The 139,936-nt window shown below is 44.7% G+C and overlaps 4 protein-coding genes across 7 annotated transcripts; 2 read left to right on the top strand and 2 right to left on the bottom strand.

Moving 5' to 3' along the window:
• Window positions 1-27,742: 27,742 nt before the first annotated feature.
• On the top strand, window positions 27,743-36,640 carry errfi1a (ERBB receptor feedback inhibitor 1a). The gene is made up of 4 exons (XM_018725857.1): window positions 27,743-27,937; window positions 31,929-32,113; window positions 32,348-32,430; window positions 32,973-36,640. The coding sequence occupies exons 2-4, from the start codon at window positions 31,977-31,979 to the stop codon at window positions 34,037-34,039; spliced, it is 1,287 nt and encodes a 428-aa protein (XP_018581373.1). The 5' UTR covers window positions 27,743-27,937; window positions 31,929-31,976; the 3' UTR covers window positions 34,040-36,640.
• Window positions 36,641-43,105: 6,465 nt separating this feature from the next.
• On the bottom strand, window positions 43,106-46,106 carry LOC108918269 (interphotoreceptor matrix proteoglycan 2). Its single transcript, XM_029247955.1, has 6 exons — window positions 46,076-46,106; window positions 44,969-45,093; window positions 44,772-44,836; window positions 44,113-44,315; window positions 43,806-43,971; window positions 43,106-43,277 (listed from the first exon to the last, which is right to left on the bottom strand). The coding sequence occupies exons 1-6, from the start codon at window positions 46,104-46,106 to the stop codon at window positions 43,106-43,108; spliced, it is 762 nt and encodes a 253-aa protein (XP_029103788.1).
• An 8,444-nt stretch (window positions 46,107-54,550) lies between these two features.
• mrps16 (mitochondrial ribosomal protein S16) lies at window positions 54,551-57,329 on the bottom strand. Of its 2 annotated transcripts, none has more exons than XM_018725473.1 (4): window positions 57,188-57,329; window positions 57,052-57,097; window positions 56,087-56,347; window positions 54,551-55,502 (listed from the first exon to the last, which is right to left on the bottom strand). In XM_018725473.1, exons 2-4 carry the CDS (start codon window positions 57,062-57,064, stop codon window positions 55,360-55,362), a joined length of 417 nt encoding a protein of 138 aa, XP_018580989.1. In that variant the 5' UTR covers window positions 57,065-57,097; window positions 57,188-57,329; the 3' UTR covers window positions 54,551-55,359. The 2 variants fall into 2 exon arrangements, with proteins under 2 accessions (XP_018580989.1, XP_018580988.1); XM_018725472.1 differs by having other exon boundaries at window positions 57,231-57,329.
• Window positions 57,330-80,656: 23,327 nt separating this feature from the next.
• Window positions 80,657-139,488, top strand: pax7a (paired box 7a). 3 transcript variants are annotated; one of them, XM_018726023.2, is made up of 10 exons: window positions 80,657-80,746; window positions 81,029-81,201; window positions 83,031-83,266; window positions 84,105-84,249; window positions 84,612-84,740; window positions 110,491-110,690; window positions 121,815-121,980; window positions 122,502-122,698; window positions 137,143-137,392; window positions 139,337-139,488. In XM_018726023.2, the coding sequence occupies exons 2-10, from the start codon at window positions 81,117-81,119 to the stop codon at window positions 139,450-139,452; spliced, it is 1,524 nt and encodes a 507-aa protein (XP_018581539.1). In that variant the 5' UTR covers window positions 80,657-80,746; window positions 81,029-81,116; the 3' UTR covers window positions 139,453-139,488. The 3 variants fall into 3 exon arrangements, with proteins under 3 accessions (XP_018581539.1, XP_018581540.1, XP_018581537.1); XM_018726024.2 differs by lacking the exon at window positions 80,657-80,746 and having other exon boundaries at window positions 80,961-81,201; window positions 84,105-84,234; XM_018726021.2 differs by lacking the exon at window positions 80,657-80,746 and having other exon boundaries at window positions 80,961-81,201.
• The last annotated feature ends 448 nt before the right edge of the window (window positions 139,489-139,936 follow it).

The raw sequence follows: 139,936 nt of genomic DNA, 5'->3' as shown, positions 1-139,936 counted from the left end.
AGTGTTTTTTTAAATTAATCTGAACATCCATTTTTAAATAGTCAGATGCAAAGTATTCCCCATCAAGAAAGGTTTAAATGTGAGTCCTGTAGGAAAATTAGGAAGTAAGAGCTGCGAGTCAATTTAGACAAATGAAAAAGTGAGAGAAAATCAGTGCCAGAAACAATAAGCATCTTTTATAAAAATGTGATTTTCATGTAACCTTTACACACAGCTAATACTTTACCTGCATTTTCAGGTTTGTTTTATTGTATGGGCACACAAATTGCTATTTGAAAACAGCAGCTCTTCAAAACCAATGACTGCTAACAAAGCTGAATTGTATATACTGTACCGCCAGGCCTCCCAGTTCTCAAGTTTTGCTCTACAAAACAATGTGTGAGTGTGTGTTTTGTTATAAAAGCAGCTCATGGCAGGAATCTCCTTCCTTATAGCCTGTATTTCCCACACAAGATATACATACAATATTCTTCACTTAATATATTACCCTTATATATATTATCTGACACTTTTCTCCATAGTGACTCGCACTGTTAGTTTACCTATAATTATTTACCCATCTGGGTAGTTGAGGACAAGTACCGTAGTCAAGGGTACTACAGCCAGAGGTGAGAGTCAAACCTGTGATGTTTAGGACCAAAGGCAGCAGCTCTAACCACTACAATACCAGCTGTCTCTGTTTATGAAGGTCTGAGAATCTGTGTTGGTGTTATTATACTTGTAGTATTCTGTATACAAATATTTTCAGCTTTTAGTAGTCTAGTGCATAGAACTGCTGTGTTTCACACACACACACGCACAGACACACCTTCTGAACCGCTTGTCCCATACGGGGTTGCGGGGAGCTGGAGCCTAACCCGGCTACACAGGGCATAAGTCTGGAGGGGGAGGGGACACACCCAGGACGGGATGCCAGTCTATAGCAAGGCACCCCAAGCAGGACTTGAACCCCAGATCTACCAGAAAGTAGGACCCGACCAAACCCGCTGCACCACCCTACCCCCCCAAGCCAGAACTTACAGGTTCAAATCCCACCTCCAGCTCTTGTACCCTTGTGCAAAATATGTGGCATCAATTACTCCACTGAACTTCTCAGCAGTGCAAATTATTGTAAGTTGTGTTGGAGAAAAGCGTCATTTAATTGAATGAATGTGAATATAACGCGAAAACACAGGCGCACATGGCCCTTCTCAGATCCAGGCCATAGAGTAACGAGCACTAGGGGGCAGGAGTGAGTTTATTTCAAAGTGGTTCTGAAAAAGTCCAGATTAATAGACTGAAACTGGACCCTTTCACTACTCATTTGTTCATTTATGACAGCGATAAGAGGATGTCAGTGGGCTGGGGGTTTGTTTGGTCTGCAGTTATGCCCTTAGACACAGATCAAGGACTGGGAGCATGATCAGCCTGCGTGTGTTTGAGCAGCTGTTTTGCAGGTGGTCGTGTGTGTGTGTGTGTGTGTGTGTGTGTGTGTGCTCAAGGGGTCCACAAACACAGCTTTGTTCTGTAAGCTCATAACGGGTGTCACACTGCTTTTGGAGGAAAGGGAAGAGTGGGAGAGCTTGTCTCAGAGCACCGAACAGTATTTCCAGGTAAATTCAAGTTGGTGTTACTCCATGGATGTCCTACAGTTTATTTTCCGCATTATATATTATATCGTTGGAGAAGTGCTCAGGTTACAATATTTTCTTGTCTTCAATATTTGTGGCTTATTATTTCACATTCTCAAGTCCAGGTCTTGTGGTATTACACCTTAAAGAAAACTGTGGTTAATGATGAGTGTTAGCTGATGCCTTTATGCGTCATGCTCTTGTAAATGCCATGTGGTTAGTTCTGTGTGTGTGTGTGTGTGTGTGTGTGTGTGTGTGTGTGTGTGTGTGTGTGTGTGTGTGTGTGAATTGATGTCATGTGTTAGCACCCTGCCTCTGCCTCCTCAGCTCCGCCTGGGCTGCAGGGCCCCCTGCATGCATTCCGGGTCCTTGCAGAGCAACGGAACCAGTGTGTTCCTCGGCTTTCGGTGGCCTGAGAATGCCTCGATGATCCCCACGCTAATCTGAGTCCTTGGCGGAGGAACACTGAGCCCATTGATGAAACGCAGCCACGGACAAATTATGAACCAGCCTCTCTGGAAAAGACGAGCCTTCTGGCCGCACAACGCTGAAATGTCACCGCGTCCCTTGATTCCGAGGCCCTTTGAGACATGCACGGCAGCACGCTGTCACACAGAAAGTGTGTGTGGATGTAGGTGACAGCAGCAAGTCCAGCGGATAAACCCTCCTCTCACGAGGTGGCGTTCGTGGTGCCAGTATGTTTTTGGACGTGCTGCATGAACTCCGCATCTTTGACGATAAGGGTTAAATAGACTCGTGTCCTGCTTCCCTTTGGCTGTCCAACCTGTTTTTCTGGCTGGCAGTGTGTGTATGCATGTGTGTTTGTGTAAGTAAGTGTGCGTGTGTGTTTTCCTCTGTGCATTAGTGCAGCATAACTTTTGCCTGTGTGTATAACTCTGTCTGGGTGAGTGTAAGTATTCATGTGCTCATGCACACCCACACACACACACATACACACACACACACACACACACACACACACACACACACACACCTGTAGAGGAACTCACAGGGTCATGCACCCAAATGCAGAAACGCTCATTCATGCATGGGACAGAATACAGTACAGTACAGTAAATGACACATGGTTGACGTGAGTTATCGTCTTCATCTCGGCCTTGTGGTCCGTTCAGAGTCCTCAGCAGTGATTTGCTTTCAAGCTGCATAATAAAGAGCAGAGACTTTTGAGCAATGGCTCTGAAACATTCTCTATCAGGGTAAGCAAAAGATCACGTTCCTTTTCCCAGCACACTTCGTCATCCATGTGGGGAGCAAAAATTATTGAGAAGATGAAAAAGTTCACTACATTTGTTGAAGGACCGTTATTCTGGTGGTTCTGGTGCTCAGCAGGATGGGTTTAAGGCAGGGTGGTAAATCAGAATCAGTCGCCTTGCTGCCTCATGCTGACCTGCTGACCCGCGAGCACATTTGGTGAGTGGGCGAGTAAGTAAGTGAAAGAAGGAGGAGAGGTGAGGGGGTCCCTGGGAAGGAAACCGAGACAAAGGGTGATGTGTGAGGCGGTTGGTGTGTTATCTCTCTTCTAGCGGGTTCTGGCTGACTTTGTCCTGCTATGCATGGAGAACAGGCCATCACAGCTGTGCAAACAGAAAGGTGATGGACGGTCATGCTGTTGAATTTTATCTTTTCCATGCTGATTTTACTGGGTGATGGGGGCTGGACCACCGGTGGAGGATCACTGTTTATATATATATATATATATATATATATATAATAACCGATTTTCCATTTCTGCATTCGTTTTCATCACTCCTAACTCACCCATATGGGTGAGCTGAGTCCTTCTCCCCAGGGGATTTCTTTGTTTATACATGCTAGGTGACACAAATTCATGTTACCTCCAGGCACCAGGTGAGTGCCCCTCTGGCGTTACAGGTCACACAGTGTCAGTCTGCAGAACTGCGGGTCACAATCAGCAAGTGAGCAGCTAGCTCTCAGGAGGAATTCCTTTAATGGCACCTTCACTACCCAACCCTGTCACAACCCTAACCCTAACCTAACCCTATCCCCATCCCCAACCCTATCCCTGTCCCTGTCCCTATCCCTAACCCTATCTCTACCCCTTACCCCAACCCTATCCCTATCCCTAACTCTATCCCTATCCCCAACCCTATCCCTATCCCTATCCCTAACCCTATCTCTATCCCTATCCCTAACCCTATCTCTATCCCTATCCCTAACCTATCCCTATCCCTAACCCTTACCCCAACCCTATCCCTAACCCTACCCCAACCCTATCCCTATCCCTAACCCTATCTCTATCCCTACCCCTAACCCTATCTCTATCCCTATCCCTAACCCTATCCCTACCCCTAACCTATCCCTATCCCTATCCCTATCCCTATCCCTAACCCTTACCCCAACCCTATCTCTATCCCTTACCCCAACCCTATCCCTATCCCTACCCCTAACCTATCCCTATCTCTATCCCTTACCCCAACCCTATCCCTATCCCTATCCCTATCCCTAACCCTTACCCCAACCCTATCCCTATCCCTATCTCTATCCCTTACCCCAACCCTATCCCTATCCCTATCCCTATCCCTATCCCTATCATTATCCCTAACCCCTCCTCTTCAGGATACAATGGGAAAACTACAGAATCCAGTGCTTTGCTCCTACTTCTCTATTCCACAGACAAATGTAGAGGAAAATCAGGCCTCATTTAAATATTTAGTTTGATAGGCAAATTGAATCTGGATGCTGACATGCAGCCATAACACAATTTTGCGACCCGCCAAACTCGTATGCATGTGTGCATAAGCAAGCGTATGTGCTCATACGCCCTTGTCTGAATTTGTGTGTCTCCATTGTTGTTCTTCTTCCTGGACTGTAATTGTATTTTGTCATTAAAAGAAAAGAGGCTCCAGACGAAAGGCCTTAATTATTGATTGCTGTCCAGAGGGTTCAGTCTCAGTCTGCAGTCAAGTATATTATAAAATTACAGAATTATTAAAATTATTAAGAATTTTAAATGAGGAGACACTTGCACAGTGTCAGATGGAACTCAGATCAAAGCTGGAGATTTGTTCATGGCCCTTTCTGTGAAAACCATGCGCATGGAGATACGTCTCTGAAAGGGATACTGGGGAAACAATTTAAATTTGGATGTATCAGGGTTACAGATAAAATAATATTCCTGGAAAACAGACCCAGGGATGTGGAACACATAGCTCAAACTTGTTATTTCAGAACATTTTGCCGGTATGTGGTTTCAAATTGCCTGCTGTCTTAACGAAGAGTTTTGACCGATAAAATGTTTAACACCGTGATAAAATATGCAAATCAGAAATATTGTATAAATAATTATATTTTTGTCAAACAGTCAGCACGTGCTTCAAAAGTAATAAAAAGTGAATGTTGTAAACAAATCAGACTTTACAAAGTACTTAGTGTTAAATGTTTTGATACCTGAAATTCTTTACAGACATGTCTTGCATGAAAAATTTGTCTTTTTATGTGAGCCATTATTCTTTCACTCTGTTTTCGGCACACTCTCCGGTACTTGAAAAGTAGCAAGCTTCGAGCATCTGCCTTATTTTCGACCGGTAAATATAGACACTTTTTATTTGTCTCAACGCTCCCGACATCAGAAATAGTTAGAATTATTATGAAACAGCTTGAATTAGTTTCTGAAGATGATTGCATTGACAATGACAAAAATTGTTTAATTGGTCTTTTGCAGTATAAAAAAGTAAAGGACAGGAGGGTAGCTTCTCCTTATAAGGGAATCCTAGTGCACATTTGGTTTGGGAGATGATGAATAAGTAAAGTGAGAAAGACCCAGTGAATGCTGACAGAACCCAGTGTTTGGATCATACACTCATAGGTGTTACTCGTAGGAAATGAATGGCTACGTTTTCATATGTTATCTACACTGAAGTGGCTGATCTATGGGTAGCTGGAGAAACATCCGAAGGGTGGGGGTGGTTTCTTCAGACCTGTGAAATGTAACTGTAGACTCGGGGAGAAGTTGAGGACACGGGGTTCCAGCGGCGCAATTCCATCACGTCACACTTCTGTAAGCAAGGCTGCGCGGGCAGGCGGATATTTGCCCTCCTGTCTCAGGTTTCCTGGTGGACGGAAGCGCAAGGAAAGTGTGAGGTTGGGTCAGGAAGGTCAAGGGATGCTCCCCTCTCCGTCTCCGTCTTGACCCGGGGCTTGAATCACCATGTGTCACACACCGCAGGGCTGGAAGTGGCACTTGTCATTAGTGACAAGGGCTTCTTTCCCTTCTGACTCACCTAATTGCTCCAACCAAAGACAGCCGGAAATGAAAATCTGCTGGTCTGTTTTCAGACTGTGTCAGCTGGCTTGCAGATTGGCAGTTAACCCCTAGCGCACTAGTCCTCTGTTCTCCTTCGAGGGGCAGCACTCCTTCAGGGTAGCCAGGTCTGTATTTTGGAGTGTCTCCAGGTTCCTTCAGCCACATTGTTTTCAAGGGAAAAGGAGCAGCTGGTAGCGCAATAATTAGAACTGCTCCGTTTGGACCCAAAGGTTGCAGGTTCAAATCCCAGTTGAAGTTCCCTGAAACAAGGTACTCAACCTGAAATTGCTTCAGTAAAATGACCCAGCTGCATAAACAGGTAAATAATTGTATGCTGCTTTGGAGAAAGCGTATGAGTGAGTAAATGTAAGCTGAGGACATGTTCTCCCTTGTGTCTTCAGTCACATGACCAGGAGCAGAAGGCTCCCTCAGTTTAATTGAAAGATCGAATTACAGATGACCAGTAGGAAAACGCTGAGGCTTTGTGATGGATATGTGATGTTTTCCTGCAGTTAGTACAGTATGAGTGGGAAGCTGCATCTTCAGGGTCACGGGTTGTGTTGCTTCCCTTCCTGCCGCAGTGCAGCTACCGTCTTCATTTTACTCAGAGCAGAACTGACTGCACCTGGTGCTCCAGCTGTACGACTGCTGCTCCTTGAAAGGTAGCTCAAACCTGAAAACTCTGCAGTCCTCAGGGACTGGAGGTCCCCTGATGCTGAAGGAGAGGCACCAACTCACACACACCCTCAAACACACATTGGCTGAAGCCGCTTGTCCTAAGTGGGGTCGCAGCGAATTGGAGCCTAACCCAGCAACACAGGGCGTAGGGCTGGAGGGGGAAGGGACACACCCAGGATGGGACGCCAGTCCATCGCAAGGCACCCCAAGCGGGACTCGAACCCCAGACCCACAAGAGAGGAGGACCTGGCCAAACCTGCTGTGCCACCACACCCTTCTGCATGACCAAAACTAAGGTTATTAAAATTAATGATCCTTAAAGCCAGGTCTCTGTGTGGTGGGGTGTCAAAGCAGCTGCTGATCATGCAAAGTGCTTTGTTCGGGGGCCCTGTGACACCCAGGATTGTTTTGTCACAGCGGCGGTGTTACAGGAAAGTCCACATTGCAGTGCTGGCAGCGGATGACAATAGCAGCCCCTAGCACAGCGGGCCAGAGGAGGCAGCCCGTGACAGTCATTGGGACGAGGGTTCGCACCAAGGCGAGGACAGCCCCGCCCCGCTGTCACGCAGCTGTCACCCGCAGACCCGGAAACCTGACGACATTCCTTCTTACGGTGAATTTCACTGAGTCATGTCTGCACGCTGATCCTCCTTTTACAATATATTTTATACTTCATGCAAGTTCCACATTTATCTGACGCTTTTCTCCAAAGCAACCGACAACCTCACGCTTCCCACAGTTATTCATGCCTTGATACAGCTGAGTCATTTTTACTGCAGTAATGTAGGGTCAGCACCTTGCTCAAGGGTATTACAGCAGCAGGTGGGATTCAAGCCTCTAACCAATGGACCCTAATGCAGCAGCTCTAACCACTATGCTACCAGCTGCCCCTGCCTATTTATAATTATTTTCTAATAATAAAAGTGGTATTCTTTAGCTTCTATCGTTTTATTATTGGAAGAGCATTACACGGCTAAAGACCATCAAAGAACTGCAAAGATATTGAAATTAATCTATCTTTCCGTAATGGGCTTTGCGGGCCGAGCCGCACGTTTTAAACATGTGCTTTCAAGAAGTTCAGGAGGCTGGCTGGAAATTAATTTAATGCGGGCCAGAAGTGAACAAGGGGAATGTTCTGGTGTGTCCTGATAAACTTGCAAAACAGTTCTGTGTGACTCAGTGAGCAGCCATCATGCCCGCACTTTTGACAGACAGCCCTGCCCCCCCCCCCCCCCCACGCAGCACGAGAATGCTGCCAAGGTAACCTGGTTAGGGCAGTCTCCCAGAAGCGTACGCCCCGCTGCGGAAGAGCACAGATAGAGACATGGAGTCGTTAACTGGAATCGCAAAGTTTTATCGGAAATTCTCCGGAATAGATGTAGGCGAAAGTGATCCCTGCGTGAAATCACCGATGTCTCGCTGGAGCGTGCAGGCACACGCAGCCGCCATCCGACTGCCTCGTGTTTGCAGCTGCTTAGGGCAACGTTTTGTTTTTCCATCTGCCTGCCCCCATGCTCCCGATGGCTGACTGCAACATCTCTGAGAAACCATGTCCATCTGTAAAACTGAACAGTCCAGAAAGAGCTCAGCAGCATCTGACTTCCGCCTCATTGTAACATGAGTATATTATGGTTCCATGATGAAGCAACACCGGAGGGCTGTCTCATGACCATAGCTTTTTCATCCTGACTCACCAAAACCTGTCAAAGATGATTCCGTTTCAGCTACGGAGAGTCCGCAGGCTAATTATAACTTTGGTTTAAATATTGCATTATCACAACACTAATGACAAAACACTAAAGGCTGGAAACGTTACAGTTGGTAATAAATGATGATCTGATTTACGGGAGAAAAAAATTAATGATGGCCGTAATAGAGGACAAAGAAGTGAAATTGTATTCACAGTGAGACACAGGAACAAGGTGGCTGGATCACCCCTACAAAAAGCAAATGAAGGATGAGGGACTGAAGGAAATACTTGTTGGAGGAGGACCGTAGATCTTCACTTTATGAGATGCTGTTGAGATGCTAAATCAATTTTTTGTCATTTGACATAATAAGAGGTGACTAGACAGATATGACATCTCTGCAGAATCTTTCAGTGCCTTACAGATGTCTTCCCGTGGTAGAAAAAGTTAACTGTGTATGTGAGCAAGTGCAAAAACCCATAAAGACAGTTGTCTGCTAAAATGTAGATATTGCTAGATTATCTTTCTAAATGCTAAACTACAATGACAGCCGACTTCATGATTGAGTGACAAGATCCGGTCTTCATGCAGTCATTGATCAGGTTCTGCAGGGGGTGGAGTGTGTGACATGTTTTTGAATGACTTTTCACCGCCAAAAGCAAGTGCTCAGTGAGATCTTGCACATGTCACAATCTTATTGCAACACACAGCAGAGATCAGGTTGAGGTGAATGAAGAGTTTGAGTTCTTGAAATCTGAAGGAGGAGTCAATGAATGGACAAAGGGAGTTTTTTCGAAGAAGAAATAACCATCCCAGCTCATTCTAGATGCATGATGGAAAGGAATGTTTTCTGCTTCGGTCACCTTTTGTTGACAAGTCCAGAAATGGAACCGTAACTCTGCTGCCCCCTCATCCTGCAAAAAACAAATACCACAGTAGTGCAGTGTGGTACAAAACTTGCAGGGCTTTGCCTATCTGGTAACCTGGGCATTCTTTGGTACGAGCTGGAGAAGGGAGAACCAATGGGGCTGTTTTAACGTGTCTCAGTTTTGGGAGCAAATGGTCAGTGCGGCAGTATTTTTTCTGATATTTCTCATTTGGAGTTCTCTTGGAAAGGGGTGTGGTGGTGCAGCAGGTTTGACCGGGTCCTGCTCTCTGGGGGGTCTGGGGTTCAAGTCCTGCTTGGGGTGCCTTGTGATGTACTGGTATCCTGTCCTGGGTGTGTCCCTCCCCCTCCAGCCTTGCATCCTGTGTTGCTGGGTTAGGCTCCGATTTGCCACAAGCAGCTTCATCCAGTGTGTGTGTGTGTGTGTGTGTGTGTTTGTGTTTGCACACTCAGTGCAGTAGAATGGAAAATTGTCAGTATCCTACTCTTCAAATATTCTGTATGTCAGAGGTGCTTTTAGAAAGCAGGCAAAAGGTGTGAAGCTCATTTTGAAAGGAGGAATATTGTAGGAGAGTGCTGTGTGTATGTGTGTGTGTGTTTAAGAAGGGCATGAATTATGGACACCATTTGTGCGTACTGGTATGTTTGAGGGCTGACAGTTCCGGAGACCCGATGTGCGCGCGAGAAAAGGAAGGCTGAAGAAGGGGTAAAGTTAGAAGCTGACTCTTGGAGAATGCAGCTGCTGACTCAGCCCGCTAGTTGGCCTCATCTTCAGTCAAGCTGTGGGCTCATTGAGAATCTGTCCCTGCCCCCTCCCCCTCCCCGGAGCGCTAGAACTCGGGGTGGACGAACTTCTGCCTCATATCGAATATCTCCGAAAAAGCCTGGGCCTGCCGTGTCGTGTGAACAACTATATCAAGTTTACATCCCTTCAGAAACGTATTGAGCAAACCCTTCACTTTTTTCTCAGGAACTTTTCATGTCATTGATTCATGTCACAGAACGTATTTGAAGAGCTCATTAATCATGTTCCGGGATCTGGACCTGGTGAAAGTTAATTGACTCCTTTGAGTGTGTTCAGTGAAATATGTCCTTTTGTAGCGGCGAACAGTCCGGCCTTCTGTCCGCCCTCATTCTCCAAAAGCAGGCGGAGACACCTACTGCAGTTCCCCTTCCTTTAATGTGCCACCCCCACATGTTTCAGATGCTGCCTGGAGGCAAGTGTCTGTCCTGGTCCCGTCACACCACCTTCCTCTTGCTAACACACAGACAAAGAGCTCACTAACTGGGCTTTGAAGCTGTGATTTGAATCTGCGCTGACTTATCTGCTCTTTTTCACTCAGTGATCTTCACTGGAGTAAAGTGAAGCTCAGGCCAAGCAGTTGAGTCACTTCAGTGCCACTCGTCGGTTCCTGCTCCCTCTGTCATTGTCCCAGCCCGTCTTCTAAAGATGCCGTGTGACTTGTAATGTGTAATGGAGGTGACCCACGTGGCAGAGAGCGTACTGAACTCCACGCACGTCTTCAACGTGTTCCACTGGTTAAGGAAGGCCGTGGGAGTAGGTGATCTAAATCCATCTAGATTCAGTGGAAAAACAAAAAAGGTGTGTTTTTTTAAAGGTGTTGAACCTTTACTGCACTTGGAAACCAAAAGCACGTATATTTGAAATGCTTATAAAAAATATTCTGGGGCTAAAGGTCAGTTGTATGGAAAATCATGCGCAGGACAGTATGGTTGTATGTGTGTTAAAGCTGTTAACACAGAGAGGGGGAGAGTAAAGGAGAGTGGTGAGTGCTTGGGGTCATGGGCCAAGTTAAAGAAACATCTGCTTATTGAATGGATGTTTGAAGGTAAAAAAAACAGCATTGTGGGGATTCCACAGCATCTAAGATGGTGTCTCGACTTGACCGTACATTGAAGCCTTCAGAGATCTCTACTGAACCTTGGTATCCGAGACCAGGAAGGTGTAGACACCTATATTTATAAGGCTTTCTTCTTATTCAAGCAGGCTGTCCATCATCTCTCTCTTTGACATAGCAGAGGATATAGACTGAGAGGCAACTGCACATCATGTCTGAGCCAAAAGTTAAACTTGGAAACTGACCCAGATACACCCTCTTGAATGAAGAACTCGTCCTCACACGGAGATACAGAAGACCACCCAATTGTGTTTAAATATAGACGTGTCAGTCTGAAAGAAAAGTTATCGCTGTGGTGGTTTACAAGGGTAGTCCACAGATGCTTGGGGCTCAAGTCAGCAGAATGTGGTCCCAAGGCTTGTATCAACTAGTACAGTTACTCTTTTCTCAGGGTTCAACAGTCCTCTTCACTTTGTTCATGGGACCTACTAGAATTACATAAGCCTTCTCTGGTGGTTTGTGAGCTTTATACAGTAGATATTGAGGAGTTTCCATGGCAACATGAATAGTACTCTTGACCAATTGCTGTTTCTTCCTGCCATGTTCTGATTTTTCCAGGAACACTGATGGAAGTGACGACTGGAGGCTGCTGATTTTTGGTGTAAAAGATGAAAAGTTGAGATGGGAGGTGTATGTGTAGAATAGAATAGAATAGAATATACTTTATTGTCCCATTCCTGGGAAATTTGTCTTGGACAGCCATGACACGGCCAATGAACAACATTGGACTCGCATAAAACAATACGTTCCATAACATGCAATAAAATAAGAAATAAAGCAACAATCAAATATATTAAAAACCTACTGTATACCAATCTAAAATCTCAGTTTTGGAATTCTCTGTTCAATAATTTAACTGCAGTTGGCACAAAAGAATTTTTATAACGATTTGATTTACACATCAGAATCCTAAATCGTCTCCCTGAGGGTAACATGTTAAAATTCTCAAGTAAAATATGTGTCATCAGCAGCAATTTGTTTAGTGCTGCGGATCTTTGGGTCACCGCTTTGCTGGCAGAAAGCAACGAGCAGGGCAGCTATTTCAGTATGGCTTCATCCGGAACCTTCTTTGTGGAATCATTCTGTACAATTTTCCACATTCGCCCCACAAATATCTTCCATTTCTAGTCTTCAATCTTTTTTCGCACCACCAATGCTTTAAGGACGCCACTTGCAAACAACCTGAAAGAGAAACTAGAGATCAGTCTTATTTGGAGCAGATTTTATGTTTAGACATTGTTTAGATTATAGCTCTTTCTCCATGACTCACATTTTTTGGACACATGTCTGTGTATAAACTTTGGTTGTAGTCCAACTGGTGACTATTTCGGGACTAAATTAAACAACCCTGCTGCACTGTTTAGCTGAATCTGTAAATTCATCCTTCTCGGTACCTGCACAGAGTAGGCCTGCTGTGTGCCACTATGTTTAATGACCCATCTTATAGCGAGAAGTCTGGAAATCCGTTATGATGTGTTTGTGTTCGCTGATGTGCTGGTGTTCTTACGCCGTTCTTGTCAGCGAGGAAGACCATTGTGGAACATTTTCGTACGTGTGTGTGTGTGTGTGTGTGTGTGTGTGTGTGTGTGTGTGTCTCCCTGCTTGCCTGTTGTGCCAGTGTATCGGTGAAACGCAGCTGGATGCAGACACACACAGACACACAAATGGTTCGGAATGCTGAGGGGTTCCGGAATTCCACCTCTTGACCTTTCCTTAGACTTCCCCTTCAGCTTGAGCGCTGGCAGGCGGAAATGCAGAGTCAAGAATAGATGCAGCACACGGTAATGCAAGACGCGCTGTCCTTGAGGCAGAGGCTGACAGACGCCCGAAGCATGTCCTGCATACATGTGTTTCCGGGGGGTGTGGAAATTCACGGATACTTGCACAGAAAAGCACACGGACCTGCTGCAGCAACCTCGTGAGACAGGCCTAGTAATGTTTCGACACCGTGTATCCACACTGAATTTGTCATCGAGGCTCACAAATAAAACCTTTAATGCTTATACTTTCACTTAGCTGACCTTGCAGTAACACGTTGCTTTCGGCTTCTACCAGCCCCGACTTTGCTGGTTGGACTAATTTCGGTCAGATATTAACCACGACAGGTTTCGCTTGTTTTCTTGCCTTTAACAAAAATCCGCAAGCTTCCGATCTTCACAAATCGTAGAAAATGAAAAAGAAGGACGTGCCCGTCGACTCGTGAGCAGCACCATTGTGGCATAAGACGGAGAACGTCTGCCCGTGACAACACGCACAGCGGATATTGGGTGTCCAGGCACAGTGTGTTGCGAAACATTTATCACGGCATTTGTGCAAAAGAAAACAGGTGAAAAAGTTGCACGACAGTTAAACCCAGCCAATGACCTTAGGACAGAACAATTTAGGAGTAAAGAACCATTTCCACATAATCAGTTAAGGACCGAAAGCTTGCAGCTGACCTTTGACCTTTGATGCAGCGATACCACCGCACATTGCCTCCCGGGTAACATGGCAGAATGATGTGGCGATGAAACCTGTGTTTAAAAATAAATAATTCGAGGCTGAACAATGAAAGATGCAAGGAACCATCTCCCTGCGTGACAGGAGAGAGGTGACACAGACAGTGGCGAATCCGGTTGGGCTGGTTACAGATTACAGGCTTGGAGGCATGCCTACAGCCCTGGAGGTACAAGGCCTGCATCTCACTGCCAAATCACAAAGGCTTTCCACATGTGTGCACATAAATCAGTCGATCTCCGCAATGGCCTGATGTGCACCTCTGCTGATGACCACTGAGCTGTCAAGTGAATGGGAAAGGGAAGGCCGTGGGGCCACCGCCTTGGTTTCCCTGCCTTGTTCTCGGAAAGGCCACTTTAGTCCCTCGCTCGTGCTTTGAGATGTGTGTGTTGCGAAGGGGTGAGGAGCTGTGCCGCACAGACGCGACGGCCGCAGCGTGCTCCTGCAGGTCCATGCGCTGCACAAAAGCGGCCTTCCTGAAAAGAGTAATGATGCAGCTGTCCTGCGAGGCAGACAGGCTGGTGCCAGAGGCCATAAAACAGAAGTGATGAGTAAGTCCCCCTTCCCCCACCTGATGTGCACAGTCACCGAGGGTGTCATGTTCCGCTGCACCTGAACGAAGCACAGTTCAAAGCGCACGCAGAGGCGCAAAACCGCGTGCTTTGACGAGGAGCCGCGCGTGTAAGAACTTCGAGCGGCGCCGCTCTCTCGTTGTCCTTCCTCTCTGTCCCATTCTCCAGAGAAGTTTCACGACAGCGTGCCGAGCGAGGGCGAAAGGTTCGGAACTTGTGCCACTCCACCGCCCCTGCGCCAGCCAGTGAGCCCAGCGATTAAGACGGGGACGCCGTTGCCGTGGCAACACGTAAAACAAACAGTCTGCGGATTTGTGTGTGATGAAAGCACAAGATCCAAGGCTGCGAGCCAAAATGCCCTGGGGGGGGGGGGGGGGGTCTCGGAGGATGCAGCAGCACCCAGTGAAACAAACCGCAGACTCCTGGGCAGACCACTGGCCTCTGTGTTTAGCAAGCAGTTGGGTGGATTTATAAGTGCTGAAGCAAAACCTCAATACACAAACAAGGAACGATTACATGGCTGGGAAATGACCTGGAGCAAGATGACAAATGAATTCTGTCCTTTCCAGTGTTTACCAAAATGTAATGCTGTGTCAATACCAGGCCTTATTCACATAGGTCATCTCCCATCTGTCTCGTAAACACATTTACGTATTGCTACCACAGAGCAGCACTGGAGCAGTTTATTGCTCTTGTTACATCCTGTCGTATCATCATGTCACAGTAATTGCACCGTGAAGCACGGACAAGATGTTTTATTTTTACGCATGATTTTCCATTATCCCTCTTGGTGTATTGCAAGTTTTCTTAGAACAATGCCCTTCTTGAAGGCTTCGCGGGGTTCACGTGGAGCATTGTTTGCTATTTCCTATAGGTAAGTACAACAGAGTAAGCTGACAAGATCAAGCGAAGAACCAGTTCTCCAAAGGTGGTGCAGCGAAGTTAATGGTTGACTTTTATTTCCCACAAATGAAATCCTGTTAGTTAGACATGCATTGAAAAGCGCACACATTAAGCATTCACATAAGCGTGCCCTACATGTGACTGCCTGAATGCTCATAAAAGGGTCCTAGCAGACGGGGTCAGAGGGCACTTGGCTCCATTATAATGTTTGTTCTTATCCCTCTCTCATTAATGCCCATTATTATGACTCATTCATACTTGCAGTAAGATGCCAGCTCTTCTACATCAGTATTGAGGACTGTTTTTTTCAATGAAGAGTGAGTGCTGATGAGGTTGAAGAAGTATAACAGGCTCCTGGGTAGGGATGAGTGAGTAGGACACATAGTAAGGGGACTGGGGTTGGACAATGAGGCACTGTCCATTAGTGGTCATCTCAGATCTGTACAATACTCTCCTGGCCTCAGATGGCTTTCCAAAGAAAACCTCATGTTTTCAGATTTTTTAAAATTTTACTTTGAGTTTAAGGTTGGGTTATATTTTGTCTCAGCTGTTTGCTGGGCTAAAGAGATGCTGCTTTTTGCAAACTGGCAAATCAAAGAATAATGATTCTTTGAAAGCTGTCCGTCTCATTTCCCTGAAGTGAGTCCTGGCCAATGTAGATGCTTCCTTTCATCACATCTCCCATTCCATGCCAGCGGATGGCATGCAGTAAAAGCAACGGGTTCGTGTCCAGCTGACCTGTGCACGTTCCTTGAGAGCCTTTTGTGCTTGACTGACACTGATGCAGGTTTCTTCTGGCCTTCAGCTGCCACTGAATGTTGAGCGCTTTGACCTGTGCCTTGTTTTTAGACAGCGCTGACTGGTGCGGCAGCAAGACTCGGCTCTTGTTGGACGGCCCCGGCCTTTCACTTCTGGAAGTGTTGCTTTGTTTTTGTCTGTATCTTGTGTTTTTTTTTTCTGTTTTTTCTCTCAACATTGTGTGCAGGGTTAAAAAAATCTAGAAAATAATTGATGAGTCTTATCGCTGAAGTCCCAACTAGGGAGGGGTTATAACACCCAGGAAGTACCAGGCTCTTCAGATTAGATGGAACCATAACAAAAACAACGTAAGGTCAGCACAGGGCACGATCTCAAATGGTAGTATCATATGTGTTTCTGCTATGCGCAGATTTATTTTTGTGGGTACATCTATATGTCTATTTAATCAGTAAATTATAATATCTGCTGCGTCATTCTTCGTACTGTTTTGTATTTTTCTGCAACTGATTTTGAGCATTACAGAAGTACTCTTATCCTGTGTTTATGATAACAACTCATCCAGATATAGTAAAACTGAAAGTGAATAGTTTATGGAACTGAATTTTTTCTTGTATGCTTTGATAATATTTGACATTTTAGGTTTTTCTCAATTATTTGTTGCTCACCTTCTGTTTGCATCCTAATGTCTCTGGCTGTTTGACCCATTAATACACTGGGATGTTGAGCGGAGCAGTACAGGGATTTCTTTGCTCAAATGTACAGTACCACAGCAGCGACAGAGATCGGGACTCGAACCAGCAAGCATTTTGGTTACGACAGTTCACGTCCTCAACTGCAGTTCTCCCTGATTCTTGCTTTCACCTGAAAAGCAACAAAGTCTAACACCGTGTGTGTTTCGTTTATTTTGTGTTTCGACATGTTTGCGCTTTTGTGTTTGCATATTTGTGTGTATAAATGCTCACGTGTACAGAACAACTGTTCCTCCCGTTTGCTGATTTGTCTTGTTCCTCGAAGAGAAACCCCATCCCCAGATGAGCCACTGTCAACACTTTGTCCCGACAGCAGCTGTTTCACAGATTCTTATTACATCACATCCTGCCTCCACAGCAGGCAACGGTACACTTATGTAACCCGTGTAATGACAGAGGAGGCGGAGCTCAGGAATTTCATCAACAAGCACACAGCACGTCTGCTGCAGCAAGGCTGCCAGGACTCGGCCACCCAAACAGCCCCAGCAATGCATGTGACTCACTGTAGGGTAGATATAGTGACCCAGGTATTCAAAATGTCCATGTAAGACCACCAACAGGAACAACATAGACATTATATTTACATTTATTCATTTAGTAGATGTTTTCCTCCAAAGCGACTTACATTTCAGAGAAAAATACCTTCATAAGTTTCTATTCATCTGCAACATTCATATTAACTCAGTAACACTAAGCTTTGAAAGGTACATTTTTCATTTATTTAGCTGACACTTTCCTCCAAAGCAACTTCTAATGATTTGTCTATCTGAGAAGATTTAAGTGGTGCAAAATAGGATAAGTACATTACACCTGTAAGTAGGATTAGAACCTATACCCTTTAGGTTCAAAGGCAGCACTGCTAACCACTACACACACACACACACACACACACACTTTCTGAACCACTTGTTCCAGACGGGGTCACGGGGAACCAGAGCCTACCCGGCAACACAGGGCATAAGGCCGGAGAGGGAGGGAACACACCCAGGACGGGACGCCAGTCTGCCGCAAGGCACCCCAAGCAGGACTTGAACCCCAGACCCACTGGAGAGCAGGACCCAGTCCAACCCACTGTGCCACTGCACCCCCCACTACACTACCAATTGTCCTTAAAGAGCACCCTACCCAACAGTCAAGTCACAAAAACATAATATACCTGAAACCTTCCACTTCAGTTAAATGTGACTCCATCAAGTAAACTTACTGGGTGATCAGACCTATTGCAATAGACTCACACTGAGGCACCCGTGAGGTTGAGTTAGTGTGAAAAGCACACCAAGCCACATGGGAAGCTTGACACTCATTCCCGTGTTCAGGGTTAGTGTGTTAACGGGAGCCTGCTGCGGATCGGAGCATCCTTCTCCACAACACCACCAGGATTCTGCCACTTGCACACTGGCATGGGAACAACGGGGTCTGAAGAGCATTGTTTCTTGGTGACAATGTGTGTTGAACTGTTCACCTGGCGCTGTCATCACCGCTGTGTCCCGTCATTGTTTCCTCTCTGTGCCCCTTCCACTCGTTCTTCTGACTGTGCCAGTGAAACAACAGGCTGCTCTGTCTCTTCTCTGGCTCATGTGTCGAGCCTTTTCACTCTGAAAGGATATTGCCCGGCGCTCTCCAGGGACAGGAGGCTTTGGGGGGGGGGGGCTTCCTGTCCTGGGACGGGGACAGAAAGAAAGAAAATGCAGGACAGCTATGTGGGAAAAGCGCCTGAGTGCCAGGCAGTCCCCATCCCTCGCATTACAGAGGATGCATGCAGTGGTCCTTCACAACCCACATCCCCATATGCACACACACACACACACACAGAAGAACATACCAAATGCTCTTGAGTATCAGAGAGCAGCAGCATTAACAACATCAGATTTGTTTGTGATTTGTTGTAGAATACATAATGAGCGTGGCCTTGCCCGGTCACTTTCAGGACTCAGGAGGTACATTTTTACATTCCTTTCTTTTGGCTGAAAGTGAGACTAATTAGAGGTGGAAATTCATTTAATGAGCAGGGGTGCGTGTGAGAGAACGAGAACCAGAAAAGACGGTGGGGATACATCCATGTATCGGTAAATACAAGTTTATGGGTCCGTGAATGTCTGAGAGTGAATGAAATTTGAAATTATGAAGGTAAGTGCAGTACGTAGGAAAGTACGTGTTTCTGTGTCTTTGTGCAAAGAGCATTTTGGTTTCCTCTCTTTCAGTTCTCACTATTTTTTCTCTCTTTGGAGGATTTGTGCAATACATACAAGCAGAGCCTAGCCATCTACCATGCATACATACATTTGTTTAGCAGATGTTGTCCTAAATAACTTCCAATGAACTCTATGCAGTGTTATCAGCCCACACACCTTATTCACCGTGGTGAGTTACACTGCTAGATACACTACGTACAATGGGAGTGACCCATTATAAGTATTCCCAGGATTAGTCACAAGTTATCCGCAATAATCTGTATTCAGATTAATTGCTACGGATGATTTTTCACTTAGCCTCACAGCTCTCATTTATGTTCTAATTTATGTAACCACTTCTCTCACCTTTTTGTTGTTCTTAATTTTCCAGGCAACACTTTTGCTTTTATTTGGAGACAGGCCACTGTTGCATCGCCGAAACCTAATTATTCCTGTCAACAGTCAGAAAAAGATGGTTACCAGGCACCTTTTACTTATCTGTGTTTCCCCTCACTTATCAAACACAGTAAAACTGCTTTATTGCTTAATACGGCGACATTGTGGACATAAATATTATGATCTAGTTTCCATTCGGGGGTTTCATTGTTTGGTACTTTCAACAGTTGCTTTGCCACCGCTTCCCAAGCCAAGTGCAGAACACTTGTTTCTTTGAAAATGTAAGGCAGATGTAGGATATTGATGAACCTCCTATCATTCGGAATATAAAAATACACCCCGCAGCGTGGTAAAAACCTTGTAACTAAGTGAAGCATTTTAATGAGCTCTTTGGGCTTCATGTTATGGTAGCACACTGGAGAGGTGAGTGTTTGCCCATTTTAGCTGTATGTGTCAGATGTGCACATGGCAAGGCATTAATTCTGAAATAGCACAACACCTGGGACAGGTTTAAGGCTGCCAGAGCTGCGGTGGGGCCAGAAACCACAGGGAGAGATAATTAGAAGGCAGCGCTAGTCAGTTAGCATGTGAGCCAGGTGCCCGGAGCGTCGGCGGGTATTGTGCGCTCAAGCCAATGGCAGTCCTGCGGTAGTCGCTCCGGTCTGATCACCCGAAAAATAACCCACAGATGAGGCAAGACAGAAAAAAAAGACATCAAAAAGAGTGCACTGGGAGAACTTTAACATTAAGGGAAAATTCGGCTACTTTAAAGACGAGCAGAAAACAGGAGCAGCGGAAGCTCACGCTGTATGAGGGCTGAGCTGCTGTAATGTGAACCTGAGGGAAAACGCAGAGCTTCGTCAAAGCAAGAAAACGCAACAAGTACAGGCGTTCTTTGTCAAACTGAACTGAAATGTGAACACTGACGCTTAGCTGTATTTTAACAGTGATGTTCGGTTCCTTCCGAGCACGGCAAAGTGGAAGGGCGTTTTCGGAATGAGCACAAGCGTAAGAAGCGGGAGTCCAAGCAAATGAAAAGCTTTTTAAAAATCCCCTGTGACTTTCAAATGTTAAATTGCACACGTGTTTTAGTGTGCTTTGTTAACATTTTCACGCGAGACAGATTATCTCTCTAATCGTAGAGTGTTTTGGAGGCTATTTCAGGAAAAGCAGGGGAGCTGGGGGAGCAGTTGTGGGGAACAGTTTAAATACTGGGAACCCTGCTGATACATCTTTGAATAAGGTGCTTAACTGCTATTGTTCAGGTACAATATCCAGCTGCATTAACTGGTGAAACTGTAGTCACACTGAATGAAAGTGTCAGCTGTGCAATGGAAGAATAATAAGACAAATAGCATAAATTACTACTGGGTGAATCAACAATGTGAAACGAGGTTCGGATGGGCATGACCTGAATAGAAAGGTGTGTGTTTTTAGGGCTAAAGCGAGTATCTGGCAGTGGTTGTGTGCGTGAAATACATGGCACCGGTATGAGTGCAAAGTGAGCAGCGGCTGCTGTTGCGCTAGATGCTGGAAGGCTGCCAGTTGCTTTCAGAAAACAGCTTTACAACACCGCGTTCTGGCTGTGGTGCCCCTCAGTCGGTGCCTGCCCTGGGCACACGGTACGATGATGATGATTCAGGCTCGGCTCCGTGACACGTACGGCACGTTGCTCGCATTGAGGAACAAGTACATAAACAAAAGCCCTACCCAATCCACCCTGCAGAATGTTATCTGCGCAAAGGCTGACATGTCCTTCGTTAGCCGTAGCTGTTTCCGAGGCCAGAGCGCTGGACCAGGGTGAGAGCCTTTGAGACGTAGTGGTGGGCCAGGGGAGTAAATGGATGGGTGGAAGTGCTCTGAACCCATGCTGTAACCTCATTAACCTTTGGGCCTTTGATTTACTGTGGACAAATGGAAAGGGCCATTCTTCGACCATATCCACTCAAGTTGCCCACCCAGAGAGCTGCATCTGGGGACGACTGGTTCACAGTCCTTTCAAGAAAATCCATTCAGTCCCTATGAGTGGCTTGAAGTAGCAGATGAGCTGAGATTTTTTCAGATATTCAGACTGGGAGTCTTCTACATTAAGTATTACTACCAGGCAGCACCGGTACACAAATGTTAAGCTTTTTTCCTCCAAAATATTTAACCATTGTTATGATTTCACAAATATTAGATATATAAGTGGTCAAACATGAACATGTGTTTTTGCAAAAAGTGTGTCTGTTTATATATATAAATTACTGTGGTGTGTGGCAGGATGGGTTGAAGAAGAACGCACAGGCAGCGTTCATAACGAACATTTTATTAGAACACTAGCACACAGAGAAATAATGCTATTGGTCCAAAGATGCCTCCTCCAAGGACCTGCATCTCCAAGCCAGCCTCCTCAGCCTGCTTAACACCCCCAAGCTTGCTTTTCCCTGTGCTTTAAAGCACAGTTACCCTATTATCTTCCCCGTAAGTTGCCCTCGTGGTTAAACACTTAAATCACATTTTACCCAGAATGCAACTACTTACAATAAACATTTCCTGCTTAGACTCGCGGTAATGCTGGTCGTTACATTACTGTTCCTTTTTGTCCTTCTACATGTATATTTCTCTCTGTAAATATGTATTTGTGTACCTTTGGTATCTATATAAACTGTTCATGTATCTGTGCATATGTGGACAGAGAGGTGTGGTAGCAACCAGCCTTTCAGAATGCCACATACACACATCTCTGCATACCAGAAGCCTGGTGTGCTGCCTACATTTGACCCTGGTATGATTTAAATCCCACCAGAGGTGTAGTAGAGGGCCATTGGGTGGTTAATGTCTCCTTCCTCTGCTTGAGGCCCGAAAGAAAGTAAAAATAAACAGATTCTGGGTACGTTCGATTTGCAAGCACTTTCTGACCCTGTCCCAATTTTTCAACTTTGCAATAGAAAATCAAAGCTCTTTACCTTGGTCACAGGGACTGGCCGTGGCCGGAATGTACCTGAAAAGGAAGTGTCCACTGTGTAAAAATATTGAATTATCAATTCATCATACTGTCAGCAGGAGTTAATGACACTGACCTATTCCCACATTTATTCAAGTGTCTGTGCCTCCTGTAGTAGGCAGGGCAAATAAAAATAGAAGTGCCTGTTTTTTTGCACTAATGTGGCCCACGGATGCCCTGCAGTTACACGAATTTTCATTGGAATTTAATTTTTAATTAAACGTGGTGTTGTGTGGATACAAGGGTGAGAAAAGTGAGTGTTTGTGTTTTTCCTTGTAGAAATAGATCACTGTACAGTGTTACAGCAACGACTGAAAATGGTACTGGGTATGAGCTGACAAAAAGCACGGCGAGATCTCTACCAAACAAATCTGACGAACAGGAGATTGATTTGCAGTCCAGGACTGAAGGAGAAGGGAACGAAAGTTACATAATGGGCTGTATAGGCTCTAAGGCTTTCCGCATTTAATTACGATTTATTTCTCATTATGTTTGCTGTGGACCGCTTCCTACCTGCTTCAATAACACGTTCTTGCGGCTAGGAAATAAAACGATCCACATTTATATGAATAGGGTGTGCCAATCTTTGTGACTGTGGACACCAGCTGGCCAAGCTGGAGCAACTGCTCTCCTGGTACCAATTTATTAAATTACTGTCTGCGGTATTGGTCCAAAGACCCCTTTTTTTTCATTTGGCTGGGTCCTGCCCTCTGGTGGGTCTGGGGTTCGAGTCCTGCTTGCGGTGCCTTGCGACGGACTGGTATCCCGTCCTGGGCATGCCCCCTCCCCAGCCTTGTGCCCTGTGTTGCCAGGTTAGACTCTGGTTCACCACAACCCCGCTTGGGACAAGCAGTTTAGACTGTGTGTGTCTGCCGTATGAAAAAACATCCAACAGCTTCTATAAGACTCCTAAAGATCCACAGGAAAACGTGGGACACTCATTGGTCCTGTGCCGGTGGCACCCTTTCCTTGATGCTGTCAACAGATGTGGGAATTGATGGATCAAAAGCAAATCTCTGCTGAACATCTTTTTGCGCCCTATGCAGCATGACCATAATTTTACTTCATCAGATAAATGGCCTTTATCAACCTTTCCTCGGGTATGTGGCCTTTCATCTGGTTTGTCAGCTGTCCACATCGACCCACCTTGAACCTCAAAGAAAGGGGCGGAGTTCCGTGTCCTACTCATGTCAAGACATGGTGGCTGTTACTTGCCAAACTCAGTTCCATCTACTGTACTAATAGGGGTATGTCACATATTTTAGTTATTGTGGACCTGAAGAAGCTTTCCGTTCATGTAACGACAACATTAAAGCAGGTCATCTTCACAAGCCCCCCCGTCCCCCACATTCTCGAACACGGCCTGGAAACGTATGACACACGTCTTTTATCCGGAGGCGTTACTACGAACGTTTTTGTAGGATGCCCGACTGCTATGACGCAGTTGGAAGGCTGCAGTGGTGATCTAACTGGACCGAGGTGGATTTAGCTGTGGTTGCACACACTGGTCAAGCCCACGCTGTGTACACAAACACTACGCCCCCTCTTCTGCCCACCACTTCCTCTGACTACTCTTTCACTGCTTTTGCATATTTGTGACCATTTGCTGTCGGCACTGAAGCATATGCTCATTAGTCATGAGAGCTGTGCTGGTCATATGTGGAGGGTTTAGCAGGAACTGACTCTGCTTACAATAAATCACAGCTGCAACATGAACACACCCATCGAGCGGGCTGTAGGATGTGCCAGCCGTCATAACTTCAGACACGACTCTGTTAAATATAAGGTGATGCAATGATGGGTTTGTCTGTGTTATAGTTGGGGCCAGTACCCGAGGGCCCGCGGTTTATTCTGCAATCCTACAATTTCCGAAAGTAAAGGAAATGATTAATCCACTAAGGATGGAAATCCCTGCAGAGCAATTTACAATGTTGTAATCGTATAATATTTACATTTTTGTGAAAAATGTCTGCCTGTTGCCCAGGGAGCTGTGTTATGTTTCCAAGGCAGAGAAACTGCCCCGGCCAAATATGTGGAGGTGATTGGGTAGATGGGTATTCATTGCCAGCTGTCCTACGCAAACACCCAGATATGTCCCAGATGGATCTTTCTGCCCGTTTCCAAAATTTTTTATATTGCCATATCCATGAAAATAGAACAATACCAGCTGAAATATATAGCCATATATGGATTTCATAGTGTTCATTACAGCATATTTCCTGATATTATGGCAAATTCCTTTTATATGTTCCTTTCATCATTCTGTCTTATATTAGAGAAACTGGTGATATTACTTATTTTTTTATTACACTTATTCAAATAGGACAGTCTACTTCTGCTGAGGTGTTGATACTGTGTCACTAGAATGCATTGCTTCAGCTGTCTTGATTCTAGAAATAGAGATTATGTTCAGAACTTCTCATCGGGGTCTTCAGGATGGATTTTAAGCAGTTTTGTGTAACAAGGACTTTGAGTCAGGAAGCTATTCAGCCCCTGTCCCCTCACACTACGGCTCCACAGCAGCTCAAAAAACCACAACCTTCACTTAGATCTACAGGGGTGTAGAAGAAGGCAGAAAAATTGACATATGGAAAGGCGTGATCCAGATGTTTGATATGGAGACTTGTGTGTGTCCGGTCCCAAATGAACGCTTCATGCTAAATTCATCATGTAAGCCTCCCCCATAAATTCCATGTAGGACCATGGCTTGTGTGTTTGGAGACAATGTTCTGTTATCAGTACCTCCACAAGAGAAAAAAACAGAAGGACAACACAATGATGAAGACCTGGAGGAGAGCAGTGGCAGAAGTGCAGTCCTATTGGTTGATCTTGTTCCCTTGTAGGCAGTGGTGGGGGTGTCATTGTTGGCCTGGGGAAGAACGGCCAGCTGCTGGTCTATATATGTTGGTCACTTTTCAGCTAGTTTTCTTGTCAGTTGTAAAGATTGGATAAGAGTAAAATGTTTTATACTTATATGACTCCAGAGATATTTGTAAAAAAAACTATTTGTCATGCGTTGTTGAAGTATATGATTATGTAATGAGTCTGTGTGTCTGTCCAGGCAAACTTTGATCCTGGAATTTAAAACCCAGGTAAATGAATGTGCGACAAGTGAAAGCAATTCGATCACTTCTGGACTGGCTGTAGTGACGTTTTGTTTCCGTTTCCTTTTTTTGCCCCACCCTGCTTGCTGGAATCCAGTGATAATCAGCTGAGGGAATGTGAAAGAATATCCTTTTGTGTGAAGCGTGGCTCGTAACAGGAATTTCCTTTGCCTTTTCTTGTCTGCGATCATTGATAAAAGTGATAAATGTAGTGCCTTGCTCTTCTCCAGAGGCTCTGAATGGCTCTCTCTTTATACACTGGGGCATTTTTTTAAAAATACTCAGTCATATTTGAACATTTTTTGTCTCGCTCATTCAGCTCGCTGTTGTAAATGTGGCATCTGGGATGGCAGCAGCTGTGGTTGGCTGGCAATGTGGATGTGGTCAGCTCACTCCCAGCTGGGGCCGTCCCCTGGCCCGGCGGCCTGTGCTTCCCCAGCCTGGGCCCGCTGTTTGCTGCCTTTATAAGGAGCTTCCTGTGTGCGCTGACATCACGTCAGGCTCTCGGTGAGGGAGGGTAGGAGGGACATGTGGAGGAGGAAAGTTCATGGCCGAACTTCCTTCATTGCACTGCAGTCCTTGATTGGATTGACCCATGTATTTTTTCAGCTTGTTATTTTTTTATGCATGTTAACGAGTGCCAGCGTGTGTGTGACAATACAACGTGACTCAATTGCTGGGCGGACAAATGACATTTGGCACACGCAGGTAACCGTGTACATGCTGCGTACACACGGGTGAACGTGAACACAAAAAAAGTTCACCTTTAGATACATACACGCCCTGAAACAAAAGCTACAAAACACTCTTCTGCCAGCTGTAATTGGTCCAGTGGAATGCCATAGATGTACTGGAAATTATAAAGGGGGATTAGAAAGAGCCTGTCTAGTCCACAGCCAAATCTCAGGCAATAAACCTGTTACATTAGAGGCCAAGGCTAAGTATGGGAAAACAAGCAGATGTTGTTCTCGCCACATACCTCCGGTTTGAGCCCATGCTCCTTCACTTGTTGAGATGTTTGCAGACAGTGTGTTCAAGTGTGTTCCAGCATGTTCCACTCAGTTCCATTGCTCCATTGTTCAACCCTGTATCTGGATGCAGAGCACGTATGCCAAAGAGAATATCATTCTAATATAGCTTTAAAACATTGGTTTAAGTGTTTCAGAGACCATTAATCAATCCGAGCGATAAAAAATAAAGTATATTGACTGTACAATGCAATATTTGTATGCATGATTATATTGCAAAGATTTATTTGTTTGAACTTGCCCTGTCAGTGTGGAGCACATGGTAAAGGATGTTGTTTGACTGTATTTAAGGTAGCAGAAAACTTGACTGCAGCACCTAATTTAAAATGAAACTGAAGCATCCTAGATCCATTTGGTAATTTGGTGTCCTCCAAAAGTGCAAACCTGCATTAGTCAGTATTTTATATATTGTAGAAGAGATTGCTGTTTACATTTTATTTTGCCTTTTGTGTCTTTTTGAATATACCAGTACATTTTCTCCTGACAGAAGATAGAAATATAAGGCTCCATTGCTGTGCTGTGCAGCAAGAAGGTTTCAGAACCATATTTGGTAAAAGGAGCCGACTTGCAGCTGAGACAGATCTGACGCCCCAGAAAAGTGATGAAAAATTTAAGAGTAGATGGGGACAAAGGGTGTTTCAGAAACACTGCGGGCTGTGCTGGTAGCGGTGGGAGGCACCGCAGAAAGCATGTTCTTGGTACAACTCTTAAGTTTGTCCAAAGTGCAGGAGGGCTCCTGAGCACGGCCCCACACGTGTCTGAGGGATTTCACCCTGCAAAAGCTTAAAAACACAATATTGTTATAATGTGATCACTGCAACAATAATATCACTGCAATAATAATATGACACTACAAATATAACACTAACAGCAATGGGGGCACCTGGTATATTGTTGTTAGAGCTGCTGTCTTTGCACTAAAGGTCACAGGTTTGAATCCCACCTCCAGCTGCAGTACCCTTGAGCAAAGTACTTACCCTAAATTGCTTCAGTAAAATTACCCAGCTATATAAATGGGTAAATAATGTAGGTAGATTAACACTGTAAGTGGCTTTGGAGAAAAGCATCAGCTAAGTCAAGTGTAAATGTTTTTAAGATCTTATAGCACTGATTTAAAACTTCTTGACCACAATTTTGACATTCATCACAAATAAAAATGAAGTGTAATTCTTTACAAATAAGAAAACCATGATTTACTTACAGCAAGACTGTGCTAGTTGCTAAAAATTCTGCATTATAGGGAGAGAATTATAAACATATCTCGCGTGTTTGCACAGTATGACTTATTCAGAAACAAACTACTTTCATGCTCATAAGCGAACTGTAATGAAATTATATAGGCTACTCGTGAAAACAAAGACTTTATGTTTGCTTTTGCGAAACTGGCTGCTGCGAGCGCCCTCCAAAAAGTGCATGTTGTCTTTAAGATGTGTTTCAAGGCGGAGTTCTGCTTCTCCAGCGCCGAGCCTGTATAAAGAGCATCGCTAAACTCTGCTCTGACGTGAACGACTTTTTGCGCAATACGGAGTGTGGAGTGTTGCTGCGGACTGAGCGCTCGCTCCACCGTCTCCATTAGGGCTGACACGTCCGTCAGGAGCGCACGAACAGAGAGCGTCCTTCCCTGCCTCCGTCTGCCCGAGAACACGGCTCTACAGCGGCAGGACATGGACAAAACGAGTGCGTGCTGAGCGGCGCGAGGCTGCGGAGGTGAGCGGGACGAGACGCGCTCCTCCGCGAGCGCACAGTGCGCGCGCGTGCACGGCGACAGCGTTCTGAACGCCTTCTTTCTTATTTATTACCTGGCTGGCTGTCCGATAATAACGTGTAATATTTTAATGTAGTAATTGCGTTGGGAGTGGCTATGAGTAAAATATCGTAGAAAAGCGTAACACAGCTGTACCGTCGAGACAGTCGACATAACGAATCGACTCGGATGTATCTCAGTTCGTGGCAGGGTACATCATCATTCATGATCATCAGTCATGTTCATATCGTTTCTTAGCCACCGTGTTATTAAACAAGATAAACTGATTAAAGTCTGATTTTTTTTTTTTGTTACTTGAGGCTAAGGTTCTTGTTGTCGGATATTCTACAGATGTTGAAATCATGAAATTATATACGTTACCTCTACTGCATCATGATGATCATGTCATGATCATTATGGATACACATGATCATGATCCTGCGCCTACAACGACGTGTATTTTTTTAAGTGGTTAGTGGTGGAAGGAGACATTTCACTGATCTCTGAGTGATGAGCTGTGATGAAGCCGGTGAAGATGTCCTCAGCGGCCGGTGACGGGGGACAGCAGGGGGCTTCGCGCGCCGCCTCGCGCTCGCCGCACAGGTAGAGCTGGTATGGTTGCTCGGAGACCGCGGCTGTGGGGGTGAAGTGAGCGGGGTGTGTTCTCTCCTTCCTGTTCCATTACCGCTCACAATATCATAACTGAAACACAGGTACTTAAGTTGACCTGTATTCTGCCTTACTTTCAGTAAATTCAAGTCTGCGTAAGAAAGCTAGGTTGATTTTTAAATATTTAGTTCTATTCCTCTTGACTTGTTCAAGTTGTTGTTGCCAGAAATTTAATTGCGAACCTTTTTTTTTCTTTAAATTAATAATATTTTGCTACATGTATGTACTATAATGTAGGCTTTTTAATAATATATTTGGCTGTTTTCAAGATTTTCAGTTTGACAAAATTTTACCGTATTTTAGGTAAACGTGATTTATGGGTAAATAAAAATCAAAACGCATAAGTTGGTTGTTTTTTTCTCATGTCGTTAGCTCTACGTTAGTACCAAGCTAAACGTGTCATGAGAAGAAATTGTTAGACAAATGTCATGATGCATACTAGCGGGTATAAAAAAATATATTAATAAAAAAGTGGCTGACGTGTAAATATGCTGTAATTGCGCAAGTTCTGGCGGCAAAAATCGGTTTTCTGCACCTGTCGCTAGAGGAGAGGAGACGCGCGCGAGCCCTAGTACAGGGGATAGTCGCTGTTGTGTCCTGCCGCGCGCAGGCAACCGCCGGACGTGGCGTCGAAACAGAGCTCGCGCAAACTGCAAGATTTTTCTGTCTCATCGTCCGTCGCTGTTTATGCAGCGTATGTGTTCGTGTTTCTCCTGCTGACGCCTTCATTCACACCCCGAAAGTTTTCCTGTTTCTCCAGAGCTGCCTCAAGGGAGGCTGCCATTTGGTCCTCCCAGACCCAGGGAATGCGAGAGTTCGGGAGAATCACACAAAGAACCATTCATGACTTAAAGCGGCCCCATTTATGCCTGTGCCATTATTCATTTGCTGCTGCAGTAGAATCACTAGTTGGTGTCCACCAGTGTGTGCTCCAACATCCATTTTTCGGCTTTGCTACTGGTACAGAACGAAAATAAAGCCATTTAAAGAAGGAATTGTAGCAGGGGAGTTAACAAATTTCTTATGTTAGCCTAGCTAAAGCCACTTAAATAAATAAATAAATTTAAAAAAAAAAAGGCTGGATGTGAAACGTCTTTATGAAAATAGCTGTCATGGAGCGTAAAATGCACGGAAGTGTTGATTTACAGGGTTGTGATCCAAAAGGACCACACAATCTCTCAGCAAGCCACTGTAAAACAGTTTGCCATTTGCTGAAGGGATGCAGAATATCAGAATACTTTCTCACTTAGGCTTTATTTTAGAACTGCTGCTATTTATGTGCCAGAAGAAAGAAGACTTGTTGGGTTCATGGGTGAACCAAGGATATACAATGTCTTTTGGGTCCGATGAGTCTTGGAGTAAATATACCGTTCATGTAAGTCCTCTCTACTAGCATTTGGGAGAGAATGTGTGTTTAGGAGTGTGTTGCCTTCAGGGTATTTAACTCCTGCACTTGAGAACGAACTGCAAAGGTGGCATATTTCAAGCAGGGTATTTTTCAGTGTGCTGTAAAAATATACTAAAAAATGTCATTTTTATGTCGTGAATAATACCAGCTGCTTATGACATTGTGTTAATCAAATACAGGTGCAACCACATTCAAGTAATGACATTTACAGTGCTCTTTTAAACAAGCCTTGTGTGTGATAACCTGTGCGAAATACCTATAGCTTAAACTTCTTGTCTAAGATGAAGAATTTGGATTTGGGTCTTTTTGTAACCATAAAAGCATATTGAAGCAAGACGCATGGAACAAATACTGGTATTCTTGAGTGAATTAACTCTTAGGATGTAGGTTTGTGTCCAGTGCTGTTATGTACAATATGGAGTGATAGTAATAGTGTAGTAATATTCAGTATTTAGCTTGAACTGCTCATTTGTTTACAGTTGGGTGATTAGTTTGTGTGCAGCTGCCATATCTTAGCACAAGGGTTTTAACATCTTACCCTATGTATTATTGTATGACGGTATATGTTTCTGTCATCATCTATGATGCCAAGATAACCAAGAAAATTATAAAAGGTTTTTCCCCCACCTAAAGCTTTGTTAGTCTTTTTTTGCATAATTAAATTCCCATTTGTTTTTTCTGGACATGGTGAAGCTGAGCATGGAGCCACTGCCTCTGTATCGGTGGTGAAAAGTTGTCCTCAAAAACCTAAAGAGAATGCAACAGCTAAAACATGATATTCTATCTAAAATAATGTAATTAGTTTTTTCCATTAAATATGGCTACACAGCAGTTGCATAAGTACTGCCATTCAAGACTTAGGCACCATCCATATGACAGCATTAGGTCTTACCTATCAAGCAAAATCATGGTGGCCATGAGTTCATCATGATGATCTACATTTATATGTGTTGTTAGCTTTGGCCTGTTTGCTATTTTATCATCACAGTTTGACAGATTGTAAGGTCCTTTAGTGATGGTGTAGTCTCTTCGCACGTTATCAAGCTGTTGTACAGAAAACTAGGCTCAGCTTATTCTGGATAGAACTGACTGCAAGGCTGAGCAGATAGTGCTTTTACTATGGTACAAGAAAGCCACAGAGTGGCTGTTAAGAAAATACGTACACTAGTTGTGTATCACTGACAATTTGGAATTGTGGTGTTTTCAATATGTATTATATAACTTTGGGACTGTGGCCCATCATCTAGAGAACGCTTACATCATTGCACAGGACTTTGTCATTCTGATTCTGCACCGTACAGGACCTGTGCTGGTGGATCTCAGAGAACAATGTGCTGCTTAAGGTGCGGTCTTCCTATTCATACATTTTCTGTGGCCTGCACTGTTGAATGTGTGCTGAAGATAGGGATATCATATTATTGATGACTTGCAGGAGTGCACCTTTATGCATGGAAACCAGGAAGGCAGAGCACTGGCCTTTGGGAGGCTGGTATGTCAATGTCCATGTCCCTTCAAACTGAATGTTCGTCATTCCACAGTGCAAAGCTGTACAGAGTGTTGCACAACAGAGCTGCGAGGGAAGGCTGGGTTCCATACTGGGTTGACTGTAGCGCTATAGTTTGTTGTGGCTTCAACAGGCAGCCCTGGAGGAGGGGACTCTTGGAGGGCCACAGGCCTGTTACTGTTAGTCTGGGGCTTCCATAGATATCAAACTGTGAACAAAAGGCAAGGAGAACAGGATCTGAAATGCAGAGAAATTAGCTAACTAAGCTTGAAGTATTTGTGCGATTATATGATTATTCTCTTTGTATTTATGGTGTTTGATGGACTGTGCTGTGATTTTTAAAATTTTTTTTTTTTAATTCCCCCCCCCATAGGTATGCCAGCAGGTGCCAGCTAGGGAAACGCGGTATCTCGTGGCTTGAATGCGACCCGACTGCAGCTGGAGCATGTCCACAGCAGGTCTGAGCACGCAGGAGATCCGCTTGCCTCCGGGGAACCTGCACCTGCGGGATGTGGCCAATTCCAAATCGTCTTGGAGCCAGCACCATGAACTGGACAAGTAAGAACATTGACCAGCCATACCACCCACCCATAACCTAGATTTACTCTTGTGCTTCATTGCATCCTCCTCCGTATCGCCTCCCACAAGCTCACCCACGCTTCCTTCCCATACCTCCACCTACATTATTGACTTTTCTCTTCCAGTACCTGAGAGACACTCCAAAATGTAAACCACATTAGTAGTTTGTGGGGGCAATTAAATAATTTAGGTATTATTTATTGATTTTCACAGCTTATACTTCAGCCTTGATGCTACAGCTATGGAATACAACCTCAGACAACATCAACTAGGCTCAGCTTCTTTGGGATTAGAGAGTGAGTATCCAAACACTGGCTATACAATCCTAACATGCACGAATACACAGTGCAAATTACTGTTTATGTGCATGCGAGCATGAACACACCTTTTAAAGGAAACTTCTGACAATCATTCCACGCAACAGGGGTATAACATCTGTTACCAAAAATGACCCTACTTTACCAGTAAGGCTGATTGGCACTTGGTTGTCCAGTCTTGCTAGCCCTGGGGTGGCAAAAGTCATAGAAAGTGGCTGCTTGTGCTTGTGACAACTCTGATATTCTAGCTGATGCCATGAAGGTGAGGTAATGGCAGACTGTTAGTTAGACCGGAGGTGAGAGATATCACAAGAACCTGCTGCACTCCAACCCTTTTATGTACTATACCAGAATGGTGTTAATCGAAAAGCTGATATTTTCACCAGACAGAACATCTGACATGTAGTCGACACTCGGGAGAGGATTAGTTCTGAATGGTGGCGTGAAATGATACAATAAAAAGGATCTGGGTTTCTTCTGTGGCCCTGTCTAATGAAGGATTTTTCTCTGGGTTTGTGCAGGGCAGTGTTCTTACCCTCACACACCATATAGCCCTGGGGCCCAGCGCCTGCCCCCCAAGAAGTCACGCCCTTCCAAGATCACTCTGCCGACCTGTACAGAGCCGTCCACTCCGAGCCCCCCTGAAGGCGACCAGGTGGTGCCCTCCTTCCAGCGCCTGTCGGTGTATGAACGAACCCCGCCGCACACCCCCAGCCGTTGCACCAGGCCACTCCCTCCTCTTCCTGGATCTGTGGGCCTGTCTCTGGACCAGGCAGTAGACAACGAGGTTGAATTCTTTACCAGCATGGATGACAGCCGCTGCTTAGTGCCAGAGCCTGGCCCCAGGCCCTCCGCTTTCCGCTACGGCGCACCAGGCAGGCGCAGCTTCAGAGGATGCGGCCAGATCAACTATGCTTACTTTGAAGGCCCGGGTGTGCCGTGCGTACCAGAGCCACCGGAGCCTGAGCCAGAGCCGGAGCAACCGGTGCAAAGAGTCCAGGACCGACCCCAGCGCCGCCTGCGGCGCTCTCATTCGGGACCTGCAGGCTCCTTCAATAAGCCTACAGCTGCCCGCCTCCTCGCCCATTCGCGCCCTGCCCATGGCCAGGACAAACCAGAGGTTCCCCCACGCGTACCTCTGCCGCCACGTCCGGTTAAGGCTGCCGACCACCGACGTTGGTCAGTCGAGGTTTCCTCAGGGGGCTACAGTGATGAGGACCGGCCACCCAAAGTGCCCCCCAGAGAGCCTCTCTCCAGTGGGGGCTCACGTACGCCTAGTCCAAAGAGCCTCCCCACGTACCTCAACGGGGTGATGCCACCCACGCAGAGCTTCGCCCCCGACCCCAAATACGTGAGCCGGACCCTGCAGCGACAGCACAGCGAGGGTTCCCCCTGCATCCTGCCCATCATGGAGAATGGGCGCAAGGCCAGCACCACGCACTACTTTCTCCTGCCGCAGCGCCCATCCTACCTGGACAAGCTGGAGAAGTTTCTCAGGGAGAAGGACAGTGACTCTGGGTGCGACAGGAACATGGGCACAGACTGCGACTGGCAGGGCAAGGCAAAGCCACACTTAGACCTGGTGTGAATTGGGCGTCGAGCTATATTGTGAGGGAGGAGGGTAGAAAAGCTAAAGATGGATTCTACCAGACTGGAATGCTTCAATTCCTCACTGCTGCTTTACTGCTTGCACCAACCATTTATCATGCAGTGGACTGTTTTCTTCCCAGCATAACGTGACGCTCATTGTGCGTGCTTAAATAGATGTGCTGCACAGTCACCCTTAGTGCTCGAACCCGTGTTTTCAGCCATGAGCAGTGTGACAGACTGGATGCCCTTGCTGGGAGCTTGGCTGTTGAAATGGAAATGCATTCATATACACAGATGTCCTATTGAAGTGTATTTACTCAAAACTGTCTTTTATGGGATATTCTTGACTAAGAATTATTTTTGATATTGCTGTAATTATTTTTATTTGAATAACCTTATAGAACATTATAGTGTTTTGCTCATGTTGTGTTGTTTTCCAGGTATAAGCTGGACTTATACCACCTCTGTTTGTGTTTTTTTTTTATTTTTTTTTTTTCTCCTCTTTGTCTAAATGCAGAAAGCTTCAGACTTTAATTATAAACTGTCATATGTCTGTGGACATGGATTGTGTGTCTAATATTGTGAGTGAAGGGGACATGGAGTTGGCAAAGCATTATTTGCTGTCTTTATGAGTAGAGACCAAGATAGCCATGAAAATTATGAAGGATTTTTCTCACCTAAAACATTTGTTTTAGTTATACATGTCCATGGGTAAGTGAGATCCGTTTGGCGCATTCCCATGTAGCTGTTCTACCGTTCCTGTTCTGTTTGCTGCAGAAGCAAATGAATGCATCGGTGCACTCACAAGAACGATGTGTCGTATGTGTCCCCATAGTGTGCTGAAGGACTATGAATCTGTGTGTCTCAATGCCTGCCGTCGGGGGGGGGTAATACTGTAGTCTAATGCATTGTGTGTTTTTGGTGCTGCTGTGGGCACTGTCTCAACTCTGTGTTTGCATTTCTGGACATCTAATGAAACCTGCATGTGTGTCTTGCCTGCTTTAAGCAATACTTTTTTTTGTACAACACTTGCAATGTTAGTAAGAGCAAGATTAGCACATCCCAACTTTAACAAATGAAGGACTTTTGTTCCATACATTTGTAGCTTTTGTGTACGAATTACCTGTTCTATGTGAATATATGCCTGTCTTGTGGAACAGTTCACTTTTTAGTCAAACTGTGAGTTAGAAAAGGGATTTAATTTATCTGTGATGCTACCTCCCAAATAGAAAGTTCTCTGTTGCATCCTTCAATATTTAGATTTTTGCGGAGCTCTGTGTGTGTGTCGTAATTTCTAGCCTTGCATTAAAAGTTGCATGCAATAAGCAGAAATTCCAGATAGTGTAGTAACAGTGATTGGAATGAGCAATTTGCAGGCTTTTGGTCACACCACCATAAACGCTAGTGCTATCATTTAGTATAAAAAGTGAAAGGCACATCATCTGATCCATGCCTCAAGTGGTATTTATTTTTCACATCTTGTAAAAGTGACATAATATATATCATAGTCTAATTTTTAATTACACTTCAGAAATATTTTCTTTTCGATCTCATGACATTTTCCTTAAAATCTAACGATGTTTAAGGTCTCAAAAGAAGATATCTAAGAATAGTTTTGATAAGTATATCAGACCAATCAAATTAAAACTGATCTATCAACAAATATTAAGAGCTGACGAACTGCTGTGGTCAGTTCTGGGCTGTTACCTGCATCTCACCTAAACCCCATATCCGCCTGTTTCTTGTTTATGGGGATTCCATGGAGGGGATCAACATCTCTGTTTGAACAACCAGGTGCAATCCTCCAGAGCATTCAGAATCAAAGATAATGTAACATAGTTTTCTTGAAAAGGCCTCAAGATGTTACTTTACTAAAGAAAAAATAGAGATTGACTTACCTTGCATAAGCATGTGGCCACAAAGGCTTTGGCTGCAGGTTGCTCAGAAATTAGTTTCCTGTTTTCAGAAACCATTGCGATAATGTAGTGAGTGGACCCCGTTCATGCAAGCTTAGGAGAAAACACAGCTTTAAAGCTGGATAGGCCTAGTCAGAAGGTTATATATTGTGGATATTTCCCTGTAGCCCATCAACATGCATTTAAGGGTATCCAGCTCAGCAGCTGCGATCTCTGTCCTTCCAGTTCCCACAGGAAAGGGTCCTGGTGCACCAGGTTCTGTTTTCTGGGTTGAAAAGAAATGTATTATCTGTGTTAGTGGTATGGAGGAGGACTGGCTGGGAATGTTCTCCACGCCTTTTGATTCTGGATGCTGAAATCCTTCTACAATATGTCAGCCATACTTCTGTCTTCGTAGTAGAGAAACTATAATTATTCAGAAAAGTTTTATATGCTGCTGGACAGTAGGCAACACGGAAAACACAGGGCTGGTGTCTTTTTGTCTCATCATTGTCTCCTGTTGAGGTCTGTGGCAAGACACTTGAAGACTGAGGATGAGGATTTGAAAGATGTTACATTGGTCGATGACTTTTTGTCACTGAGGTCTTCAGACACACCCTAAAGTGTGTTAATTTAGAATGTAATCACTTACATGCACCATTACATTCACTGTGCAAGTACCATGTCTTGTTTATTTTTTTATCAAGAGTATGAGAATTGTTTACATTAAAAAAATTATATGACATTTTGAATGATTTCATCTTAAACTTTCTCCATGTCTTATTGAAAAAGTAAATGAAGACAAATAATTTTACGTTGTATGTGGTAGTAAAGGCAAATGCACTGATATTATAGTATGTTGTAATATGTACAGTATTTTACAGAAGTCTGCTTGTTGAATTGAAAATGTTACACTTAATACTGTGTCTACAAAGAATAAAATTACTTATTTATGAGGCCATATTTGGATGTTTTTTTTTTCTTCACTGGTTCAGTGTAAATGTCAAGCTGTTGTGAAGTTGATGTAGCATTATCTGAATACAACATATAATATGAATCTTAACATTGTCCATGCAGGATTATTACAGCTGGCTTGTGCACAAGAGGAAACAGATAAAACTGTAACATGTCAAAGATGTTTTAATTCCTGGCACCAACCATTTGAGCATGATTCTACCTCTATGTCTTGGTTGAGCCGGATCACAGTAGAAAAGAAACAAGTGGAGAAAACCGAAGAAATGGGCTCAATATGTGTTGCAAGAAATAGCTCTAACGGGAACTGTGGCTGAGGAGTGTGTGTCCTGTCATTACTCAGTGCTGACTAAATATTGACTCACATAAGGCCATAAAAGTGTGTCGCTGCATTGCAGGTTGAAATGATTTGTGGCAGCAGGGTTGAACATCTTTATGAACCCACGCATTGGATTTGCCTAACACTGTAGGAATATTTGTCAAAAATTTTTCTTTCAACATTTTTTACCATCAAGTTTCAGTTTCAGAAATGAGTAACCAGATTTTAAATTTTTGTTACCACCAAGGTCAATAATGGTGTCCCTCAGCATTCTAATCGAGACCTCTAACTTTTCTCACAGTACATACTAATGAATATTCCAGTACTTTCCCACTTTGCAGGGTACGTACAACTTTGGATAACTAAGCTAAATGAAGACTGACAAACTGAACTGAAGAAATTTAAATTTAACTTAGAAAATAATGAAATAAATAAAATAAAAACTCATCTGACTGCACTATAACATCTGACAACTGGGTGTGTTTGCCACAAGTAAGCCGAAGCCTTTCTGAAGAATACATACGTATAATGTCTTGCATCATGGGAAATCTGATATCACCGGTTCAAAGGGCTATGTTAAAGCAATCAGCTCATTTTAAACTGAAACAGCCTTCTCCTGTACCCTGTCCCACTTCCTGAGTGCACGTAGAGATGTGATGTCACTGAAGTGACCAGGAAAAAGAATTTAATAACTCTTAATGTGAAAGAAAGCAAGTTACTCACTGAAATGAGACAACAGCCAGAGTTACTACACCTCAGGAATTTGCCAGATGAGGTAACTGTTGATGACGAGCGTTACAGTCCGGGGCTCTCCCACATGAAATTTGGACTTTTCCTTCCTGCAACTGCTCTCTTTGTAGTGTAAATAGTGATAACTTACTGTGTTGATAGCCCAACAATTTAGTTATCTTTAACAAAGTGATGACAGACTTCTCTTGGTGCTCTTGTGTTGCACAATATGATGACAAATTTTCTAAGCTGGTTAGAAAAAAAAAGTCCACCACCTTAATGACCCATTGCTAAACCTGAAAGCACACTGAGTTACCACTTGGATTACACTGTTATTTACATTTTTATTTACTTAGCTGATGCTTTTCTCCAAAACAATTTACAGTGTTAATCCACCTGCAATTATTTATCCATATAGACAGCTGGGTGATTTTACTAGAGCAATTCAGGGTTAGTACCTTGCTGAAAGGTACTGCAGCTGGAGGAGGGATTCAAACCTGTGACCCTTGGGTCCAAAGGCAGCAGCTATAATCCAAGGTGCCCACTGTTACAACCTGTCACAAGGAAGAAGCGTATGCCTCGTAGATCAACAATTATACTGTGCATGAATAATATACACCTTCACCTGGCCGATAGAAATAAAGCAACTGATTCAACGGTGCTTCAAAACTTCCCCCCTCAAGTCTACTTCTCCATCTCCAACACCGGAGGCTATCTTTCCTCTAAACTGGTTTCTCTTCAGAGTTTATGAACTTGAACTACTGGGGTGTGGTGGTGATCGCAGACGAGTGAGGAAGTACCAGAATAGTACAAATGTACTAACAAACAAGGTGATCAAGCCATTAAGTGATCCGAATAGTAATTTTAGCGGATTGCACATCCGAGATGGATTGCATGATATAAACCTAATATCCCACCAACATTTACAGTGTCAAAAGACTTTGTGTCTTGCTGACCTTTCTAAAGAACAAAGCTGGGCACTGTGCTCCACAGCACCTCACCTAACACCAGCCCCTCCCACTCTCAGGTGAACTGGTAAGTGACAGCCCAGGAAAAGTGTGTGGGTGGTGACCATGGCAACAGTGACGAGAGCCATTTCCCTTTACTATGCTGCTGACGTCTCTCAGAGGACAGATCCAAGAGGAAATCCAAAAATGCAACCAAAAAAAAATACACACACACACACACACACACACACACACACACACACACAGAGTTCAGGATGTTTGTAGTAATAGTCCAGGGATTTGTCAGTGACAAGCTGATGCAGGAATTTCTAAACTATTTTATTTTGTTTCCTTGGAAGATTGCTGGCTACACCATTCCAGAATCCTTAAAAAGATATTTGATTTTATTGCTAGTTTTGTTATCATTAATCATCATCATCATCATTATGAATATATAGCCACAGCAGTTTCATCACACAGGCATATCAGATTAATCAAAAGAAGTATTTATATTGTTTTTTTGAACTGCTGTATAACCCTGGGGCCATACTGGGAAAAGTCTAGGGAAGAGTCTTGCTGAAACACAGAAAGCCTTGGGGAATTTACTGTACTGTACTGTCTTATGAACCATATTTCATATAAGCACACAATCTATGAGCAAAAAGTAACATACTTTGTGTTCACACCAGTAATGTCCAAGATAAAACTGAAAGTATAAGAAAAATACAAGCGATTATTCATCCTATATCATAGAGAAGTTGGAAAAATAATTAAAAGTCATACTGATCATTTATATTTTGTATAATTGCTACATTCCAGTTATAAAATCTATTTTGTATGTTTTGTCTAAGCTCCCTAAAGTACTGTGGTCACTAAGATATTCGCCTAAAAGATTATAATGAGTAATAAGACTTGATTTACATAAAGATGGTGTTTTACACTAGGCAAAGTGTTCTATCATGGGAGGTGGTGCTAGTGGGTCTTATATAGACATTTTTAGTCTTTCTATTCACGAGGTCCAATATTATGAGATTATTCATTAAATCTGTCTTCTTCTGCAATGGTTGGCGAACAGCTTCGGACAATTTTGAGTTCTTTTCCAGTCCACAAAAGACATATTATTACTGGCTGCAAGAGGTGAAGAATTTGTTTTGAGGTTCAGTCCCAAGAGGGTGAACAGCTATTGTGCCATTCAATAACATTGGAGATGTATAAAAGGTCCCAGAAAATATCCAGATGTAAAATATCTATCAATTTAAACAAAACAAAGAGCTGGTAGTGTAGGGTAGTGGCTAAGCTGCTATTTTCAGGCCCAAAGCCTTGTAGGTTCAAATCTCTCCTCAAGAAAAATTGCCTAGCTGTATAAATGGATAAATAAGTGTAAGCAGCTGAACAGTGTATCAACTAATCAAACAAATGTAAATCACGATAAACTGCAAAAATAGGCTTTAAGGACCAGGTAGTATAAAGGTAATTCCTGCCACCCAGACTAATGAAAATAGAAGCTATACAGTATATAAGAGTGGGGAAAATCTTTAAAGGAGGGTATACACGGATTGTTAAATGCCCCTCTGAGTAAGCCTACGTTGCGTTTTCTGTTCCCTGCAGCCTTTGTGGGTTTTATTTGTTTAACTTATCTGACAGAAAATGTACTTTATCCTGTGTATGAAATGGCTGCGCGGTGTGACGCGCTCCTCGTCTCCTGGCCAGAGAGAAAGAAAATGGCTCCACCTCGTGGGCGCCTCGCGCTCCCTGTGGCGTTTCACACTTTATACATTTACTTTTTATGGGTCCCGCACCCCGGTGAAGGCCACAGAAAGTTTATGTGTTTATGTAGTTGTCGTTTTATTGTGTACATTCGTCCAGAGACTCGCACAGCGAGGAATTTTATGGCTCCGACGGAATGAAGATTACACTGACAGTAGGTGAGGCTCCATCATGTGTTTTAAGTGCAGCAAAGCGCACATCACGCCCCTGCTCACTGGTTGTTTTTCTAAGTTCTGTTCTTATCGAATAGTTAAGTGGCACGAACGTAAATATTACAAACGGTATGTTTTTCTGTTTTAGTCGTTTGAACTTAGCACACATCACATGGTTGTAAATCGCCAGGAAAATATTAATATGTCATTCTGTACAGTCCCAGTAATTTGGGCATAAAACTGTCACTTAATGACGTCGCCGCGCTTTTAATAATTGAAACCTGTCTCAGTGTCTGCATTTTGTTGCAACAATAAACTTTTTTCCAGGGCAAAACAGTTCATTTAAGACTTAATTACCGTTAAAAACTGAGCAGCCTTAGATTATATTAAACAGAAGCTGAAAAAAAAAGATACTTCAACCCTACTTGAAAGGAAACTGACTGCCTTAAGGAAGATATATTTATTCATTTGGCTTATGCTTTTCTCCAAATTCAGAATGTTAAGTTACTTACTATTATTTATCCATTTGTACAGCTGGGTAATTTTTCTGGAGCAGTTTAAGGTAAGTACCTTGTTCAAGGGAACTACAGCTGGATGTGGGATTCAAACCTGTGACCTTATAATAATATGGGTCCAAAGGCAGAAGCTCTAATCACTACACTACCAGCCTAGAGATGTACAGTTTTATCAAGTACAGGTAAATAAATGGTACATTCAGGCTGTTGCTCTGTACACTATGCCATTTGAAACATACGTGAATCATGCGTGCTGAGCAAACATGAACTGACATGACATTTTACTTTTTGTCCAACATTATTGATTAAAGTCAGGCCGGAAAATCTAACAGATTCCAGCTGATTACATGGCTGTTCAGCAATGTGATCCTAGGGTCTGCAGACATTTGCAGAAATATTTCACTTTCTTAGTAGGAATTTCATAATACTCAGCTGTAGCAGCAATTCCTGTTTGGCAAAATTAAAGGTGAAACCCTGGAAAAGCAGGACTGTTTGCATGTGTACTTAAAACAAACAGAAGTTTGAACATATAGTAATTTATTTATATACAATTAGTACAAAAAATATAACAAAAAACACAACAAAACATACACATTCCTCCTTGTGAAAACAAACTTTTTTATGAAGAGCAAAAATGAAATTATTTCTTATTTGTATGTATGTAATAGGTTTCACAAGATACTAAATTTCTTACAGCAAAACAGTTGTTATTTAAATTAAATAAATCTTTTCTTTGCCATGTTTTCTGAGTCATTCAAGTAAATTTTCTGTCATAACAACAAATGTTTTTTCTGTTTTTTATTTCTTTGTGTTGTTATGGAGTTAGTACAACTTCTGGGCGTTTGGTCTTCACCTGTCAAAACACAGTGAAAAAAAGATTATTTTGTCCCCCTCTTGACTCGTGAAGTATAAAATTTCACTTGGTTTTTAACAAATTGTTTGAAAGCCCAATTTTATCTGAAATGAAGCAAAATGTTTCTATGTCTAGAAAAGTTTAAAAGTAATTTGCAGGGAAATTTAAAAGAGGTCCAGTTCAGTTCAGATTCAAATAGCAAATCACACAATTTGAAACACACCCAGAAACTCATGTAAGTGACCTAAAAACCTCATTAACTTCAGATGAACACTGAGTTATTTACAAGGAATGAATAATAAAAGGGAAATGAGTGCTGCCCATTTCTGTTTTACGGTGCACGTACATTTAAAAAGGTGTCAACATTTTCCAAGGAGGGCCTGAAAACCCCCATCGGGGCTTCGTTCACAACAGTTAGTCTTCCATCCTGTTCTTGTCTTCCAGTCTCCCCGTGAACCGGAGTGCTGGCAGCCACCCCTGCCATTGAAATAGCACTTTAATTTTAGCTGTCCATTCTGAAGTTGAGAAGGTGATTCATCATTCAGTTTTTAATTTGATAATCCAGTGACCAGTATGCAATTGTTTTTAATCATGTTGTTTAAGAAAAAACAATATAAGAATAACTGAATAACAGTAATCATAGATCCAATAATAATAATATATAGTTGGACCTGTGTCTGAGAAGTCAAAAAAGTCCTCGTTCACTGATGTTCGCATAATGGCATGTGCTTCGTTGGTTCTCCTATGAATGTAATGGTATACATTTTAACCATTTTGTGTAATAATGGTATTTTTACTTCTCTTCCAATAAACTAAGCAGAAACCTGAAAATCATGCAATTATTTAAGGGTTTTTTGTTTTGTGAGCTAATATACATAATAACATAGCTTCATTATGTACGTAGTGCGGCCTGGCTCACCTCTGTTCATATCTTCTCTTACAAAAAATAACAACAACTGAAATGAGGATGAGGAGAAAGAGCAGACCAGCTATGAGCACACCAAAGAGCACGCCATAGAATCCTGCAGCCCTTCGGTATAGCTGGCACTGCTCACCGTAATACTGCTCCAGATCTGACCCAAAGCACCTGTAGGAGGATTTATGTTACATTACATTTACATTTATTCACTTAGCAGATGCTTTTAGATAGATAGATAGATAGATAGATAGATAGATAGATAGATAGATAGATAGATAGATAGATAGTGAACATCTTTGTGTGCCTTCCTCCCTACATGCATTAGATTACATTTACATTTACGTATTTAGCAGCTGCTTTTCTCCAAAGCGACTTCCAATGAACTATGTAGTGTCATCAGCCCTCACACCTTATTCACCAAGGTGACTTACACTGCTAGATACACTACTTACAATGGGTCACTCATCCATACATCAATGGAACACACTCACTCTGTCTGTCACTCACACACTATGGGGGAACCTGAACAGCATGTCTTTGGACAGCACTATCTTAGGGGATTTAAAGGGGAAATCAGTTGCTGTGTGTCTTCTATTTTTTACTCATTGTAGTCCTTTGCATGTACAAGTGTACTAAGCATAAGATGACTCTGGATAACTAAATTTTGGGAAAAGCAAGTATTGCAAGTGTGCTTACTTGCATATGGGTCCAGTCTTTACATTGAAGCAGTCTCCATGTTGATGGCAGTAGTTGGGGTCCTTCCTGCAAAGTCCCAGACACTGCCAGCTTCCAGAAATAACCTCCATAGTGTAATTTGCAAAATCCAGAGTACAGGCCAGGAACGGTTTTAAATCTTCTATGTCTAAGTACAAACACAGTGCACATTATTATCATAACTATAATGGTTTTATTAAAATGGCATTGACCTAAGTCACCATTTAAAAATTGTGCTCAACAAACTTGGATGGTAATCTCAACATATGAACTTCTCCTCTGTACTTACTTTTTATGAGTGTAGGCTGTAAACTGATCTTGGTCACCTCAACAGCAGTGCCTCCAAGGTCTTGGGTAAGATGTTTTAGATTGTCACTGTTGTTAAAAATGCGTTGAAGTGTGGGCTCCAAGTTTGTGTTGAGGAATGTAATTTGTCCTTCATTGTTAGGGTAGGTGTATTCAGCAACACAATCTGCAATAACACTTCCTCTCCTAGACATAAAACACACACACACACACACACACACACACACACACACACACACACACACACACACACACACACACACACACACACACACACACACACACTTTCAGAACCGCTTGTCCCTTACGGGGTCACGGGGAACCGGAGCCTACCCGGCAACACAGGGCGTAAGGCCGGAGGGGGAAGGGGACACACCCAGGACGGGACGCCAGTCCGCCGCAAGGCACCCCAAGCGGGACTTGAACCCCAGACCCACCGTAGAGCAGGACTGCGGTCCAACCCACTGTGCCACCGCACCCCTTGACATAAAACATATCATGTTAAATGTAGAAAAATACACAGACACATTCAGAAACTGCAGGTCTCCAGTAATCTACATGGATTTCTTATTCAAAAAACATATAGACATATAGATATTGTAGTGCAGTTAATTTCTGAAAACATTTTGTAGATAAACCCACCTTAAGCCGATGACTTCTGCATCCTTAAAATTTTGTGGATCAGCGCTGTTGCAGAGAATTTTAAGCTGCCCAAAACAAACCTTTTCAGTTAATAAAAGCTGACACATGACTAAACAAATAGTGATTTTTATGTCCTGCAGTTTTCGCATCGAGATTCCAAGTTAACACTCAAAAACAAGCATATAAATATGGCATACCTTGTGTATTAAAGTTCTGATTAACTTTTTAGATAGGCTGGAGTTCAGGTTTTCAAAAGAGGAATCAAAATCCTTTGATATTCTCAAGGAAATGTTTACTTTTCTTGTTGGTATTGCTCCAGTGTCTGTGATCAAAACAGCCAGCAAATGGATTTAGACACAGATGAAGTAACAATGAAAGGAAAACAGTTCACACAAAAAGAATTGTCATTAAGATTATTCTCCAATTATTCTGTGAAAGGCACAATTGGAAGATGTTTATGGTTATAAAAAATATTTTTGTTAAACTGCAATGTGTGCTTGTTGACATATTAAGAAAAAATTTTGTTTTGTTTGAAAAATTATTTTTACGGAACTGATCATGAAAGTTTTTTTTTAAAAGCTGCTAGTATTTTGCCAAAAGAACTAGTCAGTTATTTGTGTAAAGTGTTTTGAAAGTGTGTTAATTCGTTCCATTAACTTTGTGAAGAAACTGAAAAACTAAATAAATGTCATTATGGTGCAGTCATAGCCACAGAGAGACTTGAAATATATAGAGTAAAGTACTGAAGAAAAAACACTTACCAATTCTGACAGGGATGTAATTTTTCCCAAATGTGCATGCGTCTCCAAAAGTGAAGTTGTTGCATTTACACTCACATTTGCCAGACATTTCATTGAAAAAACAAGGAGCTCCATTACAGTTGCAGTCATCCTCAAGACACTGCACTGAATTGGTTGAAAATGTCAGTTCAGTTGTTCCATGTCCACTGCTGGAGGATAACTGTCCTTCATGAGTTGTATCTATGGCAGTCATTGCTAATTTAGTAGTGGAATGGGTTAATAAGGTTATGTTTCTGGAAGGTGTTGAATTATGCATTTTTGTAGAAAATACTTCACTAGAAACTGCTATTGCTGGTTCTGTCACTTTGGATTTAGAAATTCCAGATGGTGATGTAATATTCCATTTTGTTGTGGAAAATAATGTAGTTGTTCTGGCGCTGCTTGAAGAAATATCCAGAGTTACACTGGAATTAGATAGTTCTGTTGGCAGCGTGGAGGTGTAAAGTGTTGAGACTGTCGTATTTTGCCGTTGCGTCGTGGAAAATGTTTCGGGTGGCGTTGTACCTTCTGTTAATCCTTCCACGGTGGCGGACATTGTCGCAGGTATGGTGGTCACACTGGAGGACAAACTCGTGGATGACGTTGTATGATGGAGTTCAGGTGATACGAATTTGGAGGTTTCCATGGCGTGTGCACGGTCTGTGTTCTCTTCTGTAGTTTCCGCATCTGAATTTGTGCTGGTTGATTCTGCACTGACACCGGAAGGTGTATTTGGCAAAGTGGTGGTGGATTGGTGAATTTGTGCCGTGACCAAAGTTGTTCTAGGCGTTTCACTTTCGTTGGGGTTTCCTGAGATTTCTGGTGACAAGTGTCCATGGTTTGTGGTAATCTCAGTAGAAGTTGTTTGTGTAGAAGGCGTTGCGACTCCTCTTTCCTCTGTTGAGTTTGAGGGATAAAGTGAGGTATGGTGCAGTTCTGAGTCGATAATTGTTGAAGGTTCACCTGTGCTTTCGGTAGGACCTTCCTTTGTCTCCGGGTTTGTGTATGGTTCGACGGTCACGTGGGAAGATGAACTTGCCACAGATGCTGTATTGTGAGATTCTGGTGATGAAACTTCAGCAGATTGTGTTGTGGTCTCTGTGTGCCCTGCTGGGATTTCTGTACTTGTACTCGTTGCAGACGGTTCTGAAGAGATGCCGGATGTTAATTCTGCCATTGGTGTATGGCGAACCTGTGCTGTAGATGAAGTTGAGGCTGGGGTTTCAACTCCTGTGGTTTCCTGGGTAGACGTCACTTGAGTTGTTAGGGTTTCGGAGGAAGCCGTTTCCACCGGAACAGCTGTAATTGCTGATTCTGTGCTTTCATTTGATGTTGAGTTTGTGAATGTAGTTGTAAGGTTGGGTTCGGGAGCAGAGAATGCTGTAGCTTGTGTTGTGGTTATCGTGGCTCCTTCTTTACTTTCCGTAGTAGTGGTCACGTTAACTGGTTCTGAAGTCAGATTGGACAGTGAATTTGTGGTTACTTCACTGTTTTCTGCTGAATTAATAAAGTTTGATTGTGTTGTGCTTTCCATTGATCTCTCTGTGGCTTCAAGAGAACTGAGTGTACCAACTGATTGTGCTGTAATTTCAGAGGTCCGGTTGACAAGTGTTGTTGAATGGTTCGACGGTGGTGGTGTGGAGAACTTTGTTAGTGGCATTCCTCCTTCTGTTGAGTTAGCTGTCGTGTCTGTAGACGAGTGCTCTTGATGAGTGTTAATTTCAGTAGACGTTGTTTCCAGAGCAGAATGTGTGATGTCTGTTTCTGTTGGCAGCGTGGAGGTGTAAAGTGTTGAGACTGTCGTATTTTGCCGTTGCGTCGTGGAAAATGTTTCGGGTGGCGTTGTACCTTCTGTTAATCCTTCCACGGTGGCGGACATTGTCGCAGGTATGGTGGTCACACTGGAGGACAAACTCGTGGATGACGTTGTATGATGGAGTTCAGGTGATACGAATTTGGAGGTTTCCATGGCGTGTGCACGGTCTGTGTTCTCTTCTGTAGTTTCCGCATCTGAATTTGTGCTGGTTGATTCTGCACTGACACCGGAAGGTGTATTTGGCAAAGTGGTGGTGGATTGGTGAATTTGTGCCGTGACCAAAGTTGTTCTAGGCGTTTCACTTTCGTTGGGGTTTCCTGAGATTTCTGGTGACAAGTGTCCATGGTTTGTGGTAATCTCAGTAGAAGTTGTTTGTGTAGAAGGCGTTGCGACTCCTCTTTCCTCTGTTGAGTTTGAGGGATAAAGTGAGGTATGGTGCAGTTCTGAGTCGATAATTGTTGAAGGTTCACCTGTGCTTTCGGTAGGACCTTCCTTTGTCTCCGGGTTTGTGTATGGTTCGACGGTCACGTGGGAAGATGAACTTGCCACAGATGCTGTATTGTGAGATTCTGGTGATGAAACTTCAGCAGATTGTGTTGTGGTCTCTGTGTGCCCTGCTGGGATTTCTGTACTTGTACTCGTTGCAGACGGTTCTGAAGAGATGCCGGATGTTAATTCTGCCATTGGTGTATGGCGAACCTGTGCTGTAGATGAAGTTGAGGCTGGGGTTTCAACTCCTGTGGTTTCCTGGGTAGACGTCACTTGAGTTGTTAGGATTTCGGTAACAGTATCTGTGAAGAAATGTTCATGATTTGATTTGGTTTATTTCAGTTATGTACAGTAAAAGTACAGTACAGTTAAGTACTTCTTCAGTTTTTACAGTAAAATTTGTCATGTTTCTTTCTGTTCTTATTTTGGGTGTTTGTTTCAGTTCTGGGATCAGAAATGTTGTGGCTAATTTAATATTTTCTGTTTATATTTCATGGTTGCTGACTAGATTTTTTGTTTAATATAAACAGTTAAGATAAACCTTATGGATATTTTGGATAGATTTTTTGCTTCACGTGTTATTTTTTTTGTATATGGTCTTCTTTTAGTGTACTTTTTGGATTGTCATTTTCTTCTTATTACTTTTGAAATGTATGCTTTTTTCTTGTTTTCTGTATGTTTTTTTGCTTTTTCCTTATTTCTTTTTAAATTTGTCATGACAGCAAAATTATGTATTTAATGTTTTAACTTTAGGGGTGCGGTGGCGCAGTGGGTTGGCCCACAGTCCTCCTTTTCTGTGGGTCTGGGGTTCGAGTCCCACTTGGGGTGCCTTGCGACGGACTGGTGTCCCGTCCTGGGTGTGTCCCTTACGCCCTGTGTTACCGGGTAGGCTCCAGTTCCCCGTGACCCCGTATGGGACGAGCGGTTCTGAAAATGTGTGTGTGTTTTAACTTTCCTTAAAACCTTTGTAATAACTTTTGATTTGAACCAATAGTAACAGCTCTTCCCTGTTAGCTGGCCGTCAGTGTGAATTTCACTGGCCATCATCAGCTGTCAGTCTCCATCTTTCTCTAAACCAGTCATGTCACGGTGAACACCTTCTATCTGTTTTCTTTTGTGGAATTCATTGGCCATTGATGGCTCTTAGTCACTATTTTGTATGGATTTTAGTAATTTAATTTGATTTTTAAATTGTTATAGCACGCACACACACACACACACACACACACACACACACACACACACACACACACGCTTTCTGAACCGCTTGTCCCATACGGGGTCATGGGGAACCAGAGCCTACCCGGCAACTCAGAGCATAAGGCCGGAGGGGGAGGGGACACACCCAGGACAGGACGCCAGTTCGTCGCAAGGCACCCCAAGCAGGACTCAAACCCCAGACCCACTGGAGAGCAGGACCCGGTCCAACCCACTGCACCACCCCATTGTCATAGTATTTGAAGTTAAGTTTTACAGGGAGTTCTTCTCAGTTTCAGCTTCATCTAAGGTTTGGCAGAATTTATAAAGATTGAGTCAAAACCATATTTGAACTGTAGATATTGTTAGTATTTCAGAACATTAAATGACACCTTTGTCCAAAATGAAAGGTGAAGTAAAATGCAGGATACACTTTGCTGAGGTACCTGTAATCATCTGGCCATTTAGATTCATTTGGAGACACTTTCCTTCAAAGTAATCAATCAGGTAGTTTCATGCTACACAACAGTAACTTCTCTACAGTCATTCACCCATCTATACACCACAGCAATGGAACACGTATTTACAAACAAAGGGCATCTTAGAGTCAGCAATCCACCTGAAACGTGTATTTGAATTGTGGGAAGAAACAAGAGCACCCAAAGGAAACTCACAATAATGTTGGAAGAGCATGCAAACCAGCAGTTGGACTGAGGATGATTTAACCCCTGTCCACTTGCACCATCCAGGTGCTGTGAAGTGGCAGTGCTATCCACTGTGCCACCATGCTGCCTCTTTATACAGCAGAAAAAAGTGACACAAACACACTCACACAAGCACACACAAATAAGCTAGTCTCATCAGTTCAACCAAAACCTGTCTTAGAACTGTGGAGGAAATCAGAGGCTTTGGAGAAAACCATTCAAATGCAGAAATGAATCCATATCAAAATACAGACTCCACATGAACAGAGCTGGATTTAAACCAGTACATAATTTACATCAATGTAACCTGAATACATTTTTGATCCATTAGTATTTTTTTTAAACTTAAGCAGATTTTTGGACAAGTGCTTTTACTTCAGTAGTAGTTTTTTGGAAGTATCAGTACTGTTACTTGAGCGTTGTGTTTGACTGCCCACTTCTAGTCTGTTTTCAGAATGAGCACACTTTACAATGTAAATATAATAAGTAAAAACAATAACTAGCATTTATTCAGTTTAAGAAATGTTACAATAGGATTTCACCCTGACCCCCTGCCCCACAGTAAACAAGATACTACCTCTTACCTGTGTCACTGAATGTAAATGTGGTTATAATTAGGAAAACCGGATGGAATAAGATAACTGACAGCCTCATGCCTGGTATGTGTCGCAGTTCAGTCTCCGTATTGTCTTAAAAGTAGTCTTAATCACACTTTGCAGGAATCACACTTGTTCTTTTCCCAGCTCGCATTTTTCTTCCAATATGAAGAAATAAGTCATCACTGCATGGTCAGTAAATTCCTTCACATTCACAAATGTCAATTCCAGTTATGTTTATGGTCCTTCTATCTTGCAGTGATGTCCAGCTTTCCACATCATTGGCGTTCAGAAACCATGTGATTAGAGGGTAGGAGTAACAATATAAAGTGTGTGGTGTGCTCATATGTCACTTGAAAAGCAAACTTGTGATGTGTGAAAGCAGAAGCACACCTTAAGCAAACTATTAAAACAGACATTAGGCTTCACTCTGTAATATAGAGTTTTTACAGGTAACCTGATGCCTTAGAGTTATTTTAATTTTTTTTGTGATTAATATATGTATATAGAAAGGGGGCGCAGTGGCGCAGTGGGTTGGACCGGGTCCTGCTCTCCAGTGGGTCTGGGGTTCGAGTCCCGCTTGGGGTGCCTTGCAGCGGACTGGCGTCCCGTCCTGGGTGTGTCCCCTCCCCCTCCGGCCTTACGCCCTGTGTTGCCAGGTAGGCTCTGGTTCCCCGCGACCCCGTATGGGACAAGCGGTTCAGAAAATGTGTGTGTGTGTATATAAATGTTATATAATAATTTACAGTTTTCATATCTTCATGTTAGGGTCTTATTTCACAGATCAACACCCATTTTCTTTTTGGTATTAAAATATACATGTATTTGTTTCAGCTTAAATAAAAACTTTCACCTGTCAATTAGTTACACAATACAACTTATAAAATGAAAATAAATGTTTAAATTTTTTAGCATTTTTTTCTACGGCTTCTAAAATTTAGTTCCGGTATATGAGAGGTTCTGCGGTTATACAAGTCTTATGTGAACACAATCATTTGCTTTCCTTTTCTGCACCAATGGCTTGCTGTTACATTACCCATTACAAATGCGGTTTTTCCAAAACTGATCAGTTTTGTGCCCTGATGCAACATTTACTTCAGGTACTATAGGTTCGAACTATTTCACAATATCCATTTTAAATGAAAGCATTTTCCACGTTCAGTCACAACCACTTTGAACCATTAAAAATGTCTGAGTCACCTCACTTGTTTTGTTCATTGTTGTCATTGGCCAGATTTGTTAACAGTGAAACCAGTCAGAGTTTCATGTTGACCAGTGAGCGGAAATTGAGATTCATGCCACCTTAATTGACAACATAGCTCATTCGCTGTCAAGGAAGTGAATTCAGAAAAAAAAATTACTGTATTTATGTTAGGAATATGTTTTAGACAGAAATAAACCTAGAAATTGCTATGCCTGGACCAGTTTTACTAAGATAAAAAAAGGGAAAAAATATTTCCTTCTGCCCCTTCTTAAGCACAAGGTATTTTGTACAATTAGTATTTAAAATAATGGAAGATTAGACTTAAATTTGAAAAAATATTGTGGTATGTGGCACCACACTTCTACCCATGCAAGTGCCCATGCATTGACTTTTATTTGCATGATTATAGAACTTGCTATCTTAAATGCCTTGAGTAATAATGTGTGCCTTTGGCACTAGTGAGAAATGTTCAGCAATTGATAAGACGTGTTATGCAGTGAAATTGTACTGATAGTAGTATGATCGCACTGATAAACAATCTAAACTTATCTTTCTTGTTCTGGGGAAGTACAAGCTAAACAAACAAACCCTTAAAAGTTCTGGAGCTGCATGTACATGTCTCATAATACAAACAGAATGGCAACACGTCTCTTGTGCCTATCTGTGGGACTGCTCCCTGACTGAGTCCCGTGAGACTGGGTCATGTTTCCAACATTCCGGAGTTAGTCAAGTTTTCAAATCAAATCCTTTTGTTTTCGTCTGATCTTTTTCTACACAGGACACAGTGCTTCATAGGAAATGCAGACGCTAATTATCCGATTGGTGTTCTTTATCTGTAATTTTAATTTTCATATCAATGTCTAAATAAATGGTCAGCATTTTAAGCTCTGAGATAAATCACAAATTAAGTACATTTGTTAATAACCTAACTGGTTCACCACCTTTGTGCTGGAGTGTATGAATATATAAAAACATTGTTTGACTTGTTAAAAGTTATGCATTACATTGTATGGAATTGCAGATGGACAGCACCAAGTACAAGCTGCTTCACATTTGAGGCCTGATTTAACGGTTTTCAAGCAAGGGAGATTTGCAACTTATGTGGAATAAGTACAGTCTCAGGGGTGCTGTGCATAGAGAGCTCTTTTAGAATAGTTTGTCATTTATTGTTATATTACAGTTTGAAAAATAGGAGAAGTTTTTGAAGAGGACTCAAACATGGAAAACACTTAATTCATTGCTTAGAAATATTGATTAAAAGCTGTCATTTCTCCCAATAAATAGTGAGCCCAGGTCAAAAGACATTACAATCAGCTCTGCTAAATACAGCTTTAAGAGTTTGACACTATTTTTGGCCCACTTAGTCATGTAATATATATCACATTCTAATAGGTGTGACCTGGTTGGCCCAGTAAGAGCCATTAATATCTGCTTCAAAACAGTGGTGATATTAAAGCAAATAAAAAACCAAGGTGTTCATCTCTTCCTTGGAATGAGGGATTGTTTGTATTCTCCAGTCTTGCAACAGAAGTAGCCCATATCTGCTAACAAACGGTCGGCCAAGCCCTTGTTTGATTAATTAGGATGAAGGAAGTTCATTCTAATTAATAATCAAGTTAATATCTATTAGCTGGAAAGAATTGACAAACCTGTTTACTTTTATTTCACAATGAAAAACGGAAGGGCCAAATTGAGAAACTGTTTTTAACATGAGTATCTGATTATAAACACAACAGGTCAACTGAAATACTGTAACTGAAGAAATTATCTGATTCAGTAATTATACACTTGGAGGTAAAGGTAGGAGTTGAACCAGAAAACTTCTATTTACATTTCCAGATCTTTCATCATTACATCAGCTGATCTCCAGCCTATTTTAAAAATGTGTAAATAATGACTGTTTTTTACTGCAAACCAATTAGTCCTCTATCAGTGCATCTAATAAAGAGTTATATTTGGAATGTATAACTTTACGAATAGTAATACGTGTTACAAAAGTTTGAGGACTAAAAAAACTATAAGTAGGGTGAACCATTACTGGAGTATGTCTTGTAGAAAGAAGTTGATTTTTGTAATAACATTTCAGGTTCATAGTTCATGTCTAGACTTTCTTTTTACAGTGTAAGAGAATATTTGATTATTTCCCCCCATATTTCACAAATATTTTTTCCCCTAAACGTATGCATTTCCCTTCAGTAGCAGATACATTTAAATGCAAAAATTAATCTTTCAGTGTTACTCCAGTAATACTGACTGTTAAGAGGTTCGTATGATATCCTCATTATTCTTGAAATTTTTAAAATCCTTCCCAGGACAATGATAGCGTTTTACATGTCTAACTAAAAATGAAAACAATTCTCCAAATAGCCAGCAGACCCAAGGGCCTTGGGGCACAAAAAGTATCAAGATAACACTTATCTAATCCCCCAAGCAGACACTGAAACTTGTTTAAGCTTCTGATAACTGTGCTAGTATTGGTGGTGATTCGATTCCCATAAGCATACATGACACTAAACGTGAATTATTTGATAAGGGGATAAACAGCGAGGAGCTTCCCATCTCTTTCATCTGTAGGGTAGTAGGATGTCATGGGCTGGTTGCAGTTGAACAATGAAGCTTGCATTTTTATCTGAGTATCAGCAAGAGCAAAAACACAAAAACATTCTCTTGTGTGCCATTTGAGTTTGAATGAAGCACAGATTCAAACACCACCTTGAAAGGTGGAAGGAGCTGCACTGTAAATTATCCACGATGCTGAAGAGAAAACTAATCAGCTAAGACTTTTATATTCATACTCTGGATTTAAATGTATTTTAAGGAATTTTATGCAGTCCATGCATGTTCAAATTCAAGCTGCAATGTTTCAGGGTGCTTGAATTATTTCAGATATTCAAAACAACCTGATGTAAGCAATAGTGAATGGGCTCACTCATTTTTAAACTTTAACAAATGACAGTTCATCTGTTTGGCAGAGATACATAAACATACTTGAGTACACCCAGTTCTCACTTAAAGCGGTTAATTTATTCTGTGAAATAGTCCCATAATATAACTTCTTATGAAAGATAATGGTTCCTGAAGAAGAAATGAGGATTAGACATGGAAAGAAATTACATCTGTTTCTGCTGAACACCTGAGTAAAAACTGTAGCAATACCAACAGAGGTGGGAGCATGAAAATAGAACCTTGCTGAGGTCATATATTTTCCTTGAGCTTTTAAAACATATTCTTGACACAGGGTGGAGTTTGGCCACATTGAAATTAAAGAAATGAGTGTTTAACATTCTAAACCTCACCCTGGAACACAGTGCTTGTGTGTTAATTGTTAAACATCTTTTGGGGTTGGAGGTATATATATCACTGCCATGTCTGATTTCAGTCATATCAGAAAATGATTTAGCAATCTGAAGTTCAGAGTACTTGTTAAAAATGGCTTGCAATTCATTAAGAAAATGTGTTTCCAGATTCAGATAACTATAGAGAATTTAATATTACCAAGGAAAATTCTTGTACAACTCACTAATTATGGCTCAAAACTGGCTTTCAAGGAATGCTTAATATGCTAGCATTAAATTTGTTTTTAATAAAGCCAAAAAGATTTTTAAAAAAAAAGTGTGCCCTTCATTTATAAATGAATGGCAAAAGATCAACATTGGGTGATTGACAAAATGTGTAATGTACCAACAAAACATCAGGCTCCCAACAATATATACAGAAATGTTCTTTTTCTACAGGGGGGACAGATGGACCCATGCGCTATTTTGACTTTCTCAGATGTGCACTCTTTACAGTAGCAAGTAGGTCTATGCCTCCTGCTCTTTCTTGTCTTGCTCCTCCTCCTCGGCCCTGTCTCCATCCGGCTGTGCTTTCATCAGTTCTGCCCGTTTCCTCTTACGCTCCGCTTCAGTCACTGTCATGGGGTGCAGGGGGAAGAACCCAGAGAGCCCTGTGGAGATAGCCAGGACATGCCAGTTGCCAACTGCACTGTCACCGCTCACAGTCATCAGCTGTTTATTATGCTTTAGTCATGTTTGCTTCAAAATCATCAACTTGGCAGTGTGCCTAATTACATGTACATTTATTCGTTTAGCTCATGCTTTACTCCAAAGCGACTCACAGTTAACAAGGCTGTTCAACATACTGTTGTATGTACTTGATATACTTAACGTGTTATACTTTTAGTGATTCCACAATGCAATGGCAGCTTCCACTAATATCATGTCATGCCATCGTCACTGTCAACAACCGCTTGTCCCGAGTGGGGTTGCGGCAAGCTGGAGCCTATCCCAGCAACATAGAGCACAAGGCTGGAGAGGGAGGGGACGCACCCAGGACGGGACGCCAGTCCATCACAAGGCACCCCAAGCGGGACTTGAACCCCAGACCCACCAGAGAGCAGGACCTGGCCAAACCCGCTGCGCCACTGCACCCCCACATCACTAACATCAGTACACTGAAAATATTTTACAAGCTGCCAAACTATGCTGGGTGATTAGAATTTTTTTGTAGATATACAGACATTGAACATACCTAAAAGCTTTGCCACTGGTTTTGTTGTGTGAGCTCCACAGCCAATCCAATACTTAATCCTTCCATAATTCAGGCTTACAAGTTTTTCATTGTATTTGTTGGGAAGGGGGTCATAAGTCCCCAGCTGCTCGATGTACTTGCTGTCCCGAGCCCGCTTGTTGAAAGCTGCCACTATGCGGTAGAAAGGTCTGTTGGTGCAGCCGCCAAGGGCAAGTCGGATGACAACAAAACCTCCATGGTATCGTTTCAGTAGAGCAGATGCTACAAAGGGACAAACACAGGAAGGAAACAACCATGAAACTACATTCAGTTGCCCATACCAGCAGATAGTGTCCTGATTCTGGCTGTTGCCTGCCAGTCTTATGGTTCTGAGTTCAAATCCCAGTCCTGCTGTAATACCTTTACGCATAGATCTATACTCTGAATTGATACAGTAATAATATACCACTGCATGAATGCATAAGTGATTGGAAAAGTTAAATGCAACTTTACAATGACCTTGAGCAAAAGCATCCGCTAAATAAACGTACAAACAATAAAACCTGGGCGTACCCTGTGGGATTTTTAACTAATGTTAAGAGAGGGAAGCAAGTCAGAAAAGTTTAAGGGTCTTTACACAGCAAACGCCTGTCCATAGTGGAGATGTGAAGGAAAGTCAAAGTGTACTATACAGTTACTTACATGTGACATGATGTACTATATATATACAGTATGTGACATGCATTGTAATTGTGTTTCAGGAAAATGTGAACACAAGTGTCAGTAATACTCAAAGTTCATTGGGATAGTCAGTAATGAACCACCAAACTTTTATTTCTCTGCCCATCCATCGCTGACAGTAAACTAAAAGCTGCCTTATATCATCATGATAGACGCACAGCGAGGTAATTTTCACTTTGGTCATTCAGAGTTACCTCGCTGAAGCCACACTATGTGAGAAATATATTGATATTATTAATACTTACAAAGATGGACCATCTTGGGGTTCTCAGTTTGTTTGTGGAACCTCACCTGTAAAACAATCCGATTACTGACACTGAATATGACATTATTTTAGGCATCAGAAATAGGCGTTTTTATCATGTAACAAAGTTGGCGCACTTGAGAAGAAAAATAACCATGTTTAGAAAGAGGTCCGACATACAACAGGCTATTCTTCCCAGTCTGAGATGACAGTAAACAAAAGAAAAGTCCTAAAAGCGTGACATTGCCCAGGGAGCAGCCATGTTTTCAAAGCTCCTCCTTCTGCGGATTCGCGGGGCAGCAGCGGCTGTTCGGGAAGCTCACAGCGCCCCTTGTGGTCAGGATGTCATCGTGCAGCGGCTGTTCGGGAAGCTCACAGCGCCCCTTGTGGTCAGGATGTCATCGTGCAGCGGCTTCCTCTTCTGCCTGAACGCGAATAACTGACCTTATTGCACTCAACCTTTCACTTGAGCCCTTTATCCGAGGCGACTTGCAATGCTGAGCAGGCGGGTTTCACAGTGATTCACCCGTTCATTTTATTTATCCATCACTTCCGGCTATGTCATTTATCAAGGAGCGGTACAGTGACAGTGGCGCTGTGTTTTCCTGGGGCTTCCCCGGGTGCTCTGGTTTCCTCCCACAGTCCAAAGACATGGTCCAGGTGAACTGGTTACTCTAAGCTGCGCCTTAATGTGTCTGTTTGGTTCCCTGCGATGGATTGGCTTCCCATCTGGGGGCTACACTCTCACGCCTTGCATTTCCAGGATAACCTCTGGATCCTACATTGGAAAAGTGGGTAGTAATAATGAGCAGGTTATGGCCTCTGTAGCTGGAGGGGAATTTCAACTTTGAACCTGGTGAATATGTTGATGTTTTATAGTGTCATTGATCTATATTTTGCATGTTTGCGAGTGGCACAGAGAGTGTGTTTCACTGATGTATGGGTGAGTGACCCAGTGTAAGTAGTGTATCTAGCAGTGTAAGTCACCGCGGTGAATAAGGTGTGTCGGCTTGATAACGCTACATAGAGTTCATTGGAAGTTGCTTTGGAGAAAAGCGTCTGCTAAATATGTAAATGTAATCTAATGCATGTAGGAAGGAAGGCACACAAAGATGTTCACTATTTATCTATCTATCTATCTATAGGGATACATAATGCAAGATACCATTAGGAAATCAAAACAATTCTTTTTGTGCTACTGTGGCAGTGATACAAGCAATATAATACAAATATAAATACAAATATACACATATATAAACAAAAACAGAAGCCATAATATCTGAATAACACAGCAACATAAGCAGCACATAGTAAACACATAGACAACATATTAAGATAAATACTGTAATAGAAATAGTGACAAAACCAAATTGATGGCGTTTCATCTTTGTCCACCAGGGGGCGCCAACGCACTGCCTGCCTGCAATTCTGCAGTTTATACACTTTGTTAGGATGTTCAGAAGTGCATGAAATGATCAATATTTACTGTATATTAAAGATAAATATTTTCATGGTCGAGGTTTTATTTTGTCACAGCAAAACAGAAATAATCACACAGTGGACATGTTACTACAGAACTTGTGCATTAAAAGTTGATATCTGTCATGTTTTAGCAGATTTGACACATAATCCCCAAAATGCTGTCTTCAGATATGAATAGGAAAGTCAGTTCTTTTTATGTTTTCAAAAATATGTGACAATCCAGCCATTAATGAGTGACATTCCAGTTTAAAAATAAAAACACAGTATTTCCCTAATTGCAGAGTGCTGTGTCCGACTTTTACCCCAGTCCAGAACTTCCACAGCATTGAATTATAAGTTAAAGGAAAATGGTATTTCTTTGTTCGTATATGTATATAAATGTACGAATTTGTGAAGCCTTGTGGAATCAAATCAAATGCATATGTGTTAGATTTGATTCCATAAGCCTTTGCGAATTTGTCCTACATCTGGATCTGACAGATGGGAGTGCAGGCACTATAAAAGGTGACCTGTGGTTTGAGGGCTGCTGAGTTACATGCATTGTGACAGTTACCCAGATTTTTGCTTCGGCGGAGATGAAGGCAGCTGTTCCACACTTCCTTTCAGCAGGAAAGCCTTCAACCTGTGTGAAAGACACGTAAGAGACTGTTAAGGCCTTGGCAGCCAAGCTGGAGATGAATTAGTCTCTTATTGCTGGGTTGGTCATGCACAGATAACATTGAATCTGATTAATGATTGTCAGGGAGGGACCATGGTAGAACGTACTGCACTGCAGTGTGTCCCATAGTGACTGTCCTCAGCATGCTTACGATGATCTGCATAGAGAATATGAATCGGTCTCTGGGGTTGAAGGTTAAAAGGACAGCTGGTAGTGCTCTGGTTAGTTACTGCCTTTAGATCCAAAGGTCATAGGTTCAAGTCCCCTGTTCAGCTCTAATTCCCTTAAACATGGCACTTACATTACATTTCTCCACTAAAGTCACCCAGCTGTATAAATGGGTAAATAACTGTAAGTAGCTTAACTTTGTAAGTTGCTTTAGAGAAAAGCATCAGCTCAATAAGTCAGTTTAAAATCCCTGGAGTGCTATTGCGCTCAGGTACATTGTCTCTGCGAAAAAGAAGGATCACAGACACATTGTCTGAAGCCGCTTGTCCCAAGCGGGGTTGTGGCAAGCCAGAGCCTAACCTGGCAACACAGGGCGTAACACTGGAGGGGGGGGCACACACCCAGGGCGGGATGCCAGTCCATCACAAGGCACCCCAACCAGGACTCAAACCCCAGGCCCACCGGAGAGCAGGACCGGGCCAAACCCGCTGTGCCACCACGCCCCCCAAAGGAAGGATCAATAATGTGTATTTTGGTCCATGTAGCCTATCTGTAAACATATCACTGTCCGAGTACTTAAACATTTACGTGACATTTACGTTTATTCATTTTGCTGATGCTTTTTTCCAAAGCGACTTACAATGTTAATTTACCTACATTTAGGCGCAGCTGGATTTGTTCTTCCGACACAATAGGTGTCAAGATACAGTATCTGGTCCGTACGCTGTTCCAGAATATTCTTTGTTTGGACTGTCCTGGTTTGAGTCACATTCGTGTCTAGTTTTTATAAGCAAGGCAAATGAGTTTAACAAAGGATTTCACAGTTTTCGAACCCAAGTTGATGCCATGAGTTTATTTATTGTCTTTAAAATCATTATTGATTTTAATTTACCTTTCATTTTAGTGCCTCTCAAAAGACCACTGCATCCTTCCACACTACCGTACATGCATTCCAAATAGGTTATTTGCTTTGATAGATTTGATTTAAAATATGTGATTTTATTTTTTTTTTTCTAACTGGTGGCTGTTTTACACAATTACTTTAAAAGGACCTGTTTTAGAATAATTTTTTCTCATTTATACTAATTTGCTCCTAAGTATATATAGTATATTGTTTTGTGTATATAGATATATAAGGAGAATTAGATATACAACCAATTCATTAATGTATTGATACTGACTGTAGTGTGTTCTCATGGGTTACAAGGACATGGGTGTTACAGGGGTAAGCAGAGGGTTTAAAAAACTTCCCAGCAACACCAGTAAGTTTTTTTTCTGCTCACATAAATCAAATATAATAAATGAATAATTAAACCCAAAAATCCAGGGTTCTGCAGAGGAAAAACATAATGTGCAGCTGAAGGAAAAATGCTATTTTACACTGAACATATATAAAATTAAAAAATGAATGTGCTTTCCCATCACTCATGTTCCATGACTTCAGATGGTATGATGCTGACACCTCTCACGCAACCCCGCCCCCCCCCATGCTTAAGCTCTAACATGTTTTAGCAGTTTAATATGATCTTCTCCAGTCTTTCTGGGGATGCTCATCTGGTCAAATGATCTGCAAAGAGAATACGCAAGTTTGTGCCAAAATACACTGACATATCTTCGCTTATTTGCTGCAATAATTTAATCGGAAGAGATGGGGAGACGGTGCAAGATCGCTGTGGACTTACAATAGTATATCATACTTTTGGGTGTTTGGGTGCTTAATTAGAATGATAAAGGAATTACAGCATAGAAAATTAATTCTAAACTCTCATGTTGACTGATTTAAACTGTTCTTGATATGCCAGTGCTAGGAGGAATATGAGACAGAATGCTGTTTGTATAGTATATAGTATAGTGTACAGTATATTTGTATAGTATAGTATAGCATAGTATAGCATAGTATGGTATAGTATAGTATGTACTATTGCTTTATTGTTTTATTTCTTACCACTGTAGCTACTGCTGTCCTTCTGCAGTCTTTCTTCTTTTCTGGCTCAGTGAACATTTGAGGCGAAAACAGTGTACATTAGGCTACAAAGTTGGTCATTTACACTTTCCCAGTGTTCCCTTTTGGGAAGAAAAAAAAGTGGTGCAACTGATCAGCACTATGAATTGAAAGGAAAGTTATACAATAATACACTTTAAATATTTCTGGGTTTTCTGCAGAGGATTTTGTGGACAAAAATGTTGCAAAAATCCCAAAGCACAGGTCTCTGAAATCTACCCTCTGTAAATACCTGTTTACTCTTGGCTATGATTTTTTTTAAAATATTTTCTCCTGACCAGGCTGTGGATATAACATGTATAAGAAAAGTGTGAACAGCCTTCACACATTGTCTAAAAGCAGAAAATGGATGGATTTCCTGTCATTTGAAAATTACTCTCAGCACCAGAAAATAAAGCAAATCCATTTCTTGATTTTCAATATTTGTTAAATGAAAAAATGATATGATGGAGTGATTGTGATGGAATGATTTTTTAACACCGACACACATACACACATATTCAACTATTCAGATGCCGTTCATCAGAAGTTCTCAAAAAATTAAGGGAATCGTTATTTTCGTTTTTTATGGTAAGTGCAGAAAATTCAGCTCAAGACCATGAATATCCAGAAAAAAAGTGATGCTAATTTTGTTCCTTTTCCATTCTTCCTCTTACAGATTCTCTGATGCTTCATATAGAGAATTAAAATGAACCATAAAGCTAAGAAATTACATTCTCATCAATAACACACTGGACCGCTTCCTTACAACACAGACAGGGGAACATCTTCTAGAATGGTACGTCCAAGGCGGTCGCTTTCCAGCAGTGACCACCAGAAAAGCTGCATCGATCACCTCCAGGAGGGACATGGGGACATGTGGATGGTATCATAAGCGTTTCACCTCCTCCAGAGAACAATTCCTCAGTTAGACGGAGAAATGGAAAGTGATGGCGGCGCAAGGAAGGAACTGCATCATCATTCACCGTTTGGCTGCAAACCACTGAGAAGCTGGATGGCAGCGGTGCGAAGCACCATTGGCTCCTATCATAGAGAAGCGAGGCACGTAAAGCCTCACTGACCTTCTCAGACCTTCTCCGCAGCACTGACACCCCCCTCCGTGTCCGCACACCAACAGCTGTGAGCTGGGTGTTTTGTACTGTATAGCTTAGTTGCTGGAATATGGTGAAGATGATCACTGCTGGAGAGGCCTCACACACACACACACACACACCCACACACACGTCCTTGCTTTCATGACTTAGGTTTTGTCAAATGTTTCAATGCTGGAGTATCAGTATTTTTTGGAGAACTATTAGTACAACATCAAATAAAATGGTCAATAAGCAGAAAGCAAACCAGGAAATCATCTCACACACACACACACACACACTCTGTCTGAAACCGCTTGTCCCAACTGGGGTCATGGCGAGCCGGAGCCGAACCCGGCAATGCAGGGCGTAGGGCCGGAGGAGGAGGGGACACACCCAGGATGGGACGCCAGTCCATCACAACCAACTGGGGCTCGAACCCCAGACCCACCGGAGAGCAGGACCCGGCCAAACACGTTGTGCCACCGCACCCCCCTCCAGGAAATCGTGTGTTATATAAATGTTTCAAACTATCCGATTGTAGCCAAATGTAAAAATAAAACATTTGATCATCTGGGTAACAGTTTTACTTGTTTTTTTGTTTAGCTTTTTTTTTTTAAAGTCAGCCATTAGTCGTCAGTAATCCTTAAAAAGAGCCAAACCAACAAAAATCCACTGTGGTGCAACTATTTGAATATGTAAAAGACGAATTGTTCCAAGAAAAGGCTGGAAATGTTATTCATGGGAAAAAACGTCAGTGACCAAGCTTAACGTCCTCCTGCAGAAAATTGCACAACAAACGGACATTTTACACGAGTACCAGCAAAAAGAATGCATCTTGCATGGCAAATCTGCGTTTGCGTGCTTCCCAGAGCCCCGGCACTGGTGCCAGAGGTGGACCGCGCCGTCCCAATCCTAATAGTCTGTGACAACACAAGTTAGAGACGCTCAGATGACCTGAGAAAATACCAAGAACAAGCCGCCCACCAAGTCATATGGCATGGGGAGATGGTTTGCCCAAGACAGGAGAAGGTTCACTGAAAGACTTGGTCTGAAGAAACGTCCTATAATAAAATGTGTTTCACTGCAGAATAAAAGAGTGAGAAAAATGTTTCTGAATTTAAATAGTAAATAATACTCTAATCTGTGTGCAGCGGCTGGTAAAACTCCAGTAATCTGGAAAAACCCAGTAAGTGTGTTGGACGCACATTTCAGAATGAGAAATCGGAGAGTTGGATTTGCTCAGAACTCACTGACTTACTAGGTTCTCCCAGACCGAAAGATGCTAACAGGAAAGGATTTTTCTCACTTTAACTTGAACATATAACGAGGTAAAACCTAGTAAGTCCAAACGTGGGTCTATCTACATTTTCGCCAGAATCTGATTTACTGTTTTTTTTTTTCCAGATCACAGAAGAAACGTTTCCAAAAGTTTCTCATATTTCACTGGATAACAAAATTATGCTTTTAATATTTCTTTCCATGTGAACCTTGAATTCAAAGTAATAGCCAAAATGAATTATTTTTAAGTCTGCATGAGTTTCGGATCATAAGACTAAAACACGAAAATAAAAAAGCGAAAGACGCCGTTTGCATGAGAACTCGAAGCCTTTCCGTGTGGCCCTTCCGTACGACTCGATTAAGGCAGACACACAAAATTACCTTAACGAGCCACCCAATTAGTCGAGTGGCCCGTGCCAGTGTGCAGTGACAGCGGTTCGCGGTAAACGATCGCGCATTTTGAGGTAAAAACACCTGTATTAAGTGGACGCTGTTAAAGGTAGATGGGAAAAGTCAAAACTCTGAATTTCTGAAAATTCTGAAATCTGTGCATCAGATGTGTAGTTCATATGTGAGATTATTCCTGAGAACGAGCCGGGAGGTGTGGCTGGACGTGAGATGCGGGCCGTTGGGATCACCGATACCTGAGGCCCGTGGAATTCGTACAGCAACTTTGAAACGTCTTCTTGCCGTCGCTTTCATTTGTAAGATTTGCGTCTTGCTTGTTTCTTGACTTAATTCTTCATCTGTTTCTAGTGTAGTTCACATTTGTTTGTCAAAGCAGGATCGTTTTCAGTGCTACCTTTGCACTTGTTGCGGAGTTCTGCTCCCGATGTCGCCCCTTCATCCACACCAGTTTTTGGGAAGCAAGTGTAATGCATTTGGCAAGTAACTAATTCAGTAATTAGTCTTTCAGTCGTGTTTTGTTTAAGCACTTGTGTAGCTTCATATCTCACACACACACAGTGACTGAAGCTACTTGTCCCAGCTGGGGTCATGGCGAACCAGAGCCTAACCCAGCAGCACAGGGCACAAGGCTGGAGGGGGAGGGGACACACCCAGGACAGGATGCCAGTCCATCATAAGGTACCCCAAGGGGGACTCAAACCCCAGACCCAGCAGAGTGCAGGACCCAGCCAAATCCGCTGTGCCGCTGCGCCCCCCCCGTAGTTTCATCTCTGTTTTTCCAAATTAAGATCTATTGCACATTATGGTTTTGGCAGCGAACGTTCAGTAGAAAAACACGGACCGATGCTGCACTGATGGACACACACATGTATTTATGTAGCTGGGAATTTACTGAGGTCACATCTACATCAAGTACTCTCTTCAGGGGTTAGGCAACAATTTTAGTCCCAGCACACAAGGCGTTCCCTCGCTGGTCCGGGTCCTTAATACTGCGGATGTAGTGGATAGAGCTGCTCCCTTTGGACCCAAAGGTTGTAGGTTTGAATCCCACTTCCAGCTGTAGTACCCCTGAGCAAGGTACTTACCCTAAATTGCTCCAGTAAAATTACCCTGCTGTATAAATGGGTAAATAATTGTATGTCACTTTGGAGAAGAGTGTCAGCTAAAGGAGTAAATGTAATGTAAACTGTCCAGTTCACCCCACAGTGTGGTAATGATCTGTGTGTGATATTGATAATGTTGAAAAACAACTCTCTACAGTGTGCAGAGATGCTATCAGACAAAGTACCACGAGACGGCGGCCTGCTGTGCCTCATACATGTTTGGCGTTGATAAGTTACCCGTGAGATGAGTTCAGCCTGAGCATAACCTTGAGGTCACCGCTACCCTCCTGCTGTGTTAACACTAGCAGATGACCGCGGTGGCGTCCACTGCGCTAAGCGTGCAGGCAGGGGGCACTGCTGGAAGGGCCGAACGCCTCGCGGAACGGCCGGCCTTTAACGGGCCCATCCTGCACATCAATTTAGCGAAACAAATTCGGAGGCCCAAATGTAAGTGGCGTCTTTCATCTTCATTAAACAGTCCGTTCATTCTCTGCGGTTCAAAGGAAGGCCGTTCTGAAAGCAAACACACAGCCACTCTATCACATGTTGCCGAGAGCACAGCGGCCACTCCGGCACCGCGAACCGCAAAATGCGTTCAGCTTATAAAAGTAATGCAGCAGTAATGCCAAGTGTTGTTTGTGGCCAAGAGTCCTGGTGTCCCAATAAAACTTAACACAGATCACAAATAGATGATTTGCAAAGTGATGTTTGTCCAAATATAGGAATTAGCAAATCATTTCATCATGTGAAATGGAACCACTCCTGGTTTTGTTGGTTCTGGTGATTTTTACAGCATCCGCTCGCATTTATTCCCACATTCCACCGGAAGAAGCCTCCAAAGCAGTTCCCGCTTGCTGGCGGCATTCGGTCCTGGGCTTGAAGGTCCACCAGAAGGGGCGTCGCCGGTCGTTGGAGATTAGAGTCCCCGGTCGCAGCGCCGCCCGAAGCGACCCCCGTCCGTCAGGTTGTGACCTTCCTACGCCCTTGACGTCCACGTGCCCCACAGGAGAGCTGGCGACAGACAGATGAAAGATGGCGTGAACAAATAGGACAGCGGACAGAATGCGTTCGCTCAGACACATGCTTTCCCGGCGCTCGGCTCGCATCACATGTCCTGCACACTGCCGGCGTCTGACGAGTCATCTCAGACAAATTGTCATGGTGGCGACTTGTGTGAAACGGTGAGGGGGGGGATAATCAATAGATTGCTTCAGACGTTGCCCCTTTGCGGCTCGCTGTGCCGACAGTGTCGGCCGAAAGCGGGATTCCGAAACGCCTCCGCGGTCGAGGGAAGGACGGGCACTTTTGAAATCCATTCCAAAACCTTTCGCAAAATATTTCTAATGGCTTCTTTTTGCAGTTTCGGAAAAATCCACCGGCGATCGGTCTACGGTGGAAAAGATGTGGCAAAAATCCACTCGTTTCAATTCGGCTCCACGGAACCGAGTTCAAATTTATTCAGAGTAGCGCTGGAATTAGAGCAGGATTTCCCTGAAGCTCTAGAAACACATGTCCTCAACTGTTACAACTGCCCATAAAAGACTCGGAGAGTATCTCTTGTGTCCCTCAGTGCATTCGTTCGCTTCTGGGTGGAAGTTGACTTGTCAACCATTTCAAATAGCATCTCTCTTTATTGTACTTATACCACATACATTTATTCTTTCTAAAGCCACTTACAATTATTCACCCGCTTATACAGCAGGGTACTTTTATTGGAGCAATTTAGGCTAAGTACCTTGCTCAAGCATAGTACAGCAAGAGGCAAGACTTGAACCTGCAACCTTTGGGTCCAAATGCAGCAACTCTAACCACTACAGTACCAGCTATCGATAGAGTGCTGCATAGGGCCATGGTGGTGGGGTCACATAATATTGATGTTTAATAATTTTGTGATTAGAAATTGTTCCATAATGGGTAAACCTTTATGCAGTTACTCGTGTGTTGAGTACTGGTTCATATGGTGGGTTGTGACAAATTAACTGTGCTTTAGGATCACGTGTCCGCATCCACATCTCTCCTTCCGTTTGCGTATTGCGCTTTCTATATTTTCTTTCTTTGAGATGTAAGTCGCTTTGGAGAAAAGCGTCCGCTAAACGAATAAATGTACACGTACTTTCCAGCGCTCGGTTACAATAATTACTGTTTGCAAGAGGTTTTCCATCAATAAGCCAACAAGTGTGAGAAATTAAATTATACAGGTTTCCCCACGTGGCAGGAAAAGTCTGGGTTCCTCGACTAGAGGTATGAAAAATACGTACAGGACTCTTAGCGATGGGACACGTCCTGCTTAATGGCGGGGAATCGAGTCGTTCTCACCCTGTTCTGGTCCACGTGGACCTGCTTCCGTTATACGCAGGTGTGGAAGGTGGCCTTGAAAGCCGCCTTGGTACACCTCTGCTCCACGATTCGATGCTGGCAGAACCTGATCGTCACCCTCAAGCCCAACTGTCGCCAAGAGCGATCGAAGGAGCATCTTTCGCCCGTTCTGCCAAAGAGGGCAGATTGAGACGTTCTTGTGGGTGATTGTTTTTCAGAAAATGAAATTTTTTGCCAGTTTAAAGAAATATTAGAAAACACGAGGCTTTGAGTAGATCGGTGCTTCCTCTGAACCGGGCCTTCTGGGTAACGCAACTTCGATAATGTTGCTCTTGCATGGATTATGAGTCCAAAGTACCCATTAAATTTATAAAAGTAAAAAAGTGAAAGTGTCTCTTTTCTCTTTTCCACCCATTACACACTTGCCTGCCGTGATGCTGTGACCCATGCGGACGCACAGCAGTTGAGCTGCTTGGGGCGAGGAGAGAGTTTGGGTTCAGAGGTCACTGGCGCCACCTGCACACGCAGGTTTCGAAGATTCGGGGGCGCTATCTCAGCTCTTAGCCGGTTGCGGGGGCTTACCGTGGTAATCTCAATCGGACACAGAGGAAAGGATCAGACTTCACGGGCCTCCTTCCCACACTGCCCAGAGTAGCAGAGTTTCCCGCGACGTGTCCAACATCCCGCTCTTTGCATGAGCTCCATCGCTCGGCCCACACCTCGGTCGAACCCGCCTCGGTCGACGGAATGACAGGGATTACTCTGCAGTGCAGAGGAGCGCATCGGTTATGCAACACTATCTCTTTTCTGTAAAGCAGCCTGTTCTATACAAAACAAGCCCCCCATCCCCACCCCAGGTCTGTGGGGTGACAGGGTTATACGCCAGGGGTGTCATTAGCGCTTTTTCAGCTGCGCAGGGAGCAACGGGGCGTTTTCTGTGTGCCAGCGTTTAACTGGAGGGGACAGGTGAGGGCTGTAGTCAGGTGATAATGGCTCTGGCTCCCGCTGTCTCTGCACGCTCGCCGGGGAGAGTAGAAAAGGCGGTCGACTCGCCACCCACGCGACTGGGCCCGCTGCCGCCGCTCCGTCGCCCGCCGCCCCCGGCCCCTCACGCCCCCGGCGCCCCGCGCAGGAATCACTCAGGAGAGCCAGGGTAATCCGCGCTGACACTCGGCATCCTGGCGGCTCCTCCCTCGGGTAGGATCGCACGTTAACACGGCGCCGCGTTTCATCACCACTCGTTCGCTCTCCTGCGCAGCGGTGCCCGAACGCCCGCGTCTCCAAGACGGTGGCAAGGAGCTGCAAGACGCTCCCTCCGGTCCATGTGCAGCGGTGCGGGATCTCTAGAGCTGCATGGCATGCGCAGGGCTGCCAACCCAAACAAGTGTGCTGCGATAGCCACTTGGACCCCGTTTCAGGTCCAGATAACTTAGTCACAGTCACAGAATTAAGAACAGTCATCTGGATTATCGTGTCCAGTTAAATAGCTCTCCTAGGCCTCATAGTGGGTGCAGCGTCTTGGCAGATTATCTTCTCCATCTGTCTGTCTTTTTCTTTTTTTGGGGTTACGCTTCATGTTCTATAATGTTACCGAACAATGATGGACCACACAGTTCACTGTCGGTCACACTACACAAAGCATGTGACCTCGGAGAGCGGTTTTGAGTAACCGCTGGCTGGATGCTGTGCAACCTCATGTCACGAGACAGATCTAGAGCTCAGTTTTGGAGATTAAGGAAAGTGTAAAAGCTCGCGGTGCAAGCCTCTTCCCATAGCCACTCTCAGCACTCGAAGAAAACCATTCCCACATGGAGTGAGCATCCGTTTGCGTAATTCAGAACACATGTGAACATGCTGTTGTGGGTTAACAAGGTTCTGTGGAATGGGCTGCCATTGTTGCACAAAGAGAGAGCACGGCCGGCTGGCTGCGGGACGTGGGTTTTTCCTGGGTTTGGGCCTGGCAAGAACAAGAGATAATGTTGCGCAGCCTCCTCCGGTCTGAACAAATCTCCTATAGTCTGCTGAGCAGGAGATTGGGGACTTTGGGACTCATTCCCTAAACAAATTCACAATTAACTTGTCATGAAGCAACAGATCTCGAGCTTATGAAAGCAATCTCAAGTATGCGTTGACAGAGGTATAAAGGTTCCGGGATTCAAAAAGAGGCCATCATGCTGTCGAATAAGGGAAGCTGTTCACAGACAAAGCTCAGCCTTAGGTACCATCCTGTCAAGATCCCAAGCTCCTCCAGATGACTGCTCTTTGCATCCCACATAGATCCATAGCTGCTGCATCTGCCCGCACGTGAACCTGCTGGTGTTCCACAGCTACTTTTCCAGACTGCTGTCCACACCCAGCGACCGGTGCGGCCCTGACCAGACACACACTCTCACACCAGCAGGCCGGTGGTTTACAGTAATGGTCCAGGAGAAACACTATGTTTGCTGCTTTTCTGCAACACAGAAAAAAAGTTCACGGTTTCCCTGATTATGGTGGACACATATTGCATTGATGTACTTTTATCACTTAATTTTGATTAACAACACCTTTTAGTTCGATTCCTTCAAGTTTTTATAAAATTATTACATTTATTTATTAGCATATGCACTCGTGGAACTGTTTGCTACATATGCTTAAGCACAAATTCACTTTAACGCCATTGAAAATAATATACAATGAGTCCTCAGCTAATGTGTTCAGTTTAACAGGCTTTCAACTGCACTATTAAACATCTTAATCGAGGCTAATTAATTTGTACGATCAACTGAGACAAGACAACACAAAAACAGAATAAACACTTGATTGCTAGGACCGGAAATGAGAAGCTCTGCAGTAGGTGAGCCCTTAGCACCGACCACCTGGAAACATCCTTTGCCGCTCTCGGCTCACACGCAGAATGGCTATGAGGGGAACGAAAAATCTCAGGTTTAATTTTGAACCAAATTATCCATATTTAGTTGCACCCATGGGTTCCGTCTCTCCCAGTATTTGAACATACCTAATTTCCCTCCAAAATGTGTGGCTAAGTCCTACTGCCAGCATGTGTGAACGAGCTGATGTGCATCTTTGCTCTGGAAAGAAACTAAATGTGCTTAAGAATCATGCACCTGCAACTATGTCTCTCTTTCTCCTAATGTAATGCACACATTGTATTTCTCTGGGATGTACACCGCTTTGGAGAAAAGCATCTGCTAAATAATACTGATTCAATATTGATCAATGAACTGGTTCCTACATCATCAACTCATTACCTGTACCTCCCATAAAACAAGAACGCAACAACCCCGATGCACTCGCCTCATCTACAGTAACCCCCATACAGACACTAGACCAGCTGCAATAACAGAAATTGATGTCCATTGAAAAATTAATCAAACATCCTATAAAAACACATGTGGTGGTCTGAAGGTAACAATAACCTAACAAAATAAAACCATTGTTTAACTTTTAACTTTGAAAACATCATTTGCCACATATTTCAATTCTATTTAAAAAAAAAACAACAACATGCAGTTATAGCCAAAAGCAACATCTAGTAATAGTACAGTAAGATTAACATTTAAATTTGTTTTAGAGGCATATCAGCTGACTGACATGTGGTTGTTCATACAATGTACAGCTGTGCCGTCAGAGTAGAAAATATCCAGAATTTTTATATATGAAATGTATCAGCAATAGACAAATTATGTACTTAGGTATTCAGGTACTTTTCTATTTCTAATTTCTTCAGCCATTACTTATGTAGGCAATAAACTCATTGTGAGATTAATGATATGGTTATGACTGACACATTTGTAGCCCTGTAATGGCATAAGTCACATTTGTATTGATGCTGGTTTCAGCCTCAGTCCGTATGAATCCAGCAAGATTGTATCGCCCATTGGTATTTTCCCAGCTGAACCGGGAATCTACACGTAAAGGCTCATCAGATCAAAAACACCTGCTTGCACATTTTTATATTTTCTGTTTTCTTGCTTCTGTAATCATAGGGGGCACTGACTTTCTGAGAAAACTGTTCTCAAAATCCTTTTAATTTCTTACTGCAGGGAATATTTCTGAATATGTTTGTCCAGTTTATTCGTACGATGAGCTCTCGACGTCCAGCTTTTCACATCACTGGCAGCACCTCTTGCCGCTCTGCTGAGCCCGTTTCCCTTTGTGAGATTTTGCGTTTACCCAGCAATACGGCATGTCTGTAAAGTGCAATATCGGTTGTTTCTAAGTGCCAATTCATAACTAGGTGCACTATGCATGTGCAGCAGATCGTCAAAATAAAAAAGAAAGCTGAACAAGGTGTGGAAATTGCAATGTCGCTTGTGACACACATCATCCAGTCGTTGGAATTCATTTCAATGCTATTTGAACCAATTGTGTGCAAATGATGTGTAAATTTTGACTAACAAACTATTGTACTTACAAATAGACCTCTTGACCCTATTATGCTCATGAACTGGAGAACTGACCGCAACTTAAGTTGCTGTAAAATGTTACGTACTCTCTATTTGTAGATTTAAATGCATATATAAGCCAGGAGTAAGTAGCATCAAGTGGAGACTTAAGGACCTTAAACCATCTGTGCAAACCTTCTCATCACAGTTGATCCCCTTCTCTCTTCCTTTTAAAAGAAAGTTAACATCTTCGAGTTGAACGCTTCACGCCAAAACTGTTTTCTGTTTTTAATGCTAACTGAAGGCAAGATATCCAAAAGGCACAAGTGCGATTTAAAGGAAGATTGAGTGTGGTGTGCCGAAGCGGCACTTCTCACCTTGGAGCAGGGAACGGCACAGTGGTAATAACCATGCCACAAATAAGGAGAGGCTATTTAGCGAGACGTTTGAAGAATGTGCCTCAGATGGAGATAAGATTTGGAGGAGGCCTATCAAAGACGAAAACTATTTTGTACCCGAGTCTTCAGACGAGAGACAAAAACACACACACACACAAGCATCACTCGGCCTCGGAGCTAACATCCTCTAGGCAATGGGTCCATTATTGGAGAAGTACTGCATGTAAATATTTATAGAAGACTACATAAAAAGAAATCTTACTTTTTATGACATTCCTGATCTGCCAGTGTTACCACTTAAGAATGTACGCCTTTTTGGATGTAGGCGCCCTTCGTTGCGTCGAACCTGCGCTCTTTTCCCTAATTAGCGCACAGCTTTTTTTGCGTCAATTGTAGGGATCAGCAGCGCCCTCTAGTGGAGCGAACGCCACTCCCTACTTTCCCAGTTGCGCGCGACGCATTTCAAACTGCCGCGAGCGAGAGATGGTGACATGTCGGAATATTATAAGTCATACCGCAATTCGAGCAGTATTATTTCGGAAAAAAAATCAAAGTTTAACTGTTACTAAAATTATTGGGCGCTGTTAAACATCGGTTAAGAAATTAAATTCACACGCTCTTAAAAACATGACATAAAACTTTTGATGAACTAAAATAAGACCGATAATAAAACATTAAAAAATGCCTGCATTTTTTTTGCAGTTTTTTCTGTTTTATGTTACTGTTGATTTTAAGCAGACATTCATGAAATAAATGACGCACTTTGCGAAAGACTGTTACAGCCTGTCCTGAAACTACGGAATATTATTATACACATACATGATACAGTACAAGAAATGGGGAAATTGATGTAAAGTTTATTTACACGTTTAAAATGTGGCTTTTCAACATGTACTGCGGCAGCCTATTATCCCTGCAAATAAATGTGAGAAACTCCATTTGTTCAAATTCGCGAATGAGGAGCTACGCCGGGCATCGAGTCCGCGGCAACTAAGTTTATTTGCGCTTTCAGAGCCGTTCAGAAAAAAATAATAATAATTTGCACAAATTAAGAGCCGTTCCAGTTAAATTAATTTAACACATTAAGAGCCGTTCCAACATCTATTTACCAAGAAGTGAACAAAGCGAAAGGAACTGAACGGCTGACCGTTACATTTAACACACATTTATTTTAATCGTCCGGTCCGTCCAATATAATATTTCTTCTGCCATTTATAATATTGATATCACATCAGAAATATGACAAAGAAAAGATGCAAAAGTGGATTAAACATTATTAACTGGCAGATATTTAACAGCAAAACTGCAGCCTCTCCTCTCGGTGCCACACTGGTGTCCAGAATTAGAAGAAGGTATTTAAATTAAATTTTAATCGTCCGCTTTTCACTGGCGCCCAAAATGTGGCGAAGTCACGAAAGTCGGTTGAAGCAACAATTCAAAAGTGTACGAACTGCTCCGAGTTCCGCGCAAAGTTGGACTTCCTGGGGCTGGAAGTGAGTGTGCGAGAGGCGCGCGCGCGCGCGCGCGCGGACAAGTTCACCGCGAGCCGCGTGCGACACACACACACACACACGACGCGCGCGCGCGCGCGCTGCCAACATGACGCGTTTGTCTCGTCCTCGATCTGCCTCCACTTTGTCCTTAAAGACAGGCGAACAAACACGCTGTGACTTTCTCGAGGCTCTGGAAAGGGTCCAGATGAATGAAGCGGCGCCGCAGCCACCTCTGAGGGGGCAGATACTGTAACAACAGGTGATGCAACGCTATTGCAACGCGCCACAGCTCACCAGTAGCCCGCGCGCCGCCTTAGTCACGAATGCACCGGAAGAGTCCCCGCGTGCGCCGCGCGCGCGCACATTCCCCATTTGAAACAGTGCGGCGCGTTCGACACACTGCGGCGGAAAGTTCACATGGTTTCCATCAAATTCAGCTTTGACACGAATTATTATCATTTTAAAATAGACTTTTAAAAGCGCAGCGTGGAGGTAAATCTGTCCCCCAAACGCCGGCTACTGGTGTGCACGTGACGTGCTGAGGTGGACACAAAGAAAACGTATTTGTAGCACGATGCTAATATTGTCCTGTGCACATTGACATTCTTCATAGTTCTAATGGCAGGGCCACATTTCACGCGAAAAGTCAAAAGTCCGCATTCCAGCAAGTTTTCGAAATGGTACCATTCCATGCCACTTAACGGATAAATAATGAGAAATGACTCATTATTCCTGCTGTTGAATTACATTTTTGTTCTTCAAGTTCCGCGTGTCACCGCAAAGTCGAGGCGAGATTTCGGCGAACTCTTGGAAATGCCTCATTTAAAAATCTTAAACACATAATCATTTTGTGTTTTCGCGAAACCATTTTTTTTTTATCATTTACCATTTGAAAAGCAAAACAGAAATTGTGTTTAAGCTCTTAAATGGGGGGATTTCCAGGAGTTCGCTGAATCCTCGCGCGACACGCACATAAACAGGGAATATATTACAATCAATTATTGTGGAAAAAAAGCGACACTTTTCTATCTCCGGATCACGGCTTTAGTGTTGCTTGACAGGAAGCTGCAGATTACATGATTACAGCGTGAGGAGAGCATTCCGTCGTGTCCTCTCGCTGTGTGTTTACCTTGTTTACCTTGTAGGGCAAGCGGGCGGCACCGCTTTCGTGACATGACTGACCTCTGTGCGACCGACCTTCTCGAGAAGCTGCGGGGCTCCGCATCACACTCTCTGCGGGCGTTCATCTCTCTCTCTCTCTCACACACACACACACACACACACACACACTCTGCTGCAATGAGCCTCTTCCAGAAAACATAAAAGGGTTAAAGTTAGAACGTGTATTTGAAACCCTAAACAAGCCTTCAGGGGGGGAAAACGTGCTTTGAATTACTATTTTCAGAGAGAGGGGGAAAAAAAAACAAAAAAACAACGCATTCGTCTAAGTATTTTATTAGGATATGAAACTGCCAGGTTTAACTTCCAGCTGTTACACGTTTGACAAACAACTAGTCAGCTTTTACACTTTCCACACTTTCTTTACCTTTTTAATTAAATTCACTACTGGCTGATGTTCACAGGTAACAGCGTTTCAGACAGAACATCTGCATAAATGTGGTCAGTGAAGGCGAACACCATGTGGTCTTGATTCAGCAAAAATCCCCCAGTGATGAAGGGGAAAGTGACAGGTTATAACATGAGTACAATGAAGTTTATGAGGGAGGCAATCTGAAGGAAACAGACATTACTTCTCTGGTGTGTTTTTAAACTTTTATCACTCACAGCTTTAGAGCTCCGTGTGCTTTTTTTTTTAACATGGTTTCTGCACGTTCTCATTAGCTTTTATTTGTGGTTTTTAGTCCAAATAAAATCTGGACTGTGTTTGCTTGCCACCAAAGGTACCAGGCATCAAAATACAATCAGAACATCCACAATAATGATCCACAATCATGCAATTATACCAATCAGTGTTAAGGACTGGTGTAGCGGTGTATCAGTGTATTTAGAGCACTCACCTTTCAAATGTTAACATTTGTAGAGTTTTACCTACATCTCAGATTACTGCCCCGTGTCGTCCACTAGACACACTGTGGTTTCCTAAAGAAGTTATTCATTTGATCCAGTTGATCTCAGGCCACATAGTCTCCAGCCGAACCACTGAGAGCACATACAACTTTGTGGTCATCACATGGTGCCAACCTGTACAGCATCTGCTCCACGAACTGCCTCTCGTGCTGTTTGGTGCCTCATCAGCCCTACTGTTGTAACCTGTATTCATCTAACACACTTGCCCAATGTGACTTGCTGTATAATGTGAGACAACCAGCTTCATGGTATTTTCCCAATTTATACATCAGGGTGTTCTTACAGTGACAAGGAGTAACACTGCTTTAATCATATTTTCTTCAGCTCCAGTAAATCTACCTTGCAAAATGTTGATTTTGTAATATTTTGTTTTTTGTTCTTTTGTTTATTGTCTTTGTCAGCATAACTGCACTTTGTTGTCATGCAGCACATTGAGCTGCTAATTAATACAGTATTTTCTTATCCTATGCAGGGCACCTACCTTGATCAAGGCAAGAAAGTGCCATTTGAACCAGGAACCGTGAGACAAAGTAACAGCCCCAAAAGCAACATAATCTGCTGCCACATATTACATAAAATGTGAAGTGCAAGGCAACCATTTAAGTAGGCTTCTTAATATAGCCCTTCCATTATTGGTTTTAATATTATAATATCCAAAAAATGCTTGACTTAAATGCAAAGTCCAGTGATCAGAAGAAATCTATGTTAAGTTGGTGGCCAGAAAGGTAACCATATTCACATTGAGTAGTAATGCATTTGAGCCTGCCGATGAAGTGTTACATTATAATAACGGTCTGGGTGTTCTCTCACACACACACACACACACACACACACACACACACACACACACACACACACGATGGTGGGTGCACTTCACCTAAGTTCATCCCTTTGGTCCCCAGACACAGTGCAAGGAGGAGGCCTGTGGAAATAAATTAACAACTATTACACACGTTAAGAGTCACTTACAATGCAATTGGCACACACACACACACACACACACACACACACACAGTTGTAGGGTGACGGGGCGGGCTGTTTCCGCGGGCACAGCTGGTACATGAAGACACACACACTCAGTGCTCGTATTGTGCTCTTGGCTGGAGCAGATCCATTTTAACCCCTCGATCCCCTCTGATTTCGACACAGTGTGTGGAAAATAAAGCGTGGTAAACACCTATAGCCTCATTACCCCTTTCACGGGTAAAAACCGCTCACCTACAAAGGAATTCGTTTAGAATAAAAATAAATGCTGTGCTTTGCACACTTGTGTCTTAGAAATCCTTTCGAGGTGGTCATTTTCCCGCTATGCGATCATGAAGAGAAATCGTGCATGTTTTATCATCAGTTAATAAACGGAGGTGCGGTCTTATGTATTATACCTTCTGTCCGCAAAAAAAGGAAACGAAATATACAAATGAAAGCGTTTTCGATCGTATTTTCACATTTTCTGTTCTCAATTTTATCACATCAAGAGTAACGCAATCATGATTTTTCACGAAATTGTCAGTCCAGAAAAGTGTCTCTGTTGAGTGTTTTATACCAGGGAGTCAGTTCCTATAACGCAGCGTAAGTATCCGCTACAGCAGCTCATAGAAGACGCACTTACTGCGTTTTGTACTCTTGAGAATGTTGAAGAGTGCCACCATTGCTGCTTCTTGTGAGTGAATTCGTGGTACACCATGGTACATCATGAGATGAGTGTGCCCTGCTCGGTACCTCGGGCTGAAAGACTCTGAGGAGAAAGTGCATCCAGCTTAGCATGTTTAATACATACGTGGGAGCGGACGTCGACCTGACACGTGGTCACCTTTCTACCCTCCACCCGCCCCCACAATGCGGGACTGAATCCGCGGCCAGTACCGGTCACTCGCCCCGGGAGCGCGCCCACGGGAGCGCGCCCCGCAGCCCGCCTGAAACAGCCCGTAGCTGCCGACAGGGGACCCTGGGTGTGGGGCTGGCTACCAGGTCCACCCCACCGGCGTGTCTGCATGTGAAATCGCCATTTCACCCCCTTCTCACTCCCTAATTGTTCGAGAAATTATTTGTGAAATTGCCTTCCACCAGGAGTATTTAACACGGCAGTTCCACACCATTTGTCCGCGCGGCGGGCCCACGGAGCAGCCACACAAGATCCCCAGCCCCCCGAAAAAAACAACCTTCATTCCTGCTTCACTAAATATCGATAGCTATTATCAGATTAATCACAAGTTGCTCTAAGCCAGCGCTTAAAAAATCAAGAGCACTTGGAAACATTTAATCTAATTTAGAACAAATTGAAGGGTATTAATTCTATAATCGCCCCCATTGTTAAGTCAATCTCTGCCCAAAAAGAGGTTTGCACTTTGTGTAGTTAAATGCTATTTGGGATTTTTATGGATGTGCAATTTTACGCAATTAGGGTGAAATCGTAACATTTAAAATATACCTTTCTACATTTTACATTTCAGTTAAGAAGGCTTTACTGCTGGACATGGCAGAGATGGTGGTGGGCGCAGTTACAATAGAAACACATAAATCGTTTCATTTCAGAGCAGCATCAATAGTTCCAAGGCAATTATGCGTTTGAACACGTGCCATAAGTCAATACCAACAGGGAATGCCAGAGAAAATGTATGAATTGACTAATAGGGCCTATTCACTTTGCTCCCTCTCCACAGCGAGGATCTCGGGTTTGATTTGTGAACTGAGGGTCCGGGCAGTGCACTAGTGACACGAGGGCTCGCGCTCCACCAGGTCCGGCTCCTATCCTCCCATGTCGGAGGAGCTCCTCAGGCGCCTGGGACGGTGGATGCGGCTCCGTACTCTGTGCTCACGTCACTGGGTTATATGGTGACACTACTTCATGGCTCCCCTCCTGGATCTGAGAAGAACAGCTCCTGGCACTCTGGTTCTCCACCTTGGAGTAACTTGGAAGAGGCCAGGGATCATGTGGCTTCACATTTCCATCTATGCTGAGCAAGAACTGAAGCTCTGGTTACTTTAAAGAGGCACAAAGAACATTTTTAGAAGCTTGTCCTATGCATTTCTTCCCTTACTCTTTCATTTTCAGGAGGAGCCTTTACTGTATGTGTACAATTTGTCCTAGAAGATTAATGCGATGGAAGTCTATTGACATTTTAATTTTTTTAATATAGATATCAGAGTAGGATTTAAACAAGAGCGGCCTTGCCTGTACTGTATAAGGAATCGTCTACATGATACTGACTGTATGAAGTGTAAAGACAAATGACGTCAACAATGTTACCTGCAAAGTCTGGAAGGCAGTTCAGTCGGCCTGAAACAAAAACAAGAAAGAGCTCAGAAAGTTTTAGAAACTGAGCTCCGAAAGAGCTGATGAGGGAACAGTGCTCTCTTTGGATCCCTGGCGTTTTCAAAAGTTCCTCCACTATCATCTGTTACTTTTATTCCCACTCCTGCTTTGCTCTAACCCCGAAAACGCTCAGTTTTACACATAGCGAAATTCGGAGAGTAGCCGAAGGTGGAGAACATTTTCCATATATCTGTTGGACACTTCAAGATGAAATTGTGTGATAAAATAAGAAGGAAGTATGTCAAAGTGGAAATAATAGAAAACAAGCGGTAAATTGTGTTTTTTTTTTAATCCGACCTTTAAAGGCAACTTCATTACACTCAGTTTTTGGATTTTGTAAATTGTATTTTTTTTCAATTAATGAGGAGTTTGACGCCTGACAGAAATTGAGACAATATTTTGAACATCAACGTGTATTTAAATTTTTGTCGGCACATAACAGCCAAAGTATCTGGATACCGAGCGATGGTGGAGGGTAAAAGTTAAATGAAAAGTTTGTTGTTTTGTGAAAACCGAAGGAAGGACTCAACTGGTTCCCATTCACTGGAGCACGGCTGACAAATTAATATTTAGTTATTTAAACAGCGATCGCAAGAATCTTAATAAAATGAAAATGTAAAATAAAACAACACACTTTTTTTCTATCATGGGTTTTCATTTGTCAGTTAAGTCTAGTGATAAAATCAGCATTTATAGGTTTCTACAATTATTTCTATAATTAATGGTAGCGCCTATATATGGACACTCATCTCTCACTTTGTGGACACGACTGAGATCAACGGAATGACAAGCTGCCACACAGATGTTAATAACCTACATCGAAAGATCCAGATGTTTATTGATTAAAAAATTGTTTTGTAAATTAATATTTTCGTCTGTCTGCTCTCCCACAATAACCGACCGGGGAAGAGAACAAAACGTCTTGTTAAGTAAAAAGTTTCATATTAGATGCGTTCCGAATTTTCCCTTTTTAAACTTACACGAAACTTTGAAAGAGAGAAGATTTTTTTTTGTAAAATTATCCGAGGCTTAATTTAAACTTCATGGTAAAATCGTTTGTAATCTTCGACTTTTAAAAATACATTTTATATAAATGTGGTATTTATCGTATTTGTAAATGAACCTACTTGTACATTTTGAATCCGTTTCCTCGATTACTTTGTTTATTTCGATTAATTTGTGAGTTCAATGTAGCCACACCTGACTGGAAAGTAACGCTGTCACAGTGCAGCCAGGAGCCACATTAAAATTTAAACACTTTTTTTTTGTCCGTCTTTTTTGTTATCGGCGTAGTGTATCGAAAACGAGGCTGGCGTCGCAGTGCGTGCTCGTGGCCCACGCCGTGCGCTCTGATTGGTTCGCTGCCTGGCGGCTGTTCCCCTTCTCCCCCCTCGTGGATAAAAGAAAGTCGGCGGAGCCTATCGGCGCGCGCGGCTCCCTCCTCCCAGCATCTCGAAGGAAAGTTAGCCAGTTAAACTACTCCCAACCTTTTGGGATCACACTTTGCCATCAAAAAACTAGCAGAGCTGTAAGTACAGCACGGCAAAGAACGATATAACCTTTGGCCACATCAGCTTAGAAGTGCTAGACACAGAGAGCCCCCCCTCCCTCCCTCGTTACTCAAACACTGCACCTTGCGCTCCGCGTGCCATTTTTCCACCCATGCCACCTGCTGTGCGACGTGCCAGTTGTTTTTATTTTTCTCTTTTTTTGGTGCTTTAGTGTTTGCCAGTAGCGCTGGTTGGATCTACCTTTTCTGCTGTGCTTCAGAGATTCACACAGAGTGATAGGCAATATTTCGTCGTTTCAGGCCATACCACTCCGACGCGTGGACTTGTTTGCGCGACTCAGAAGTTTGCTGCCTCGGCTCGTGTTCGCTTCGTGTCCGTGTAGCTAGAATGGCTACGTTACCAGGAACTGTACCTCGAATGATGCGGCCGACGCCAGGCCAGAATTACCCCCGCACCGGATTTCCACTGGAAGGTAAGTTTCTTCCGAGCGCATGTAGAGCCCGTGCTGTGCGAAGAGAGAGAGAGAAAACAAACAAACAAACAAACAAACAAGCACAGAGCCTTTGGAACGCAGCGATGTTTCCGTTATTGCAATTGAATTCTTACAATGTTTCTGCTTGTGTGATGCTCGAAACGAGGATTTAACTTTGCGCCAAACTTTTGTTTTAGCCACTTTGTTGCACTGTTTAAAGTAGATTGAACGAATAAAAAGTAAAATTATTTGAAAACAACATCTAGAACGTTTTCCTTACTCTGCTGCTGTGAAAATGTCAGTGAACATGCTTTGATTTATGTGGTGGGGGGAATCGCGGTTGTGGAAAATGAAAATGTATTATGATCGCGGTGTGATCCAGAAATTCTCAGTGTGAAGAATTCCTCGTTCTCCCCGAGTTCGTGAAGTAGCTCTGAATATTATAGTGTTTAAATATTGATCGTACTATAGTATTCGGTGTTTTCGGTGATTTGGGTGCGTTACGGAGGACGAAGGATAGAGGAGGAAATGTGCGCGCACATGCGAGGCTTTTTTCCCCCCCCATAAATCACTCTTATATTCAGTGGGGCTCTTTCTAAGTCAATGTTCGTGCTCAAGTGGTCGGAACGAAAGTGGGCAAAAACACGCCGCGCGCCAGTCACCCACGCTGGGGATTTGTTCGAGTGTCGCGGCACCGCATAGGAACATAAAATAGAGCACAAAGAGGCGGCTGCAGGGATAACATCAATATTTGTACAACATGACTAGGAATAATCGAGATGGATCGAGACTTGCTCTTCAGGACCTCTTGAATGCACAATTGGCCACTTAGGTATCATGTCCTTGGAATTATTATTTTTTTTTCCTTGTGAAATCTTTGTAAGAGAGCTCTTCGTGTTTAAATAACAATTCGCGCACTTTAGACTAGAATGCTGATTGAGACAGTTGCGTTTTGTCAGTGTACTCAGTTTATAATCAAATTTTCCTCGAATTTTATTCCATGACCATATAAGTGGAAACAAAACTACCAAGTCTGTTGCTCTGATATCAATGAACTAAAAAGCTTCCTGAATGAAATGAATTCTGACTTATTTATTACAGAACATTCCACTGCTTTTAAGCATAATGAGAGGTTCTGATTTTATACTTCAAAGGACCTGGCAGTTCCGTTTTCTGATTTGCACAAACATGGTTTTTATGAGTACGAATTGATCAAAGTAAAGAATTTATTATTGTTATTATTATTATTGTTGTTGTTGTTGTTGTGGTTGTGGTTGTTGTTACAAATAAATACTTGTGCATGCAACTGAAAAAGGCACTCAGCCTGATATAGTATTAGGCCAAAAGTTCTTGTACTAAAATACTAAAAATACAAAAACTAGCTGTGAATATATTTTTTCATTTATAAAGTATTTTAAAATAGTTTCATTAACTGGAATGTAAACTCAGTTGTAAGCATGTTATGTAATAATTGCTAATAAACTTAAACTAAATAAAGCAGGCCTTTTCGTTTAGGATGTATTTTAGCATGTCAAAGAACATCAGAATTTGATTCAGGGAGCATGTAATAACATTTGATTAATAACTGTTTAATAACTGCAGTGCTTAAGCAGAAAGACAAATAGAATTCAATATTTTTTTATTTTTAGTTTTCTTTTCGCTTTTATTTTAAAGTCTACACTTTATTCTCTATGGCAGTAACAGATTAAATAATAATAATAATAATAATAATTCAAAAAGAATAAAAAAACATGTTGTTTTTTTTTCGTTTGTTTTATTGTTCGCGTGTCACTTTTTTGGGATGTAACTTTATGTTCTTGTGGTTCAAGTATCTACCCCGCTGGGCCAAGGACGTGTGAATCAGCTTGGCGGAGTGTTTATCAATGGAAGGCCGCTACCGAACCACATTCGACACAAAATCGTGGAGATGGCTCACCACGGCATTAGACCCTGCGTCATCTCGCGACAGCTTCGAGTTTCCCACGGCTGTGTGTCCAAAATCCTTTGCCGGTATCAAGAGACCGGTTCGATCCGGCCCGGCGCCATAGGTGGAAGCAAACCAAGGGTGAGTGCAAGAAAACTTAAGCATCCGGAGATCAATATGCAAAGGTAACATAACATCACACTTAGGCGCAGCACAGCGATGCACTTTTAATTTCTTTGAAGCGGGAATGAGAAGGCAACAAATTGTGCTTCTTCTTCTTCTTCTTCTTCTTCTTCTTATTATTATTATTATTATTATTACCAATAATGATAATAATAATAATAAAAAACTTATTTATTACTTATTTATTTATACTCATTTTTTTATTATTCAATTAGATGTCACATAGGAACCTGTATTTTTATATGTACTTGTTTGGTTAATTTTTATGTGGAATATGATTCTATAATAGATATTTTTAAAATTATTTAAAAATGACTGTTCTTTATACCGGTAATAATTAACAAAGCAAAGATGTCCTGAAATCCTAAACATTCCCTCAAATTGCGTAAAGGATGACGACTTCGACAGTGTATTTAATACAAGAGTTTCCTGCTGTGCTAAGTGAAATCAAGAGACTTTTTCTTTTTTCGTTTTTTTTTTTTTTTTTTTTTTTTTAAGATAAACGTAAAACGAAATGGAAATAATACTGAACTGGAGGTCAAGCCATGAGCAGAAATAGTCCTCAAAGCTCTAAGAATGGTGCTGCCAACAAGCGCTCTTGGTGTGTTTCTCGTAAAATGTGACAATGTAGAGTCGAGGTGGAGGGTCGCTTTGGAGAAAAGCGTCCGCTGGGTGAATACATGTAAATATAAATAATTAGGACTTGCTGCTTCGGACGCGACTGTGCGAGTTAAAAGTTTTCTCCGTCCCTCTTCTTGTGGCCCTGGTTTTGTTCCGTGCGAATTGAAACCAAAAGCAGGTGGCAACGCCGGACGTGGAGAAGCGCATCGAGGAGTACAAGCGGGAGAACCCGGGAATGTTCAGCTGGGAGATCCGGGACAAGCTGCTGAAGGATGGTCTGTGTGACAGAGGCACGGTGCCTTCAGGTGAGGCCTCTCCTGGTAAGCAACCTTTCTCTTTTTTCATCTCCCCAGGACCGTTTCCTTAGCCGCGTCCACGTTGCGTTTTCGCTCACACTGCGCTTTCAAAGAAGAAATTTGTACTCGTGAATAACCTCCGTACGCGCTTTTGTTCACTTGGACTTGTTTAACAATCCCTTTACAAACAGAGCGCGGAATTACAATAAATACTCTTAGCAGACATTGTAGAGACGAGAGAGAAGGCGCTTCTCGGTTTCTTCCTCAACTTTATTGCGGCTGCTTTCAATGCGCAGTGATTTATTTCTGTAAGCAGGCAGTACAAATGGCTGTGTGTTACTGTCGTTGCTGTAATTAATAAAGGAATGGTTTTCGGTGTCCGTCAGTGAGCTCTATCAGCCGGGTTCTGAGGGCTCGCTTCGGAAAGAAGGACGACGAAGACGACTGTGATAAGAAAGAAGAAGATGGGGAAAAGAAAACGAAGCACAGCATCGACGGCATCCTTGGCGATAAAGGTAATTTCCCTGCTTTTTTTCTTCATGATGATGATGATGATGATGATATTCATCCTCACCGTATTTCTAGTATTATTGTCGTTGTTCAGCTCTCATACGTTGTGTTGCGGTACCCTGTCTGTAATTATTACTTCGCACTATGATATTATGAAATGCATTATGATTAATTCACGATTTTTTCCTCAAACCGACAATATTTCATTGGCGTTGTATCAGTTGACCTTTTAATGAAAGTTGAATGTATGACAGGGCTCCCGCATCGCTCCGTTTCATCAGCACGCTTCACGAGTGGGAAACGTACGCGGCGCTCAGGGTTCGACAAAGCGCGCGATTCCGCGTGCCGTTTAGCCTCCAGTCCGCAGTTACTCAATTATTTATATGAGCCCTGACGGGGCGGCGGCGGAGGGGGGGGGGGGGTGGGGGTACGATTTGGGACCAGTCAATTAATTTGTACAACAGACTCCTCTCGCGCTTTTTAAGCATCCGACGGAAACCAAGTCTGACAGTTGACTGATTTCACAATTAATGTCAGAAACCAGGCGGCATGAACGGCATGAACTGCAAGAAGAGGCAGCAGAACGCAGGTTTTCGACGATGGTGAAATATAATTTAAAAGGGTCACAATTACAACCTGTTCGATCGAGTTTGCTAATTGTTACCGCACCTGAGATCTACGCATTTCCAAGTGTTGACTTATAGCGGTGAACGGGTTGATCTTGACTGGACTCACTGAGGGAGATGGAGAGAAGAGTGGGAGGAGATTTCAAACGCTGTTGATTTTAGTGTCACAGCCAAGCCATGGTCGGAAGGAGCCCTTTCCCCACTCCTTCAGCAAAGCGTTTTCTGAAGGAGACAAAGGTTACCAAATAAGATGATCAAACATTTGTGTATAGGTTTTAAATAAACGGCCACAAGAAGCTTTTCTCTAAAAAAAGAGCGAGCCTCCCCCCCCGCCCCCCCCTTCCCAAACTTGAATATGAACTTCAGTCCCAAAAAAAAAAAGCTATTCCATTGAAGCTTTTTCACAGCAAAGATTCCAGGGTACAAAAGCGCATCGCAGAAAGCGGGCAGCCAAAAGGGGCAATGGGCCTGTCCTTTCTCATTCAAAATCCCGCAAAGGGGGGAAAAAAAAACTCTGGACAAAGGTCCAAGAGGGGAAATAAAGGGAGATGAATTATTCAATACACCCCGCTGTTAGATAGTTTTGTAATATTATGGAATGGTCTGTTGGAATAGAAGGGGCAAAACGTTCCATTCTGTTTTTGGAAGTGCCATGTACTCATTCTGAAATCGCTGCATTGTGCGAATTAACAGGGCATTTATTTACGGCTCTGTGCTCCTAACCACCAATATATCTTCTATCACACAAACCCGTTTCATTTTTGTTAATCTGAACTTTTGGGAATTTAATATTTAAAGAAAAAAAATCCTACATTCATGTATCAGTATATCGATTTTTACTACTGTCGTTTGACTAGTGATACTGTTAATTTATTTATTTTTTTTACCTTTATTTATTCCGTGTGGTATTTTGTATAGATGTGCCCCGCAAAGTGTATTCTGCAGTGTGTTTTCTCCGATCATTTTAGTATCTTCATACAAAATGAGGGTCGTCCGTAGGAGATGCGTGTCTTTAATTTGACAATTATATGCTACATGTTACATTAAAAAAAAATCTGTTTAAAAATGATTTAATATTGAAAGTGTGTAACGTGTATGAACCGCGTGGGAACTATGTTGTAAGCAGTTTTCTTTCCGGATTCGCACTTGCGACTGTATTTAGATGATCTCGAGCGTCTTTGTGTGCGATTGCTCGGTTTTATGTTTTACACACATTGAACTCTTTGAGTGGAACCCACGTGCAAACTTCCGCTGGATTTCTTTTTTTTTTTTTTTTTGTTTTTCTTGTAAACTTTACCTACATGTGTATCTTTTACAGGGGCATGTAGAAACCGGGATAGTTATAGGGGCTCTTTTCTAATTCTTAAAAAGATTGGTCTTTGTGCCCGTTTTCATTCTGCCATCCGACTGACATTTAATGATGTTAAGACTTATTAGAGTGAGTAATGGAAGCGCTGTGCGCTCAATGGGCGGCTGTGTTGCGCACGGCTGTAATAGCTCGCAGGCACGGTGCGAAACGCGTTTATCCTCAATCAGCCCTCACTCGCAGAGTTGCGAGCACAAACGTTATGTTGAAGGGTTTTAAGGCAGATTAAATTGAGCCTTTTATTTCTTTTCACTTTCATCTCTAAACGGCTCACTCTAGCTAGCCCTGGGCACAAATTCATGAGATTTTAGGTTTCTTTTATAGTTAAGATTTCACTTTATTTATTTATTTATTTTTTTATTTATCCGTTTTTATTTATTTTTGGGGGGCTGTGTTAGAGGCTGACACCTTAACTGGAATCTTAAAGGATGTATAAAATGTTATTTAAAGACGGCGCGTGAGTTGCCAGTTAGACTACAGATCAAATACGGAGGTGGAATCAGTGACGGAGACAGTATTATTATTATTTTTATTATTATAATCATTATTTTTTGGAGGGGCGTGGAGGTATATTTGAATCAACCAAAAATAACCAGTTCGGTCTATCGGAGCTTTATTTAGAGCCTTTCTCTCGAAATAAATGACAGATATAAAAGGGAATTTGAACAAGTGCTAATTTCGACACTCAGCCTCTGCCATCGTTTAGTTTTGGTGTAATGATTGCAAACAATCTCCTTCTCGTTCTCTAATGCTCTCATTCCTATAGTTTCGTCTTCTTTATTGTCAAAAGGGAACTGATATATTTTTAGGAATGCGACACTTGGCCGCCTTGTTATAAAAAGCAGAAAGTGGTTGTTTTCTGAAACATGCCAGGTTTAATTATGAGCTTGGAGAAAAAACGGGGGGGGGGGGTGCTTGACCGCGGGGGGGGGGGGGGGACGACAACTGATTTGGCTTCACACCTGGAGGTGGTATTGTTTGCGACACGGAACGGGTTGAAAAGGGTGGGATGTGTGCGTGTGCGTGTGCGTGTGTGCGTGTGTGCGCGTGCTGGGGGGGGGGGGTGGTATCTGTCCATTTATCGGGAGGCATCTGCAGTGATTAAACCAACACACCATCTTTTGTAAATACATGTTGGGGGGGAGGGAGGCGATGGACACTTGAGCAAATCGGCGGATTACCTGAGGTTCTCAATCTAATCAAACAGAGGCCAGGCGGGATTTGGGCTGTTGTGAGGTGGATCAGACGAAATAATAGGGGGCAGTTTGAAAGATAGCGGGGTGTCAGGCAATCCGGGGCTTCGGGCTCGCTTTCGCTCTGCATATTCAATTAGAAGGAAAGGTGCCGGTGGATACTTGTCGAGAAATAAGAGAAGAAACGAGGTCAGACAAACGACCCTTCAGAATGCGCTGAGATTACACTTCTCAAATAAATCCGGGGCCCGTGTACTGTATGGAAATATTACTGTAAACAAACATCTGCGCTTAAGAACGAACGCAAAGCAGGAGAAAAGACACACACAAAAAAAAAAAAAAAGAGTTGTGCCGCCAGAATGCGATTTTTGCGATTTCAGAATTTCGAAGGCGTCAGTCCGACTTTTAAAAGCCACTAAAAATGAAATAGTTTCCAAAGACTATGGAGGAAGGAGGAAGAGGATGGAAATGCCGCGCAACGCATAAATAGAAGTGATTCGGAATTCGGACTGAACGGAGGGGCGTCTCGCGCGGCGGCCGCGCGCACCCGCGCAGCACTTTCTCGGCGAAAAATAGTTTGTTTAGAAATCTAATATGAGCTTTAGCGAAAGAAAAGGACAGGGGTGTAAGGCTGGAGACCACTTCAAACAGATCCATCTCGAAGGGAGAAAGGGAGATTTCGTGAAAGTATGGGGAACTTGTTTAGCTATTAATAACATTTTTTCCTGAGGCATGGAGAGCCACTCTATCTGCACTTTCTCGCAGCTATTTGGCTCGGTAGAAATTGAGGGAGACCCAAATGTTGGAGAGAGATAACACAGCCATCACAGACCGGGCCCTGTTCAGTGCATCGCTGCATTAAACTCGGATTAACCTCCTCTCTTTCCCTCGCCCGTACTCTCCCATTTTACTGGAATTTCTACTGGAAGACACCTCTCAAAAGCGCACGGGCTTCACTAACCGAGGAAACTTTCAGCCATTGTGTTATAGCAATAGCGATTATAATCTAAATAAATGGGAAATTTAAAAAAATAATAATAATTGTCACTGGTAGTGGACTGATAGTAGTATTAGTATTAGGGTTAGTAGCAGAAACGGCAGTATAGGTTGACTATATTGGAATTTGTGTTATTATTGCTTCATTGTATATTATTGATTTTGTTATGCTTATTTATTTGCGGGGCTTGTGTTGGTTTAAACCTTTTTGTGAAGCACTTAAACATTGCAACAGAAAAATCTATCCGTAACTTGCGTGCTGGTGCGCTGCAGCGTTTGCAGAAACATGGTTTTAATTATATTTTATATATATATATATATATATATATTTTAAATTATAATTGCTTTTTCGTTGTAAAATATATTTCTTAAAGTGTGTGCTGCTCCCTCATATGCTACAGCAGATGCACTGTTGTAAAAGGGTTGTGAAAGTGGGCAGTGAAAAGGAGCGAAATGACGAAGTCCATTATTCAAGTCCAATGACGTCATTCGCGGAACAAATCAAATTAACAGGACGAATAACAAATGACAGTAATTTGAAGGTGGAAGTCAACGTTAAAGAAATTCTGTCGTGCTCAATATAAGCTAAAATATTATTATTATTATTATTATTATTATTATTATTATTATTATTATTAACTACTTAACGTGGGTTTACCAGGGCAACGGATCGTGGTCGTCAGCTCATAATCATTTATACTTTCGAAGTTGTTGAAGAACCGACATCCTCTTATGCAGTTCGTGGTAAAACATTTTGCAGGGTACCTTCACATCAAGAAAAACGATGCATCTGCATGGGATAATTTGTACCTGGATCATATTTTGAAAGCTTTCATCCAGATGTTGAAATCGTACACACGTTTCTCCTTGTCGCATTTCAAGTAGTGTTTTAAATTTTCTTAACAGAAGATGGCATTATGTGCATTGTATAGAGTGAGCTAAGCTATAATCACGGCTCTTGATTAAGGAGCAGCCCTGTGACATTTTAAATGATGGATTTTTAAGTCATAACGAGTGAATGTGTCTTCTTCTTGGAGGCAGGAGAAGACTGGCTTTAAACTTGGAACACTAAGCGCCGCCGCTGTGGGAGAATTTGGTCTGATCTGACTAAATTTTGAGTCCATGGATTACATTTCCAGCTGGACATCCAGGATCGTGACAAATAATCATATGTCAACTAATGCCAATTTATGAAGACATTAGTCATCTTCAGCGAGCAGAAGTCCACATTAAGCTCCCGTCGTCGCAAAGAATATTAATGCGCAATTACTGCCGACGGCTCGGCTGACCTGTGAACTTGAGGCGGGACCCAGAAGTTGTCAGGAAGGGGATTTTAGCGCACATTTCGAGACTCTGCGCAGAACTGCGCCGAGGAGGAAGGGGAGAGACGGAAAGTAGGTGAGGAAAATAGAGGCAGCTAGAGGAAATTGAGAGGCTTATAGTCTTTGATCCTTGGCTACATTTGCTTATCGGAAACATTTGTGGTGACACCAACACAATGGGAGTTCATCATATTACAGAGTGCCAGCGCTGCTTGCAGGGCTGCCTGTGTATTAATTAAAGCGATTCTTGCCATGTGGGACACGGCCTATCTGCGCACACATATTACTTACCAGAATGGGTCTGGGATCTCCAGTGGCTTTCGTCGAAAAGGGACAATCTTCCTTTTCGGGCTACTTAGGGGAAATTCTACAGTGTACAGAAGAAGACATGGGGATTTCGTCTTCATATATAAAGGCGACTTCATAATCCCTTTCTGCTCAATAACTTTAAAGGATTTCATTTCTGTCCTCATTTGAAGGTTTAGGATGTTAGCGGCGTTGCAGGGGAGAGAGCAAGCGCGCCGTGCAAAGGTGAATCTTTCATTGGATATTAATGTGCGCTTCCTCTAATGCACCTAATAATACGCCGGTACGTGCGCGCGACATTTTTCCCGAATGGTCGGAATCGGAGAATCTGAACAATCGCACGCGCGCGCGCGCTTCCGACCATTGCATTGGGAAAATGTCGCGCGCACGCCACGTGTCATGAGGCGCGTCGTGAAATGAATAAACTGCGGATCATATAGTTTGTTAATTTCACCGTGGGCTCGCGCGCGCCCATAGTATACATTTTGCTATTTATAATTTATAGTAGTCGATTGGTAACAATGTGTGTGTCTGCTATTGAAGACGTGGAGTTTTAGCCCAAACCGCTCGTAACTGGGTCGGTGTGTGTGAGCGTGAGCGTGCGTGTGCGTGTGCGTGTGTGTGTGTGTGGGGGGGGGGGTCACTCTGGTAGATTTTAGGAACAAAACGGACAAACGAGCCGGGAAGCTCCTGCTGACACAAATTAAAGGGAGCGCTCTGGCCTGCAGGCTTCCCATGGAGCCACAATGCTGCCAGTGTGTGATGGCGGAGTTCGTCATCATTTCGCTCCGCGTTCGCCCTCTCCTTCTCCTCCCCGAAACGGAAGAGGAGACCGCGGAGACCTTTCGGAAACGAGAACGCAACCAACAACGCTCCGATCGCAGCACTCTCTCCCTCTCACACAGCGACCGACTCGCCGTCGAAAGTCGAAATATTGCGCGCACGCGCACTCGCAGCTCGTGCTTTAAAACCGATCCACTTTGCTGCTGATGGGCGGTTTTTCGAGCGCTGCGCTTTCTGCCTAAAAAGACCAAGATCTGCCGCCGTTTTATTAATACTTTCCCCGGAACGCGTCCACTCACTCTCAGTGCTCCCGGGTCTCACCGCACTCACTCCGACCTCTCTGATCATATCATATATGTGCTCGAGTCTTATGGCGGCGCGAGCTGCATGTGTTTGAATTCATAAATGTGCGTTTGTGCGTCTTTAGTGCGTAAGGAAGGAGTCTAAACGCCCATGGCACTAAGTGAATTACAGCGCGGAGTACAAATACATACTTATACACTATTTTTACCGTGCTTTACTTGTATCTGAATTATAGGACTCAAGTAGTTTTTCTTTATGCTGTCAAGTAGAATGTCTAATAAGTGTAAAAGAAAATTAAAGCCACGCGCAGCAGTATTTCACCCAGTAGTGTACTCTCTTAATATATTGGTTTGGGTACCAATTTATTTTCTTCATATTCCCAGGTTGCTCTTTTTTATATATAAAATGATATGTGTACATACACACACATATATATGTATATATACATATAAATGACAAACCTGCAAACATATTTAACTGTGTGTGTGTATATATATATATATATATGTATATATGAATAAATGACCAACCTCCAAATATATTTAAGTGTGTCTATATGTACATTCATATACTATATATACAGTATGTACATGTGTATACATATGAAATAAAAAAGAGAGAGCAGAAATCAACTCGCCAACAAACGCATTAACCTTAAAAGCGGACACAGAGTTTAGAGGGCAAAATATTGCGGTAAAGTTCGTTATCGTTACGTGCTACTTATTTCAGTGAAGTCAAATGTTTCTAGGCTTGCAGCACAAATGTTCTACACGGTGTTATTTTGCCTACTAGTCTGGATGCCCTTTACGATTCTTACTTCAAGCGATGTGAACTTTAAAGAATGACTTGATCGAAAGAGTTTGAAAACAGAGGACGGTTTTCGCCAGTCTTCTCTTTAATCCCTCTTTCATTTTTGCCGACGAAATGCCAGGAATCTTTATCTGTGTGGCGACCCGAAGGGAGACTGATTATCCAACAAAAGAGGATCATTACACAGCGCATAAAAGAGCAGGGGCCTGTCCACAGCGGTGCGAGCCAAAGAGCACTCCTAAACCAGCCTTCCATTTATCATGGGTCACATGGGTGAAAGGGAGGTACAAACAGACCTTCCTGAAGGTGGCACATCAGTCCTGAAATCCTTCCACTTCCCGACAATCTCAAATGTGTTCCATCAAACTTTGCACATCCCTGCGGCCAAAGTGTTCTGCGCGCTTAGAGACGGGCAGGAAACCCGAATAAAGGCATATTTCAGAGGAAAGGTGACCACGCTAATCCCACTTCTTGCAAGATTCGCACTTTGCCGTTTTGTGTCTTTTTTTTTTTTCCTCCTCTCACTTTATTTGCTGTTTTTTTTTCCCATAGTTGGTGGGCCGAGCACGGTGGGTGCTGGTTTTGACCAGACCTCCTTGGGTTTGGGGGTCTTTCATGAATGCTCCTCATCTTCTGTTTCTTTGTCATTGATCTGAGGAGCTTGGAGGGGGTACCTCGAACCATTTCATCACAAACCACACTAACAGGATCACAGACAGTCTCACGACTGCCTTTCCGCACAACCTCAATCGCCGTACGATAGAACTACAGCTCAACGCAATACAACCAAGCTTTTTGATCAACTTTCAAAACTGACACTTCCCTTTAAGTCGTGGAGCTCATCAGACGTGTGTGTAATCTGTACAGGACAGTCCAACCGAGCAACGTGGATCCGGTCACCTCTTTGCTTTTGATTTAAGTGAGCAGTCCATTTCATCCTTACATATTCGGGTCTGTTGTAAGAACCACACTACAAGCTCTTTTTCTTTAAAACACTATTAGTGTATCAGTACAGTAATATTACTACAGTAACATTAGTACTAAGACTGTTTCACATACTAGCAAGATTAGATTTTTTTTTTTTCCCTCCCGCTTTTCTCTGTAGGGAACAATTATTACTTTGAAATTTTAATAGCTGGTCAGTAACATCCAGTTATATGTCATCAGTAACTTTTGCAATATGTTTTACTGCTATGCCACCACCGTACAGGCAGCTGCGACAGTCATTTTGCAATAAAGTAGTAATAAATAAAGAAGTAAAGCATAAAGGCCTTTCAGCATCCAGTAATGAAAACAGAAATTCGCAGACAAGTATATTTTATATATTTAAACCCTCTTACATGCAGATCCATAAGCTCCGCTCTGAAGTCCTAACCGTTTATTTTCTCCTTACTGACAACGTAGAGCATTTCTTCTGAAGGGGATTCGAAAAGTTGGTATTTCGGAAGTGTCCCTTGATCCTGTTACCTTGTTTAATAGGAAAACCTCCGGGATGTGGATGTATTTTTCCAGTTGGCACCGCCGTTAACCGCACATTAGCAGGAACGGCTGGAAAGAGAGGAAATAATGCGGGGAATTTGGAAAAATAACCCAAATGACCTTTTCTCCTGAACTCAGTGTGCAAGTCAGCTTTCGTGAACATTGCATCATGCACAATAATAATAACAATAATAATAATAATTCCTATTATTTTAAACTTCTTATGTTGTAACTTGTAGCTGAAAAGATCAAGTACCGCTCTGATCGTAAATCCAAAAAGTCCTTTTTTTTGATCGTGGAAATCTGAAATTCCACTTTCTTGTGCTATAAGCAAACAGTTCTTCATGCCACACAGTGTTATTCTCAGTGAGGTACAGGAACAGCGGAGACAAGGTATTTATTATTCCTAACGTGAGGTTCAGGAGAAGACTCGTATTAGCAAAGGGGATATTTATTTATTTCGCAACACTGACATCCTTTCGGTTCGTTTTCTAGCGGAATGTCATGTGTGTCATACCACTTATGGGTAAATGGAAAATGGTGAGTAAATAGGGAAAAAGGGACACATGTTCGGATTATGGGGGACGTCAGAAACGGCGAGGTGCTGTGGCAGTTTGAAGGCCCCCCCCCCCCCCCCGCGATGTGGCCCCCAGTTTGAACGTGACTAATGGGTCGGTCGGCGGCCCTCCGCAAAACGCTCAATTAAGTGGAAAAGCAGCGTCTGACAGGAGAAAAGCTATCCAGGGATCTCAAGAAGAATCTGACTCGGAAATCATAACTTGACCAGCTTTTTCTTTTCTCCAACTAACTCATTGAACTTGTCAGATCTAATTAGGGCATTTAAACGCCTATCTGCTTTGCGGGGAAACAGTGGGCGGCTGGATAGCGGCTTTCTAGTTTCTTTTTTTTTTCCTTTTTTTTTTGTGGAATTCCAGAAAAAGGAGAGTGCGAGGCGGGGTGTCGGAGGCCGGGGTGCAGCACGAGCTCATGCGAGCAAGGGGTGCCCTGTGTGTGTGTGTGTGTGTGTGTGTGTGTGTGTGCGTGCGTGTGCGTGCCCCATTATCGCTTCCCACCCCTATGGGCAAAACAGGGGAGCCCGAGCTCAGAATGTGGCAGTCCCTCCTAATTAGGTATGAAATTAATTAAAATATACATCTATTAAAGGCTTTAAAGTTTTGCTAAAATTTTCACACTGTTTAAAGGTATAACAGTGGATTAATGGCTTACTGCCAATATTGAAATTTATTGCATTTATATAATTTGCGCTGCCTGTCTAACGGGTGTCACACAGTTTTAAAACCCCAAAAAAACGCCTTCACTTCTCGAATTATTGACTCCAGTATGTGCATTTGTAACTTGTAAATGAAACGAGACAACGTGGGCTGCTCCAGAATATCTGAGGAGTAAAACAGGGTCAGTGTCCCATGTTCTGTACGGTATGGCTTTGTGAAATGGAGAATGTCGGGAGGAATGGGCTGAAACTGCACACGCACACGGATGGAACCGTACGGACGTCTGACTGAAGTCAGTTTTCCAGAGAGACTGTGCGGTGGTGTGTGTGTGTGTGTGTGTGTGTGTGCGTGCTCTTAAATAAGATATCGTGATTCTATAATCATCTTGTTTTTTTGTTTTCCTTCACAATAAGTGAAAATTCAATTGTGCTTTTGGCAAAGTATTTTGTTCCCTTAACGGAATGCCTTTTCTCTTGTGTCTGGCCCAAGAAGCCTCTGATGTCTGACAGCTCGCTCTCTCCATTGTCACACCAATGGCTGCTCAAAAAGAAAGAGAGGGGCAAAAAAAAAAAAAAAAAAGAAAGGAGGAAAAGAACCGTCTGTTATTTTGCGTCCCGGAGCCGGCTGCACCGGCTATTCAGGCAAGTTGATGAACTCCTCCGAAAAGTTTATTAAGGGGACGAAAACAATAAGAACTAAAGCCTTTGGGCAGCCGTGCAGACAGTTTATAAACTAGCAGCCATTGTACCTCAAAGGCAGATGCATGAATACCTTTGAATGGGCTCCTTCAAACTGACACGATCAAGCTGGACAACAGCATGTTAAAAGGAAGGGGTTCCGTGCGTCGCGCTGATCTGTATTATTTTGCATTAATGTACATCTGCAGTGGGCGGAGCTCTGTGCGGCTGCTCCGAACCTCTGCCGTGGCCTAGTGCTTTTCGGTTGCAGGGCCGACCACCGGGCCCCGGGATCGCATGCCCGGGCCCCGGCGCCGGTCCACCGTGGGCGGTGTTACGTGCAGCGGTGCGGGACTTTCAAAGGGAAAATGACGAGTGCGATTTCCCCTTACCGAGTTACGCGCTAATTGTCACCTACAGGAGATTAAACACACACTAACTGCTGTTAAATTGTTTTATGTACGGTTTTACTTTCAGAAGCTTTTCATTTTTTCTTTTTTTTTGCTGTTTTTTACGTTCTTTCCTTGTTCTCTCCATTGCTTCTTCAATCACATATTTTGCAAAATAATATAATTTTTGTTGTTTTATTGTTTATGGCTATTAATGAAGCTAAACTCGTGGCCACTCATTAATTTTGTGCACAAAAACGGGGCAATTAATTGTCTCTCTGCTATGGTTATTCACCCTTTATAAATCCATTTGTTCCCCCCCCCCCACTCAACACTACACATTTACTGTATCACTGTTAAACACCAATCTAAAGTTGATGTTTAGATTACATTTCTATAGTACTTTTTTAAAGCGCAAATTTCCCGTATTTGTTGACAGAAATTTTATTTCGTTTTAAGTATGTTTTTTTTTTTAGCATGCATTTGATCTATTGGCCTTTCTTCCATTTCCATCATTACCTTGTAAACCCGCTGAGCTGCTGTTTAGAATTATGTGATTAATTGATAGTCACGGTACGTTTCACTATGTCAACGGCATTCGGAAGTGAATTTTGGTGGATTGTAAGAAATATCCCAGAGTCATAGTGCCTGTGCTTGTATTAAGGTCTTGCGTTAAGGTACGTGGTGTGAAGGCATGGTATTGGGAGTTGTACGTGCTGTTGCCAATTTTACGGTCGTATGGATTGACATGGGATGCATCACTTTTTTTAGGCGGTGATGCATGAATTATAATTATGCAATACATGTTTTTGTTTGTGAGAGAGCTCCTGACCATTGGCCTTAATAATAAAACCGTTTGGCTGACAATGTGATAAACTATTTACATATTTTAACTTACATTATTTACATTTTACTGTCCTACATTTATTGGCCTAGCGCATGCAGCGCAGAGGAATTTTTGAGCAGTGAACATGTTTGGAGGTTAATTGTTTTTGCCCTTTTATAGCACAGAATTAAGAATGAGGAATTCAATTTAGCCGTTGTTTGCATAGAATCCAATTAGGCAACACAAATACTTCACATTATGTGGAGCTACAAAACTGCACTTCACATTTTTCTCAGTGAAAGAAAATTGGAGACTTTGTCTTTGCTGAAGCGGTGATTGATATGAGCAGCATGTGACAGATACTAAGATGAGTTCAGTATGAGATGAAGTGAATAATGCTATAGCGTTTTGCTGCAGAGTAAATGGTGAAAAGCAGCTCAGCTTCGCAACGTACCTGCACGAAAAAGCTGAGCATCCCACCGTCTCGAGGAGGTTCGTCCCTTCCCTCCCGCTGCTTGCTCTCAGACATTGCGGGGACGCTTCTGATTTGTGACCCCTGGTAACCCCCGCTTAATCTGGCTAAAGAGGGAGCCTCTCCAGAGAGGTGATCTGGGTTAGGCGACAACGGCCGATCCGGCAGGTGTCAAAATTAGCAACACAATCAGCTCCCAGAGCCCTGTTCCAGCAAGGCTGTTAACCAAAGCGATGTGAAGCGTGTGGAAAGGGGGACATAAAGGGGGCAGGCAGTGCTGGGTGGAATAGGGGGATTACACTGCGAGGCAGCTATTAGAAGGGCTGAGGCCATTCTGAACAAACAAACAAAAAAAAAAAAAAAGACAAAAAGATCAATACTGCGTTCGCGTATCAAGCCAGCGTCTCCTTTTCTTGTCTTTTCTGAGATGTTGCTTCTTTGAGGAATCCCGTTTCAAGGAAAGAGGCCGAGCTCCTTTATCCGAAATTTGCTAATTACATGCCGTACTGTGCATTCATTCATTCATGGCTTTGAGCTGTAATGAATTTGCAGTGTTTTGTAAGTGGCTTGATACTGGAGGAATTCAAGGTCATTCGGGAGGAAGGATAGCGCTCTGGCGTGAGCGGATTGGCGAAACTTTACGAGCATTAAAGAAAACTCTGGTAATGAAGGGAGAAGGGAAATGTGGAAGAAGGCTGTTCCCCCTTCGCCCGGCGTCTTGAGCGGCTCTGCGTCTAGACAAGGAAAACAATTTCTTTTTCCAAGAGCCATTTAGTCCTCTCTTACCACTAATTCTGAACCGTGCCGCAGGGAGAGCCGAGCGCTCTCGGTATGGAAGATTAGTTCCTACAGACCTTCCCCGAACCCTCCGGCGTGTGGGTTATTGTCATTTAATTGGTTGATTGAAGCCATGCTTTAAGACGGCGTTGTTTCGTTGAGAGCAAATATAGCTGAGAGATGTCTCCTGTTTTTCCACTTGTGTGTTTTGAAACATGTTTTTTTTTTTTTTTTTTTTTTTTTTTTTTTGTGCCAACAACATTTTCGAGGTAGGCTTGTATACTGTCAGTGAAGTCAGGCCTGATGGCGCTCTTCTGAGAAGCTATGAAATGGCCTAGAGCTCATGTGAGGACCTGAGCGCTTTGATATCTGCTTTTTCCCCACTCTCTACATCCCCACTTGGACAGACTAGCTGTCCAACATACTGTATAAATTCAGTCACTTCCATTAAAAAAAAAAAAAAAACATATCTCTTGCATGGGGAAGCATATATGTGTAGTTAATTTGTACTTAAATGGCAAAAAAAAGAGCTCAGATGTGTTGCCCCACAGTATACATTCTGATTTCCCAAAGATTTACTGTGTTTTCGTGATCCTTTTCTTGGATCCACATCGATAATTAATGACACTGAACATTTTTTTAGTGTCACAGAAGTTATAAGTACACATGATTGGCGGTGCTGTTAGTTTATTGTCTTCATAAATCTCAGTGGCAGCAGTCGCAGGATGCAAGTGAAGGATCTTTTGAACGTTGCCTAGGAGCCGAAATTGAAAAAACCCGCAAACATTCGAAATGGAGCCGTTTCTAATTCCACCGTTACATTTTAATGATAACACCTGTCCTTGTGGCTCATTTTGCTCATAAAACTAAAGTTTCATTTGCTCATTCCTTGGCTTCAAGTCTTGCAATTGTGAGGTGAAGGGCTGTACAGCGTCGAGGACGTCCCCATTCGAACCGAACCTCGGAAGACACGCTCGGTCACGTTGGGATCTCGGTCCCAGAGGGACGTTTGAGAAAAGGCCGAAGCGCTCTTAAGGATGGGTTCGCGTCTGGGAAAGGCCACCGATGCTGCCTGCCTTCTTCTCTCCGGCTGCCAAAAACAATCATCCGTATTTAAATTGTCATGTTTTTAAATATATTCCGCGTCATATTATGCTCTGAAACATGGTTTATTTTGCCACGCATATATATTTCCCGTAAAAGTCTTTTTACCCAGTTCTGTGATTTTCTGATCAATTCACTTACATGGATTCTAAAGCAATTGCCACGTGTTTAAATCTTGCGTTTAAACGAACAACGGCGGTAGTTTAATTTTCCAGAGCCTTTGCGGAATGAAGCGAAAATTCAGCACTCGAATACCGAATATTAACACAGTTTTCAGTTTTTTTTCCAAACAACTAAATGACACATTTTCAGATGGTATTTAGACATTTACGCCTGACACCGTAACATTTTTCGAAGTCGCTGGGTGTTAGCAGGCTGAATATTAATCTTAGTTGGAATTAATTGTATTTGTGTTTCATGAATATTTGGCAATATTCACAAGTCGTCTGGCATTTTGTATACATCAGCTGGAAGTATTTGTATCTCAGCTGGCAGTATTTGTATATCAGTTGGCTGTATTCATATAACAGTTGGCAGTAGTTGTGTCTCAATTGGCAGTATTCATACATCAGTTGGCAGTACTTGTATCCTAGTTGGCAATATATAAATGACAGAGTGTCTGTATCAGTTGCCAGTTCATACATGTTAGTTAGGAATATTTTACATTGTTTGGTAGTGTTTAAGTGTATCTCAATTAGTAGTATTTACGTATTTTCTTACGTTATATCGCGCACATTTGTTTCAAAGGGGGCTCGTATGTGTCACTGCTAGGAAATTGCTGAGCGATTTGTGAATTTCCTTTACATCTCACATTTTTTTGATCACTCTTGGGTTCTGCCTTCCCCGCGGAGAGTTTAGCGGACTTCGGATGAACAAAACCCACACATATTCAGAATACAGCGGCGTGTTCCATTCATATCTAGTTAGGAAGTGTGTAACGGTAAGACGGCCAATATTTTTCGCTCGAACTGTTTTACTGGAATAAACCATTATGGCGCCGTCATTTTTGTGAATCGACCATAATAATTTGCGAAATTGCCGAGAGAGAAAGCAAACCTTTGAACGGGAATTAATGAAATACAGCAGCTCGCGCTCTCCGTTGTGATGTTAAATAGGTTGCAGAGAAAGGATGATCCTGTTTCACTGGAAAGAGGGGAGAAAAGACAGCGTAATAATGCGCAATTCTCTGCGACGTCCTGAAATTATTTCAAACTTTGCATCGGCCGATTTTCTGTGCCTGCCACAGTTGTCAGGCCCGGCGAGGCCCGGCCCGGCCCGGCCCGGCGAGGGAGCGTCGGAGCGCCGCCGCGGGATTACGGCAATCCGTCGCTCAGCACAGAGCCGCTTCGGAGAAAGACAACAATCATTTTGGGCTAATTTCATTACGGTGGACAAATGCCTGACATTACGCGCAACAGCAATTAAGCGGCGAGCCGGTCGCTCCGTTTCTGCAGCGCTGAGCGCGGCCAGCGAGCGCCATGGTCGGCTGCTTTAAAAATCACCATCAGAGCACGCCACTTACGCCCATAACATTTCCCATTTTATGCCTCGGCCCGGAATCTTCATTAGCCTTATTTATATATTTTTTCCCTCTTCCCCTCCGCTCGCACGAAGACAATAAACATGTTCCTCGAGTGTTGCGAATCAGAAATTTGTTCGGATTTTTTCCACCGAGTTAAAACGTGAATGCGGAGGCCAGTGTGTGAACAGCGGCAGGGCACGGCAGAGGGGCGAGCCCCGCACTCGCCAACTTCAAACATACACTCCACTTCCATTTTTTAACTAATGGGCTTATTTATGCAGCCTCAGTCATTCTCTCCCCAGGCTACACACATGCTGTTTTTAAATGCTTTTCTTTTTCTTTTTTTTTTTTTTTTTTAAAAAAAAAAAAAAACCACAATACAGTGTGCAGATCTCAGACATTAATATCAAGCAGTGTGACAAGTAAGTGATGTTCCCTCCTCCCATCCTTTACCCAGCAAGGGCTGAGAAGCCTCCTCTATCCCCGGGAACTGCTTAAAAACAGGGCACGTCTTGAGATGGATTTATTGTACATCTGATTAGAATCAGCATGGCAAATAGAAAATATAAATACACTTGTTTTGTTCCGAATCTCTCTCGCTTTGTGAACGTCCTCGTCTCGTAAGCGATAAAGCAGTGTTAAATTTGACTTGAATGCCACGTTTCAGTTGCCTCACAATCCTCGTAAGTGAAATGCCAGCCTTTGACGGCTCTGTCAGCGCACTCGCCAAACGGTCCTCCTCCACACTTTGTACGTGTTTCTCTCTTCTAGCACGTCTAACACGTTCGAGCACGTTTCTTTAAACGCACGAAATCGGCAAATCAGGTATTTATTTCATAAGGAATGTCTTAATGCAATGTTGTTCGGCCCCCCGTCTCTTCTCACATTTTTTTAGTGAGCCGTATAGTCATAACTTGTTTCGGTCGGAGCGCTGTGCTTTGCTGCGGTTCAACCGGAAATCGGCCATCTTCGCGTACCGCGGCGCTCGTTGCACCGCCCATGAGATCAGGTGGAGAATGCGCCCGACAAACACTTTACCTGTTTGCCGGAAACACGCGAACACGTCGGCGGCAGGCCGAGACCAGGTGGAGCCCAACGCGCTGAGCGCAAGGCGGGCCGAGTACGGGGGAGTTACACGGCGATGAGGGGCGCTAGCATGTCTACGTGTTTCACGAGCAAGATACGTAAAACGGTTTCTGCTGTGCCGTCATTCCCATTTTAGGTTCTTGATTCTCTGGGAGTAATATTGCAATGTGAAATATCACATTTTTAAGTATCCACAACACTTTTTTCCAAAGTGACATAGTCTGCCTACAGTTTTTTTTTACCCATTTACGCAGGTGGGTTATTTTACTGGAGCAGTTTAAAATAAGTACCTTGTTCAAGGGTACTACAACTAGAGGTGGGGATTGAACCCACAGCCTTCGGAGCTAAAGGCAGTCACTCTATCCACAACACTACTAGCTATCCTATGGTCCATTTAACTACTGCTGCTGTTTTTACTCTCAAAAGTTACTGATTTTTAAAAAATTTCTTTTCCCCCCCCTCTCAAAACTACCTGCTTCGGACCTAATTGATTTAATTCTGTTCATACATACATATCTTAAATAGTAAGGCAGGATTAAACAGTTTATTTTGTGGAGAAAATCCTTCTGTTTGCACTTTGATACTGTGGTGTCCCTAAGTCACACGTACCATTGTTTGCATTTTCTTATTGTCCCGTTAGTGCTGTAAATGATGGATAAATGAGCGACGTGGATGTGGTGAGATGATTTAACACACTGCACTACAGTGTGAAGCTGCACTGATATTTCCAAAGCTTTACATGCATATTGAGGCACAAGTATTGTTGTCGGAGGGGGTTTGGAAAAGATGTGGGAGTAACCTGGTGCCTTTGACCAGAATCCTTCTCAGGACTGTAAAAAAAGTAACCGGGGCAGCTGACAACGTACTGGTTAGCTGTACTCCCTTTAGAGCAAGAGGTCACGGGTTCAAGTCCCACCCCTGGCTGTAGTTCCCTTGAGCAAGGTACTTATCCCAAATTGCCCAGATATATAGATGGGCATGTAATCCTAAGTAGCTTTACAGTGTAAGTCACTTTGGGAAGAGGCTGAATGAATTAATGTTAGTAGTGCAGCTCTTCCTTCAGGGGTTCTACCCATGAGTGAAAGTATCACTTTGCCGTAGCAGTTCTATGCAAAGCACATCTATGTTGTGTGTGAAATCTTTGCAATGGACTTGCTTTGATGTGACACTCGCTGAAAACGCTTTATTTGGTTAGTTGACATGAAAACATGCGGCAATCCCAGTCACATATTGCCACATGTTACACCATGCTCCGTGTGAACTCAAAACTACAGGTGTCTCAAGTGGAAAAATGCCAGAAACTGGCAGCCTAAATATTAATCAGATTACTCATTACTACACTTAGAGGTGCTTTATTAGTGAAGCAGATTTAGCTATATAGAGTCTGCAACTTGAATATCTGTTAAATTGCATTGCATGCGCTTTCGTTCCATGTACTTCTGCCGATCAACTGGCAGCCTTCCTTGATCCGCCAACTATGAAAACAAGCAACCCGCCCCACCCGCCACCGCCACCGCCACGGTGAAACCCCTTCATAGTTTCGCAGTCGGATGGCCCCTTTCCAGTGGCACTCGGGCTCAGAGAGTCAGTATGTCAGTGCTCGCAGATGCCCCACGCCACTCCGCAGGGCTGTCAGTCCTCCTTTCAGGTCTTAATGGCCCCCTGGGGTGCGCAGCCTCTCTGGCCTGAAAGAGCCGAGAGGCCCACCGGCTGCCCCCCGGAGACGAACCGCGCCTTCACGCCCGTCACCAGGCCCATAAAAGAACATCACCCGCCGCCTCCGCTGCTTATCTCTCCCTTTTCTCCCCCTCCGCTCTCCCTCTTTTTTACCTTTAAAGAAAGAGTAAGGGCTAATTGTTTGTTGTGGGAGCCAAAGATTAGAGAACCTCCTTTTTCTTCCCTGTCCCTTGCTTTTTTGCTCCTCTCCTCCTGAGAGATGTGCTTTCACCCTGGAGATAGAGAAGAAAAGCAGTGCTGAGTGAATGGAGGGGAAGGGACTGAACCCCGAGCGTTGACAGTGGCGGTGAGCTACGAGGGGCCTGCTGACACTTGGGACAGTTGAAGATGGAATGGAAACAAAAAAGGAGGTTTCATGCACGGAGGTAGATGGGCAGTGAGCGCTAAACGCTGGCCATAAAAATCGGGGGCTGTGACAAATTCAAACGGATTGCGGACCATTATAGTTCAGGGCGACCAATGTGACCAGTGCGACCAGTTGTGTAGGAAGACGAAGCGTACTGCGAAAAATAAGTTGTGCAACCCCACACACACACACATACCAACCCCCTTGCTGGGCAGTCCACAAGTAGCGCTGTGGGAGAAGTGGAAGGCGATGACCCCCTCCTCCAAGAAGACTGCCGAGATGGTGTCTTTTTAATTCTGCTCTTAGTATTTCCCTGGATGATTTATATTCCTAGCCTTGCAGTCCATGGTCGCTACTGTAGCACTGCTTCACCCGAGTGTGATTTAACAGAAAAAGGTCTCACTTTGTCGTCGTCTCGGTGCCCTCGTGTTAACGTGTATTTGTCGTCACGTGCGGTTTGACGCTGAAGCATCACGGCGCAAACTGTGACAGATTTCTAACTTCCGATTAGCGTCAAGTAGCGGTTTTGAAACCTCAGCTCGGAGAAATCCAAAGCAAAATGAATGAAGATTTAGCAACAATTTTAATTTCCTCCTGCCGAGGGCATGTGTTTGCCTGCTAAATTGTTACGGGCATCCAGCTTGGCACACGCTGGGAACATAGTGGGAAGTACAGTAGCGTCAAGAGCTCGCTCTCCTCTGTTATCACAACGCGAGAATGGTCCCGTCCATCATCCGGAGATCTCCGCCACCAGCTTCATCCTCTACCGATTGTTAGCTCTACGATCTCGGGTTCGGATCCCAAGGGAGCTCCAGCGTAGAAAAGGAGCGTTTATATCGCGTCCTGAAGCTAAAACGACTGCAGCGAGACAGATGCATGTCAGAGATAGCAAATCAGATCGCAGGCATCCCCGCCTCATTACGTGCTCTTCGCATAATTAGGCTTTTCCCCCCTTTCCCGGCAACAGACAAAAAGGATAATTGCGACAACAGCTGTAACAAAGGGCGTACACAGCGTCAACAAGTAAACAAAAAATAAGGAAAGATGCGATACCGGTACTGTCCTTTGGGAAGGAGAGGGGGAAAAGAAGGGGGGGAAAAAAAAAAAAAACGCATGTGTTGACACATGGTTTCAACTGGTGTCATTTGCTACTCTGAGGCCGGTCCTCCTGATGCCAGTGAAGCAGAGAGCAGAACGCCTGATTGTTATTACACTGGAACTAACACGCTTTGCAAAATGATCCATTATGAGCTAATTCTGCCAGGCTAAACCTTCGTCTCTTTTTAACACTATGCCGAAGCCCAGTGTTTGCAACGGACAATGGCTCACAGCAGCGGTTTGTTATTAATGTGCATCTATTGTGGGGAAGGGAGAGGATTAATGTGTACCGGAGATGATGCCTGGACCAGATGTGTTCCAGACGCGTTCTTCCGTGCAACTCCGCGTCTTGTGGAGAGGAGCGTTTCGCTGGGATCTTTTGTCTCGTTGAGCAATCTTCTTATTTGCTCAAAATGCGTGATGCTTCGGGATGGCGTCGCTTTTTATTTGCTCATGTCCCTCGCAGTCAGGTTTTGGGTAGGAGCTTGGGGATGGTTTGGAGCGGAGGGATTCTGTGACGTCACACCCCAGCTTCATCCACCGGCTAAGGAAGATGTGGACGCTTTCTCTTACCGTCTTTAACCCCACACCGTGCTATGTTGAGCATGGGTTTTGCAGCTTTAGATGGAAGCTGATCAAGAGTGTAGGCCTTCGAGGGCAACACCGCTGGGAAAGGGAAGGAAAGAGAAGACTAAAAAGAGGAGGAAAGAGGAGGCGTTGAGATGAAGTTAGGGGGTCGGGTGCGATCCAGTCCGGTCTGCTTGAGGCTGCTGATGCAGAGGGGCTGGACAGGGCTAACGAGGGTTCTGTGAGCGGGACCCCAACAGGTACAGTTACACCAGGAGCACTAGGAGTATTTATGAGAGTCATTTAAATGTCCTTTGATTTGGAAATGTGAGGGTTCCTTCCAAATTCCCATATTCGAGCTGTAGCTTTTCTATCTGCGTAAGTGTAGGATTGGACCATCTCCTTTATCAATTAACGTTACCTCTAATATGCACCCAGAAATATTACAAATATTACAGTTATTATTAGTCTTCGGCAGTGTCTATCGCAGATCCACCAAGGCTGGTTCTCAACAAGCTTACGTGATCCCAGCGGGGGACATGGAGGCCGGCTCGTAATTAGCCAGATCGCCGAATTAAAAAAAACCTCAAAACAAGGCGATTTGCAGCGTCTAGCGAGAAGGGACGCCTCTGCCAGCCTTTGGTCATTGCCAGGGCTGTTTTCCTTCAAGGGTTATTTTTTTTTTTTTTCCCTCTGCATTCTTAAAAAAAAGAAAATAAATAAATAATTAAAAAATCATTTGTAGAAGATTCAGGATGCATGTAATCTGTTTCCCCCTAAACTCAGAACATTTGAAAGCAAAACACGTTCGAATGAGTGCGGACCCTGGAGGAATACACATTAAAGTAATACTACACATTGGATCGTACATAATTAGCCCCTAATTGCATGATAAGTGAGGAGGCTTGAGCCTTGTTATCAATCTCTCCAGCACCTGTGAATGGAATTACAGATGTTCCTTTATGCCAAAGCTTAATGAGGCCGTTTCTTATTGTTCCACGATGAAGTAAACTGCTTAAAAATGGGAGGGAAATTATTTGCTGCACCGGAGGATCTAATAGTAGCGCGATTACCGCCCCTTTTGCTGCGGATCATCACGAACGCAATAAAAACGAGCATCGCTCTCCGAATATTAAAATATAAAAGGCGACGTGTCGTCAGGTAACATTTAAAACGTCGAACGGATACTTAGATACATTGTAACTGCCTTTCAAAATTTTTAGCTGCTCTTCTAATCTACGTGTAATATACAATATTTCAATATACTTACATGGGCCTGCTATTTATCGGCCTTTAATATCTCGTTACCCTACTTGCGCGTGTATTTGGATTATTGGTGATGGACTTTGCAAGCAGTGACTGCGCTTCTTTTTAGGGTGTGTGTGTGTCATACTCGTTTATGGCTTCACACAACTGTACACTTTGATGACACACACCAGCACGTTAGACCCTAGATCTCACAGACTGTCACCAGCTTCCCGTCTGGCCTCCGTCTTCCTTGGCGTCTATCTCATTACCGTTATTTCGTCGTCGTTACTCGGAAGGTTAAAGACCTTCCTGAGCTGTGTGCGCAGGGAGGGTCCGGTCAGTGCAGGTGGTGCCGGACACACCGGACGCACGCGGACCGCAGATGCCTGAAATCCCCAGCCGAACATACGCACCTGCAGATGCCGTTTTGTGTCAGCCGAAGCCGCCGTCGAAGGAAGAGGGGACCGCGGCGATCCTGACAGCCGGCCCGGTCCGATGCTCCGAGACGGGCCCGAGACAAGGGATGCGAAGCAAGTGGAGCTCGGGCAGTGTGCTGAGGCGCAAAACCCGCTCCATGCTGCTTCTGAAATTAAAGCCAAACCCCCATGTACGCCCCCTCAGGACCCGGAGGTGACTTTGGGAAGTGATCCGGAGACCACTGTGCCACTCTCGATTTTTGTCATGGCGATTTAGCGGCAAATCGCTTTGCCGCGTCCCCGTGAAAACCAACAAAGGAGCGCAGTGTATATGCACGTCTCCATCTCCGTGTCCACAAGTGTATCTTTGTGGGAGTGTGGGCCAGTGCTGGGGAAATCGGCCTCCGTTAAAAGAAAGGGAGACACAATTGATTTAATGAATGCGGCCTCACGTCCCGTGGCCACATGTAATCCGTTGAGAATTGTCGAGCGTGAGCTCTGGGAAGCGAAAAAGACGTCCCGAGAAGACTTCTTGAGTGGCTAGTAATGATAGTAGCCGCCTAATCCCATAATTCCTTGTTTAATTAAACTCCATAGCCGGTCCAGAGGCTGAAGTAGTGTGGCAGGTCTTTTATTATTGTTGATGTTTAGAGACAGCGATTTAGGGACCTTATGTCCGGCCAGTGTTTGCGCGCGGCCGTGAGTGTAAACACACGGATCTGCACGTGCGGGAGGTGACATAAAGACAAGTATTCGCGCTCATATACGCGCAAGCAAGCAGATACCAAACACAAATGAAAAAGCCTCTCTCTCCCTCGTTGCTGTTGCTTTTCACGTGGCACCCGTTGCGGTTCTGAAGACTGCGGAGGATCGCTGGGCCTCCGGGTGCTTTTTCCCTTCTTGGTTCATGGCTGACTGACTCTTCCACCTGCCAGACCCACCTACCCTCACAGCATGCACCTGCTCTCCTGCCCTGGGCTCACTGTCCACCTGGAAATGAAAGGCAGACTTTATTTGCGCACTCTGTGTGTGTGTGTGTGTGTGTGTGTGTCAGTACCCGTTCAGGTCAGTGTTAAAGTCGCCATGGCTATGATTTCTCATTATTTCTTATCGGCTTTCTAATTTTTGGATCTTCGTGATATACCCTAGCATATACACAGACGCATACCTCATTTTCTCATGCTCATCTTTGCGTTTTGGAAGGATGAATACAAGATGCTAAATTCTACTTCCAACCGCCAAACAAGCATGCGCTGCCATGGTGCTCGCCGCCATGGAAACTCCCCAACAGTGGTCTCAGCCCACAGCGAGGGACCAGATTCTGAATAGGTTCTGCACTAAAAGCTCCAGATCACAGGCTTACGAAGGGTTCTTATGGATCAGTGCTTGAAGCATAGCGATCTGGAAAAGGAAGCGGTAGAATGGGCCACAATGACTGGCTTCTGTGGAGATGAGCAAACAAGATGTAGCTGCCTTAAGGGTGTGTGTTATACAGGGCAAACGTGTGACCTGTTATTTACTTTATTTTGTTTATCTGATGCTTTTTCCCAAAGCAGCTTATAGTGTTAAGCTACCTACACTTATTTACCCATTTATACAGCTGGGCAATTCCACTCAAGCAGTGTAGGGTAAGTACCTTGCTTAAGGGTACTACGGTCAGGGGTCATTTTTAAACCTGTGATCTTTGGGTCCAAAGGCAGCAGTTCTAACCTCTACTCTACCAGCCGACCCGACCCTCTTGTTTGGGCAATGCTGTGTGCTGTAGTGAAGCGCACAGCAGGGGATCTCCGCTCATCTCAACTGACCCCCTCATCGTCATTATTCCAGTTTGGCAGCTTCTGCAGTGTTGTCTTTGTGTGTTTGTGTGCATCTGCCCGACCGTTGCGGCACCTCGGCGCGGCGTTGTCACGTGTCACCAGCCATTCAGACTCTTGCAATGCAGCCCAAGTAAAATAAAAAAAAAAATGAAGGCTCCATTCGAAAGGTTTATTAACAGATACGCATGCTCTTAAATGATGATATGCATGCTCGTAATAATTACTACTATTATGTCATGTAAGAGTTTTTTTTGAATTCATTGAAATAATTTAGCGTTTCTATTTCTCTATCCACTACGGGTAGTTTTATCACATGTATTTAGTTCCACGATGCAATGCAGCGTGCATTTCTTCCTTCAAGTTAGAAATTAATACAAATATATAAATAAAACAATGTTATCAGTAATTGAATGGAACTGGTGACAAGTAACATATGATTTGCTGTGGTTATTTGGAACGCTCTTTGGAAATGTAGTCCTTGGGATTTAATGGAACCAGTGCGATATTATGTTGTAAATATTTACACATTGCCCCTGTTGTTTCAGTGCCCCGGGCTGTTGTAAGAGAATAGTGGGACATGGATCTGCAAGGTGGTCCGAGTAGATTAAGCCAGCCTCCACTCCCCCATCGCGCCCCACTCGCTCTTTTCCGGCTCCAGGGCCTCCATGGATGTGTTCTGATACAGGATTGTATTCTCAACGGGCCTCTCATATATAAATAACCACAGATTAAAATAATATTTGCTGTCAAGTACTTGCCAGCAGTGGAAGACATAGGAATAAACAGCGTTTGGATCCTCCATTTAGCCCCTCCCCTTTCCCTCCTTTTTTGTCTTTGTTGCCATGGAAACAGGCACCGGCAACACTATGGGCCAAGCAGATCCAGAAATTGCTTAAATTGTCTGATTTGTTAATCCGTTTGACCCTTTGAACTTTTCCTGGTTTGCTGCCGATGTTCTGGTTTGGAGTCACTGCAAGTGTCTTCAGCGGCAGCGATGATCAATTTGCCAGTAAGGTCACTTTAACGGAGAGGTCTGAGAACAAGGGATTGTGGGTGGAAGTCAAACTCTTGAGACAGGTTGGTTATTAATAATTACTGTTTAAAATTAGTTAATAGAAAAACATGACATCGTCGCCTTTGTAAGATCATTATGAAGGGGTTCTTACCTTGACTCTCCTGAATGTCGCCTTGCAGCCTCTGTGACTGGTGTCTTCAGAGTGACCCTCTGCCAACCTGTCGTCTTTGTCCCTGGTCCAGGCAGCCGCACCGATGAGGGCTCCGATGTGGATTCGGAGCCCGACCTTCCCTTGAAGAGGAAGCAGCGCCGCAGTCGGACCACCTTCACTGCAGAGCAGCTGGAGGAGCTGGAGAAGGCCTTTGAGCGGACTCATTACCCTGACATTTACACCCGCGAGGAACTGGCCCAGAGGACCAAACTGACAGAGGCGCGTGTGCAGGTGGGCTGATCGGCGACACACGCCAATATCCCCTTTGCATACTGTCCAAATCCTCCATGTGCAGCTATGTAAACAAATTTAAAAAAAAAAAAAAGAAAACCCAAGGAATGCAGCACATGTGCGTTGTGAACAAACGAGGAATTAAAATTCACAAGAACTCAGTGTGTCACATTGGTCCAGTTAATGAAATACTCATCCGCAAGACTTAAAAACAACGGAGTAAATATGTTAAATCATTTCAAAGCGTTATTTATCGCTATATATTTTTTTTACTGCCTGCATTCTACAGCTGGTAGCTTTAGGGCCACAAGGTTCGGAGCGCAATTTTGCAGCATTTATTTATTCTGTTGCCTTTGGACCTACCTGCAGCTGTAGGACTCTTGTGCAAGGTACTTACCATAGATTTCTCTTTTAAAATTGCCCAGCTGTGTAAATGGATAAATAATTGTAGATAGCTTAATGTTGTAAGTTGCTTTAGAGGGAAGCATCAGCTATGTGAATAAATGTAAATTTAGTCCAATGTTTCCAGATCTAGTGTACCTGCTGCATGGGTGGTGCGTTGGAGCCGTTCAAATGTGTGTCATATCGAATGTCGGTCACGTGCGTGGCACGATTCATCATTTGCAACGTGTAATCTCTCCATTCAGCCGCAGATGTTCTCAACACAGCTCACGTTTTTTTCGGCGATCTCGTCCTGGGATAGACCCTTCTTCTCAGACTGTCCCTATACGACCTTTCCGGTTCACTTTCGTATCCTCTTTAATGCAGACATACCCATCCCTTAATTTGCATCTTTAGCAAACAGGGAAATGTCTTTACTTCAAAGGGATTATGCTAAAGAAATATTTTTATAAGCAGAACTCAAACCCATCATTTAAGATAAAGCTTTACCATCACTTTCATCAGTCATGCCTTAAAAAAGTAGTTTTGTCCATTTTTCACGTGGTGCTTCTTTCTACCACTTCACCGTCGCCGTTTCCATCTCTCTCTTCTGGATTCTTCATCATTTTGTGTTTAGTGTTTTTCACCATTGCCCCTTGTCCAGGGCTTTGGATAGAGGGAGAATGAGCAAGTGCCAGCATCTATGGAGCTTCCCGTGGAGGAGCCTTGTCCCTTCTGCTGGTGTTTTTGGTCCCCTCCTTTAGCACCGGCGACTCTGCTTCTCTCAGAGAGCCCGAGAGAAGCAGCGCAGTTCGTTCTGCGGCGAGAGCAGAATCCCGTCCTCATGGGCATCCTGAGGTCACCGCGGTCGTGCAGGTTATGTTGGAAGCCCGAGACCATGTTCTTTTTCGCTGTTTGTTTTTTTGCCCGACAAATGTAGGCTACGTTTCCCTCTAACGGGTACTTCATGACAGTTCTTACAAAGATGGTTCGTCTTTAAGGTACTAGTTAAGACTCACTCAGCACACTGAAGACCCGAGTTGGGCGAGGAACATGACACCAGTGGAGACTTTTAACACAAGATGCTATTGATTGGCTGCTATGAAGTTTCGATGGATAGATTTATTTTGCTTCAATGTGTTGCTGCAGTACTTACATATGTGTTCTAATACAGGATTGTATTCTCAACGGGACTTTATTTAGTTGATGCTTTTCTCCAAAGCAACTGACAGTGTGAAGCTGCTTAAAGTTATTGTCCCCTTTGTACAGCTGAGTCATTTTACTCAAGCAGTTTAGGGTAAGTATTTTGCTCAAGGGTAGTACAGCTGGAGATGAGACTCAAACCTACAGCTGTTGAGTCCAAAGACAGGAGCTCTAACCACTACACTACCAGCTGCTGCTACCTGACTAACTTGTGTCACACAGTGCTCTGTTCTGCAGTACCAGATTTATTTACTGTTTAATGTTCAGGAACAACTGGCTCTCTAACCACTGGATCGAAAAATTTGTTTGCTCTAATTTTCTCCTGTCTGCTGGGAGATAATGTGCTCCTTTATAAAACACAAACACAAACACACACAGTCTAGAACTGTTTGTCCTCAGTGGGGTCATGGTGACCCAGAGCTTAACCCAGCAACACAAGGAGGAGACACACGCAGGACAGGACGCCAGTCCATCACAAGGCACCCCAAGCAGGACTCAAACCCCAGACCCACCAGAGAGTGGGACCTGGCCTAACCTGCTGCACCACCATGCCACCACACTTTCCTTCTTTATAAGCATTTCTGCAGATTCGTTTTGACTGACCCTCATGCTTATGTATTTGGGTAAAACTGGCATTCAAAAGTGAGGGGCTACATTGTTCTTGTAAGGCCTCAGCTGTTCTTCAACCTGAAACAGGTTTTTTTTTTTTTTTTTTTTTTCCCCTCACATGCCTCAGCGTCCATGAGAGCTTTGACAGCCTCTTTGCCATGTAGTTTTACGTAAGGCTGTAGAAAAATACAGTAGAGTTATAGTAACAGCTGTTCTGGTGCAGGAAGGGGGGCAAAGGGGTGCATTCCTGATGGATTTCTCATTTAAAGTCTTGGCTGGAGGCTCCTCTTCCCAGCACTTTCAATCCTGCCGCTCCTTGTAAAACCTTCTGCATATCACAGAGGATCTCTCAACTTCTCCTGGGACTGTCCCCCCCCCCCCCCCCATCGCCTACCCACACCATTAATCAGTCAGGAGCTTATTCGAAATGGCTGAGCCTTTCTCACCCCTTGCCCCATCCTGTCCTCTATCTCCTCACCCTGCTGCTTTGGACTCTCTGGTGTCATCCTGCTGCTGTACCATCACCAGCGGCTGAGTAACCGTTTCCACATATGTCTTTTCCTGTCTCCGGACCTTCGGGAGGGAAGACAGATGTCTAAATGCCTGCTTCCCAACTCATGCCTTGATATCGAAAGATTTACATTGGGACTGATTTTCCTTAAATATATTGTCTTTAACATGCTGGTGGAATAGTCTTGGAAGAGAACTTGAGAGATGCTTGGATTTCAGGTTTTATTCATTCTGACATTTAAAGGTACAATTCTCTCTCTTCAGGCCAGATGAATAGCATATGAACGGATAGATAATGCAGCATTAAAATGTGTTGTTAATAAACTGTTGTGTAACTGGATTCAAATGTAGACGACCTACTTGACACCTTGCAAGAGGCAACCTGATGCTGTGATCTTCTCTGTGCTTCTTATCGCTGGGAATGAGTTCTCATGTCTTTTGACACTGCACAAGATTCCTCAGCACGTTGCAAAAGTAAAAAAAAAAATAGACAGTGATTAGTCATAGGAATAACTCATTGCTGTGAAGGTGGTGAGTCTACGGGGACCGTGTAGCTGCACTGCAAAAATTCGGAGATCCTGCTGTTAGCGTGCGCTCTGCCAAGCTCTCGTCCGCCTTGTGCGTTGGTCAGCTCAAGGTACCGCAGTCTAGAAAAAAAAATTCCCTATGGAATGTGATCCCTTTTTTGTATTTTTCTGCAACAAATGCACACTAGCAAAGTGCAAGAGTTAAGAAAAAAACAACACAAACATAAAAGAGCACTTTATTCTTCCTACTCGAATAATAGAGCTAAATGATCTCATGTGAAAACCTAAGGTATTTGAGTCATGGATATAATTTGTTAATGGAATTTTCCTCATAATCTAATTCTAAAATGCTTTGAAAATCGCAAAAGGTCAACTCAAACTTAATTTCCCTAAAAGGTCGCTCTAAGAAAATGACTCTAGTTAACCAAAGTAAATAGTGGCCATGGGTCTTCAATGTTGTTTAAGGGAATGGGGTGGGGAGAGGATATTGCAGACAGACTGTGGGCCTCATTGTCCATTCTCTCTGCCTTTAAAAGTCATGTGTGCTTTTGTTACTCTCCCTGCCGAGAGGGCTGAACCAGCTGAAACTGCGTGTTCGTGCAGATGGTGCGCCGCGTGCAGACCTCAATACATGGATCCGTTTAGCTGTCACTTAGACAAAAGTGGACGTTCCAGCCTGGGTGGACAGTGCACGTGTGAGAAATGTGTTAAGAGTCCGAGAATCAAACGGGATCTCGGATCAGGGCTGGAATTCACTGGGTGGAGGGGACTGGATGCGGTGAAGGGTGGAGCAGCTCCTTCCATAGGTGCCGAGGAGCTTCCTCAGAGGAGTTACCGTCAGAGCAGCTTCAGGGTATGTTCTGTTTCTGCTCTACTCATGAATGAGCCAGGGGTGAATCCTGTTAGTGTTTGATGGATGGGGGTGGTGCCTTCATGGTTTTGGCAGAGCCCTTAACCAGACCGTCAGGCCACGCTGCTGCTACTGCAGCAAGACCAGATTTGGCCCAATGTGGTGGGAGGGGAAAACAGTGTGACAGAGGGGATGGCAGGGTGACCAGGAGGACAGTGGGTTTTTTTTTTTTCTTTTCCCCCCAGTTTTTTCAAGCTTTGAGCCAAGCCGCCAAGCCGTCCCTGTTGGACCCTGCAGGACGCGACGGCCCTGTGCCTCAGAGAGTGCAAACACACAGGAGAGTGGCCCAGGCTGACCTGCTGCTTCATGCACAGATTAGAAATAGCCATCTAGAGGGAAGGACAAAAGAAGAGGGAACAATGGAAGTGGCTGGGTGACCGCTGGGGGGATTTTTTTGGCAGACAGCTGGTGTAAAACAGCAGCTTGTATGGCTTGTTCCAGTGGCACAGGGTTTGTGGTTGGGCCCATCCCAGCAGTGGTTACACTCACTAGCATTTGTTCTTGTTGTGGACAGGGAAGCATAGGGATGGTTAAGGTTGAGATGAGTTGAGGTAGATTAGAGGTTCTGGAAAGTCACTCTAGCAAAGCTGGGTATCCTAATTCTTGTCCAGCGTGTAGGATTTGGATTTCTTGCTGTTTAGCTACCCTGTATGAAATCCTGCAGGAGGTTACTGCCAAAATAATCTCATTGTTTGGCCTCCTGGTTATAAATAAGCAGAGTTGAAACCGTAACTGTGGATGACTGTACGCTCCCCTACCACTCGTCGACTGATCTCGGACCAGGAGCTCTCAGGTCACCGTCCTTCTGGTCTCTGTTTCCAAGACACACAATGCCATCGATCCTCATCGTCGACCCCTAAACCACAACCGCTGCTTTGCCCTCCTCTTCGCTACGTCAACACTGTCCACCTCAGTAGCTCGTCAGTCTTTTTACCCTGGTGAAAATCGTGGCTGAGACGTTAAGGATCCACAAAAGCTGTTTTCCAGCATGTACCTGAGAAGGAGCAGGAAGAGGTCTCCCAGTCTGGAAACGGGAAGCAGAAAAATGCCTCTTTCCCCCAAATGGTCTGCCTTGTGGAGAGCGGGTGGTGGGCTGGTTTCAGAACGCAGGAGTAGACAAGGAGAGACGTGGGGGGGGCTGCCGGAGATTCTGTAAATCAGCCCTTGCAGACGCAGTGAATTACATTCTCCTCTATTTAGGTTGAAGTTTTAAGAGGCTGAAACTCTATCTTCACAGCAGCACTGCTCGCTGACTGAATCTGTCTCATAGATCCCCTTTCATTACCAATAAACATCTTGCATGTGGCTATTATATTTAGCAGAATCTAATAACGCATGAGCAATGCCTTTTACGAAGCGTAAAAATCAATTTGGCAAGAAGTCTTTCTCCTTCTCCTAGGGCCCCGGCTGTGGAAGTGTGAAAGGCTCGCGCGAGTGTTTTCCCGCTAACAATGCGGAGGATGGGGCTTTGCTTGGACACCGCTGCGGCCTTCCTGCTTCTAGCCCCCTCGCTTGTGTAGATACGTCTGCCGGTGGGGGCTCGTGGAGCCGGGCCAAGAATCCGCCGAAACACGATGACAGATCCACGGGAGGAGAGAGCCGTGCGCGCCCGCAGTCCTCTTTCAGCGCTCCTCCCCGTATGCCTCATCATTTGCACGGACAGGGTTTGGACGCTGAACCTTCATTTGTTTGTTTCGCCATTTTTAGGGAACCAGGCGGTCAGACGAGGTGCCAGTTGCTCTACCTGGTGTGACAGTGGCACTGAAATAGGTCGTTGGTCGTCACTCGGTTGACAGCGGTTGAGTCTTAGAAGAGTGTCGTGCTATGATTCCTTTCTCTTTGGGCAGCTATTGAAATCAGTACCGTTTTCAATATCAAAACTACCGTTTTATTTTCTAGGGACAGCTGGAAGTGTAGGGGTTAGTGCGGCTGCCTTTAGACCTGAAAGCTGCACGTTTGAATCCTGCTTCCAGTTTTAGTACCTTTGAGCAAACTACTTAACCCTGAACTGCCCCAGTAAAATTGCCCAGCTGTGTACAGGGGTGAATAACTGTAAGTTGCTTTGGAGAAAAGTATCAGCTAAATGTGTTCCTGTTCTTTAACTTACTGGAAATTCAGGAGTTTGTTCCTCAGGTTGTTCTGTTATCCAAAGTGGCTTGTTTACCGGAGCAGTTCAGGTCAAGGACCTTACTGTAAGGTACTGGAGGAATAACAAGCGGGACTTGTATTAACAGCCGTCCCGTTAGGGTCCTTGACGACGATGTTACCTTCGGCTCATAGTGTATTCTAAACAGAGCGCAGATGATAATGTTACCCTTCCGCAAGTCCGCTGCGAAGTTGGAAGATTTAGATCAACTTTTACTGCATTATTACCATCTTGCATGAGACCTATCAGCGTTCAGATTCTCGCGTGTTTTTTCCGCGCACGTCTCCACCTCGGATGGGGTTTGTGTGTTAACTTGTAATAACTAACTATACGTTCGCTGGGCGAAGAGCGAAGGCGAGAGACGCCAAGCGGGACGATTCCCTGCTCGGCCCACCAACAGCACTGTCTGCGCCGCTCCTCTGAGTCGTACTTCATCGGTCATAAAGGAACAAACAGGATTTATGTAGATGGAGCAGACGACATGGTCGCAGCACTTGCCATGCAGATGTTTCAACAGAAGGCCTTTTTATTGGAATTTAAATGAATTTCTTTCAGTCTCTCTGTTTCCCCGATACTTATCGAGCTAATCCCGCTCTCCCCTCCCAGATTCCCACTCCCAGCTGCTTTAATTAGCATAGCGGCAGGCCGACCGCGGTACGGGGGCCAACCCGCGGAGCTCAGCGCCGCAGTGAGAAGTTTCACGTCTCCTTCATCACCTCCTCACCGCACATCCCTGTTCCTGTATCAAGCTCTGATTTTGGAACTGAAATTCATTTGTACTTCTCTGGCCACGCACAAGCCACGCTGGTTCAGAGTAGCCGCTGCGTGAATAAAGTGCAATATGAGGTAAAACTCCTGGTGCCCTTTTCCAAGCCAACATGTTCTTCATAATGGCACATTTACACTAATTTCATTACTTGTGATTTTCCGCCTGAAAGCACGGTTTTCATAATCAGAAACTCCGACAAATATTTTACTATTGACCTGAATGTGAGTGTTTTTCAAATTTTTTTTCACGAGTCGACTCTTTGTTTCGTTCTCCCAAATCTGTAATTCATTTGACAGCACTGCACAAGCGCACGTGTTCAACCGGTGCTGGAAGGAAGTCGGTGCAGAAAACGCATTCCTCTTAGGACGGAGATCATGATCATTTTACCGTGATGTAATTTTGTCTGTCGCGTTACTGCATTGCGTTTCGCTGTTTCGCTGATGAGGAAATCAAATCCGCAGCTCAAGAAAAACTCAACTGAGTTGTGTTGCTTGTCCTTGGGCAAATCGTGGAGAACCAGAAACAGCCAGTGAAAGAGAAATTACATCATTGCCTGAGTCTGTATCCATATGATCCTGTTTATCTGCAACAGCTGCATGCTGTAAAGACTCAGTAAAGACTGTAAAGGCATGACTCAAACTCTTGCCGTCCTGTGCTTGACTTCAACCGTGGGTATCTGTCAGGACAACCCCCATGAGCTTCCTCCCATCTAGTCAGATCAAGCTTGGCAGCTACTACTACATGGGTATAGAGGTTGGCAGCGATGGTGTATGTTATGCCTCTTTTACACCTCTGTGTTCTGCATCTGTTTTTGCTGTGAAATTCGGTCATGCTGTCTGGGTTTTACACCCCATCGCCTCATCTGCCCCATCTTCGCTCAGCCGTGCTGGTCATGCTGGCCAAGGAGAACATATCGTGGGAGCATATCTGAGACGTGTGTGTGTACACCTGCCATTGGGCTTTTCTAAAGCTGTTGACAAACAAAGGTATACGGACAGATGCACATATACTGTGCAAACACAGAGCGGTTCAGATCTGCTTTCTTACCCACTGTCCACGTGTCCAGTTTTTATTTCATTGCAAAGATTTACGAATGGATAAATCTTTAACAAGGTTCCCGCTTCCCCGGCCCAAGCCCACATATCTCGCACGAGTCATAATTTAGGAAGTGAAATGTCGCTAAAATAAATGGAGAAAATAAAAGTATGAAATGAGGTTCCCAAAAGGCTCAGTCACTGTTGACACTGGACTCTGCCTTAAGTCTGTTTCACGTTGGCGCTGCAGCAGCTTTAGTGGACTTTTCCATGATGCGAAGGCTTTCTGGGACACCTAAAGGAATCTCGGTGCAAAGGGTCAGGGATCCTCGGTAGCTCAGGGTGCAAATGGCATTTGCAAAGCCGCAGCCACGTTCTCCGTCCTCAGTTAACAAGAGGTGCGTGTTAGACCAACGTGCCGTAACGGTTGAGTTGGCGTTCACCTTTACGATACACGTTTTTGTGTTCACACATCTCATGGTTTATGTTGTCCCGATTCTACCGGAATGGTAGCAGTCGTAGACCATGCAGTCCTGGGCGGCTACTGCCCGAGGCAGCGTGTCTCTCTCTGGATACCGGTTTCTGGCCTCCTCGGAACTGAGCACCAGGAAGGAAGAAGGTCTGACAATCAAAGAGGAATGAGGTCAGGGGTTTGCTTTGGGGTTGGAGGTTCATCTGAACAGGCATCGGGATCTGAGTGTTTCGCTCCTCCCTGGTCGGACCACCCCCCTTGCGCTGGTCATCGAGTATCGGGATGTGTTCAGTTTCTGCAAAGGCGGCGGTGGTTTTTGTAGTATTGTGACGTCTGCATTTTTTCAAAAGGTTTCGCACGCCGTTTTTTTGACTTTGCATTTTTAAGGCCTCCGAATCTGCACCTGTGGATCTTGTTTACTGGCTGAAAGTGAGATAGGGACATGGTCATAGGTAGATAAGTATACTTTATTGATCCCACAAGGGAAATTTTTATGTTACAGCAGCAGAATACAAGTCTGAAAATACTTGCAATATAAAAAATATAAAAACAAGTGGACAAATACAAGATAAAAATATGTACAATTATATATACAGTTGGAGGAATAATAAATAAGTATATTTAAATAAATAAATCAAAACAGTATGTAGTGCAAGTAGTGCAACAGTATATAGTGCAAGTTATGCAGAATGGTAATGTAATCATTATGAAGTAGTAACAAAATGAACTAACAATAGTGCTGAATAGTTCATCTGTCACACAGAGGTGAGCTGTTGTACAGTGTTATTGCGAACGGTAGGAATGATTTCCCGAACTGATGCTGCTCCCCCAGCAGACTGCAGCAAAGTAGATGGCACGTCTCAAACCAGCCTCATCGTCGCTTTATTGCCATTCAAGTTGTTTACGCAGCGTGTATTTACATTACATTTGTAGGCTGACGTGCGCGTGTGTGCGTGCGTGTGGACGCCGCAGTGGCAGCGCACAGCCCAGCGTATGCCTGCCCTACCTGTTGATCAAGCCTGCGCCTGAAAGCTCTGTCTCTAAGGGGCTCTTTAAAAGGGACGCCCTCGTCTTTGTGCCCAGTGTTTACACCAGTGCATTGAGAGCCCTTTGTCTGCCCCCCTGTCCCACCCCCTGGCCATCAGGACCCACAATAGGCCGGCCTGTTTGAAACACAACGCTAGATGAACTTCGGTCCCAGTGTATTAAAGTGTGATGAATGGGCGTGGCGGGCCGCACATCGGTGCAGCTCGGCCTTTTTTGCGCACTCAGGGCTGGGGGGCCAGAGGGCCAGGTCTCCGCGATACACAGCCGGCTGCTCTTTCCACTGCCCCCTTTTGCAAAGACTTCATTATATTCATGCTTTGCTCAAGGAGAAGCTTTTTTTTTTTTTTTTTCTTTTCTTTTTCGCAATGTGCAAATCATGGCAGGCCAAAAGAAGACATCCCTGGGCCTTTCCTCTTTGAAAAGAAAGGAGTCGGCGTATAACGTACAGTGAAAATGAATTTGAGTACCCGAGCGAGACTCAGCATCTGCAGATGTCCTTTCGATAAGGGCTTTGCTTTGCAGGTGAGAGGGTGGATCTCGTACCAGATGGCACATAAACATGGTTTATGTAACACAACAATACAAGGTATTCATGTGATATATTTATGTATATAGATATAAAGAGGTTTTGGGTATTGAGTGTAATGGACCTGGTCCTCCAACGGACTGGCAAAGGCACACGTGGCCATCACACAAGTTTGGCGAAAAGGATACGAAGGCGATCAGCTCCAAGACCTTTCGACCTCACGGTCAAAGAAAAATAAACCTGGAATGAGATCACAGAATGCTTTTAGGGGCACTTCTATATCGTTTTTCCTCAGTATAACTCATGTGATGACAAACCCTTCACATCTGGTACTTCCTGTTACTGCGGGTGTGTTCTTCATGCGTTGCCTTTTCATCGAACCTTTTTTCGACCGTGCACGAAAAGTGCTGAACCCCTCACCGGCGCTCTGCGGAGATATCGTGACCACACTCGGACCATGGGAACGAGCGTGCGTGTGTTTGCTAGCATGTTCTCGAGTGTGCGGATTTCTCCTTTCCACAGGGGCACCCCATGATCTGTTCCCAGTTGTAGCTCATCCCGCAAAGTGCATAACAGGTTCGCAAACACTCTGGAGGCACGTGATGTGTGAGTCAAGCTGACCTCTGACCTTCTCACGGCTTCCCCCTTTCTGATGGGGGCTCCGAGGAGGTCATTTACACAAATCACAGCTTGGGCTTCTTAGGAAGGACAACAATCCTCAGCAAGCCCAGTTTAGATGTTTTCCACTGGGACGAGGCCTTTGACCGGACGGCCCGAGATGTGGCCAGAGAGCTCGCCGATGGTGCCACTGGTCACAGAACTGATGGGAATTTTTAAAGAAAAGGCCATAGAAAACATACTTTGATCTTACCAATCGGTGTCTTCCAGGCTGCACAGGGTAAACGTGGTTTGGAGGACTACGGCGTGGTTATGGAACGGGTTAGAACTGATGGTTTTTGGTCTCACCCTGCTGCTCGTCTCCCTCCCCAGGTGTGGTTCAGCAACAGACGTGCCAGGTGGCGCAAGCAAGCAGGAGCCAATCAGCTGGCGGCTTTCAACCACCTGCTTCCCGGGGGCTTCCCGCCCACTGGCATGCCAACGCTGCCGACATACCAGCTCCCCGAGTCCTCGTATCCCTCCACCACGCTGTCGCAGGGTAGGACACCTGCCCTTCCGCACCCAGCCAACACTGACCTCCTACCTTGGCCATTACCAGGGCCTCTTTCCTGGTTCAGTTCAGCTTGAATACAAGGCACTGAGCAGGTGTCTGAACAGTGTCCTGCATGCGTGTTCATTCCTCTTTTGCCGTCCACGATCCTTGATTTGGTAGGGATGCCCCAGTACGCAACTCGTTCTTTGGCAATCACAGTAAACAGCTCACACACACACACACACACATCATCTGAAACCGCTTGTCTCAAACAACTCTCAAACCCTTATTAAATAATGTCCGCATTACAGAGGCGAGACGTCTGTGCCGAACAGCTGTTCCTCAAGACGATTTAACGCGGCTGAGATGGGCGCCTCATAAACTTTGAAAAGTAAATATGAGGTCATCTGCTGCGGAATACGGGTTCGATGGTCTGTGTGATGCTCCACGGAGCTGAGATTTCGACACAGGAGCGTGAGGCTCATCCCGCTGACCTGCGCCGCGTATTCCCTCCCGCCCTTCTCCAGATGGGAGCAGCACGTTGCACCGGCCCCAGCCGCTGCCCCCCTCCTCCATGCACCAGGGTGGTCTCGCCGCAGACAGCAGCTCGGCCTACGGTCTCTCGTCCAACCGCCACAGCTTCTCCAGCTACTCGGACACGTTCATGAGCCCCTCTGCCTCCAGCAACCACATGAATCCTGTCAGCAACGGCCTCTCCCCGCAGGTCAGTCTGGGGTTAAAGGGCAAGGGTGCAAATACACATTGCATTTGCAAAACATCATGTCTTTTCCCCCTTGTGACTATAAGATCAAAGCGCAGATGCTCAGGCGACAAGAAAAAATAGAACTTGTGTCTCCTTGTGTTTTTTCATTTCGACACACACTGCGTCCCCAACGTAGGGTGACGTTCAGGGTTTTAATCATGTGTAACTGCGAGCTACCAGTACCCCCCCCCCCCCCCCCCCCCGCCCCTTTAAGGGAGTCCTTACTGTTCCCGTTCCCATTACCTATTACCATGTTTTAATACCGATTCTTTTCAGACACCCCGTTTAATTGCGAAACGAAACAATGGAATTGTTATCAATAAATTACGTTTTGTCTTTGCGCTGCTAAGTCTGCTTGGAACAGAAACTGTAATTATGTGCTGTTGGTTTCCAGGGAAGAAGTAAAATTGAATTTCAGCTCTCAACAGCAAAGGCAGATCTATGTGTAAAATGATAATAAAACATTTGAATTCATTATGCTGAGCTAATGAGAACATGCACATAATCTTCCATAAGTAATTGTCTGGAGATAACAGGCTCAAGTTCAACTCAGGATGTTTTGCCTGAAGTGAGAGAGCCGTTTGGCCCAGCGCAACCTTCGTCAAGCCCTGATGTGTGCCGAAGCGTCGCGTCTCATGAGTGCAGGGATGGCGTACGCTATACGGCCTGAACGGACCCCTTTCGGTGACACTCTGCCCGGTGCGGTATAGTAAAAGCATATCTTTGTGTAACGTGTATCTAAGCTGGAAAAACCAGTGTACATCACTGCTGCGCGCAAGGTTGTTCCGGAGCGGCACGATTGTGTTCTTTGTAGAGAATGCTTCTGCCATGGTGTGTGTGTGTGTGTTTGTGTGTGTTTTATATAAATGCGAATGTGCTTTTTTGGGGAAGAAAAAAAAAATGAAAAGAGTCGGGAGGGGGGGTTCCACATATTATCCTCTCTGGGCACCTTGAATAATAAGCATTGAAAATGAGACTTTCTGGTCCGGGTTGGTTCTTAAACACCGCAGAATAAAAAATGAGTGGTATTGATGCAAATCGCCGGTGAAGAGTGAATTATATGCAATTACCCACCAATACTGGGCAGTCTTGCCCACCCTCAGCAACAAGATCTGGCTAACAAGCAGAAAATAAGATTGAAATGGTGTGTAAGGAGTTGAAAATGAATTTCAATGCTGCATTTGTCCGCAATTACCCCCTCGTTCACACGTGTTTTATTGGGAGTTTTTTCTTCTTCCTCTTTAAATATTTCTCAAAAGCAGCTTGGGAACATTCTGGTATTACCCTCTTTCTGCGGAGAAGAAAGAATTAAGGATTTGATGACAAAAAGGAGATTTCTGTCCTACTGGAGAGTGAGGGGATAACATGGGTCCTCACAGTGGGCTCACTGTTAATCGTACTGGTGGCACTTTAAAGGTGCGTGAATGTCGACCACAGGGCTGTTTTTTTTATTATTATTATTAATACCAGCTGCTGACATATACCCCCTCCTCGTCGTCTGGCCTTTATGCGTAAAAATTTAATACGATGTTCAACTTCTCCAATTCGGCACTACAGTTTACAGCACATCGTAATCCTGAAACAACGCTACGCAACAATTACTCATTTTCCACAGTCGGCGGGCCGCTTTACATGCACGGCGGACACTTTTAAGCTCACTGCGTCAAGTTGATTTTCGCGCGTGATAAAAACGTAAAGGGATCAAGCACATTTTGTATTCCCTCGATGAACGAAACCCATTGTAATGACCGCCGCGCCGTAAGCAGCAAGGGCAACGCCGAGCCGAAACGATTGTTTTCATTCAAATTAAATGAAAAATGTTGACCGGTAAAGTAATGGATTTAAGGGAAGAGTTTGCGAGGTGCCTCGGCGCGGCGTGTCGGTGCCGCGTGAACGAAAACGGCAGTGCGGGCGCGTGTTCGCGTGCACCGGCCGGGGCGGTGAGAGAGGGGGCTTTTCGAGAAAGCCTTGGGGTTCAGTCTGGGGAAGGATGTTTTGAAGCCCGTCTGCTGCGCCGCGCTTAGCCGCCCCTTGGCCAGAGATCCCCCGCGCCCCTCCTCCCCAGCAGAGCCATGTGTCAATCCTATCAGCCCCTTATTGTGAGGAGATAAATGTGCTCTCTGACAGGGGAATCGTAGCTCAGGTCTGGCCTTCACACTCCGCTCCCCCTGGCCAGCGCGCATAAAACCCCTGCCTGGACCCCACCACGCAGAGCACATCCATATCCCCCCTCCCCACCCTCCTCCGGACACTGAAGCAGGGTGCATCTGCTGCGATCACTTTTACCTCTGTCCTCTCGCCATATATCACTGGCCCTCCGCGCTCATGCGCTTGCAGTGAAAGCAGCTGTTGTTTTCAGTTGTCTTCGGCGCAAGACTTCGAACGCGTACGCAGGAGTCTTCCGCAACGCTGATGAAATGCTCCTTAAATGCAGTACTCAAGTCAATGTATAAAATATATGCATATTCAGAGGCTCCTGAACAGAAGGAACATGTGAATTTTCCCTTTGCCCGGGCCTACGACCCGTCGGACCGAGTCAGAACTTATTGTAAACACTGATTTTACATTATTTAGCAGTCCTAAATGCAGAACTTTTTAAATCAGCCCTTGTTGGGGCAGCTGCTGGTCTTGTAGTTAGTGCTGCTGCTTCTGAGCCCAAAGGTGGCAGGTTTGAGTCTCCCCTCCAGCTGTAATGCGCTTAAGCAAGGTGTTCACTCTCAATTTCTCTGGTGTAAATAGGTTACCCAGCCGTATGAATGATTGTAAATCACTTTGGAGAAAAAGCATCAGCTCAGTGAATCAATGTAAAATAACACAGATGCTGGAGTTTCTCTTTTTAACCGTTTGCGCAGTTAGACACGTAGCTGTAGCAATTAAGCTGGTAAGAGCCGCGCTTTTGGGCACAAATAGGAGGGCGAAGCCTGTGAAGCGGAGATTTCGATATAAACGGTGACTCTCTGAGGTCACAGAGCCCTCCGGCATGCGGCCTCTTCTATGTCCTTCCGTGGCTCCAGGCCATCTACTTAATTACACTCAAGTGAAATCGGTAAATCGGTGCGGCTGCTGCTTGAGCGGAAACGGAAGAGGTGACGCCATTCGCTGGCTTAAGGATTCCTACCACCTAGGAACCCGGTACAGCATCCTGGCAATACCGTTTGAACAACTGGTTTAAAACTCGGTCCGCTGACTTCTGAACCTACATTTATGTGATGCTTTTCTCCAGAATGACTTACAGTGTTAAGCTACCTATAGTTATTTACCCTTTTTTTTACAGCTGGGTAATTTTACTGGGGTAGTTTAGGGTAAGTACCTTGCTCAAGGGTACCACAGCGAGAGGTGGGATTCAAATCCTGGATCTTTGTGTCCAAAGGTTGCAGCTCTAAGCTTTACTCCACCAGCTACCCCACTCACAGGCTTTCACTATAATATATGTACTATGACTTTTCAGTCTTTTTTGCCTTTTTTGTCTGCCTCCAGTTTCTGATGTACAAACATCTGCTGAGGCAATGTCCCTGCTGGGCTCTAGTTGACCTCCCCCCCCCTTACAGTGTAGAGGCTGTGGACTACATCTGGTGGAGATGATAGCTCCAGGTCCATTTGTTTTTATCTGTATCGTCTCTTTGCTGCCTGGCTACAACAGCCAAGCAGTTACTTGTAAAAACAGACAAAAAAATGTGTGATTTCCAGCAAATTGGTTTGGGGTGGCGGTTCGCCAGGTTGTAATGGAATCCCGCTGCTCTCATTGCCCCAACAGGTGCGCGAGCCCACCTCCCCCAACCCTCGGAGACCCCATCCCGTGCCAGATTGCGCACGTTTTCCTATTAGGCCTCCGGAGGACACATTGCCGCCATGGTGCTGTTAGTGTCGGCGGCGCTAACATGCTTGGCCTGCTGAAAAATGATGCGATGTGAGGGCTGGGACCCATTAAGCTCTGCTTGGCTGGGCTGGAGGTATGGCCAGATCTGTCGAGTATGCACAGCAGGGGCTGGATCCTGGTGCAGCACGGAGTTGTGGGTAAAGAGCCTGTCCCGGGAAAGTAAAGTACGTTGACGTGAAGACGTCCTCATCGCTTTTAGGGATACAGTGAGTTGTTTTGCGGCAGGATGTAAAAATGGGAAACGACTGTTTAAAGGTGGGTAAAAAGGTTAATGCTGATATCTGGTGCTCAGTCCAGATGCGAACCCTCGTTTCGATAGTGCAGCAGTTGCAGATGGTGACGTGCCCGTGTTCCAGTGGGGTTCCTCCGTTTGCTGGACGCAGATAAGCTTCCCCCCCCCTCCCACGTACGGCATGGTTGAGAAACCCGGGATCGCGTTTGCGTTGAGCGACGGAGGGTCGGAGACGGAGGATGTAGATCCTGAAACAATGAAGCGCGGATGTCAGCGGTGATTTGGTGGAACACTCGGGCTTCCTCACTTGTTTGCATCATCCGAGTGACATCTTTCCAGGGTGTCGGGCTGCCATGCATTCTCTTGTCACGTCTGCTGCTTTTCTGATGTTGTCCCCAACAAAAACCGTAATCCCGTGCGGCAGCTTTGCAAAAATTCCACCTTGCCGTGCCTGGAGCAGACGTGCAAACGTGTCCTTTTCGCACTTTTCGGGACACCTGCTGTCTCTAAAACACATACAGCCTCCCGTGGTTAAAGGAGGGCGACGGCAAACCAGCGCTCGTCATTAGAAGCTGTCAAATTAAGCCTTTAAAACAGTTTTTTTTCCCGTTGAGTTGTGTTCCTTGGCAAATTGTCGAACTGAATTCTTCTTTACTGTATCAGAGGGACACCTGCTGGGAGCTGCGAGAAAACGTGCTCAAGTATGCAAAGCAGTTTTGGCTTAGTTTACTAGGATGGTTAAGAGGTTAAGTGCAGGGGAAAGGAAATGAATGAAAGAATCATAAAAGTACGAAAATGATAGAAATGGCGTGAATTATGGATGACGTTGATACACACACAAAAAACACATCAGTGTCTTGGTTACAGGTATTGATCGCCATTCCGGATGCTGCTTTCAAAGTAGTTTTGAATGCCTTCCAGTGACACCTGCTTGTGGTCAAACTGCCCCACTCCTCTCTGCTTTGGGATATGTAGCCTGCAGTGGCTCGTCTGCTCAACTGTGGCGTCCAACAGTAAACTACAAAGTGGGACAAATGTCAATGAGGTGTTTGCATGCAGTGGAGTTGTTGGTTGAGGTATAAAATATGAAGACCTCTCCACATCCTAAATATAGGTGAGTCCATCTGCTGTTAGCCTACTGGTTTGCGCTTCTTGCTTTGGGTCAAGAGGTTGTAGGTTCAAATCCTCCTTCTAGGTGTAATAGCCCTGAACAGGGTACTTACTCTGAATTGCTCTAGTAGAGTTATGCAGCTGTGTAAATGGTAAGTGACTTAATATCATACATCCCTATGGAGAAAAGTGTAAAAGTGGACTAGTGGAAAACTGAGGTTGGGATTAGGGTTTGAATTGAGAAGGATGTTCACAGTCTGGTTTATTTCATTTATTAGTGTTTAGGTGGCACCTTTGTCAAGGTCAGCTTACTGTGATGGGTTTAAGCTGTACCTTGATTTACCCATTTCTACAGCAGGGAATTCTTGCTATATCAGTTCAGGGTAGGTACCACAATCAAAGGCAAGGGACACAGTGGTGCACTGATCGGTACTGGTGCTCCACACCTACTTGGTGGGTGTAGGGTTAAAAGCCTCCTCAGGCTGTGTGGAGTTTGGGCCTTCTCCCCGAATTTACACCCTGGCAGACCAGTTCCTTTCCTTTCCTTGGAAGTCACATGAGTGGTTGCACCGCGTTGCCTTTGACCGGATGGCACATCCATCATCATCACCATGACCACGGGTACGAGAGCAGGAGTGGTATTTAGCCCTGGGATTTGGTCTGCAAGTCAACAGCTCTGTCCACTGTGCTACCTGGCGCACCTGTGTCCACCTTGAGCAATGAGTAAACCAGAGTAGAGCAGGAGCAGATTTTCAGAGAGATGCCCACACTGTTGCCGTATGGATGAGTGACCCATTGTAAGTAGTGTATCCAGCACTGTAAGTCACCACGGTGAATAAGGTGTGTGGGCTCATAACACTACATAGAGTTCATTGGAGGTCGCTTTGGAGAAAAGTGTCTGCTAAATAAATAAATGCAAATGTAAGAGCAGAACGCAACCGCAATAGGCCCCCACAGACACAAAAAAGAGGAGGAGGGGCGAGACTACGGCGCTGGAGCCGCCATGGAGCAAAGAGGGTCCCGGCCCGTGTCGGCGGGGAGGTGCGGAGCGGCCGGTGCAGAGCACCGGGGGATCAGAGGAGGCACGCGGCTCCCCCTCGCGCCCCGACGCTCCCTTTGATCCGTGTCCCCAGGCCTGCCCGGCTGCGTCGCGCGCGCTAACCCAGTCTCGCCGCTCGCTCCTCACAACTGTCTGGCAGAGATAACGGAGGGGACTCAAACTGCACTCCCAGTTCCATTAGCACTGCAGACACTTTCCACAGGATGGATTACATTTATAGAGTGTGCGGCGCCAAAACACATACATACATGCAGCTTGTGTGCACTCACGCGAGTGTGTGTGTGTGTGTGTGTGTGTGTGTGTGTGTGTGTGTGTGTGTGTGTGTGTGTGCCTCCCCACCTTTCCCCCCCCCCCCCCACTTTTGACGAGATAACAATATCTTGGACGAGCACCTGAATATCAGTCAATTTGAGTTGTATGCAGTCTCCGTCCTTTTTAAAACTAGTGTATTAAGCCCTTCGCCGGGCACCGTGTCAGCTGGCACTCGCCACGTTCCGCAAATCAAACGGATGAACATGTATGTTTACATCACAACATACTCTGAGAGCACGGGGGGCGGGGGGGGGGCCCTCGTTGTTAATTAGGACTCGTCTTAAATACAGATACTGTTTCAATTTGGCAAGAATTACAGGAGAAATAAGAGGCTTTAGAAAGAAAAATTAAACCTGCTTGGAAGCTGCCAAGAAAATCAGAGAATTTAAATCATAACCACTGGCGGAATGCTTTTTTTTTTTTTTTTTTTTTTTTTTAAAGCATAAATGATTAAGTTTTGGAGTCTTCCTGGTGAATAACATTCTGTCAATATTGCACTAAATCATAGAGAGCTGTATTTCCTAGGTAAGACCGGTGCAAATAGTCGCATCCCCCCCCCCCCCCAGCGCTGACTCTGCCTCTGTCCGGTCAACGTGCCCCGGCGCACAACGTTCTGCAGCACCGAGCACCTCCTGGTGGTTGGATACGGTGCTCTGATTAGGACCTGCAAGAATTGAAGCCGTGCTCAGCGTTCTCTGGAAGCGGCGGTGCAGGGACAGCTCCACCGGGCATTAACTTCACCTGGCAATGAGCTGAAAAATAATAGACAAAGGGCTCTGAAATGCACTGTTCACCAATACAGCATCTTTCTAATTGCTGCCCATATCGAGGTCCAGTTCACCAGTTCGCAGCATCCCGGACCGATTCACGCTTGTCTCTGGTCTTTACCCTCAATCTCGACCCCCCCCCCGGGAGTGCAGGGAGATCAAATGCCGACTTACCTTTGCGTTTCAAAGAAATGAGTTTAGGTCAGTGTTTTTATTTATCGCCCTCGATCCTTTTTTTTTTTTTTTTTTTTTTTTCTCCTCCTCACCAACTTTCCTCTCCGCATTTTGGCAGCTTTGGATGATCGCATGTGTCTTTCTCTACCCCCACCCCCCACCACTCCCACCTCCCAAGAGTAGAATCGCTTCTCCTCTCGCGCAGATGAAAGGCTGAGGCGGACAATAAGGATGCTATTTAAATGCAAGGGTGTTTGTGTGCGGGTGAGAGATGTTTCCTGCAGAAAGTGAGCTGGTGCATCCTGATAAATAGTAAATATAAGGGAATGCGATTTACATTTATCTTGCAGAGGCAGCCAATATGAATTTCAGTAAATCCTGGAAGATGAGGACTTAAGCAGGGACAGGCTGGGGCCGATTCGCCTGCTCTCGGTCCCACGCAGCGGAGATGCCTATTAGCCTGAGAATGGTGCTCCTTCTATTAAAGTACGGGCTCTCGGAGCAATTATATCCGCGGTATCTACCTGTATCGCTCGCTCTCTCGCTCACGCGAAGGAATGCTCGTTCAGTTTGGCTTTTCTTTCCATGGCATCGCTCGGTTTCTTCACTTTTCACCTTTGGCTACACTTTACTCAGTTGTAATTCCTGCTGTGTTTTAAAAAAATATTTTCTCTGCTTTATTGGTAACTTCGCTGCTGAAAAAAAAAAAATCTCTTTTCCATATTTGATGTGTTTGGTACTTGCGTTGCTTTTACTCCGGTGACAAATGATGCGCTTTGTTTGGGTTCAGTTGCTCCCGGTAACGTCGCACCCGGACCGGCGCTCGTGGGTTACGGCGACGGCTCGCCGGGCGACTTGTTGGGCCGGTGACTCCGACGCCAGGGGTCACGGGGGCACTGGGTTACGGGGTCGTGATCGCAGGGAAGCCCAGGCCGCTGCGAACCTGCCTTGGAAGCCAGGTTTCGGGGAAGCTGGCCGCCCGCCCACATGTGCTTGGTGTTAGTTCCACATGCCACTCTGACAGGTGCAAAGACGTGATTGATGCTGTCAGAGAGCGGCAAGCTCCACACAAGCATCTGTTCAAGCAAAGCCTCGCAGCGCATGCCCGGTGAGCCCCCAAACACACACACACACCTCCTGTGGCTGGAAGAAATGGACTCGTGCGTTTCACTTGGCAGTGCCACCCCTCCAACATCATGCCAAGCACCCACGATAAGAGAAACTGAGGGTGCGCCCAAGCAGAGCTGCGAGTGGACGCAGCGCTTTGCTCCGATTAGTCGTGAACGTCGGACGCCGCAAATTCGCCGCATCTCTTTTTTAATCGCACGGATGCGAAATTCATTCTCCTTTCGCAGAGACGCGTCTCCCTTTTTGCCCTCCTAGCTGATCCCCAGCCAGCGCCCGGCCGCCCTCCCTACCCGTTCCCTCTCTCCCTCTCTCCCTCACGCTCGTCCCCCGCCACCCTCGTAAAATAATAATATAAGATGTGGTTGGGTCCCCAGCTGGCTGACTCCAGCGGCAGCCTTCCACTCTCAGCCTCCAGCTGAGAGCCATTTCACTATTTATTTACATGTAATTATCGCTATGAGGTGCCGATATTAGCACTGTCAAGAACAATTTGACCTGACATTTTTCACTGGGCCTGTTCCCTGCTGTTTTTAGCAAACATCCCCCCCTCCTTCCCCCAGATTCCTTATTTCCTGCTCTGCCTCGCATTACTTTTGGAGGCTGCTCACACAGCCGCGGACCTCGCCGCGTAGGAACGGCTCCTGCGCAATCATTAAAACCCGCTGTTTAATTTCGCAGGGCGCCCGAGCGAGGTAAGGCGAAGTGTGGAGAAGGCATGGCTGGGGGTCCGGTAAGGCTGCCGGGGCGGGGGTGGGGGGGGGGGTGAAGGGGATAGCAACTCGAGCATGTCATCAATGCAGAGTAATTGGATTGAGGTGCACACATTCTTCAATCGCGGCACCATAGAGAAAATTAACCTTTGGTTAGCGGGAGACCCCGCGAATGCTCAGAGGCGTTCAGGAGCAGGGAGGCACGTCGCCGGACCCGTCCCCGGCTAGCTCTGACTTGACGTCCGACGGGGACCGAAAACCGCCGCGAGCCTTGCTGGGATCCCCGCCGTACTCGTTTCTTTTTTCGGGCCAGCCAGGGCATTGCGGGGATCCACGCGGAGCCCAGCTTTGTCCAAACGAGTGCGTGCCGTCAGCCAGGACTCGCCGGGTACTGGCTGAGCTGGGAGAGGCCCGATTGTCTGGATGCCGGGGCCTCTGTGTATCTCCTGCTGTTACAAACATTGCCGAGGGGCCGCCGGGAAGCCTTTTAGGGTTAAAAGAGCCATATGCCGATATTTCCTCCAGCTAACATGTTGTGAGGAGTGACAGCTTGTTTCCGTGCCCGCTAATCGCTCTCATCTGTGCCTGCCGTGTCAATGCCCACTTTCTGTCACTGCCAATCAAACACCTAATTGAACGCAATTAAGTGCCCCCCCCCCGCCGACCCCCCGCCCCGTCCAGATTCCTAGCGCCCGCTCCTTCCCCACCTCCCGTTCCCCTTCCTATTCACACCCCTTCGCCCCATGCCTCTCCCGATCCTGACCGCGCTGGCGGATGCCACTGTTCACTTTCGATTAACGCGCCGCCACCAATTAGCTCACTGACACACGGCTGGAGGACGGAGCCGCCCCTGTCAGCCGCTCCCTGCCACTGGGCCGTCCACCCGCAGGGAGAGGCCCCGCTGCCACCCCGCGCTGCCTCCTCCGTGACGGGGATGGGCTAATTGAATTTATGCAGCCGTTGTTATTTTTAAATAGCCATTTTGTCTTCTCAGATGAGGGCCCCTTTGCTGGCTGGTTGGGGGCGGGGGGCGGGGGGCGGGGGGGAGGGGCCGGGCTACCTTCACTATGAGGCCTGGGCCACCAAAACCCGTCTTTCTCTCTCCGACCGTTTGTCCTTCAGAAGCACGTCAGCTGCGGTTTTATATAAAATCTTTTTTTGGCGTCATGTAACAGGTTTCTTTTTTTTTTTTTTTTCATTTTCATTGAAATTTCCAAATTATATTGGTATTGATTAGCGTATTGGTTAAAAGTGCTTTTGCTTCCACCGTTTCTTGAAAATGAACATGCATTGAAAGCACTAAGAACAGACCTAAAACAATGTTCTTACATGGCAGTGAAATATTATTTTCTGCATCTTTATGTACTCTTACCTTGGATTTATTTGTGCCGTTTAGTTCTAGGTTAATCTTGACAGTGTATAAGTAATGCTTTAAAATACCTTGTTTTCCATTCTTGCGTTAGTGTAAGATAGCCTGACGTGCTTTCAGAGGACATCGATCGATTTAAAATTAAAGAAGAATTTTAGTTCGCAACATTTCAGTTTCGGTTCGATAAATCTCCGCATTGCTCCCGAATCGACAAAAATGTGTCGCCGTTAAAAAGCGCGACACGAGACTCGCGGATGCGGTAGATCGCGAGATGTCGTCCTGCGCTCCTTGGGTTACTTCCAGGCATTAGGAACGCTTGTTTTTCCCCCCGTTTGCCCCTTGGCGACCTTTGTCAAAGTTAAAGGTGCCCCCTGGGGCCATGTGGTTTTGGCCAGAGCGGGGAGCGCTTTGCAGCAGGGCGCTAATCCAGTCCCACACAGATTAAGAGGAGTGTGAGTCGCAGGGCACGCTGGTGCGAGCGCTGAAGGAGGGGTGGGGGGTGTCCCTATCTGCTCCGCAGGCAGGCAGGCAGGCAAGCCCTTAGGCCCTCCCAGGCCCACAGGAGCCTTTGTACTTCCACCCCCCTCGTTCGCTTCCCTTCTTTTTGTTTCCCTCCCTCCTTCGTTCTCTCCGCCGAAGGAAATGAACAGCCGGAACTTGCGAGGTCTCTGCGAGAACGGACGCTTTCCCTCACGTTCCCGTTTGCGTCCGGCGCGAGGGTTCGTAACGCGCCGCGTAGCGGTGGCGCGTCCGTTGTCGAGTTCGGGAAGACGAGGCGCTCGGACCGAGTCGTCGCCGTTCGCGTTTCCCGCTTCCTTCCGGCCGAGCCGAAGTTGGGCTCCTTGGCTTAGAAACTCAACAAAGAAGTGAGTCGCGTCAAACATTTCAGCAGACAAAAAAAAGGCAATTTGACTGTTGGGGAAATTAGGATGCAGAGAAAGGCCCCCTTGTTGTGTGGCAGACGCGCCGTTTATTTATCTGAAAGGATGCACATTGTATCAATTCACAGCTCTTCGCGAGCAGCGCCCCAGGCTGAGGGGCTCAGAAGTTGAGAGAATTAATTACTTTTTTTATTATTATTTATAAAGTAATCTATCTGCAGAGAGGGAGCCAGGAACGGCCCCGGGCGGTGTCCTTTAAGACGGGTCCTGGCTCGCATTATCTACTCCAGCAGCGCTCGCTCGCCGTCCAACAACAAACGAGGAAACGAGCTACTGAGACGAAGTGGCGAAGGAGCGGAGAGGGAGAGACGGGGGACGGAGGGCGGGGGGACGCAGGGGGTGGGCTGTCGGAGGTGCCGAGGACTTCTGCGAAAGGGAAGCGGGAGCTGCGGCTGCCATCGAGCGACGGCGACGTGGCCGCCTGTGGTGGTGGCTGAGCGGAGCTCTTCCGCCCATCAGATAAGCAGGTTATTCTTGTGGAATGAGCATTGATTTTTGTACCGTTGCGTCGATGTGCCGGGAAATATCGGATTACCGGTAGCAGGACGCTGGACCCCGCTGGATCTCCAGCTCGTGTCTGAACGCTCTCCATGCCTTGCTTCAGGGCAGGACGGCACAAGGTTAGAAGACGTTCTCCTACGGGAGAGAAAGTTTTTGAGAAGCGGTTGAAGAAAGTGAAGGATTGGAGAGCATGTCGACACGTGTGAAGGTTTAAAAAAACCGCGTGGCTCGTTAACGCGTGTGGACGGTTCAAAATAGAACGTGAGGAAATGAATTTACGTGGCAGCGGTCGCTGTGGTACGGTAAAAATGTTGCGTCAATTCATTCGTACGACGCGGCGAGCGCGTAGAATTGCTCTGGAAATGGACTCTTGCTTTGGCTTGATCGTCTACAATTTTGCGTTTCGGTGAGATCCCGACTCTCAGGGCGGTAACCTGGCATCTCAATAACCTAAGCTCACGTGTTCGTTTTTTATAGGCCGATGGCTGGCGGTGCTCGGTGTCTGAAGAAGAGTCATTTCGGGTTCCGCGGCCACATCGGCATAGACGGTTCACATCTGGGCTGCGCTTAAACGCTCAAGAGGACGTCCGTTCGGACAAAACCGAGACGCCTGATCAGCTCATTCCGTCGTGTTCTACTTGTGACTGAAGCAGGTGCTCAAGCGAAAGTGAACAAAAGCTGATGTATCAATGGAAGCGTCATTTCACCAAGGAGCCGTGTTCGCTGACCGGGTGGAATCAGTTCCGGCCGACCGTTGACCCCCGGTCTCTCCAAAGTCCCAACTCGCTCAGGTCTCAGCCCTTGGACCCAGACCCCGGTCTGGTGCACCATCGCCTACGAGGTCGGCGGCAAAGCCGACTCCCGTTGTCCCCGTTCGCTAATTCAACCCGAATAAGAGGAAGTTCCGGCCTTATCCTTACTTGAGCGCATCACATGTGCCATGAATGAAAGAGGATTTTTTTTTCTCCAAGCACTGATAGAATTAAAATGAGGAAATTGCAACTGGCTTTTATGTTTGTAATTTGTCTCAAGTGCTTCGTATTTTCCGAGCGGCATTTCTGGCACATTAATCGGAGGCGAGTAATGAGTTATTCTTGTATGCGTAAGCATGACCACGCGTGTCTTTGGCACCGAGCCACAGGGTCTTGCAGAAAACACATCTGCTGTTGCGTTGCGTTCGTGCCGCGACGCCAGCCTCCTCCGCAGGCCCCACCGAAAAGGTTTTGATTCTGGGTTCCGAACCCACAAACCTAATGGCGCCTTTTTCGGGAAAGCAGACCTCCATGAGCCGCAGCACTGTCGGCGTACCAGAAGCGCCGGTCGAGTACCGTGCTCCGCGATGGCCTAATTGGTTCGGGGACCGGGGGGCCGCGGAGGCAGCGCAGTGCAGCAGAGCTCCGGCGTAAGCCTGGTGGGGTGCGAACGGGGGGCTCAAAACGCCTCTTCTTATTACTGTTACTCGGGTGCAGACTGTCATCGATACCGTGGGTCAGACCTCCTCGGTATCACTCATCACTCTTCGTATCCAAGAGGGTCTGACCCACAGTACGATGACCAGCCCCTCCGAGTCGCCATGCAGAACCATACATCTTATTTCTGAACAGCTGAAAAACCTACTTAATACCGCGGCCCCAAAGGAAACGGAGCGACCGACCGACTGACTGAAAAACTTAATTTACGCTTTGGCTCCGTTTCTTTCAAATAAAATTGTTTATTATTAATGGATTTAAAATGTTAGATGATGTTCGCACTGCCTGGATCTACACCGCATCGTGACAGTGGGAATGTTTGGCTAAGAGAATACATTGTAAATGTAAAACCCCGTCTCCAGGGGAGACTTAGGGTGATCGTTTATTACCGTCGACCCTATTACTATTCATGAGCTGGGAGTCTTGAGGGCCCGAGGTGATGATGAGGTATTCCCTCAGCGCTTGTTGCCGCGTTGGCCTCGGGGCTGCTGGAGGAGCTGCAACAGCCTCATTTCCCCGCCGTCTGCCAGGGGTCCTCGCTGCGCAGGGGGTCACCGGGAAGCGCACGGACGCATCGGGGCAATGTTCACAAGTTCTCAACAAGCACCGAGTTAAATAACCAAGAATAAATTTTCAAAATGCCACACTTTGCTCCTCGTTCTTTTCATGACTCATTTTTGGTCACGCGTCTTCATCGCCCTATAGGCTAGGCAGGCGAATCGCTAAAAGGGTTGATTTCCGTCTTCCCCTTCCAGGTGATGAGCATTCTGGGTAACCCGAGCGGTGTGCCTCCCCAACCCCAGCACGACTTCTCCATCTCCCCGCTTCACGGCAGCCTGGAGACCTCCAGCCCCATCTCAGCCAGCTGCAGCCAGCGTTCAGACCCCATCAAGAGTGTGGACAGCTTGGCGTCCTCCCAGTCTTACTGCCCCCCCACCTATAGTGCCACCAGTTACAGCGTGGACCCCGTCGCTGCTGGCTACCAGTACAGCCAGTACGGCCAAAGTAAGTATTGCCTCCTACCAGCGGAGTAGACATGTGCGAGAGATGCGACGTGCGGCGATCAGCACCCGCCAGCTTGCAGGATGATCTAGTGATTGGATCACAGAAGAAGACAACTGTTGCTTCCCAGTCCAGAGCATATCTGAAAGCATACCATAAGTCATAAGCATACCATAATGGTGTCAGCTGCTTGTGTTTCACCTTCTTTGAACCATGCAATAATCTTAACACGTTACACACACACATCCATGTCTCTTACGAGGTCCCTCAAGCGTCCTCACGCTACCATGTTGCACTCTTGAAGAAGGTCCAAGTTTAAAACGATTATAATATAATATCCAGCTATACAGATTACTATGGTATAATATTGTAACCAGTTCGAGCTCAAGCCAACGCTTGCAGTGTAACGCGTTCTACGGACACTCACCGGCTGACTGGCGCTCTCCAAGCTTTTGGTTCAGATGTTCTCCGCTTTGGCCTCCAGTCTCCGCAGCCCATCTCCACGTGTGGAGCGATAATAGAAGCTCAGTCCTGGAAGTCCAGCCTGGCTCCAATTCTGCCTTAATATTATCCGACAGATTTTTTGGGCTGGGGTTAGGCCCTATTTCCAGCCAGGAAGGATTGTGTTTTGGAGGAGCAAGGGGTTAAAGGGTGCCCCTTCGGTCTTGGCCCCATTGATTTTCTCACCCCGACCTGCCCTTGGCTCGCCCTCGTGACCCCAGGGCCCATTCGCTGCACCTCCTCAGCGATCCCAGCCCCCAGATGTCTTCAGCTCACACCATTAAATGGAAACCCTGCGAAGCTGCCTGGCTTCTCCTCCCTGCCCATCATGTCCTCTGACCCCTGGTGCGCCCCCCCCCCCCCCAGCCCAGGCTGAGAATGGACACGTGCTCCTGATGAAGACCCCCTGATCACCTCCAGGTGCCGAGCCGGTCACGTATCCGTGTCCCTGGCTTCAAAGGCAGTTGGGTGGCCCGGCAACAACCTGTGCTGAAACGCAAACGCATCTCACACACACACACACACACACACGCACAAACGGACAGGCCCTTGAGAATGTGGTTGCTGGAAATGGATGAGTAAACAATAAACGTAAAAACAAATGCAACCTGTTTCTATGGAGACAAGTTGAAGTTGAAGCCACTTCCTCATATCCTGCAGGGGTGTCTGCATGTGTGGACATATTAAATTAGAATAAACAGATTGTACATATTTTATTCTGTTTAAAAATAACGTGAGGGACACACAGCACTTCCTATTTGCATGCAGAGAGGCAGACGTAAGGTTAATGGTGATTGAGGCAAAGCAGGACGGATGTCGCCCAGAGAGGCGGCGAGATTCTCGGCGAGGGAGCCGACTGGGGACGGGGGGGGGGTGTGCGGGGCATGAAAACGGAGGTGACAGGCCTAACGAAGAGTGGCACGGACACTGTCCACTGGGACTGGTTTGAGGGACGCCGCAGTGACAGGTTGAGGCGGCACAAACTCTCAGCCCGCCAGGACTGTGCCAACCAGAGGGGCAGAATTTGGGTTGGGGGGGTATGAGAGGATGAAATGAGCTGTGGAGGTAGAAAAAACGGACGGGGGGGGGCGGTGAGAATTTGCAATAGAAGAGTTCTTCACGGTGGGGGGGGGCGCAGTGGTGCAGCGGGTTTGACCGGGTCCTGCTCTCCGGTGGGTCTGGGGTTCGAGTCCCGCTTGGGGTGCCTTGTGATGGACTGGCGTCCCCTCCTGGGTGTGCCCCCTCCCCCTCCGGCCTTACCCCCTGTGTTGCAGGGTTAGGCTCCGGCTCCCTGTGACCCCGCATGGGACGAGCGGTTTCAGATGGTGTGTGTGTGTGAGAGAGTTCTTCATGTCTCTTTATGAGGATGGCTTGCGTTTATGTCACATGTATGTTGTGGGACGATTGGCAAGAGCCACTCAGTCTGCGCTTTGTCTGCATCTGCAGCAGCAGTCGACTACCTGGCCAAGAACGTGAGCCTGTCCACGCAGAGGAGGATGAAGCTGGGCGATCACTCGGCCGTTCTGGGACTGCTGCAGGTGGAGACGGGACAAGCTTACTGATGACCACCCCCACGCCCACCACCCCGCCCCGTGCTCTCCGACCCACCATCCCTCCACCTGCCCCAGCGCTTGGCCTCCGGCGCCGCGGCCTCCGGCGGGACTTTGCTGTCCCGCTCCCAAGCGGGACAGGGAGAGCGAGCGCGTACGGCGAATGTCCGTCGAGCGAGCGTGCTAGTGGCTGCGTTTCTCGTCAAACGTCCACGACTGATTTTCGTGCAGGTTCGTGCACAACCTCAGCGCCGAGCGCTGCTATGTGTAACCGAAGTTACCCTGTGGCTGCTGGGGTCCGGAGCTCTGAGTCCCACCCATAGCTGTGCTCACCCCCCCCCAGCAAAGAGCCCATTTCAGAGCCTCAGACGGCCGGGGGGGGGTTAAGCGCACAGCTTGTCGTCCACCAACGTCCGCAGCCGCCCCTCACCTTCACGCCACCTCGCCGCCGACAGTCGTCCCCTAGCGACCGTCCCTCACCCCGACTATCGCCGCC

The sequence above is a fragment of the Scleropages formosus genome, chromosome 22, assembly GCF_900964775.1.
Source record: "Scleropages formosus chromosome 22, fSclFor1.1, whole genome shotgun sequence".
In the NCBI taxonomy this organism is placed as follows: domain Eukaryota; kingdom Metazoa; phylum Chordata; class Actinopteri; order Osteoglossiformes; family Osteoglossidae; genus Scleropages; species Scleropages formosus.
The sequence above is the reverse complement of the archived record's forward strand: the minus strand, read 5'-3'. Positions and strand labels throughout refer to the sequence as shown.

Coding starts and splice junctions, on each gene's coding strand:
- errfi1a (XM_018725857.1), top strand. CDS start 31,977: ATGCGACCCGACTGCAGCTGGAGCATGTCCACAGCAGGTCTGAGCACG. Junction 32,114..32,347: donor CAGCACCATGAACTGGACAA/GTAAGAACATTG, acceptor TGATTTTCACAG/CTTATACTTCAGCCTTGATG. Junction 32,431..32,972: donor AGCTTCTTTGGGATTAGAGA/GTGAGTATCCAA, acceptor GGGTTTGTGCAG/GGCAGTGTTCTTACCCTCAC.
- LOC108918269 (XM_029247955.1), bottom strand. CDS start 46,106: ATGTCCGCCACCGTGGAAGGATTAACAGAAG. Junction 44,316..44,771: donor GCAGAAGTCATCGGCTTAAG/GTGGGTTTATCT, acceptor TTTTATGTCTAG/GAGAGGAAGTGTTATTGCAG. Junction 43,972..44,112: donor ACAGCCTACACTCATAAAAA/GTAAGTACAGAG, acceptor GTTTGTACTTAG/ACATAGAAGATTTAAAACCG.
- mrps16 (XM_018725473.1), bottom strand. Junction 55,503..56,086: donor ACCAGTGGCAAAGCTTTTAG/GTATGTTCAATG, acceptor CTATCTCCACAG/GGCTCTCTGGGTTCTTCCCC.
- pax7a (XM_018726023.2), top strand. CDS start 81,117: ATGGCTACGTTACCAGGAACTGTACCTCGAATGATGCGGCCGACGCCA. Junction 84,741..110,490: donor CGGCATCCTTGGCGATAAAG/GTAATTTCCCTG, acceptor TCCCTGGTCCAG/GCAGCCGCACCGATGAGGGC. Junction 110,691..121,814: donor TGACAGAGGCGCGTGTGCAG/GTGGGCTGATCG, acceptor CTCCCTCCCCAG/GTGTGGTTCAGCAACAGACG.